The sequence below is a fragment of the Papio anubis genome, chromosome 6 (genome assembly GCF_008728515.1).
Source record: "Papio anubis isolate 15944 chromosome 6, Panubis1.0, whole genome shotgun sequence".
NCBI classification, from domain to species: Eukaryota; Metazoa; Chordata; class Mammalia; order Primates; family Cercopithecidae; genus Papio; species Papio anubis.
Genome location: NC_044981.1, coordinates 124988916 through 125133094, shown reverse-complemented (window position 1 = coordinate 125133094; position 144179 = coordinate 124988916). Strand labels below are relative to the sequence as shown.

Genomic DNA, 144179 nt, shown 5'->3' with positions numbered 1-144179 from the left:
TAGATAGGCCTCCGAGGGAGCTCTGAGGGCCATTTTCCCCAAAACAGTGTCCCTTGTCAGTAGGAAGCAGTTAAGATTGGTCTTTGACCTTATCCTTATTTTAAAGGCAGTTGGATGTACTTCTTCAGAGGGGGAATGAGACAGCCAGATGGGAGGGGGTCCCAGAAAACCTCTAATTGGTCTGCACACTGGGAGGAGTGCGCATTGGCATGGAGCTTCAGGAAGTTCACACTGTTTGCAGGAGGGGAGCCTGGCCTCTCCTCATCCGGTGTGGTAACCTGGGGATTCAATCTGAGATGGGGGCCTGTTAATAGGAACCTCTCTTGCTTTGCTGAGTTTTTTTCCTTTTCACCCAATAAAACCCTGCCCTCCTCAAATTGTCTGCCAGCCTAATTTTTTGTGGTCATGGACTGAACTAAGGAAAAATTCCTACAACAGCACCATCCCCAAATTCCTGGGTTTGGCTGGTGATAAGAGGACATCAGAAACATAAGTGATAGTAATATAATTTTCTGGAATAAAACACTTTCCAGTACAATGAGTAGGCTTTCCCAAGTCTTTGTTATACCACAGTGGCCTATAAGGTTTCTTGTTGTTGCCCTTAGCTCCTGGAAGAACAGAATCATTCTTGTCAGCTCTGCCTGTAATTCTTTCTCATTATGTCAGTTAGAAAGACAGGTGCTGTTTTAGTCAGATGCTGGATGTGGCTGGATGTGGAGACTCCTCCAGCCTGAGAATCAGCTGAGATGGTTGCAAAGAGCCCTCAACTGAAAAATCTATGCAGATGACTCATGACTCTGGTCACTCTCTAGCTTCTGGAAGAATTTGGTGGATGTGTTTCTTTGCACGTAAAACAAGGAAAGATGATACTTGCATACTTGCATACTTTCTGAGAAAGTTCTGAGAAGGGTGACTTCATAGTAAGGTATTTTGAATTTGGTATGGAGGTGGTCCACCTTTTCATAAAAGAAGAAAGACTGTACAGATAACACATTTCATCTTGATGTTGGAATTTATATCTGACTCGTTATTTAGCTTTGTATTCATAGTTTTGGTTCAAATCTTTACTTAGCATACAATTATGAGCTTAAGGTGTCAGGAAGGCTACCGCCCAGAATGAGCTAAGACTTGAAAAGGATACAAAACTCAATATTAGGAAAATATGAAGGGAAATTACAATGGGGGTTTTAAGTTTTATTTGAGCAAGAAGAACAAGGAAGCAATTTGCCTACTGCCTGGAGCAAGGGAGGTAATGTTGACAGATTTCAGAAAGAAAGCAGAACATCCCCAGTTCAGTATTTTCTGTAGAGAAGGCTGTTCAGAGAGAGAAAGGTAAGTCAATGGAAATCCAAGATTTGTTGGGAATTTTTGGAAAATATATCACTAAATGGAGCCTATCAAATGGAGTCAGTTCTCTGTGGCTCAGAAACATTAGAATGAAAACAGAGAGAGGCGGTTTCTTAACTGCTAAAAATGATCTTTTAGTAGCACACAGAGCAAGAGAGATACTCAAAAAAGGAAAAAGGAAGCACATAACATATTGATTTGGACTCTGCAGATCAACAAGACTGATATTGGTATTAGATAAAATTCTAGGGAAATGTATTGAAAGGATAGTCTGTGATGTAATGACATGGTGACCCTGGGGAGACATAGTAATTTCTGGGAGAGAGCATCTGGTTCATTAGAGCACATCCATCTGGGCAGTGCTCATTGCCTTGATTGATGGGTTTACTGGAGAAGTAAGAGCAGTGAATACAGATTTGGCATGGCGTTGACCTAGAGTCCCATGACATTTGGCAGACAGTGGGGAAAATATGCCCATGTTGATGGGTATGAGTTACTTGCACTGATGTAGCTCTAACATGCAGGTTAAAGGATCCTGGTTGGAGGTCTCTCATGGTCAGACTCAGCACTGAGACTCCCTCCTGTTCCACATTTTCACAACTATCTGAAAGAGATTTATATGGTACAGAGATCACATCTGTGGGTGCTGATGAAAAGCTGACATTTGTAGTAGGAAGGAGGATATACACATAGACAAAAATTTTATACCAGTGTGATAGAATCCTCAAAGGGCTTTGACAGACTAGGGTGATGGACCCAATCTAATTTGTTGTCTAGGTCTCAGTTTTCTCAGCTGTGAAATGGGGGATCATAAGATTATCATTCCCATAGGATTGCTGTGGAGATTCAATAAAATAATGGATTATATGGCAATTCATTTAGCCCCATGCATAGGCCATGGTTAGTGCTCAGCTATTATTTTATTTGATACAACTACTAATATAGTTGTATTAAGTTGCATTAAGTTGTATAGTTGTATTAAGGCAATAAGTAAAACCAAACAAAAGGAAAAACCAAAAAACTCTAGACTTAGGGTCAAAAATCAGCTTCGCATATACAGAACCAGGAAGGTGTAACTTAATGGAAATTCACAGGACAAATATCTAAGTGTTTGGATTGACCTTAAGCTCCATATGAGCCAGAGTGTATCTAACTGTCACTAACATCCCATGTGTGACTTGGGTTGCCTGCCAGAATTTGTGTCTAGAACAAGGAAAGTAGTAATTTCATCTGCCCATTTGAAGCTGTCTCCAAGGGACCTCTCACCAGAGGGTCCAAGTTCAGAGTTGGGCCACGTACCTTCAGGGATTCTCAGCCCTGGCTGCAAATTAGAATCACCTGGGGAGCTTAGACGACTGCCAGTGTCTCTGAGTCCCAACCCAAAACAACTAAATCAGAATCCTGGCCACTACTTTAAATAAAATATTGACCATGAGGAGTTTTTCCTTTAGAAATACATCCAGGATAGTGATGGGATTTGAAACTCAGCTATCTAAAAAGTGATTATGCAAAGATCCGGGATTTATTTAAGAAAGGTGGATGTGTGCCATTAAACAAGTGAAGGGCTGAGATGTAGAAGCTAAGATTAACTTTTCCTGTTTTGAGAGGGCAGAACTTGGACACTGCATGAATTAAAGGAAAATAGATATGTATTAATTTAAAAATAATATTCCAAACTACTAAATTTGCTAGAAAATTAAACAAGTTATTTTGAGAAATAATTACATTCCCATGATTGCTGGTATTCAATGTTTTCCTAACTACTTTCCAGGTATGTTATAGAAGGAAGTTGTATACATAAAAGGAGACTTTATGTTTCAATTAGTTAATACCTTTATGATTTTATTAAAAATTCTTAGTCTTTTAGCTGATGAAATTCACCACATTCACTAAGCTGTCAGGAGGCAGGCATTGGTAGTTTTTAAAGGCTTGTCACTTGCCTTGCCACCTCCCAGCAATTTCCAGAACCCTAGTGATAACAATGCTGTATGATTAACCAGGGGGTTGTGGAAAACAATCCTCTATGCTCCATTCACAGTGTACCTGGGAAAGACTTTAAACAGTTAAGGTAACCAAACCTAGAGATCCAGACAACAGTGTGTAACACAGAATCCTGGAATCCTTGGGAATTTTCTGTCTTTCGACTATTCCAATCTCTAACAGGGCAGATTGAATTATGTTAGAAAAAAAACTTTGTGGTAAAAGTCTTCAACATATCACAAAAGATTTTTGATCCTCAGTCAATTACCCATGTATTTGAAAGCAGTCAATACAATTGAATTCCAGTGAAATAAAAGGAGTTGGATAGTCCCTTGGAGGTTGTGACAATAGAGGATTAAATTTTTACTCTGGAACTCAAAGTCCAGAATACCATCTGCTTAGTCCACCTCTTTCTGTTCCTATTTTTAATGCATTGTTCTTTCTGAGTATGAATAACATTTCTGTGCTAATAAGTCTGCATTGCTGTAGGTAAATGATTATTCATCAAAAGGGAGAAAAAGCACCTTGGCAAAGAAGAGGGTTTTATTTCATCCAGGTTATTCATTAGTGATCAGAAAACAAGAGATATCCCATTAATTCTGTGAAATTCCAACTGATCTCTTTGTTTCACCGCCAAAGACTGAGAGGGAGAAGGGCCTTTCCTTTTAACCCTTAATCTCAGTCTCAAGTCAATTTGTTTTTAAATTTTAGGAAAAGCCTTTTCAGTCATTAATTGATCTAGTGAATTGGTAGGGGGTGGGGTGGGGCTCTGTTTCCACTTCATTACTCAACATCTTTGTTTTTCTATGTGTTTTCCTTCATTCAATGTAACTGTTAAAAGAATTGACTGGTTTTGACCAATGTGGTATGCTGTAAAGAATATTAAGATATACATACCTTCATTATTTGATTTAGGTTAGATCATTTTGAATCAAAATGGGTCCAGAGAAAAGTCCTTAGACCTATAACATTTTGGGTGTTTAACACATATTTGTTGGGTTAGTGAATAATTCCCATAACATTAAACACAATATAAAAAATTACTGGAGGCAGGGTCTCACTTTGTTGCCCAGGCTGGAGTGCACCAGTACGATCATAGCTCACCGCAGACTTGAACTTCTGGGTTCAAGTGATCCTCTCACTTCAGCCTCCCAAGTAGCTAGCACTACAGGCTCACACCACCACACCTGGCTAACTTTTATATACTTTTTTTGTGGAGATAATGTCTTGATATGTTGCCCAAGCTGTTCTCAAACCCCTGGCCTCCCAAAGGACTGGACAAAAAAATTATTATTATTATTATTTTGAGACAGTATCTCGCTCTGTCTCCAGGCTGAAGTGCAGTGGCACGATCTTGGCTCACTGTAACCTCTGCCTCCCAGGTTCCAGCGATTCTCCTGCCTCAGCCTCCCCAGCAGCTGGGACTACAGGCCTGCACCACAACACCCAGCTAATTTTTGTGTTTTTAAAACAGACGGGGTTTCACCATTTTGACCAGGATGATCTCTATCTCTTGATCTTGTGATCAACCTGCCTTGGCCTCCCAAAGCGCTGGGATTACAGGCATGAGCCACTGCGCCTCGCCAAAAAATTATTTTTATTTATTTTTATATCCACATTTGTCTATGTGATTCACTTTATCCAAGGTGAGTTCTACAATCTTGTGGTCTATGTTGCTAGTTGCCTTCCCTCGATCCCTTGTCTCATTTCTCAGGTGCTAACAACACCCCAATTTTTTTAGGGCGGGGATGTCCCCAGGAAAACATGCTAGCCACTAGGTGGAGCCAGGAGATACAGGTCTAGCCAATGAGAAGAAAGCTTAACCTGCTGGAAGCTTCAGAGAAAGCTTTCGGATTTCCTATTAAAGGGGAATTGATAAGGCGCCACCTGTCCCATTTTTCCTGTCTTGAACCTGCAAATCAAGCATTCACGTTGTGACGTTGGGGAAAGGGCAAGCAAACTGCAGAGACATTGGCCCTGCCATGGAAGATCTGCTCTTTAGAAAAAAAAGTCACAACCCATGATACGTGCAGCAGGTATGTAGTCTCTGGTGGGCTCAAGGTACTGTTTTGTCTAGAGGCAGGTAACCAAGAAGCTGATGCTTAAATTGTGTTTTCAGACAAATGAAAGAAGAATATCCTGAACTTATACAATGACTGGGAGAAGGCTTAATGTGCTCTTAGAATTGTAACTCCTATTTGGAGAGACTGAAGAAAGGAGCACCAGGGACAGAATCCATGGAAGGGCCACAGTAATAATGAAATGAAAACCGAATGCATGCTTCCCTTCTATGCAGCTACTGACTCTCTGCCTACAAACGCCTAAAAGAAGTGTGATTAAACGCGAGAAAAAGAAATAATAAAAATTAAACATTTTACTTCTTTATCCTTTTTTCAATTAATAATGTATGAAGTGGCCAACTGCAGTGGCTCACACCTGCAATCCCAGCACTTTGGAAGGCCAAGGTGGGCAGATTACCTAAGGACAGGAGCTCAAGACCAGCCTGGCCAACATGGTGAAACCCCATCTCTACTAAAAATACAAAAATTAGCAGGGCTTGGTGCTGTGCACCTGTAACCCCAGCTACTCGGGAGGCTGAGGCAGGAGAATTGCTTGAACCCAGGAGGCGGAGGTGGCAGTGAGCCAAGATCATACACCACTGCACTCCAACCTGGGTGACAAAGTGAGACTCCATCTCAAATACTACTACTACTACTACTACTAATGATAATAATAACGTACGAAGCAATATTCAACTGGCAGTAAAGATTGTAGCTGGGTTCTCCTTTGGTTGACCCAATGCTTCTTTTTCTCTTGATTTCCTTTTCTGATCATTCTATAATATTTTAGTAGGGAGATGAAATAAGTTCTTTGTTGTTGATGATTCCTTTAAAGAATCACATTTAATTTCTCTAAAGCAGCAGTGAGCAAACTTTTTCTGCAAAGGATAAGTATTTTAGGCTTTGTGGGACACAAGCTCTCGTTGCAACTATTCCACAGTATTGTGGAACTGCAGCTTTCTCAGTACCAACGTACTGAGTACTGAGAAAGCAGCTCTAGACAATGTATAAATGACTAGGTGTGGTTGTTTTAATAAAATTTTATTTACCAAAACAGGCAAAAGACTAAATTTGACTGATGGGTCTAGTTTGTTAACCCCTACTCTAACATTAACATGAAGTTCCAACAACTGCGTTGGATTAAGCTGCTTAGTCCACACTTAAGACACGAGAATCAATAGTGACAGATTCTTAAAATTTTCAAGTTGGAGGGAAACTGACTCAGTAAGGATAAGAAACACACCCTCATCGACAGCAGAGCCAGGCGTGGAATCTGGGGATTTGAGAATCCCAACTGAGTTGCCTCTTCACAGCCATCATTCATTCTACTATCAAAAAAAAAAAAAAAATTGTAATGTATAGAAAAATGAGCACATGATGCCTAATTTCAAAATTCTTTAGTGCTTTTTAAGGAAATATCTTTGATATATTACATAGTAAATATTTATGCATGATATTAATGTTAGAAGTTTCTACTGTGATTTTTGTTTTTGTGTTCTTGGAGATATAGGTTAAACACACAACGCTGTTTAATTGATGCCATCTTTCATTAGGCAGAGCTTACTACCATTTGCAAATTTAATGCTTCTTTCAGGACTGAACTGAAGCCCAAAGTTGTAAATAGTGATGTGCTCTTCACACCCAGTGCAAGGGCCAGCACAGTTCCCATCCTGTCTCCCAGAGAACCTTACATGCATCCTAAAGCCCGGGAGAGAGCAGTCACATCAAGGGTTCATTGCTCATCAGAGTCCTGGGGCCTTCTGGGCAGCTGTTAACTTGGATCTCAAAGAGAAAACTCCTATTTCCAGCAGAAAAAGAAGGCAGTATAGGTGGGTGGCTAAGCTGATGAGTGAAAGGCAAGAAAAGAATGGTATTGAACCTCTGGGCACTGAACAAAACAATGTGCCTATTTGATTCTAGGCAAAAAGAAAAAGCCAAATGACATTTATGCTCATTTTCTGCTTCCAAACTTACCATGCCTATCCTCAGTTCTCACTCCTTCAGGGCCACATCCTTTCCAAGCTAACAGTTTTACGATTGCCCTCTGTTGGATAGAAATTAAATTTCATCATGATATCTTCCTCGTGCCAATTTACGTAAACCAGAAAGGTTGGAACTATGCTCTAGTCCCAGTGCGCTCCCAACCACCCGTTCAAAGCCAAAGTTCTTGAGAACAACATTTTTTCCCCACATGGGCAATTGGGAACATTGACGGTTATTGTGATTCTAAAATCAGTGCGTTCTGCTTATATAATAGATGATATAAAAGCAGAGCTATGTCAGTGATTTCCAAACTTTCTTTTTTGGTAGTGAATCATATTCAAACAAAATATTGAACACGCTGTTCAGTTTGAAGTCAGGACCCATTTCAGCCCCAGAGCAGTTCCTGCAGCCTCTCCACAGAAACAAAGTGCCAAACAAAGGCCAGTGTGGAAAAACGTACTCAACGGAATCTCTGTGTTTAGAGAAACCCTAGGGAGGATGCTTTGTGAATTTCTTTTTCTGTTTAAAAACTTTTTTTTTAATAAATTGATCTCCAAATCATGAAACACTTTCTGCCTCCAAATTTTAGTGTCAATTTTATTATTTCCACAGACAAAATTTCTTCCAAATTTCTGCAGCTCAGTGAGCCATAATAGTATCAGTAGGTAGTGTTATGGTCATCAAAGATGACAGAACATTCTGGAAGGTGTAGAAGTTAGAGGAATATATCCTTGCCCACACAAGGTGGTCTCTGGGGCTGTCTTCTAAAGCCCACCAAGTGCTCATTCATTACTTATTTAAAGATATAGTGCTTTGACACCTGATGGGCTAAAAATTAAATGATTTTCTTGTTTCCCAATAGTGGGTCTATCTCCTGGAGGCAGATCTACTATAAGCAAGAATCAACATTTTTTAAAATTTGAAGGAATTAACTTATAATGAGAAATATAATAATCACACAGAGCATTCTCTACTATGGTAGATCTACAAGATGTCCTAGCCCATCAGGCCCAGCAGCCTAGAACCGAAAGGAACAGACCTGAAGTCTGAAAAATTAAGTTTATAGAACCACTTCCAAACAAGGAAAAAGCTGAGTTATTATAGAATTTGAAGGAAGGGTGGAATTAAAGTGAACATTAAATGAAGCAGTGCTTTGATAGGCTCAAAACAAAACAAGACTGTGAGTAGAGGATCAATATCAAGTCTAGACCATGACATGGACTTCAGGCCCTGTTTCCTTAAAAACTACAAAGTCAAGATTGATGTTGAATATAGTGTCTAGACACTCCTTATCTGAAGCTCTACAACTGACTTGGAAATGGAGGCTGCTTCACTGGGTCAAGGTGACTGAGATCCTCCGGGCAAGAATGGAGTATTTCATCCCTACTAATACTATTTCAAACGTGACATTTTGATAGTCTATGATATTAGATAAACGTGTTTCTTCATGAGTAAGAAGGCAGTAATCCTTCAAAGAAGAAGGAAGGTTGGGTGACACTTTATAGCTGTGGTCCTTGGGAGAAACATTGTTTCCCATAAATGTTGTTGCTGGCTTTATCATGTCTGTTATTCTAAACTGATGGATGACTGGAGGAATGTTTACTTTCTCAGGGGATGGCGAATGGCTCTTGCAGTTAGCTGGCTGAGCGTGTGAGCAGTACGTGTGAGCAAGATCATTGGTGTCTCCAGCAGTTAAGAGCACCAGGTGAGGACAGCAGCCACACTCACCTCCCATTGACTTTGACCCTTCCCTCTCTTCTGTGCGTCCCTTATTCCTTACACCCTTTCGTATTTTCCCTGGTGGAGAGATGGGGGAAGACGGAGGTGGCAAAAAACTTTCTTTTGATACATCCCTCCTTTACATGTGCTAATATTTTCAGTCAAACTTTTCATCTTTCTGTCTTGGTCCATTTTGAATTAACTTCATAGCTTAATTCTGAGAGGGTAATGGACATCACATCATATTTCTAAATTATTAGGGGACATATCTCATAATTTCCCCTAAAAATTATTTTTAAAAACTGTATATTAGTTCAATGCGAGGAAACATAGACCAAATTATCCTTACTAGAGAATTATAGTTTTGGTTGAAGTCATCATTTGGTTGAATTGTAATTTTAGAAAGCAGTAAGATCTTTTTGTCCAACACATTTGTTTTAGAAATGACATAACGGAAGCCCAGAGAAGCATAATAATGTGTCAAATTTTGAGGGGGCCACAGAGCCTGGCCAGATATAGAACAGATGTGTTGATTTCTTTATTGTTAGGTTGAAGGTAGCTAGCCAAATGTCTAACTTCCCCTTCAGCTGAGCTCCAATAAAATACTGAAAACAACTTCTAAGTAAAATTGACTATCTTATGTTTACTTGGTTACATGGTAGTTTGTTTATTGGGGGTTAACTCTTTGCCCGACTAAATGAAAGTGAAAATGATATTTTCAGCCCTGCAGCACTTTTTTTAAAAAAGAAAATGCTTCTACATACACACTTTCCTTTTTAAAAAATGTATAGAAAAGTTAATAAATGAGTTCACTTTCAAATCAAAGGTTTCTTGATGTGATTTCTACATAATTTTCTGAATTTTCCAAATGAGGTAGATCTGAAATCCCCAGGGCAATTTCTGTTCATGGATAAGCCGGATAAGCCTGGACTTCCCAAGTGATGTCACAGTGAGACTTGAGCTTCAATAATCAAGAACTTCAAGACCAAACCAGCATTTCAAGAGATTATCAAGAAAATAAATGTGAGAAGAGCTTGGTGAGATGTTCAACTGAAATAATATAGTCCTGTTTTCCTTAAGTACTTATAATTACATGTTGAAAATGAACTCTAAACATTTCTTGCTATCCAGTGTCTGAATAACCTGAAGACAACATTGTAAAAACTGTCTAGCAAGATGTTTACAGCATAATATTTTTAAGTGATGAAAACGAGTTGCAAGACAATCTAGAGACTACAATTCAAGTTTGGGTTAAAAAAAGAAAGAAAGAAAAGGAAAGAATAGAAAAAAAATTACCTGTGGCTTTTGTGAGTGTGTGGAAAATAATATTTTCAAGGTATCAAAAATATCTGGATAGAAATCCACCGAACTGTTAGATGTAGTCGCCTCTTGGACTATATGATTGAGAGGGCAGGAGATTTTTATTTTTTACTTTATGATCTTTTGTGTTTATATTGGTTTTACTTAGCATTGCCATATTTATAATTTAAAAATTCAATTAGGAAAATGTTATTCAAGTCTGAAACCATCACATCTCATGACTTCTTTAGGTTTGAGTATCATTAACGTTTAGCAAGAACGTGAATGTGAATTTCTTTTAATTTCAGTATCAATGGCTTAGTAAAGCTCTTTCTGATGCATTAAGATGTAAAGAAATTATACTGAACTCTATAATATTATTATGTAATATAGAATATTATATATGATAATGTTAATATGTGATATGAGTATTAGAAGCTCTGAATTTGTCAGAAATTTAATCTATTTGTGAATTCATTGATTCATTTAATAAATGTTTAAGTACTTTCTATGCAGAAGACTCTGTCTGAATTAGATATTAGAAACGAACATGAAAAGTTATAGTCCTTACCCCTAAAGAGCTTGTGCTCTGTTGGAATGGACCAGCACACAGAAAATAACTGATACACCATGAGAAGTAGTATAATAGATAAGTCTCAATGGCATGTGGGGATTCATAGCATTTTCTTTGGAAAATGCTCCCAGGTACACTGAGTTGATTCCCTGGTAACTGTGCTTATATTGGGTGACACTGTTCTTACTGGTCACATTAAATTAGAACAGGTATGTCCCTTTACAACAATATTTTAAATATATACGTGTATGAAGCTATAATTTTTATATAATTGAGTGTTGGCCAAATATGAAAGACAATAGAATTGAATTCTTTTTTTTTTTTTTTTTTGAGATGGGTCTTGCTATGTCACCCGGCTGGAGTGCAGTGACATGATCTCAGCCCTCTGCAATCTCTGCCTCCTGGGTTTGAGTGATTCTCTTGTCTCAGCCTCCTGAGTAGCTGGGATTACAGGCACATGCCACCACACCCAGGTGATTTTTGTATTTTTAGTAGAGACAGGGTTTCACCATGTTGGCTAGGATGGTCTCTATCTCTTGACTTTGTGATCCGCCTGCCTCAGCCTCCCTGGAATTGAATTCTTATTATGCATGTCAAAGTTTCCAGTTGATAGGCCAGCAATATTTGGATGAATAATAAAATAATGACATGTACATTTATAAACTATCATCTATTTGTTTAATGAAATATATTTTTATTTCTTTCTATTAATATTTTAGTTGAATTAATCATTATGTCATTATGATTCAGATTTTCACCAAATTTGTATTCTATCAATAGTAAGGCCAATTAAGCCATGTTTTTTGAATCATTATACCTCTCAGTTCTTCTTCCTTTCAGTTTGGGTCAACTTTACTCTCCTGAGGCAGCAGTGGAAATTGTCAATAAAATTCTTAAAGCAATACTTAATATTCAGAATGAACAATGAAATTTACATACAATGTTTAATCATTGTCATGGAGCTATCTATAATAAATTGCCATGATCATAGAATCTATTATAAGCTATTTTAATTGCATATGTCACTATCACAAAACTTTCATGGTCTCTTACAGCAATATCCATACAATACTTCTAAAGGTTTTCTTCTTTCAAAAATTCAGTGCTGTAATATTATAAAAATGAAAATAGCAATAAAATATTACTCAATGTATTGAAATTTCTCTTTATTTAAGACTATATCTGGACCTATAATATGTTCAGAAAATAAACTCTATAGAAATTCCCGTAGAGATTATGGGTACATGAATCCTCTCCTTCGCAGATATGCAGACATTCTTATTTCCCCTTTCTTTATTGGAACGCATGTTTGTTATGTCACCTGATGTTTCTTTCAATTTGGAAAAAAAAAAGCTCATTTTTTCTAACATTTTATTAGACTTTCAATTTTTTAAAAGTTAACCAAAAGTAATTTGAGTTTGTTGTAAGCTTTTGCTAACATAACCAGTAACAGATATCACTTTACACGAAATAACCAAATTCAAGATTAATTCATTTTCTGTCAAATAATGAATTTTCTCTTAATTTGGGATTTTCTACTACTTTGCTTTCTTCTAGTATATTTCATATATTTTACTTAAATAAAATTTAATTGCTATAGCAGCATTTAGTTGCCATCCTCACTGTGTTTCTGAGTATAGTGATAAAGTTATATTTGATAAGCATATTCAGAAAACATCTAATATAATAATGAATTGCTCCACAAAATGTCATCACTGTTGAACTACTGACACAGTGGAGGGTTTGTCTCATGTGACAAATCCAAATCATGTACTATATGGTACAAAGAATGCTTTTTAAATTTTAGCCCAAATTCTGTCTTGTACATTCGTTTTTAGAGCAACTATGTTGATGCCATTATCATAGCTCCGCCTAGATAACCTTTCAGTTTAATGTCTACCACTGAAAATTGTGTTTTTAAATATCCTCATTTTAATCAAAACCCAAGCTTTTACCAACATATATAAAAGAAATTAAACACTCTTAAATTTTAATTTTTGGGGGTTGGCTCAAACATTTGAATAATAAAAGTTATTTTCCAACATGAATTTTGTTTCTGGTACAATACAGTTGAACTTAGCATTTTTAGATTTTTATTTTGTGGATGATTTATTTTCTCACTTTATTACACATAAAATTTTCAAATCTTATTTTGGGTTCTTTTTAGATAGTAATCATTGGTTTCTTTCTTTTTAAAATTAAGTCAAATTTAATTTTAAGTTCTGGGCTACATATGCAGGACGTTTGCTACATACGTTTGTGCAGGTTTGTTACATGGGTAAACATGTGCCATGGTGGTTTGCTGCACCTATCAACCCATCACCTTGGTGTTAAGCCCCACATGCATTAGCTGTTTACCCTGATGCTCTCCCTCCCACAGATCCCCCGACAGACCCCAGTGTGTGTTGTTCCCCTCCCTGTGTCCATATGTTCTCATTGTTCAACTCCCACTTATAAGTGAGAACATGCAGTGTTTGGTTTTCTGTTCCCTTATTAGTTTGCTGAGGATAATGGCTTCCAGCTCCATCCATATCCCTGCAAAGGACGTGATCTTGTTCCTTTTATGCCCGCATGGTATTCCATGGTGCATATGCACCACATTTTCTGTATCCAGTCTATCACTGATGGGCATTTGGGTTGATTCCGTGTCTTTGCTACTGTGAATAATGCTGCAATGAACATATGCATGCATGCATCTTTATAATAAAATGATTTATATTCCTTTGGGTATATACTCAGTAATGGGATTGCTGAGTCAAATGTAATTTATGGTTCTGTAGGTCTTTGAGGAATCACCACACTGTCTTCTACAATGGTTGAACTAATTTACATTCCCATCAACAGTATAAAAGCATTCCTATTTCTCCACAGCCTCACCAGCACCTGTTGTTCCTTGACTTTTTAATAATCACCATTCTGACTGGCTTGAGATGGTATCTCATTGTGGTGGTTTTGATTTGCATTCTCTAATGATCAGTGATGTTGAGCTGTTTGCATATGTTTGTTGACCACATAAATGTCTTCTTTTGAGCAGTGGCTGTTCATGTCTTTTGCCCAATTTTTAATGGGGCTGCTTGTTTTTTTCTTGTAAATTTGTTTAAGTTCCTTTTAGATTCTGGCTATTAGACTTTCGTCAGATGGACTAATTGCAAAAATTTTCTCCCATTCTGTAGGATGTCTGTTCACTCTGGTGATAGTTTCTGTTGCTGTGCAGAAGCTCCTTAGTTTAAGTGGGTCCCATTTGTCAATTTTCACTTTTGTTGCAATTGCTTTTGGTGATTTTGTCATGAAATATTTGACTGTGCCTATGTGCTGAATGGTATTGCCTAGATTTTCTTTTAGGATTTTTATAGTTTGAGATTTTACATTTAAGTCTTTAATTCATCTTGAGTTGAGTTTTGTATGAGGTGAAAGGAAGGGGTCCAGTTTCAATTTTCTGCATGTGGCTTGCCAGTTTTCCCAGCACTGTTTATTAAATAGGGTATCCTTTCAATGGAGTAGAATAGAGATCTTAGAAATAAGACCACACATCTACAACTTTCTGATCTTTGACATTTGTTTCTTTTTTTTTATTGGGCTTACATGTTCAAACATTATAGTATAACATTTCTCAATAATTTCTATTTAAACTAAAAAATTCCTGTTGTTTTCTGAAAATGTTTGTTGTTTGTGCTATGAAAACTTTGGGATAAATATGAAATACATAACATTTAAAAAATATATCATGCTAATATCCTATGCCTTTCTTTACAGAATGCTATCAATTTTTGCTGTTTAAATTTAAAAAAAAATTCTAGTAATCATACATTTTGTTTTGTGTTTGTGTATACATGCACAACTGATATATCTGTGTTCTTTTGATTGAGATCCTAAGTGTTGTTAGCAACAAATAACTTCATTTTGAAGATTAGTTGTGAAGCATTTGACAGTAGTAACGTAGTATTTTGTTTTTGATGTGAAAACGTAAAAGTCAGTTTTAACACTTTTCTCTCCATTTGAGAGAATTTTGATATAAAATGGAGTATAACATTTTCTGCAATGTTCAGGCAATGAAAAATCAAAATCATTTACTTGCAGCAGAGTGTATTTTGCAAGAAACATTTTCACACTGTCAAAAAGTCCACATGGACTGTTTTCTAGAATCATCATCTAATAAAGAGTAAAGTTCCAGACATTTTGTCTTTCTCATTCAACTTATAATGCATGAATGTCATTTTTTTTTTTTTTTTGCATCTTTTAAAGGGAAATGCCGAGTTGCATTTGATGTTTTTGGGTTGTGATTTTGATATAAATATCGTTTCAAATCTTTTTTGTTTTGATAAGTAATTAAATTTTCAATTAATAAGAAATATTCATATTTTAAAATGTGAATTATTGAGTTTTCTTAGTTGCAGGAATTTCATCAAAGGCATACAAGTTGTGGATTTGACTGGGACAATTTTTTGTACATTTCCATTTTTTGAACAGTCAGTAAAGCCTCAGTATATATAGAATTTGTAATATCTTATTCATAACTCTTATGTAGATTATGCTTAACATACATTTGTTCAATTTAATTGTGAGTTTAAAAAAATTAAGAAAACACCCTCTTTGAAGATTCTTTATTTCTTCTTTCTATTTTGGGGTTACTTTTACATTTTCTACTTCTTTTGTGATTTTGACTTGTAGTCATTCCTAAGGATCTAAAAGATTAAAAAATTAAATGTATTTTTACTACATTTTCATTCAAAATTACAACTTAGAATATATATACAATTTTAAAAATTAAATGTAGTTTTCCAAAAGAAGTGTTTTCTTCTAAAATATTTGAAATCATTTCTTTTTTTTTTTTTTTTTTTCTGAGGTGGAGTTTCACTCTCGTTACCCAGGCTGGAGTGCAGTGGCATGATCTCAGCTCACTGCAACCTCCACCTCCCAGGTTCAAGCGATTCTTCTGCCTCAGCCTCCCTAGTAGCTGGGATTACAGGCATGCGCCACCATGCTAATTTTGTATTTTTAGTAAATTTTGTAGTTTTAGTAAAGACAGGGTTTCTCCATATTGGTCAAGCTGGTCTCAAGCTCCAGACCTCAGGTAATCCGCCCACCTCGGCCTCCCAAAGTGCTGGGATTATAGGCGTGAGCCAACGCGCCTGGCCCTAAAATCATTTCTTAAAATTAAGCAGTAAAACACAAATTGTAATTGGTGGGTTTCATAATTTTATTCAAAATTAGTTAAATCAAGCTGAATTTTTAAATTTTTATAATTTTAATAAAATTTTGTTGTTTCATAAAAACAATACTGTTTGTAATTTTACCATTTAATGTCCAACTAGTTGACAATTAAAAGAATCTATACTATGTTTAAGTGATATTATAGACCCATATATATACAAATTTCAAAGCAATCTGAATTGCTTAACATTCCAAAATGTTTCTCAGCTGCTACATGTTAACTATTATGAATGCCACCCTAAAATCATAAGTGTCTCTGGAGCTGCAAATGGTAACAAGAAGAGAAACAAAAGAATCAATGTTCAGCGCTATTGGGAAACAGACTTTCATTATAAGGGGATCTATTCTATTTATGGTATCTGATGACATGGATTTTACAAGTTAATTTATTTGCCTTTATTCTTCTCTATGTGCAAGAGCTACACAAATCTCCCCTGCACTCTAAAGCACTGTTTGCTTCAAACATCCACAGCAGCACAATCCAGAAAGTCTCATGTAATCCAAATGTGGTTGCCTTGTACTCAAGATCCTAAGACAAGATACATAGAGAAATGTTTCCCTGAGGATTTAGAATTACCACTTTTGTTGCACCAAGAACTACATGTAGAATCCCAGTGATAAAGAGACCCATCTGTTTTTTAATACATTTTTTTTTTCATGGTTTTGTCATATCCAGGGCCCTCTGAAGTGTGGAGCCCAGGGCAGGGGCCAGCCTTGCCTGAGTCTGAAAGAAAATATTGACTGGGTCATTTGGATTTTTCTTCTTACGATTTTGGAATTTAGAACTAAGGTTGTTGGGAGCTGAGCCATGTTCATGGCAGAGGAATGGAACTTCCCTTTGTGGAAGTTCCTGGATCTTCCAGAGCCTGGGGAGTTTTCCTCTTTCTTGGATTCCAGGAGATATGGTAATATTCTTTTAATAAATGCCCCTTCTGTGTAGAAATGCTTGTTTGGTTTCTGGTAGTTGTAACCTAAAGAATCTTTAGTAAGCCATTGGTCTGCTGTGGGGAGGGACGAGATGAAACTGGAGCCTTGGTTGAACCCAGATCATAAAGTCATTCCAACATCTTCATACCAGGGGTAGGAAACACAGCTTGGGAAACATACTGTCTCTTTAGCCTGTCAAATTACCTTGGAAGAATTGTATAAAGGTCTCTATTCAGCACTTTCCATTGTTTCACATATGATTATATGATGTCATTGGATGAGAAGGATTTTCCTTTCAATAGTCAGCTTTGGGTGTGGGCTGAGTGTCAGGGAAATAGGAGCTGTAATTATCTCCTCTTATTGTCCTATCAGGCTCTCTCAGCTTCTAGCAGGTGAGGAAGGACTGGGATTTTAGATACTCATTTATCTCAATGTTGTTCGAATCAAGTCTTTCTTGTTTCAGAGAGGAGGAAGCTGTGCTGTGAAGGATCCTTTTTCATCATGTTTATTGCATCTACAGGAGCAGTGATAAATTCTAATAGATAATGCAACTCAGTCTACTTGGATGTTCACCCCTGAGACTGGAGAAGACCTGCTGCCTTCTGCAGAGCCAAACATTCCTCACGTGCTCCTTCACAATGCTGCAAGCCATATTTATTCATTTAAAAGCTAGTTCCTCGCTGTTTCTTGTACATTAATTCTTTTAAAACTTTTACAAAACAAACTAAATTTAAAGAGGAAATTATTTACTGTAGAGCTAATGGCCTGAAAATAGTTGTCCAACATAGCATTGCACATAGCAACAGGAAGTAGTTTATGTACGAGGAAGTCTCTTTCAAACGTGCTTGGATATTGACAAAATTCTCTGCCTTATAAACGAAGGAGTTCTTTTTTATATATTTTAGAGCCAATGCAGCAAGAATAGTCTTATATAGACTATAAGCTCCTGGATCACTGTGTCTACATTGCTCACTGCAGTGTCCCAACATCTAAGACCATGGTCTTAGATGTCTGGTATAGGACTGGTGCTCAGTATGCACTGAATGAATAAATGAATGAATATAGCAAAGCATTCCATGATGTTCTCTTGAATTCATTTATTCTTTGAAATTTGTTTCTTTGTTTGTTTGTTTTGGTGCAGTGGTTATGTACTACTAGGAGTATGATATGGGTTCTTCAATAAATCTCTTCAAATTATAATAAAGATTTAGTCCTAACCTTCTGCTCACTATCTCCCTCTAAGTACTACAGATGGATATGATTAGCATGCAATTTATCATCTTGATGGAATTCATGTCTTACAGGCATATGGGTTTCAAAATTGAAGTATCTAGATTTATTTTATTTTGTCAAATAGAAAATGGTTTTACTCTGTTGAGATTCCTATACTTAAAAATTTATATAGACCTTAAAAAAATCCTAAAGAAGAGTTTGAAAAGTATGCTAGGTGTTCTTCTGGCCACATAGACTACAGAGGAGAATAAGCTTAAGGAAATCATCAAGTAAAGTAAAAAACATAGTAAAACTGGTAACGTACCACCTTTCATGTAAGATAAAATCAGATAAGATTTTAAAAAGAAGCGTTTATGCTATGCTTAGGAAGCCAATCGTGTTGAAAAATCTGATATTGCAGCCATATGTGTCTGTGAATAGTTGTAACAAGTTGTAGGTAACATTTCTGAGAGCATGATACAGTGTAGGGGGACTCGATCTGTGGTCTTGGGGTCCTTGGGGAAAGGGGTATGTGAGGAGTTCTTCCAAAGTGGCCACTAAATCCACCTGTAGAGTAAACGGTGTCTGACAACTAAATAAATAACTTCCATGTGTACTTACTGCTGTGTTTTAAATGGATGCAAGGGCTGGAGCGATATCTACCATTTAATTTGTGAAAAGATTTCTAGGTTTTGTAGCATTTGCAGATTTTATGGACTTTCTCTGCAAATAAATATTGATAGTTCAGTGCTATGGTTTGAGTGTGTTTTCCAAAAGTTCATGTGTGAGAACCATGCTTCCTCAGTATAGCAGTGTTGGGAGGTGGGACCTTGTTGACGGTGTTTGGTCATGGGGGCTTTGACCTCATGAAGAGATTAAAGCAGTTCTCATGGAACTTGGTTCGTTCTCAAAAAGCAGGTTGTAAAACAGGTTGGCACACTTTGTCTCCCCTTCCTGCTTCTCCGCAATGCTATGAAGCAGCACAAGGCCCTCACCAGATATAGACCCACAATCTTGGACTTTCCAGACTCCAGAATCATGAGCTAAATCAACTACTTTCCTTTCAAGTTATCCAGTTTCAGGTCTTCTATTACAGCAATAAAATCAAAGACATTGAGCTAGCACAGAAGGGTCAGCCTGCTGAAAGGCATTGGGAGCAAATGCAATGAAACTGAAAGATGGTCAGGGAAGTCCACCTCCCTCTGGCTCCATCAACCCACAGAATAAGCAAGAATGTTTGATACCACTAGGATAATATTTATTGGGCATGTGTAGCACATACTATTAAAAGGCTCATAATTTTGAACCTTTGAGAAAATTTGGGCAAGATCTGGGCTGGAGCTTATCTTTGCCCTCTTTATTATGTTTTGAAAATTAAACATTTGTTACCATTGAAGTAGATAATTTTGAAGTATTTAAGAAAAATAATGACTACATTACAGCATACAATTAATAACTAATTATAGGTCATTTTATTGAAGCAATATATTCTATTAGGAGGCATTTTGTTTTACTAGATCAAGTTATCATATGCACTAACTAAAAGATATATTGCAAAAATACTTTGTAAACTCTGAAGCACTAAAAATGCTGAGGTTATATACTTACAAGCAATAAAATTAGTTAATTTTAAAATACTTTAATAATTGCAAAAATAAAAAATCAATAACTTTCATATACATTAAAATAACCAGTTAGAAAATATAAAGCAAAAAACCCCATTTATAATAGCAATAAGAAAAATAAAATATTTAGGAATAAGCTTAAAAAGTGTTCAAAACCTAAATGAAGAAAATTGTAAATATTCCTGAAAGATACAAAGGTAGAGGCGACCTAATAGAAAGACATCTTGAGGTCTTTGTTAGGATGTCTCAATGGTATTTGGATGTCAGTTTTCTCAAAGATAATTTATAAATTTGATAAAATTCCAATGAAACAGCAATCCCTTTTCTTTCTGTAGCTAGCTGAATTACTACCAAAGTTTATATGGAGAAATAAACATGGTAGGGAAATACTGAAAAGGAATAAACATAGTGTGTGGATGGGGGGAGTGAGGTGAAGTAACAGAGACCAGCCATACTCACATTAAAACATACTATAAAGTCTCTGCTTTAAAAACAGTGTGGTACTGGCACATGAACAGATAAAACAGAATAGAAAGTCCAGAAACAGACCCAACAACATATGGAAATCTACACTAAGACAGAGATGGTATTATCTCAAATCTTAGGGAACAAATGGGCTTTTAAATAAAGGTGGTGGGGCAACTGGATAGACAGTTGGGGAAAAGATAAAATTATGTTCACTTCTCACACATATAAGAGTAAGTACCACATGGATTCAAGGTCTAAATGTAACTATGCAAGTGCCAGAATAAAACAGAAATGAATCTCTCTAAAATTTGATTGTAGGTACATTTCTAACTATACCTCAACAGGCACATGAAAAGAGAAGAAATGCTTAATAGATCTGACTACAAAAAAAGCAAGTGGCAAAAACCATAAACAAAGTTAAAAGATAAATAACAAACTGGAAGAAAATATTTGAAGTATTTATCACAGATACAGAGTTAATATCCCTATTACATAAGAATATGTAAAATTGAGGACACACTGACACTATTATCTTTAAGTGGGCAAAAAACAGGAAAAATTCCCCAAAAGAGACATAAACATGGCCCTTAAACATAGAAAAAGAGGTACAATTTCACGAGTGACATTAAAACTGAAACTACACAGAGAGTCTTCTCACTCACCAGATTAGCACCTATTCAAAAGCTTGATAATATATTCCACTGAAGAGATTCTAGGGAAATGTGCACTCTCATACACTGACCATGGAAATGCAAAATGGTATAGCCCCATGAAGGGGGATTTGTCAATATCTAACAAAACCACACAGACATTTACTCTTCAGTTAAGCAATCCTAATTCCAGGAATATATCATGAAGATATATCTTCAAAATACCAAAATACAGGTCAGATGTAATGGCTCACGCCTGTAACACCAGCAATTTTGTAGATTGAGGCAGGCAGATCACTTGAGGCCATGGGTTACTTACCAGCCTGGCCAACATGGCAAAACCCCATCTCTACCAAAAATACAAAAACTAGCCAGGCGTGCTGGCACTCCCAGCTACTCAGGAGGCTGAGGCACAAGAATTGTTTGAACCTGGGAGGTGGAAGTTACAGTGAGCCAAGATTGCACCACTGCATTCCAGCCTGGAAGACAGAGACAGACTCTGTCAAAATAATAATAATAATAATAATAATAATAATAATAATAAAGGAAGTACATACATATAAGTTTCTTAACTGCAGCATTATTTGTAATAGCAAAATATTGGGAACTATCTGAATACCTTAGAGTACTTCACACAACAGAGTACTAATCAATTTCACTAAAAGGTATTTATATGAACTTCAGGAGGTAAGTTTTTTTAAAAAGCCAATTGTAGAAGAGTATCTACAATATGCTACCTTTTGTGTAAGCAAGGAGAAATAAGAAAATACACAAGTCTGCTCTTTTTTTGGAAAAAGAAACACAGGAAAAATAAACCAGAAGACAATGAAATGACTTACCTACAAAAGTGAGGGAAAACCAGACAGAAGTGATAGAGAAGGCAGTGATACTTCTCTGCATAAATCTCTACAAAATGGATAACATTACACAGGGGTTGCGGGGGCAAAGAACTAATTCAAGTAACTTTAAAGACAACACTTTGATAATATACTTTTACTCTAGGGAAAAAAATAAAGAACTTCAAATGCATCTTAATTTCTTTTTACTTGATTTGATTTGATATGTATGGTGATTAGGGTGTAGCACTTCTGAAATGATTTTATGTGTGTTTTAGGACTGGGAATATGAGTCAGTGTTCTGATGCTGTTGAAAGGCAGAATTCTCATTGTGGAAGAAGCGAGATTCAAAGATGGAGTGGGTGGGGGGAAGGCAACAAAGAACCTCGTGGAGTGGGATTGATATTGAAAGTATCAGTATAACTGCAGAATTTCTATGACATGTATAGACAAGCCTCTGTGTGTGTGTGTGTGTGTGTGTGTGTATGCATCTCTGTGTGTGTAGCTTTCCTAGCTCTTTCCTCAAAAAGGGCCTGGAAGCAGACACCTCAGTAACAATTAAAACACCTAGTGCTAAGATTTTGGTTTCTAAATACCATTCCCCATGATAAGGAAAGAAGGATCCTTGGAGAAATGGCTGATTCCTGTGCTGGAGCAGGGATGCTACTTGATGGGTCTGAAATATCTTGAACCAGAAAGCAAGAAAGTGTTGTTTTAAAAAAAAATTATGGGAGCATATCAGAAGGGAGCCAGCCTAAAGGGGATCCAACTTGCTAAGTGTTTGACAGTATGAGCATTAAAAGTATTAATAACAAAGGCCGAGTGTGGCGGCTCATGCCTGTAATCCCAGCACTTTGGGAGGCCGAGGCAGGCAGATCACAAGGTCAGGAGTTCGAGACCAGCCTGACCAATGTGGTGAAAACCTGTCTCTACTGAAAAATACAAAAATTAGCTGGGTGTGGTGGAGAATGCCTGTAATCCCAGCTACTCAGGAGGCTGAGGCAGGAGAAATCACTTGAAACCAGAAGGTGGAGGTTGCAGTGAGCTGAGATAGCACCACTGCACTGCAGCCTGGGCGAAAAAGTGAAACTCGGTCTCAAAAAAAAAAGTATTAATAAGAAAAATGAATTATAACCCATGGATAAAATTGGAATCTATATATTCATACTAATAATAGGGGAGAAGGGAGAGAGGAAGAGAGGCAAAGAGGAGAGAAGAGAGAGAAGGGAAAGAAGAAAGAGGAAAGGGAGAGAGAGAGAGGAAGCAAGAGGGAGAGACATTTCTTATAGAACAAAAGAACACCTACCAATAAATGTGGAGAGAGTGGGTAACCATGTAAAATCAAGAGTTTACAGCCATTATAGCAAACTCTAATTAGAGCAAGAATCAAGTTTAGGAAGAAACGTGTGATGAGCAGTAAGATATATGCATGGGCTTAAAGTGTCTTTCCACATATTGCTTACTAGTTGCAAAGGAAAAAATAGAAACTCTATAGTGAAGAAAATGAACAACAGTTTGATCAGTACATAGTGAAAGAGGAACAGATGGATATTTTATGCCTGGGATACCTGAGGAGGACACAGAATCATTTATGCAGTTCTGTGGCCAGAGAGGAAGCATCAGCAAACCCAAATGGAGAAATGTTCCATAAAACTACTGGCCTTTGCCATAAAACACAAAGGAAAGACTAAGGAACTGTTCCAGATTAAAAGAGACTAAAGAAACAGACAACTAAATGTAATCCATGGTCCTGTACTGGCTTCTGGACTGCAAAGGGCAAAAAAGTTATAGAGGACATACTGAGATAATCGGAAAAAATACAAATAAAACTATTGCATCAAAGTGTCCTGAATTTGATAACTGTACTATGATTATGTAAGAGAATGCCCAGCTGGGCGTAGTGGCTCATGCCTGTAATCCCAGCACTTTGGGTGGCCGAAGTGGGTGGATGGCGAGGTCAGGAGTTAGAGACCGGACTGACCAACATGGTGAAACCCCATCTCTACTAAAAGTACAAAAATTATCTGGGCATGGTGGCACACACCTGTAATCCCAGCTACTCAGGAGGCTGAGGCAGGAGAATCACTTGAACCTGGGAGGCTGAGGTAGCAGTGAGCCAAGATCATGCCACTGTACTCCAGCCTGGGTGACAGAGTGAGATTCTGTCTAAAAAGTAAAGAAATAAATAAAATAAAGAATGCCCTTAGTCTTAGGTAATAACTAGAAAATATTAAGAGGTAAAAGAAAGTGTAAAAGACTAACCCCTCAAATGATTCAAAAAATGTAAAGAGTACAGACATGGGCAAACAGAGAAAAACAGTGATTTTTAAATTGTGGTTACAATGTTAAAAATTTTAGAAATCTGGGTAAAGGATATATGAACATTTTATGTATTGTTTAAAAAGATTTTGTAAGTTTGAAATCATTGTAAGAAGAAGTTTTTCTAAGCATATGATTTAAAAATTTTAAAAATTAAGCTGTTCTTCACTCAATTATATTGAATTAGTAAGAAATGACTCTAATTTGTAATACCCTGGGAGCCTGTGAAAATTTCTATAATGATACCCAGCTAGTCTCTAAGTGTGAATCACATGCCAGAAACATCTGCCCTGTGATTCTATGGAGATTTCTGACTTCTATAAATTTGAGGGAGTATATTTAAGAAGAAAAGCAGAAGTTTCCTGCTACTTCAGTCTAGAATGAAACAGGATCCACAGTCTTTATATTTCAGAGCTAATCAAGTGGCAATGTCAATGGGGGAAATCCAGGTCAACTTTAATTCCCATCATGACTAAGTGGCAGAAAGACTCAGAATACAATGACCTAGAAATGACCTCAGGGAGAAATCACAGTCAAATCAGGATGGCTAATTTCCAGGATTCTTGGTAAGGTTGACTCAGCAATTCATAAATCTCAACATTTACAATAAACATAAACCTATGTCACATGTCTTTTACACTCAAATAGGTAGTACAGTACCAAGCTGTTCCTCAGGACTACATACAGCGTTTACATATTCTTTAAAAAGATAAGTTGAGATAGAGAAATTGTCTACCAAGTATAAAGGAAATTTATACAACCATCTTAAATGTATCAGACGTTAAAAATCTAGTATGCTCGGCCGGGCGCGGTGGCTCAAGCCTGTAATCCCAGCACTTTGGGAGGCCGAGATGGGCGGATCACGAGGTCAGGAGATCCAGACCATGCTGGCTAACACGGTGAAACCCCGCCTCTGGGAAAAATACAAAAATTACCGGGCGGTGGTGGGCGCCCCTAGTCCCAGCTACTGGGAGGCTGAGGCAGGAGAATGGCGCGGAAACCCAGGCTGCGTGTGCATGGAGCTTGCAGTGAGCTGAGATCCGCCACTGCACTCCAGCCTGGGCGACAGAGCAGACCCGCCTCAAAAAAAAAAAAAAAAAAAAAAAATCTAGTATGCTCATTACACACCTTGAATTTCTTAGCTCTGGAAGACAGCATATTCTTCAAAAGCTATCAGTTTCATTACCTAAGAAATAGAGACAATACTGATTTTCTTCAAATTTGTTCAATCCTTTTGTTCAAAAAGTAGTCATGTTTTCATTTGAAAGTTAGAGAAATCCTAAAAATTGTGTGGTCTGATTGCTTATCCATTGGTGTATTCTCATAGCATCTCTGGCTTCCCTATTGATTTATAATACAGCATCATTCAAGGTAAAAAATAAATTGCTACTTTGTGAGTCAATTCATTGCAAATAACGAATACAAGTTTCAGCTCTGATGTTGATTGTATGATTTGGAGGAAATAATTTATCTCTTTAGGCCTCATCTTTGTTTGGTTGGCTGGTTGCTTTTGTTTGTTAGTTCTTTGAGACAGGGTCTCACCCTGTCACCCAGTTTGGAGTGCAGTGGCACAATCATGGCTCACTGCAGCCTCGACCTCCTGGCCCAAGTGATTCTGCCACCTAAGCCTTCCAAGTAGCTGGGACTACAGATGCATGCCAAAATGCTTGGCTATTTTTTTTTTTTATAGAGACAGTGTTTTGCCATGTTGCCCAGGCTGGTCTCAAACTGCTGGGGTCAAGTGATCCACCCACCTTGGACTCCCAAAGTCCTAGGATTACAGGTGTGAGCCATAATGCTCAGCCCAGGCCTCAGTTTTTTTTATAAAGTAAAGCTTCACAAGAAGGGCAAGCAAAACAGTGAGGGATCTAGAAACTATATGACTTAGAGGATGGTTACCAGAACTGGAGAGATGTCAAGTCTAGACTTGAGGGTTGGATTTGGCTTATGACAGCTGCCTTTCCATGGTGATGAAGGAGAAGAGACTTGGTATATGGCTCAATGGGAAGGATGAAGCTATGAGGTAGAAGTGCCAGCGAAGTGGATGGTAGAAAAAAGTTTAAAATGCTAGAGAATTTCCTAACAATTGAGCTGTGCTATACAGAGGGAACTGTTTCAGGGGTCACTAGTGGAGCCAAAGGAGACCTTAGATAATCTGGAATAGCAAAAGTTCAGCATCATGCAAGATACGGAACTTCTAGATAACCAAAACACCCAATTCTTTATTTTTATTTATTTATTTATTTATTTATTTATTTATTTATTTATTTATTTATTTTACTTTAAGTTCTAGGGTACATGTGCACAATGTGCAGGTTTTTTACATATATATACATGTGCCATGTTGATTTGCTACACCCATTAACTTGTCATTTACATTACGTATTTCTCCTAAAGCTATCCCTCCCCCCTCCCCCCACCCCACACAAGCCCTGGTGTGTGATGTTCTCCGCCCTGTGTCCAAGTGTTCTCATTGTTCAATTCCCACCTATGAATGAGAACATGTGGTGTTTAGTTTACTGTCCTTGCTCTAGTTTGCTCAGAATGATGGTTTCCAGCTTCATCCATGTCCCTTCAAAGGACATGAATTCATCCTTTTTTATGGCTGCATAGTATTCCATGATGTATATGTGCCACATTTTCTTAATCCAGTCTATCATTGATGGACATTGGGTTGGTTCCAAATTTTTGCTATTGTGAATAGTGCCACAATAAACATATGTGTGCATGTGTCTTTATAGTAGCATGATTTATAATCCTTTGGGTATATACCCAGTAATGGGATGGCTGGGTCAAATGGTATTTCTAGTTCTAGATCCTTGAGAAATTGTCACACTGTCTTCCACGATGGTTGAACTTGTTCACAGTCCCACCAACAGTATAAAAGTGTTCCTATTTCTCCACATCCTCTCCAGCACCTGTTGTTTCCTGACTTTTTAATGATCACCATTCTAACTGGTGTGAGACGGTATCTCATTGTGGTTTTGATTTGCATTTCTCTGATGAGCAGTGACGATGAGCATTTTTTCATGTGTCTGTTGGTTGCATAAATGTCTTCTTTTGAAAAGTGTCTGTTCATATCCTTTGCCCACTTTTTCATGAGGTTGTTTGTTTTTTTCTTGTAAATTTGTTTGAGTTCTTTGTAGGTTCTGGATATTAGCCCTCTGTTAGATGGGTAGATTGCAAAAATTTTCTCCCATTCTGTAGGTTGCCTGTTCACTCTGATGGTAGTTTCTTTTGCTGTGCAGAAGCTCTTTAGTTTAATTAGATCCCCTTTGTCAATTTTGACTTTTGTTGCCATTGCTTTTGGTGTTTTAGACATGAAGTCCTTAAGGACCCATGCCTATGTCCTGAATGGTATTGCCTAGGTTTTCTTTTGGGGTTTTTGTAGTTTTAGGTTTGACATTTAAGTCTTTAATCCATCTTGAATTAATTTTTGTATAAGGTGTAAGGAAGGATTCAGTTTCAGCTTTCTACATATGGCTAGCCAGTTTCCCAGCACCATTTATTAAATAGGGAATCCTTTTGCCATTTCTTGTTTTTGTCATGTTTGTCAAAGATCAGATGGTTGTAGATGTATGGTATTATTTCTGAGGGCTCTGTTCTGTTCCATTGGTCTATATCTCTGTTTTGGTACCAGTACCAGGCTGCCAAAACACTCAATTCTAAGTTAAGATGATTCTTTGTCTAATTTGGCCTAAGATTGAATTAGTCTGTTTAAGAAATTAAAGCAAGCTCTTGACTCATATTCAGCTTGGGATCAGTTAAAACCCCTAGATATTTTTCACGAGAATGCCTGCCTAGTCAGACTTCCCCAAACCTGTACTTGAACAGCAAGTTCTTTATTTTTATGGGTGATGTAAATGTGGAAAGTCTCAGGATAGATAATTGTCAGCACATGAAATTTCGGCAACTGAATAGACAAATTAGATACTATGCACCAGTGAGTCAACAACTAACTGTATTTGTTAAGCTGGTAAAACATTGCGACTTCTTGAGGTGTCTAATCTAGGCTTGCATACTCTTTTAGGGGATCTTTTCAAACTGTTTCTATGCTGGTATATAATCTCAAATTCCTCCTACTATTATTTCATTAAGTATCTCATTTTATTTTTCTTTTCTACATGGTTCAGCCTAGTTGTTTTTATTAAAGCCAAGATAACTTCAGTTGCTCAACAACAAGGTAAACTTGAACTGCTGAGCATGATCAGTCTCATCAAACTGGCAAATGCTTATTGAGGGTCTATCTATCACATGCTCTGCTTGATGAAGCAGGAAATATGAAATTATGGAATCGTGGCTTTAAACAATGTGTAATCTACTTGAGGGCTCTGTGAGTATAACTCACAATGCAATCAGTCTGTGATGAGTTAAGTGAGTGGAGGGGATAATAAGCACTTACAGGAATCAAAAAGATACCATTTCTTGGAGTGATGTGATCAGGGAAGTTTTTGTAGAAATAGTAAAAGTTTGAAGGATGTTCAGGAAATGACAAGGCCTTACTTTGTTGTTGTTGTTTTACTTTCTCTTTCCATTATCAATCAGGGGAGATTAATTCAAGAGATAGAGGTGTGCCTTAAGAATTCCAAGAGAAGAAAGACAGCCCGACCTCAGGAAGCAATCATAATAAGGCTCAGAAAACCCCAAGCCTTTTCTTTCAATATCTCTTCTGCCTCCCTTGAGCCACCTGCTTTAGTCTGTCTCTCCCTGTACACAGATTTTTTTTCCTACTTCTTTGGTTCATGGGGATAGAATTTACATGTCATAATTTCAGCTACCTGCAGAGAGTGAACTTCGTTTAAAATTTGTTTGTGAGGACAGGTGAAACTGTTAGTTCAGGCTTATCTAAAAGATGCAATTTAGAAACGACTGTCAAAAGAAAAATAACTTAAGATTTTCAGTTCATCACTCCATGTTCACCCTGAAGATTTCTTAAAGACTGCTACCTATCTCCCTGTTTTACTTTGACTTTTTTTTTTTTGCAGCAAGGTTTTGAGACATTGCTATGGCAGTGTAACATAGTAGGTGAAGTATCCATTGATTAATTACATTTTATCTGCTTCCATCTGTTAGAAGATAGTTTCTCCACTAAAAGGATATGGTTCTGTAGAGCAATGACATATGCAGACAGTGATCTGTTATTCCACTATTTTCCTAAGCTATCAATGAGACCGATTAGCCAAATTTATGCTTCTAGTCTGTATTTGTGGTTATAACCATGTAACATTTGCTTTAGATTGTTTGTAGGGAAAGTTAAAGTAGGATGGTTTGTTGGAGGTAAAACGGCCTAAGAAATAAATAAAAGCCTTTCAATTATGATGTATAAGAAAATTCAGAGTTGGTTTGTACAAACCCATATCCAATCAAGGTCCAAGAATTGTAGTTGATGATTAAACCTTTTAAGTCTCTTTGATTACAGAGCAGCCCACCACTCCCCTTCCTCCCATCCCACCCTTATTACACCATGGGTTTATTGAAGATCCTAAGTCACTAAAGGTCTTATGGATGGTAGTGACTTGATAAAATATGCATTTAAGAAGGAATATTGTGGCCAAAGTGATGAGTCCATTGGAAGAAACATGAAACTAAAGATGGGGAGAGTACATGTAGGAAATAATTGCTGTATTCTGGGCAAGCGATGATGGTAATCTGAATTAGGTAATTAGAGCAGGAAATGGAGGGAGGAACTCATCTTAGGTTCAATCCAAGAGACAGTTCCAAACTCCAAAGAGCATTACAGAAGCATTATCTAAGATCCATAGTTATCTAACAGGTGAGAGTAATATTAAATAAACTTTACTCAAATGTTTGACCAATATAATTAGATAGTGATTTCTCCAACCCAAGAAGTGTTCAAGAAAAAAACTGGATGACCAGCCACAGGCAGTTATGTAACCTTAAGGCAAGAATCTCTTATTTCCTCCTCTTCTTCAACAAGTGATTGTCCAACATGTAATTGAAGAGTAAGAGGAAACACAGCTTTGCAAGGCAGTCCAGTTTTTGACTGAGCATCTATAATTATGAAAACTGTAAGTAGCTCAAAACCTATCTAGTTGGCCCTGGTCTTCTTTCTAAGACTATATAGAAACAGCTCCATTTCTTATCATTTTCTCTTCTCCACGCCAAATGCTTTAAGTTCCTGTAACTGTTTCTAATTTCCCATCCTCGTTCCTTTTTCTCTGGCCCTGTTCCCAACTGTCACTGTCCTTTTTGGAGTGTGCAACCAGAACTGAACCCCCTTTGTGAGGTACAGTCTAACCTGAGTGCAATAGAGAGACTGTCCACTCTGCTGCTCCAGACATTTCATTAATGCAACCGAAAGTTACAATTAAGGTTTAGCAGTTCCTTCAAGCTCTTGACTCATTTTGAGTAAAAAAAGAAAATTCCCAAAGTTATTCTCTTTATATGCTACTGTTTTGACACATATACATGTGAAGCCCACCTTGAAATCTAACTGGAAAACTTCATGTTAACCATAATACATGTTGCTTTGTTGGATTCAGGTTATTGTTCAAGTTCCTTTTGAACCCTACATCAGACATCCAGGATTGCAGTCACTGTTCTCAGTCTTACATTTTCTGGAGCATTGATTAAAAAGCCAGCTCAGTCTATATTCATTAAAACAGAAAGTTTAAATTGGGTCAGACTATGATGGGAAACTCCTGCCGATCTCTTGGCTGGATGACATGGCTTCACGAGCAGCACTTCCTTAGATATGGTCCCTTACCAGTTACAAATGAACTCAGTCAATTTATTACATGCTATTCCCAAATATTCTTCTCATGTCCAAGGATATAAAAGACCTAATCTTGTCTGCGTGCAGCCTTCCACTGGTCTACCTAAAGAAGACCTCTACAGACAAAGGAGATGAGCCCAGCATGGCTTGTTTGCAGTGAATCTAAGCAGATTCCTCATCTGTTCTGGAATATGTGCGTCGAGCTTGCCAGACTGTGGTTTGTAGACTGTATCTTCCTCCCCTTTTGAAAATCAAGGTAGCATATGCCAAATTCTCCTTTTTTGGAGCCTGTACCATTCTTCACTGTCACAGATTAATGCAGCCTTGTAACCTTTCTGGCAAATTCTCAGGAAGCTCATTAGTTTAGGCCAAGAGATTTAAACTCAAGGGAGTTGAGTTTTAGGAATCTTTACCAGAGTTGGATCAAACATGGCAGGAGATTACTTTCATTGATGAAGGCAATGGAAGCAAACTAGGAAGAGAACAGTATAGTTTTCTCCCTGTCTCCCATTGATGTTACATGTTACACCACCTGCCCTTGGAGGATGTCTTTACCTTCTTCGTTCTTTCTTTTTTATAATGGAGTGTTAAATCGCTCAGACGATTTATTTACTGCTGTACTGAAAGTGAAAAACAGAGTGGTTGTATGGGTACTTCAAGTATGGTTTCTATTGAATGCATATTGCTTTTGCACCATAGCAAAGTAAAAGAAAAATCACATCAAACCATAGTCAGGGACCATCTGTATAACCTTAGTTATTCATGGTTTTTTTGGGTATATACTTTTTAAACTTTTATTTTAGGTTTAGGGGTAAAAGCACAGGTTTGTTACATAGGTAAACTTGTGTCATGGAGGTTTGTTGTACAGATTATTTCATCACTCAGGTATTAAGTGTAGTACCCTTTAGTTCTACTTCCTGCTTTGAACATACTCCAAATCCCCTCACTTTTCACTTCAGCACTTTTCACAAGCCTTTGTTCCTACAGCTTTAGCATTCCAGGTCCTGGATGTAACCTCACATGCACATTACTCCTTAATTATGAGCTTTTCTACCTTTCCTGTGTGCCTTTCTAAAATCTGAGCTGAATTCCTTGAGAGCCATATGAGCATCTTTGCTGACCACTTCAGCTTTACTTAGGCTGGGTTATTTGCAGAGATCCCAAACATTTCAAATGCTCTCTATTTTATAGTTGAAATCATGGACTTACATCTAACTTTAACTGAACTCTTTCTGAAATGTCTCCCCAGGCCTAGTTTAAATGTCTGACATTCTTCAGAAGACAGTCTTTTTGATTCAAGGTTCTCAAGGAAGCAATGTGGTAATGGAAGAGGCCTGGACTCTGAGTCAGGGCTTTGCTCTAAACCTGCACCTGCTAAAACTAGCTGAGTGACCTAAGACCAGTTACTTAATGTCTCTGAGGCTAGGTGGAGATACTGATGCATTCCCTCACAGAGTCATTGAGATGAATAAATACAATGGTATGTTTTAACTGCTGTGGGTAACATCCGATATGTGGTAGGGGCTCAGGAAGTGTCTGCACCCTTCCTCTTTGACTTTCCCTCTTTTCCCTTCAGTTCACCAACTTGCTTTCACTTGTTTTTCATAATTTATCCAGGATAAAAGCTCCTCTCATGAGTTTTTGTTTCTTTTGGGAGTGTCAGCATCTAGCCAGGTAAGTTAAAAATTTATCAGACTTTCAGTGTGAATGAATTAAACTCCGTCAGCATATTAGAAATCCCCCACCATTGCCACATCATGCCTCTCTGCTGCTTTTGCGATCTAGGTCAAGACTTCAGTCATATCCTCCATCTGGTCAGATGTTGATCACTATTAACTCTAAAAATTATTCAGAAAATACTTAGGACATTTTCAGCCTTTTTTACACTTAGCTGTTCTTATGTTTAGCTTCTTATTCCAAAACATAGTAATCTTTTACATCCCAAGATGATTTTACTTGAAACTTTTCCATGAAACTTTTCTATTCAGATTCCCTACAGTTGTATGTACTTCTGCAGCGATGTTACCATTCCAAGAAAGTACAATGCAGACTCCAATTTGATGATGGATTCAGAAATAAGTTTTCAAACTTTCAAATCTAAATATGATGGATGTATACATTCTCTGATTCCAAAATAACAGTATTTAGTCTATTTTCACAATTTGATTTATATTCTTGTTGGAATGCCTGTCTCACAAGCCAGAGTGCCTTCTCCATCTTGATTCTCTCTTCATTCTCTCCTCTTTGAGTCCATTTGCAGTTTTATTCCAGAATGAACCTCCTGGGTTGTCTGGGAGTATCAACAATGGCATATTATAACACAATACACTCCCTTGCAAAATTTGGAAGGTACAGGGAGGCAAGTTGCATCAGTGGGAGATCAAAGGTCAATGCTGGATGGGATGTTTTGTTCCCAGCCTACATCAGTTGAACTTAGGTGGAAACAGATCAAAGCCTCGTGGGAAATGGGCATGGAACTCCCCACCGTCCGATGCCAAGTGGTGACCAGAACAGATGGGAGCAGAATGATAAGCACAGCATCCCACATCAATGGATACTTATTTGGAAGTAACTGAAGTGGAAAGGTCAGGATAAAATGTCAGCATCTCTGTGTGGGTGAAAATATGTCTGAGAAACTAACTTTGCTCCCAGAAATATGAAGGCAAAGGGGAATGCCTTGGAATCAAAGAGAAGACACTTTCAGTGCTTTTATCCCAGCTGAATGTACTCCTAGACTCCTAAACATGATTAAAGTTTTCTCTTACCCTTAGTATGCAATCCTTGCTTTACCCTTGTTGCTATTTGGTCAAAAAGTTAGAGAAGTTGCTGCTAGTGAAATGCTTATGGAAGAAAATGTTCTGGTAATGAAAATAACAGGAAACAATTTTCCCCTCTTGATATTTTGGTATACTTAGAAAAATTTCAGGAAAGTCATTTTGAGCTGATCACTTGATGTTCATTATTTCCTCCTCATTTAGTTTGATGTTACTCGTGAATTCACTAACACTTATCGAGTATTTGCATTGAGTCAGGTTCAAGAGAGGTTTATGATCGGTCATATACACCTTAGGGGCACTAAACTGGGAAGTTTAGTGATTTATTGAAGCAATGACTCAGGAAAGCAAAGTCTAAGAGACATTGATAGTATTAACACATATATTAGTGTCAACACAGGATTGCCCTAAAGAGCAGAAGGGAGTGGGAGGTTTGATGAAGACTAGAAAGCTGCACAGCTTCACAGCTCTAGGCCTTATTCTCCATTGTATAGGAACCCTTCTAGTTTCTGTTTGCTATGCTGTGCCCTTTGAAAGAAAACTGCAACCTTTCCTAAACATGATATGATGCACCCAGGTTTTCCAACATTAGCAATGGAGTAAGAATCTTGATGTCCAGAGGGGCAGATGGATCTTGCACCTCTGACTTGCTCCACTTTTTTAGGAATTTTATTGTTTTTTTTCTCGCTGTTGCCACCATGATGCCTCAGGCAGCACTGCTTCTTTACATCTGTGTCTACATGGAAAACAGCACCTAGTGCCTTAATGCCTTCCTAGAACAGTGCTTACAGAAGTAATGAAAGCTAGAAATGGCATAAACATAAATAATGTGATTTACAAGACGCACTTACCATCTAGGACTCCAGGCCTCTTCCCATCTCATCTCGTGTTTTTTTTTCCCCATGAGCCTGACATTATCTCACCTCCCAGATCCCATGTTTCCTACACTTACACCCAAGGGATCATACCCCAGGAAGAAATACATGTTCAACTTTTCTGCACAAGGTCATCAAGGGCGTGGTTAATTTTATGTGTCAGATTGACTGGAGATGTCCAGATAGCTGGTAAACATTATTTTGGGGTGTGTCTGTGAGGGTGTTTTCAGAAGAGATCAGCATTTTAATCAGTAGGCTAAATAAAGAAGATCTATCCTCACCAGTGTAGGCATGCATTATCCAATCTGTTAAGAGCCCAAATAAAACAAAAAAAGTGGAGGAAGGGAGAATTTGTTCTCTGTTTCCCCTGAGCCATCATCTTCTCCTGCTCTTGGACATTGAAGCTCCTGGTTCTCAGGCCTTCAGACTTGAACTAAATAATACCACTAGCTTTCCTAATTCTCTAGTTTGCAGACAGCAGACTGTGGGACTTCTCAGCTTCTGTAATGTTGTGATCCAATTCTCATAATAAATCCTGTTGGTTCTGTTTCTCTACAGAACCCTAAACCGCTCAGTCGATTCCCAGACTTGATCCAGTTTAAAGATTCAGAACGCTCAAGTGAAGGGGAGGTTGGGTCCCCTCAAGGAAGAACCTCAGTACACTACCAAAAATGTATAGTATTAGTCTTCCTCCCAGTCTTCCCCAAAGAGACCTATGTTTTTGTTGTTGCTGTTGTTGTCTGTTTTGTCTTTATTTTTTGAGATGGAGTCTCACTCTGTCGCCAGGCTGGAGTGCAGTGGTGTGATCTCGGCTCATGGCAACCTCCACCTCCCGGGTTCAAGCTATTCTCCTGCCTCACCCTCCCGAGTAGCTGGGACTAGAGGTGTGCGCCACCAGGCCCAGCTAATTTTTGTATTTTTAGTAGAGACAAGGAAGACCTGTGGATTTTTACCAGGATAAATATGCATTGGAGAAAAGAAAATAATCAGATATTTTGGGGACAACAGAACACTGGGAGCAAGGTCCTGCCATCATCCACAGATAACTACTCTCCTTTTAAGAGACAGCTTTTGGCCTTCTCCTGGGCCTTGTGCAAACAGAATGCAGAACTACAGCCTCTCTCTATGGTATCCCTAAAAGACAGTGGTGAAGGGAAATCCTCCCAGTGGGCAGAACTTCAGGCAATCCACCTGGTTGTGACTTTGCAGGAGAATAAGAAAGGGCCATATGTGGATTACATACTAATTCATGGGCTGTAACAGATGGTTTGGTTGGAGGATCATGGATTTGGAAGAAACATGATTGGAAAATTGGTGACAAATGAAATTTGGAGATGTATATACATAGATTTCTTTGAATGTGCAAAAAATATAAAAATATTTGTATCCCATATAAACGCTCACCAAAGGGTGACCTCAGCAGGGGAGGATTTTAATTACTAAATAGGTAGGATGACTGTTCTGTGGATATCAGTCAGCCGTATTGCCAGCCACCTCATGCTTGCCCAGTGGGCACATGAACAAAGTGGCCCTGATTGCAGGGATGGAGATTATGCATGGGTTCAGCAACATCAGCTTCCACTCACCAAGACAAACCAGGCTACGGCCACTGCTGAGAGCCCAATGTACCAGCAACAGAGATTGACACTGATCCCCTGCTATGGCACCATTCCCTGGGGCGATCAGCCAGCTACCTGGTGGCAGATTGACTAGATTAGACAGCTCCTATCATGGAAGGGGCAACGTTTTGATCTTACTTATTCTGGATATGAATTTGCCTTCCTTACATGCAATGCTTCTGCCAAAACTACCATCCATGGACTCACAGAATGCCTTATCCTCTATCATAGTATTCCACACAGCATTGCTTCTCACCAAAAACTCACTTCACAGCTAAAGAAGTGCAGCAATGGGCCCATGCTCATGGAATTCACTAATACTACCATATCCTTCACCATCCTGAAACAGCAGCCTTGACAGAAAGATAAAACGGCTTTTTAAATTCTCAGTTACAGCACCAGCTAGGTGGCAATACATTGCAGGCTAGGGCACAGTTCTCTAGAAGGCTATATATGCTCTTAATCAGCATCCAATATATGGTACTGTTTCTTCTGTAGCCAGGATTCACAGGTCCAGGATTAAAGGGGTGGAAATGGGAGTGGCACTACTTAACATTACCCCCAGTGACATACTAGTAAAATTTTTGCTTCCTGTTCCCACGACTTCATGCTCTGCTGGCCAAGAGGTCTTAGTTCCAGTGGGAGGAATGCTACCACCACCAGTAGACATAACAATGACTCCATTGAAATGGAAGTTAAGACTGCCACTAGGCCACTTTGGCTCCTTATGTCTGAGTCAACAGGTCAAGAAGGGAGTTATAGTGTTGGCTGCATGACTGATCTGACTACTAAGGGGAAATTGGACTCCTACTCAACAATGGAGGTAAGAAATAGTCTGTTTGAAACACGAGAGATCCCTTAGAGTGTCTCTTAATATTACCACATCCTATGATTAAAGTCAATGGAAAAATACAACGACTTAATCCAGGCAGAACTACTATTAGCTCAGATACTTAAGGTATGAAGGTTTGGGTCACTCTGCCAGGTAAAAAACCATAACCAGTTGAGATGCTTGCTGAAGGCAAAGGGCATACAGAATAGGTAGTAGAAGAAAGTAGTTATCAATACCAGCTACAATTATGTGACCAGTTATTGAAACAACAACTGTAATTTTTATGAGTTTTTTATCCTTATATTGTTATAAATGCATTTGTGTATCTAAGAACATACACTAAGGAAATATCTAGGTTTTCCTCTCTCTCTCTTACTTCCTTATGATGTAACATAAAGTGTATTGACTTTATACCAGGAGTTAAGTATTATTAATATTACATCAGTATTTAAGTTATAGGAAATCAGGAGAGTAAACTTTACTCCAGAGCTTTACCTCTTCTTCTAGGGAAGGGATTTTTGGTTGTATACAGCATAGTTGTATCATGTTAAGTGGAATTATGACTCTGTGTCTTTATTTATAGATTAAGTGTGACTTAAAAAGATGTGTGTGGGTGCCAGATTAGTAAGGGGTGGACTTGTGATAGTGAATTTTTCAATTTGACTGGGCTAAGGGATGCTTACATAGCTGGTAAAACATTACTTCTCAATTTGTCTGCAGGGTGTTTCCAGATAAGATTAGCCTTTTACATAGTAAACCACATGACGAATATCTGCCCTCACCAATGTGGGCAGGCAACATTCTATTGAGGGCCTGAATAGAACAGAAACACGGAGGAAGAGAGAATCCATTCTTTCTGTATGAGCTGAGACATCCATCCTTTCCTGCCACTAGACACTGGAGTTTCTGATTCTCTGACCTTGGGACTTGAACTGAATTATAGCACTGGCTTTCCTGGTTCTTCAGCTTATAGACAGCGGTTCTTGGTAACGCCTTGTTCTGCATAATCACATAAGCCAATTCCCACAATTAATCTCCTGTTACATACATATATATCTTATCGGTTCTCTTTCTCTTGAGATACCTAATACAAAGGGTTAGTGGTTAAATTGGGCTTTGAAATTCAATAGGCTGGATGTGAACTCTCACTGGCTCCATCACTCACTAGCTGAGTCCCATAGTTTTTTCGACTATAAAATGGGGCTAAAAATTGGCTGGTTGTGAGGATTAGATGAGCTAACACAAGGAGAGCCTTTGGAGTAGGCCTGGCACATTTAAATGCTCCATACATCTTAGCTTCAAACTACACAAGAATAATCATGTCAATGAATCCAATAAACCCCTTGAGTTGCCCACGAGGCAGCATCTAGGTCATTTTCTCACAGTTTGTTTTGTAGGAAATGTCATGACCTGTAAAACCTTCTGTAGCAAGGTTCTGCTTAAGTCAGAACCTTCCTTAAGCATTGAATGGGCATTTATTCTCTGTTAAAATAAACATGCTATGAACCTAAAACTGCTGTAGAAAATAAAGTTTATTTTAAAAAGAAAAATAACACTGATGCATGATGAAAGCAGAAATCTCCTTTCTTTTTCCTAAATTAGATATTGTCTCAATCTTTGTACCACATCAATGATTGGGTCCCGGCTAATCAACACATCAAGTTTAAAATGAGAAAGTAATATGATGGAATGAAAAATAATTAATCTGGGAATGAGCCTGGCCTTCTCCCTTTCTCCCGACTCCAAGGAGAAGCACTGAGTGCTGGAACCACTTTCCCTCCTGGAGAAGATGGGATGTCTCTGCCTGGGAGAGTGGGTGGATGGAGATGCATGGGAGACTGTGGAATAGGCAGGCTGGGGGGCTGGGAGAGAAGAACCACCCGAGGGTGGAGAGATTTGGTGCACTGAGAAGAGAGGCACGCAGAGCATGTGAGAGGGGCATTTCAGAGGAAAGGGAATTGCTGTAAGAGTAGCTGTGGGTTTGTATTTTGATCCCTTTCACAATTTTATTGTTTTGTTTTATTAAAAAACCCACTCAAATAAAGGATTAATGTAACTTTCAAAAATTTATTTTAGTCGTTGGCCTGTCATTCTGCAAATCTGTCAGCATCTCAGAAAAGTACAAGACCAACTCCAATTTGGCAAAGGTTTCAGAAATACCCTTTTGAACTTGAAAATCCAAATGTGACAGTCTACAGATCCCCCAGTCCCAAAATATCAGAGTCTATTGTGTTTTAAAATGTGTTTCATTCCTTTTGGAATGCCTCCCTCACAGGCCAGAGCGCCCGCCCCATTTCCAGTCCCTTTCCAGCATCTCCCCACAGTTCAGCTTCTGCCCTAGCACGAGCTCCTTTACTAAGACACAAATCTAGTTACATTATTCACCTACCTTTGCTCCCCAGTGGCTTCCTCTCTCTAGCAGCATCCAGTTCATGCTTCTTAAATGATCCTGGCCCTCTACAGCCCCTCCTCCTAAACAAAACTCTCTACCCCACTGGAGCTGAGAACACTACAGCAGACCCCCAAACAAGCTCACTGCTGTGCACACCCAAGCCTTCACCCAGGCTGCTGCTTCTGCCTGTAACTTGCAGCCCACCCTTCCTGCCTACAGAATTTCTATGAGGACCCCCTTGAAAACCTCCTGGCTGCCTACCTGGCTGTCCCACCTCTGTCCAAAGAGAAGGAAGCTTTTCCTTTATGGCGCTCTCTGCCATGTGTAAATCCTGAATTTTGCTGTAAGCATTAACGTTTCTCCAGCAGGTCTGCAGTTCAAAGAACGTGATCTTGCCCTTCGTTCATGCTAGACACGCAGTGGTGGAGGGTAGGTTAAATGCATGAATGTGCTCATCAGCTCTGGGTTGTTTCATTGTTTTTGTTTGCTTGCTTTTTAAGGAAACCTGCAGCATCTGATGACCATATTCCTATTGTTTTTAACCTAAAGAAGCTCAAAAGTAGCCCCGAGGAACTTATTTTATTTTTCCTGTGCTTTTTTTTTTTTTTTCCATTTTTAAAATCTATGTCTCTCATTAGCTGTTAAGTCTTTAGAGACACATGAACATTTTCAGTCTCACAGTTGAAGACCATTTAATGCCATGAAGCCATATACCCACTGGAAGACCCTCTGGATTCATCTGAGCTATTCTGGAAGCCACAAAAATATTTTTCTATTTTCATGGGAACCTATGGGTGCCTTGTACATGGTAGACATTGATTCATATTGAACTGAACCAACATCTTGAAAACAATATAATGTGGCAGAGAAAGGAAAGCACCTACCCGGGAAGAAACCCCAAACCTCGCGGAATGTAATGATCTACCCTATCCACTGCTGTTCTTGGGCTGCTGAGCACAGCTGGAGGAAAACCTCCTAGTGAATTGGTTGTTCCTCCTATAATCTCTTGGGCTCAGGCATCATCAGGCCCTTCCCACTCCCGAATTTCTCTAAAGAGCTGTTTTTCGATTTTCCACTTTCTTCAAATCACCCATCCTTTACTTTCCTAAGAGAAAACAAAAGCCATTTGATGATAATTCTAGTAAATCTGCCACTAAAACTTTGAATATTTTTAAACAATGCTTTCCATTACAAATATTAGAAAACCTAACTCAGCTAACTGAATTAGTAAGCTGATTTTATCAGCTTACATCTCAACAAGTGTTGTAGCAGGGCCCGTGAGTTTGGTTTTTCAGCAGCTCAATGATATTGTCAAGGGCCCAGGGTTATTTTCCATCTCTCTTCTGTACCATGTCAGTTTCTTGAGAGGCTAGTTCCAGGCACTGCATCCACATGCAGCAACCTTTAGTGGAAGAAAAATTGTTCCCAGAAACATTTGCAAGCCCCATAGCAAATTTCCCTTCATATCTACTTGACCAGAACTAGATCATATGCCCACCCTTAAATCAATCCCTGGCAAGAGGAATATTTCCATGTTTAGCTTTTTCTAGATTAAACCAGGCATCACATTCTCTTTCTTAAGGGGCTGAAAACTGAAAATTGGAGAATGGACTTACCCCCAAATCCATCCCTCCTTTCCTAACAGTTTCACTCACTGCTCTTTCCCTGCACATAGTACAGAGCTTGATTAACATGTGTTGAGTCGATAAGTGAAGCTTGGCTCCTTGTCTTGGCCCTGCCACAGCCATGTTAAAATACTGAATGAACTTCTTGGACCTCTGTTTCCTCTTCTGCAAAAGGAGGGATTTAATATAGCCTAAGGCCAACTATCACTGGCTCCGTCTCCATGACTTCCTAGTGAATGCAAAAGGTTCCCATACCTTATGAGTACTTAGCCTGCCCAGAGAGTGGCTGTGACTCCTTGTGGAAATTGTCAGCAATGACAGCTACTGATGACAAAAGGTGTAGTAGCCACCTTTGTCAAAGCCCAGCCATGGTTCAGCAGGCAGAAGTCCGCATGCCTTCAAACCAGCTCTAGTTTCAGCTCAAGGCAGCAAACAAGGCAGTTTCTTCCTAGGAATGCTGCCTGGCCCTGTCCATCCTGCCCAGGGAAACTTTGCAGGCCTTGCCTCTTCTCAGGGTGAGGCAGTTGAGAGTTTATCACCATAAGCCATTGTTTTCACAGCGCTGAGAGCTCTGGACTTTCCCAGGAATTCCACTGGAATGTAAACAGTCTTCAGATCCCAGGCAGAAACCAGCGGATATCCTGAGCTGTCCAAAGTCCCATGTTGGATCCCAAAGATTTGATTTCTTTTCTTTTTTTTAATCTTAAAATGTATTTTTGCTCATTAGTTAGATTTCTTTTTCTAGCTCTAAATATTTAACACACCTGATATCAGTTAATATTAATCATCTGAAATGAAAGAATAAATCAACTGAATAATAATTCTGTAATGAAGGTGTCATGCAAACAATTCTCCATGTTTCTAAACTCTATAAACTGTTAGAAACACATGCTCAACAAATGTCCACCTTTTCGTTGTCTCAGCTGGGCATGCAATCCCACCCAGTACTTTGGGAGGCTGAGGCAGGTGGATCACCTGAGGTCGGGAGTTTGAGACCAGCCTGACCAACATGGAGAAACCTGGTCTCTACTAAAAATACAAAATTAGCTGGGTGTGGTGGCACATGCCTGTAATCTCAGCTACTCGGGAGGCTGAGGCAGGAGAATCACTTGAACCTGGGAGGCAGAGGTTGCGGTGAGCTGAGATCGTGCCATTGTACTCCAGCCTGGGCAACAAGAGCGAAACTCTGTCAAAAAAAAAAAAAGGAGAATTAAAATTCTGAATTGTTGTTGTTGTTGTTGTTTAATGAAATACAAATCCCTCTCCTTCCTATACCAAAGTGCTCTGCCACCCTGCCATCCAGCACGGCCCTCAAGCAGAGGACTTGGTAGTCCACAGGAATCCTGGGACTAAAAACTTGATGTTATTCAATTTGTGTGTTGATGATGACTGTAGGGCTAATGTTTTTCTGCCTCTGTCTCTTAGATTCTCTGGACCATTTCATGGCTCAGGAACCACACCCCCCTTCCCCACTTCCTGAATGTATGGGATGGCCACGTATACTGAAGCTCAGTCTTATGGAAAGAGCACTTCAGAGGCAGGAGGATCTGGATTTGAATCCTGGCTTGATCCTGGGCTGAACAGGACCAGTTCTGCTTTCTGCCCTGGGGCAAGTTACCCAACATCACTGAGCATCTGTTTCCTTCGCTATAAAATGAAGACAATGATACCATGTGGGACTGTTAAGAAGATAAAAGGAGAAAGCACTTGAAAAGCTTCTGAACATGACCTCTCACAAAGCAGTTCAATAACTGTTAGCTCCCTTCTCTCCTCTTTGCAGCTGCTGTTTCCTGGGGTTGCAAACGTTTCTAGTTGAGCTCATGTGAGACCATCTGAAACATTCCAAGAAGTAGTCCAGATGTAAAGACAGCTTTATCCTTGACCAGGTGCAGCCTTACTAGAATGGTCCATCTTGGTAGAGAATCATCTAGACCCTTAGACAACTATGACAACAGGAACTGGATGAAACAAGGTTCAGCTACAGGATGAGGATATATAGATAAATGTTGATGACATATTTGTTTCCTTTTTTGGTTTCCTTTTCCCTTGAAAATGCTTTCGGATCTCTGAGACATCCCATTGTCATCTTCCTCTTTTAAAACCCTTCATGTGCGCTTTTCTATGAAGGGCTGGTTGGCAGCTGCTGAGGCCCCAGGCTGGAAGGAACTCACTGGCTCATGGCTCACCAACCCCTAACTACAACTGGGCGGGCAAAGAGGGAGGCTGCAATTTCATTCACTTCTGTATACTGATGTTTGGAAATCTTCAGAAGCCCCTGTTAAAACGGAAATGTGGAATCTGAGTAGTGTGGTCAAACTGGTATACCAGGACATTTTGGTGGCGACTCAAGTCTGACGAAGCTTTTCTAGTAATTTATGCCTTCCATTTCCTAGGAACAAGAGTGAGTGAGGGCTAAGGACACAAAACAGCAGCAGTTTCAGCCCCACTCCTATAATATTCTAAAAGCCTGTCCTTAGATCTTGGCATTCTTCTCTCAGGCAGAGGGCTTAATAATATTAGAGAAGTAATATCCTGATATTTTTGCATTTTAAGGTAAGCCACAGCCAGAAAGAACAATAGGAGGCCCAGAAGCCCACCTCCAACCACTCCAACCAGATACACCAAGGACTCTGGCTCAGATCAGATACAGCCACCTTGGTGATCCAGAGAGGCCTCCTATTGGGTGCGGTGGCTCAAGTCTGTAATCCCACCACTTTGAGAAGCCGAGGTGGGAGGATTGCTTAAAACTGGGAGTTCAAGACCAGCCTGGGCAACATAGCGAGACCTCATCTCTACAAAAGAAGAAAAGAGAGAGAGAGTGAGAGAGTCCTCCTATCAGGAATCATGCTTAAGTTCTGATTCAATTTCAATGAGAGATAACGGAGTAAACAGCAGGAAGGAGGGAGATTCCAGAAAACCCCAAGACTACGTTGTTGGGCTGTCATTGTTCATGGGAATTACTCATCCGTGGGTCTCCATCTGGTTTCACCCACAGGCCTGTGCACCATGTCTTGCTCTCTAGGAACCAGAACATCTCTATGGTTCTTTGGATGCAAGTACTCTATGTCAGTGGCTCTCAGATTTTTGTTTATTTTTAAAAAGGGATGGTGGTGGTGAATTGCCTTAGGATTACTAAAATAAAAGCATTAAGAAACTCCCCAAAACTCCAACTACATCTGGAGTCATTCTTTCCTAATAGGGACAATATTTTATGACCAAAAATGGTAGAAGGGTTAGAAGGGCCTAAGACTCAGGATAAAAGATAGTTCATTGCATTTAACTAATTTACATTCAGAAAAAAATTTTCCAAATTGATCTTATTTTTCTCATTTTGCCGTGGGTTGATAAAACTTTATCACAAATTAGAACAGAGAATTAGGAGGTCTGAGTTTAAATCCAGGCCCTGATGCTATTTACATCCCCTGGGCAAAGCAATTATTCTCTCTGACTTTTATTTTGTTATTTCCTAAAGGAAAGAATTGTATTAGTTGATTTCTTAAGCAGCTCTCACTTTCTTTGAGCTCCTCTTTCTCTGATTGTAATGTGGAAAACTGGGCTCTGTTTCATACATAAGCACACACTTCATCTAATATTTAAAACAAATATTGTTTCCCTGATTTCTCCATTTGCATCCCAGATAACAACTCTCCTCCTAGGATTAGTGAAGGCTTGTAATATCATACAAAACCCAGTAATTTTCCCACTAATCGGGGAGTTTCCCAGAATTATCTGCCAAAGATTATTTTGGCACCTTTTTTACTTTTCTGTCATCAGTATTATCATCAACAAAAATATTTCTTAAGTTAACAAGGAAAATAGTGAATACAGAGAATAAAGACATAATCATAGAATGGATAAAAGTTCAGACAGTCTGTTAGAGAGCAGTACTTTTCTCATATCTTAACCACATCAAGGACCTGGGGCAGGGATGATGGTGATTGAAGCAGCAGCTTTGAGGGTCACATACTGAAGTTGTTAGTGGACACAGAAGCCAGCACCCCCTTCTCATCAATCCAAAACCATCATAGAAAAAAAACAAGATTACCTAAGAAGTTGGACTAAGGGGAGGGCAGGAGAAGTGAGACTTTATGGGGCCAGAAGTCAAGGACATTTCACAAAATAGAGCCATATCTTAGACCAATGCTGCAACTGGCCACCCCAGAGACATTTAGTCATGTCTGGAAACATGTTTGATTGTCACATCTGTGAAGGAGTGCTATTGACATCTAGAGAGTAGAAGCCAGAGGTGCTGCTAAACATCCCAGAGAACACAATCACCCTATATACACAGGGCAGCCCCCACAATGAAGAATTATCCAGCCCAAAATGTCAGTGGTGTTGAAGTTGAAAAATCCTGCATTGGAGTAAACTTGAGAGTGATCATGAGACTAAGAGCAAGAGAACATTTGACATCGGTGTGATAAACAAGGAAAGGGATATCTTCGAGGCAGAGAAGAGGAGAGTGAGGAGGTACATTCCTTACTAAAATCTGGACACCTCCCATCCTTTACTGAGTCTCTAGAATCAGTCCTAAGAAGTACAGAAGATCTAGCATCCAGGCAGGGCCTGTTGTCCTGAGAGCAGAAGAAGGGAGTGGGGATGAGAAGCAGAGGGAGCTACTGCCCTCCCTCATCAGTGCATTTACCATGGAAACTGCTGGTGTGAAGATGGCTGAGACCATGCTGAATGAGAAGGAATGAGAGCAAGTGACGTGAGGGCCAAGTCATCAGACCCAGAGCAAAACAAGGTGAGCAAAGTGGATCTGCTCCCTCAAGGGGTGCAAACCTAACTCCTGCACATTCCCCAGCTCAGAGCAGCTGCCCTGTTAGAACAGTGCCACACCACTGCCGGGGTTTAGCACACAAACATTCCTGACCTTAAGTGCTCTGAGTTACTAAATAATCCCAGGGTAATTAGGTAGTCCCAAGGGAATCCCACAGTTTAAAATTATGGGCTCCTGAAGGAACTGTTTGGTCCCTAAAGTCTTACTAAGATTCATTATTTCCTTAATCAATATTTCTTGAATACCTATCACTTGCCAGGCCTATCCAGCAGGTGAGAAAAAAATTGGAAGCAGAAACAGACACAGTCCTTTCATGTCTGGCACTTAGAGTCTTTCAGGAGTGAGCAAATCATCACACAAGTATTCTAGCTGAAATGCATGCTCTGAAGGCATACTTACTAGGAGGGATTATCATAGGGCGTCTGTTAGCCATGGGGGAACGGGGCAGCCTTTCTGTGAAAATGGGGCCAGGAAGGCCTTTTAACTAAGGGGGATTTACTGGCAATGACTGTGAATTTACATTCTTGATTGTGTATCCAAGTGAGGTTGTAGGTTCAGGTGCAGTGACCCTCTGACAAGACTGAGAGAAGTTGCTAAGTCCCCCCGAAACAACCCCATATTCTGTCTTTTCTATCTCAGTGGAGGCCAACTAAGTTTTCCAGTACTCAGGCCAACAGTCTTTGGTCATCCTTGACTCTGCTGTTTCTCACATCTTACAATGAATGAATCTCTACTTAAATTTTGCTGGTTCTATGTTAAGATTATATGCAGAATCTGGCCATTTCTCATCAACTCCACTATGCCCTCAGTGCAAGCCACCAGCACCCCTCCTCTGGCTGTCTTCAGCAGTCTCCTAACTGATCTCCTGGCTCCTGTCCTTTCTCCACAGTCTATTCTGAAAATAGCAGCTGGCATAATTCTTGCTCCCTACAGTCTATTCTGAAAATAGCAGCTAGCATAATTCTTTTAAAATGAATGTCAGATCACACTGCTTGTTTGTTCAAAACCTTCCAGTGATTCCCCATTGCACTCAAGAGTAAAAGCCAAAGTCCTCGCTGAAACCCATAAGGAAATTCACAATCCACCTTCCCTGAGTTATGTTCTAGGCCCCACTTACCTCCTTGCCTCCAGCACACTGGACTCCTCTATTATTCCAGACACACTCCTTCTTCAGGCCCATTGCATGGGCTGCTTGCTCCCCTCGCCTGGAGTGCTCCTCCTCCCCATGGCCACATGGCTCCCTCCTTCATGAAATGCAAGTCTCTACTCAGATGCCAACTTCACCATGAAGTGCACGCTGACTATCTAAGTCAAAATTACAATCTACCCCTCTGCACACATTCCCCACTGCCACTCCCTGCAGTCTGTTTTTTCCATAACACTTATTACTATTTCCCATCCTCTCTATATAACAGACTTAATTCATTTATTCATTGTTTATCTCCCCCCTATTAGAATTGTATGCTCTTAGGGGCAGAGATTTTAGCCTGCTTTGTTCACTGACATATTTGAGCATCCAGTAGAATGCTTGGCATATACATATACACAGCATAGATAGATAGATAGATAGATAGATAGATAGACACATAGATAGATGACAGATGGATAGATAATAGATAGATAGATGATAGATAGATAGATAGATATAAAAAAACATGGCTATTCATTCCATTGCTACATAGATTTTGGTATTAATATTTCAAATAAATCTTACAATTGTACAATAGTGAACACAATTAGATTGCATTGCACTCGTTCATAAAAATAATCATTTTTTTCAGTATAAGCTTTTTTTTTCTTTTTTTTGAACCAAAGTCTTGCTCTATTGTCCAGTCTGGAGTGCAGTAGTGTGATCACAGCTCACTGCAGCCTTGACCTCCTAGGCTATAGCCATCCTCCTGCTTCAACCTCCTGAGTAGCTGGGACTAAAAGTGTGCACCACCACACCCAGCCAAGTTTTTGATTTTTGTAGAGGGGAGGTTTTACTTTTTGCCCATGTCTCAAACTCCTGGGCTCAAGTGATTCTCCCACCTTGGCCTCCCAAAGTGTTGGGATTACAGGCTTGAACCACTTTGACCAGCCTAGACATTTTAAATATAGAATTTCATTAATTTGATTGAAGCATGTCTTCATTTTTATTCATTTTTATTTTTATTTTTTCACGGCAAAGATACCATAGTATTTTATTAACGTTACAAAAGTCAACCAATGATCTTTTCATTGAAATATCCACGCTGAGTGATGATTCCACATATGAGGCAAAGAGAGATGTCTTTGGAGAAGGCACTTAAGGTAGAACATTAGCAAATCTTACCGGTTGGCTAAAACAAAAATAAGCTCATTCAACCTGGCTGGAGGCCTCTTAGGGCTGTTCCTTCTCACTGTGGCCAAACTAAAAACCAGTGACATTAAGAAAGCACCACATTTCCCAAGTCTGGGGGTGCCCAGTGGGATGGTGCTGCTCTCAAAAGCCCTGTGTTCCTAAACACATCCATCCTCACAAGATCAGTTTCCCCAAGTGCTGGTTCCAAAAACAAGCTCAGGGCTGGCAGAAATTGTTCAGGAAGCTTCTTGAAGGCCCTCCCTTTATTTCTCAGTCTGACTTTCAGCTTGTCCCAGCTACTGTAATCAGCTTCAGCTTCCCAAGGTCACTAGCAACTTCTACTTTTGCTAAAATCCTTGGTTTTCCATGGCATTGGTTGTGACCATCTGTTAGACTAGTGGCCCCCCAATTAACTGCACCTCCACTTCACACCCTTTTCTTGAGTCTGAGCTGGGCTTGTGACTTGTTTAGTAAGTACAGGACATAATCCAGCTCTCTTCTGGTTAGAAAAAAAATCATCATCATCATCATCATCAATAAAGAGCAGTAGAAGGGATGCTGTGACAATTCTGGACTTAAGTCTTCAGAAGGCCTGGCCACTTCTGCTTTAGAGCTCTTGGCATGTGAGAGGTCTAGCTACCCTGCCAGCCAGGCCACTGAAAGAGACTACACAGAGAAGGAGAGCCTCAGGACTTCAGGCAGAGAGAGAAGCCCAGCCATCCCAGTCTCTCTGCCAACCTGCTGACCACATAAGTGGCCACCTGCAGGCTGGCAGAAGAACAGCCCAGCTGAGCCCAGCTCAGGTCGAAGAACAGTTGGGGGTGGGGTTGTTTTAAGCCACTAAAGTTTTGGGGTAAGCTTGTCAGGAACATTTGACAACCCAAATCACTGGTCATTCATAGATGACTTTTTCCTAAGTACAAGACAATTACTCAAATACAAAGAAAATATGGCAAGTGTTTTCCTACCACAACCTTCTCAGTCAACAGCTGAACTGTAATTTGTCATCGGCTGAAAAAATAAAAAAACCCATACCTTTTATCTTAATTCATAAATATCCATGATTTTTTTTTCTACGACTCTTTAATGCCAATGCAAAGGTACACCAGTCAGCTTCTGACAGTCTGAAGCACTGGCTTAATTCTCATTTAGCCAAAAATAGAAGCCGTCAAAATGAATTATCCACGACTGGATACATGATGGTAAATGAGATTGTTCTCACTCTTCTAGGATGTTGTTACTTAATTTTCCCAAACCATTTCTTCTTATCATCTCCCACGATGAGAAAAAAAAAAAATTAAACTGGTTAGGGTTATAAAAAGAAAAAAAAAGCCTATAACTAGAATTTGAACTCCCATAATCTGCAAGATATAGCACACCATTTAACTACTTCCTCAATTTAAAGCAAAATTCTATAAAATGTAACGTTGTCTGCATTGTAGAGATGATTTCTTCTTTTCTGAGGAAATGAGTAATTGGGAAGCAGGTATTTGTTGAGTTAAAATACAGTGATATTTAAATGGTTTCAAATTTTGCTTATCAAAAGGTAGTCAACCAAAATGCAAGCCTTCCAAATTCAAATTCTGTCTTCATATAAACTTTCTTGTGTCTGTTCTTGATCTTTTTAGGGAGAGGGTGAAAGTCCACATCTATTTCTGTGCTGAAGTTTTGGCAGGTTTTCTCATGTGAAACTTTTCTGTTGCATCAGGCCCATGTTTTCATAGACTCCAACATTGTCTTCTCTCATTTCTGCACAGGGTGGCGCTGGAGTGCAAGGCGGGAGGGGGCTCTGAGCTCCACTTGTCTGTGGTCTACTAGAGAATACTTAATATTTGTATATTCGTGCCCTTTCCTCTTGCTTTTCTGCTCTTCTTCAATCCTGTGCTGTCGTGTTTCAATATAATGCTGCACTGCCATATAGATAAATGGGTACTGCGCTTCTGTCTGGGCCATCCCTGGCCTCTGAGACTGTATCATGTGGATGGTTTTGGGAACGTCAATGTTGCTAGTCAACACTTTTCTCTCTGGTGATTTCAATAAGACTATTAATCACAGTGAACGTCCCTGTATGGCCAGTTCCAGCACTGCAGTGGACCACAACCGGCCCTGCATCCATGATGCTCTCCTGCTTATGGTGCACCTCCTCCAGGAAGTCCAGCATGCCCCCGGGGTCGCTGAGCACTCCGTGGTCCGGCCAAGTCCAAAACCAGTATTTCCACACCATTCTCTCCATATTCCCCTGGAGTAGAGCTTGTCCAACCTTCGAAAATTTAAGTTCTCTTAGCATATAGTCATGAGCGGCGCTTTCTTTGACGTTCCTAACACGCATGACCCCATATTCTTGTAGAGTATACTCATCAGACCGGTATTTGACACATTTACTCTTTCTTCTCTCCATTTCTTTCATTGTCACGACAATCACTTGGGAGTTTGCTTGGAAATCCAGCAAAAGTCGTTCACCGTGTTTTGCAGGCAACCTTGTGTGGCAATGCAACTCTTTCTGGGCTTTGAATTTTTGCACTTGGTTTCAAATTCAGGCACGATGATATTTGTATTGATGTAACCTGAAATAGGCTCATTGGGATCACCATCACGTAGAACAACCCTGGCATGATCAAAGGGCAGGATGTTTTTATACCAATTTAATTTTTGTTTTCTTGCCTTTGACCCTCTTTTCGGCTGTAGAGAAGTTTGCACTCCTGTTGTTGTAGGGTCTCAAATTCTTCCCAAAAGCCTTGTTGGACTTTATCTGTGGTCTCAGCTAATGTGCTTAGTTCTCAAACTCTGCTTTCTGTTTCAGCAACATTTATACAAGTCATGTTAAGGGCTGCTTGAGTCATAGGACTGTACCCAGTGTTTCCAGCATAGGATTCTTCTTGTAACGTTTCACAAGATCCGTCAAAGAATCAAACCGTTCTCCTCCACCAACGTCGTATTTCAGTTCCTGACAGCGAATCGTGACGTGGGTCACTTTAGACTTGCCGTCGTCGCTCTCCCTTTTGTCATCACCGGTGCACACAGAGAGAACAAAATCTCCAGGGTGGCTCTGGCTCTCTTGTATAAGAAAGCTACCATGTTTTCCTTTTTCAGTTAATAATTTCTCTGCTTCTTTCCCAAACAGGTGTCCGGGAAACCATCTTTCAGAGGTAGGATCTGCATAGTTCAGAGGATATTTAAGCTCAATAATATCTCCATTCTTCTCTTTTAATTGCCTGTGATGTTCCATGTAATACTGGACCAACTCAGCCAAAGTTGCAAACTTCTTCCCTCTGTACGGGTCCTAGTAATCACAGTGTTCTGAATCTTGATGTGGGTGACAGCTCCATTTCTTCTAACGGAACATGTGAAGTCTCCAGGGTTACTTTTACTAGGACTTGCCAAAATACTGCCATCAACTCCTCTTGTTAACAATAGGTTTTTCTGCCTCCACACCACTGATATTTGGGTGAAACCATTGTCTCCAAGCCTCAGTTTCCTCCATTCTTTTCTTTCTATAAGATAAAGATAGTAGGCTGGGTGCAGTGGCGCATGCCCGTAATCCCAACACCTTGGGGGCCTGCAGCAGGAGGATCGCTTGAATTCAGGAGTTAGAGGCCAGCCTGGGCAAAAAAGCGAGACTTCATTTCTACAAAAAATACAAAAAGCTAACCAGGAGTGGAGGCTGCAGCGGGAGGATCACTTGAGCCCCCAAAGTCAAGGCTGCAATGAGTCATGATCACGCCACTGCACTCCAGCCTCCTTTATTTTTATTTTTAATGAACAGGGATCTTTTTAAAATGGAAGTGGTTGGTCTTTGATGTCTGACTTCCTTTACTAATAAATAAACCCAGAGAACTATTTGCAATGGTGTAGCATTTAGAATCAACAGGCTTCAAAACAGAGAGGGTCTATTCCGTTTTGTTTTGAAGCCACCCTTTGCACAAAACATATGGTAATCTCAGGCAGCCCATGAAGCAATCGGCAAGATCTGAAGGATGAGAACAGTGTGTTCTTTGAAATCCCTCTGACAAGCAGACAGTCCCTCCTTCCCTCAAACCATCCTCAAAGGGAAGTGTGTTGGCTTGGGCAGTAATGAGACGGTGTGGGAATTCCCCTGTCCCCTTGGTTCACTTTACAGACAAACTTCATTAGGGTTAAAGATGGGTCATTCCCATCCACAGATTCCTTCACTTGAAATCAAGACTTCTTGGGAAATACGAATTTGGAGAATAGGTGAAAGTGAACTATAGTTCCCCCAGAATAAATTTTTTAAAAATCAGGTGGTATTAAAAATTGCTGTTTTATGACATTACCAATAGATGGCAGCACGAGATTCATCTTCGCCCATAAGCAGCTTCACCCCTGCTTTTCCTGGTGAACATTCACTGACAAACTCGGCCTCAGTCCCTTTGACGCTCTTGGTGTCATCAGAGAACAATTTGAGGTGTGCAAGAAAAATCTTTGGGTTACCCCCCCACACACACTTCTCTAGGTGACCTCAAACCGCAATCACCAATCCACTGTGGTACTGGGACCTGGAAAAACAGCAAGGAAACTAAAAACAAAACAAAACAAAACAAAAACCCATCCTGTGAGCTCTGCAAGGGAGAACAAGATCATGGCACACAGGCAATTAGCAAACTAAGTTGAAGATGAGTTCTGTTCAGAAGAGTCAAAAACCAAAGAAAACAATTTTTGTGAATTGCATTTTTAAGATCACTGCTTCCAAATACCGGAGCGTCAACATAAAGACTCATAAGCGATGTATTCTGACTTGACCCCTGCAGTTCCTTCAAGTTCCAAAAACCTCTGATCTGTGAATAGAAGAGTTTTAGCAGATAAATTTCCAAGAGAATGAAACTATTTCTAGACACTAGTCTAGTACCTACATGTATTAAAACACAAAAATAAACAAACAAAAAGACCTTTATGCTAATCAAAATATTTTTTAACAGAAAGGAAACCAAAACCTATTGGACCCAGCCCACAAGAGCTGTTTTTCTTCCAATGCACATAGCAATGGATTCATGTTTTGGACACCAATTATGTTTCTACACCCACTGTAGAAAGAATAGAATAGAATAGAATGGAATAGAATGGAATAGAATAGAATAGAATAGAATAGAATAGAATAGAACAGAACAGAACGGAATAGAACTGAATAGATCAGAATGATCACAGTCTGCAGGGTTGTAAGGTAAAATTTCTTGCTCTACATCATGGGCCAAAGAAAACTTGCAAAGCTCTGCCATGGAGAACAGCATCTGTCTTCAACCTTTGTATCTTCCACAGCCCAACACCAATAAGCTCCTCACCATCAAAACATCTAACTGGGCAAATAGAATTTTTGGTGGGTTTGAGTGGCACCAAGCATCAAGCTGCATTAATACTCTTCCCAATCACTGACATACAAATATGGAGAATTTGGTTATTTATCACCGTTTTCTGCATATCCATACTATTCCAAGACAATCCCAATTTCTGGCTTTTTGTTCTGCTCTTCCATAAGCAAAATCATACTGATAATGTCATATGTCCTGTGTTTCAGTTTGGAAAATATAGTCCCTGATTAAATCAATGGGCATGGGATAAAAACTTCAATGTCTAAACGGGCTGGGTAGGTAGAATCAATGAGTGAAGCAAGCCAGAAATAACAAATGACTAAAACGTGGATTTTGTAGGAGATATATACATCTTTTAAAAGTTAATAATAACATTAAAAAAGGAAAATGACATCGTGCTGGGCAGAAGAAATTAGGTCTTCTATGGACTGAATTTTATCCCTTCAAAATTCATATATTGAAGTCCTAGCTCCCAATGTGACTATATTTGGAGACAAGTCTTTAGGAGGTAGTTAAGGTTAAATGAGGACATAAGGGTGGGGCCCTAATCCTGTATGACTGGTGGCCTTATGACCTTATTAGAGAAGGAAGAGATCTCTCTCTCTCTGTGAACATGCACCAAGGAAAGGCATGTGACCACATTGCAAGACGACAAATGTGTACAAGCCAGAAAGACAGCCCTCACCAGGGAACCAAATTAGCCAGCACCTTGATTTTTGAGTTCCCAGCCTCCAGAACTGTGAGAAATAGATTTCTGTTGTTTAAGTCGCCCAGGCTTCGATCTTTTGTTACAGCAGCCTGAGCAGACTAATGTGAAGCCTTAGGCCTGAATATGCCCAGGGCCCTCCAGAGGGCAACTTCAGGTTGAATGAAGCCCTGCAGATTGAACAAAGCACAAACTCACTGGGGTAACTACCTGATGTCATTTAAGTATCAATTCTCATCAGGGCTCTGAAGTCCCTGGGCAACCTGTAACAGGATATTCATTCATTAAACAAATATTTCAAGGGTACAAGATTGAAACTAGTTTGACTGTGAGTCAAGTGGGCCAAAGAACAGCTATTTGGAGACCATAGAAAGAAAATGTGAGCAATTCCAGAAGAATGGGTGATCTCCAGAGTTTCAGGATGAGCATCTAAGCACTCCCACACCCATGGGCCTGGGAAGAGATTGGCATCAGCAGGGCGGGGATCGTAGCATGGGCTTTCAATTTCATCTTCTCATCCTGCTCCAAGTCATTTTCTCTCCTGTTCTAGTACAATTCAATTGTTATTTGATTTAAGCCTCATAGTTTTCAGAATTTCTTTCATTTTTTTCAATAATTATATTTTTAAATACACATCTAGGTACATTGGGGAAGAAAAGAAATGAAAATTCTTGTGTTCTTGGCACTTTTCGTTAGGTAGATAATAAACAAAGTAAGTAAAAAATGTGAGATGGCAGAAGGCCATAACATGCATTGGTAATATTGTTTGAGAATATTAAATTCTGCTAAATAAGAAAGCAACTGAAATAAGTGAAACTCATGTTTAAGTATAGGAAAATCAGTTAGCAGCATGAGAAACAGGTTAGAAAGATCAAGTGGAGCATCCATACACACACAGGGACAGGAAGGAAGGGCAGCGCCAGGATACCTACGATTCATAACGCTGTAATATATGTGAGACACTCGATATTCATGAGTTCTTTATTTGGCTACGCATTTGTGAAATTTATTCTGACCTTGAGTGACCTTTGCCCCCCAAAACCAAATAGAATCTTGGCTGCTCAGCAGGTTAATTGGCAAGCACCAGCCACACCCATGTGCTGGACCCTTATACTGTTTCCATCTGCTGAGACTCCATGGTCAAAAGTTTAATGCTGAGTCGGGCACCGTGGCTCATGCCTGTAATCCCAGCACTTTGGGAGGCCGAGGTGGGCAGATCACCTGAGGTCAGGAGCTCGAGATCAGCCTGGCCAACATGGTGAAACCCTGTCTCTACTAAAAATACAAAAATTAGCTGGGCATGGTGGTGGGCACCTGTAATCCCAGGTACTTGGGAGGCTGAGGCAGGAGAATCACTTGAACCTGGGAGGAGGAGTTTGCAGTGAGCTGAGATCGCACCGGGACAGAGTAAGACTCCGTCTCAAAAAAAAAAAAAAAAGTAAGCTGAGTGCTGGTCCTAGTGACTGCCAGGAAAGGCTGGTGTGGTACAGAAAGAAACAGACATCTGAACATCTTCCTGGTTAGAGTTTTTACCCATTTGTGTGCCATGTGAGGCATGTTAACTCGCCCCCACTTCTCCAGCATGAATTTTGAGTCAATTTAATAAACCATATGATTCCATCACTTTCATTTGATCTGTGATCCCTTCTGGGAGAGTTTGCCTAGTTGTGGACTCAGAGGCTGCCATTGATTGCAATGAAATAATTTCCCACATGGCAGTGATTTAAAAATGAAAAAGTATTACAGCATCCAAAATAAAGCATGGAAAGGAGATAGATGGGTTTCCATTTTAAATACAATGCTCAGGGAAGGTCTGATTGAGAAGGTTCCATTTCAGCAAAGATGTTAAGGAGGTGTGGAAGAAAGATACGTAGCTATCTTGAGGAAGATCATTCCAGACATAGGGAACCACAAATGCAGAGGTTCTCAGCCATGAGTTTACCTGAGCAGCTCCAGCAACAGGAAGGAGGCCAGTGTGGCCAAGTGGAGTGAGCAGGGTGGCAGGAACTAAGTTTGAAGTCACACAGGACCTGCCCCTACAGGCCCTATAGGTCATTGGAGTAACTTTGGCTTTTACTCTAAGATGGTTTTCCACTGGACAGGAAAGTGGTCAAATTTATATTTTTATGTGATCAGTCTGGCTGCTGTATACCAGAAGGGAATAGAGAAAGATTGTGGAGGTCAATTAGGAGACTACAGCAATGATCCAGACAAAGATGACCGTGACTCAGATCAAAATGGTAGCAGTAAACGTGGTAAGAAGTGATGAGACTCTGGATATGTTCTGAAAGTGAAGCCAATGGGATTTGCTATTGGATTGGATGTAGGGGGAAACAAAGAGAGGAGTCAATGATGAATCCCAGGATTTGGGCTTTAGCAGCTGGAAAGATGGAGATGCCACAAATGCAGGAGGGAGAAATATGGGAGAAGTTAGTATCATTTTACAGAAGAAGGAACTGAAACGTAAATAACTTATCCATACGCACATAGGAAATGAATTATTCAAGCCAAGAATCAATCCAAGTCAAGCCATTTCCAAGCTCATGTGTGTGTTTTCTGTCTCTCAAGTCCCTGAGAAGAGTATCCAGGGAGTAATGGGAGTTGAGTAGATGGAGCAGTTAATTCTGCCAGCCGTGGGGCTCAAAGGTTTCACAGAGGAAAACATGCAGCTTGGCCTTGAGGGGTCTGGACCAGGTCTGGGAGAAGGGCAGGTATTCCAGACAGAAAGGAGCATGGATAGAACTGAACAATAAATAGTGTAGGGAAAATTCAGAGGTTTGAAATGTCACTTTATAATTCTGTGAAGTTGTCTTATTCATGTGAAGATAGGGTCATATTGCAGCAACTTTTCAATATGTATTCAGTGGGTAGCTAACCCAATTACTGCTAGATGTGGGAATACAATGTTTTCACTGTGTGTTTATTATTATGCAAATAAGCATGCACAAAGACGAGGTCTGCATTGCCCCTCTGTTGAGGAGAAGGCATTGCCCAGATGCTGTGGACAATGCACCAGAGTGATGCAACGAGGCTGGTGCAGGGACAGTAGAAAGAAGCTGGAAGGTGGAATGGGCAAAGGCTTCTGCCTGGTGAAGAGCCCCTGGCACTGCCATGCACAGGAAGCAAATAGAGAGGATGAAATCCCTTCTCCCTCCTTCTGCCTTCCACTCTCTCCTCAGCATCCTTTGGGGCAGAACCCAACAGGCAGCCGACATGGAGATAACAGGGATGTCAGAGTCCAGCCCAGCATCAGAAAATTGAGTATAAACAGCTTAGTCTGGAGCTGAGAGACACTAGGGTATCAACCACTAAAGCAGTAAAATAGGTATAATAATGCCTGCCTTAAAGGACAGATTAGATTATATGTATAAAAATACAATGTGCTTTGTATTGAAAATAACATTATTGACAAAGGCTATGGAAGGTTTATTGGGCTGGTTGTAAAGGATCAAACTGATATATAGGATGTTGACATTCTGCTTTTTAGCCACTAACTTGTATATATGTAAGCAAATAAGGTGAAATTAACTTCAACCTTGAGCCTTCGTTTTGGAAAAGTGTCAAACTGCTTTGCTATAGACACTTGTAACCAGGGTGAAAGATGTCCAGTGTCCTGATTCTAATGACTATGTTTGTAAGAGCCCCTCCCCTCGATATGTAGGGCAATTTTCCAATTCTGGAAAAATCGCATATCCTAGCTCTGGGAAAGGAGCTATCTCAGACTTGCTTCTGTTCAACAGGGAGCCTGAAAGAAGCTGGATTATTGGATGAGTTGCACCTATATTATATCGCTGGAACAAGCCAATTGGGAAAAACCACTTTGTCTTGTGCTTGTTGTTTATGGTAGACATTGATGTTTATATTGACTTTTTTCAGAGTAATTTTGCCACATAGCTTCTCAAACACGTTATATTTCCATTTTTATTGGTTCATTTCACAGAAAGAAATCCTGTATTAACGTGTAGTTGATCCCCAAAACCTTGCCTCTGAATTATGACATTTATCTTTGAGAATTGTTACTTTTGTTTTCCAAAGGGACCTTCACTTTGTATTTCATGAGATTCCATGTGTTACAGATTATATTGACTTACTAATTCTACAAATAATAATTGAGGGCTTACCATGTGCCTGATCCAATGCTAAGCGATCAACCAAAAAGTGATTGTCCTTGCCTTCATGGAGGTTATAATCTATTGAGAAAGAGATTATATATAAACACAAGATATAAATATATAAACACACAAACACAAAGGTTCTGTATGATGAAGGACTCTGTGAACTGGGATGAAGAGCATAGGAAGTGAATTTAGCATATAAGTTTAGAAAGGTCTACCAAAAAAAATATTGGAATTATGACCTATAGGACATGTCAAGCCCATGATGGGTAGGTGGATGTCTTGGCAGAATTGAAGGTAGAGGAGAAGACTACAAAATGGTCAGTCAGTACGGCTGAGATGCAGTGAGAGGCCTCGGTGAGGCTAGAGAACAGTCAGACCCTCCCTACATGCATTTTATTCTAAGGTCAACAGGAAGCCTTGGGGGACTTAAAAAATGGAGTTACATATTCCACTTTGACTTTTGGGTGGAGAATGGATGATGGTGCATAAGTGGATGGAGGAGTTTAATTAAGAGGATGCTGCAGTGGTCCAAGCAGTAACACCCTGTGTCTGTCTCCAGGGGTGGACATTCACGTAGAGAGAGAAATTATCATGGCTTGAACTGGGGGAAGAGTGGTAAAGATACATTGACTTAGATTTGAGCTCTATTTTGGAAATCTGATCTGCAAGATTTGGTTATTGATTGCATTTAGAGGAGGATATTCCTGGGTTCCTTGCTTGAGCAATTGAATGGATGGATAAAAGAGTTTCTGGATGAACGGACTTGTGACAAGAGAAAAAATAAAGGAAAGAAAGCCAAAAGGGATGTCAGGAGTGAAAGGCTTTGTACAACCAATCAGTATATGCACACACAATCAAAAGAAATGCATTCCCGTATAAAAAGGGCTCATACACAATAATTAGTGGTAACAGACTGACTTGTGGAAGACAGTATATATCCTTTTATTAAAAACTGAAATTTCTATAGCAACAACTTAAAGTAGGGCCACTAGTTTTTCTCTACAAACTTACCTTGGTGAATTCACTGCCATTTAAAATAATTAATGCCTCTTGGCTTTAGAAATGGGAAAAAATCTCTAGGAACAATTATTTAATACAAAATTTCAAGGCATAGAAAAGGTAATCCTTTGGTGTCAAGTTACTCAACGCAAAGTCATAGTTATTACATCTTGGAGAATAAAGAGCCTTTGTTAGAGATGATCTGTGATTTTTGAAGATCATATTGATTCAGAAAATGGTAGAGTCAATATTGGAATCCAGGGGAAAATAAGAGTTGAAATTCTTAAATGAGTCAGGACAAATGATCAGAATCACCTGGAGACAAAACTATCCACTTTCAGGTTTCAATAATCCCATCTGGCTGTCTATGCTCCCTAGAGTCATTGAAATACTATTCCATGCTTTAATTTAATTGTTTGGATATGGTCATAGGCTTTGTAATAAACTCTAATTTAAATAGATCAATAAGATCATAATTACAGGTACTCCTTTAATAGTCTTTACTGTAGACTCTGAAATGACAGAGAAAAACTTTCTATGATAATTAACAGCCAAAACAAAAACTAAAACATTCTAATCTGATTTCAAAGATATTTCCCACTGTTAATCATGATAGACCAAACCATTAACTCATAATGGGTTAAGGCTTTAAACATAGAAACTGTCACTCACTGAACTTGACCATAAAATAAGTGGCTTCTAACATTTTATTTTCAATATATCTAGGCTTAACATAGATTACTTGTCACATGAAAATCCCAGCTGATGATGCCTGCAGATGAAAATAGGGTGGTGAGAGTTTGGCCTTTGACATAGTAAAGCTCTGTTTATGGAGACACTGCTTAATGGTTCAGAACACAGACTCAGGGCTTAACTATCTGGGTTTGAATTCCAACTGTCCCCTCTTACCACCACCAAATTTCTACCAGTGTGATCCTCGCTAAGTTGACATCAATACTCTGCACTTTGGTTTCTTCATCAGCGAAGATAATAATCTACCCAACCCTAGGGTCTTGTATGGTTTAAGTGAGATAATTTTGTCTGGAGGGTTTATGACGTGCTCTCTCCATGTAAGTACTAACACTCTGGGTGACTGTGTAAGAGGTGGTGTTTGTTTGGGTTTTAGCTCTTCATAAACCAACCACAGGAAGATGTGGTGGCTTGATATGAGCAAATGCTTGTACTGAATTCTTTTTCAAACCATTCCTGGCGTGTATTAGAACCTAACCATAAACAATATGAAAAGACCTGCCTTTCAAAAAATTTGATGTTATTTGGATCCTTTTGACCCTACTATTTTTAACTTAGCTGATGAATGATATTCACATTCGAGATGCTTATCCCATTTAGGTATTATTCAAAGAGCTTGGAAAAGCAATAAATGGTGGCTTATATTTTAAGAAATAATTTTATATTTATCATGACTGTCATATGCAGAGTACTTTGCAAGCCTTATGGAAGAGATGCAAAAATCTTAAAATATGGTTGCTTAGGCCAAAGTAGCCTATAGTCTTATCGGAGAGGTGAATATATATTCAGAAGATAAATTGAACCAAGCTGGGTGGTGGCAGTATTAAGTGTAACTAAAATTAAAGTTTTCCAGTCTCAGATGCCAAATTACAATGCTGGAGTTACAGCCTTCCAATTACTTTTAAGCCCCATGGATATGCCAGAAACAGAGAATCCTCCTGGGGCCTGAGGCAGTAGGTATGGGCAGGAGAGCAGGTCTTAGAGAAGAGGCTGCTTTTGAATTCCATCCAATAGTGTGGCAGTGGTGAAGAGTCTACCTACTTTGCTGGCCTTGGAAAACAGGATAAATATCAGGCATATTTCTTTAGTACACTCTGATTTTTAGGAGCTTATTATCTCATCGAAGAGATGAGTTATATGCCTCCCAAAACTGATCATTTCATTCCCTACATAAAGCCCATTACTGTCTTTCAGGACAAAACCACAGTCCTTAGCAAAGCATACAAGATACTGATGACTTGCTCCTGTCAGCAATAGTTAGGGGTGCTTTCATCTGCAAGTAATAGGACATTCAATCAGCAGTGGCTTCAACCAGTGCTTCTTAAGCTCTAGTAAACCTTCCAACCACCAGGGCTTCTTATTAAAATGCACATTCTGATTTAGGAGGTTGGGGTGGGGGCCTGAGATTCCGCATTTCTAACAAGCTCCCAGGTGATGCTGATTCTGCTGGTCTAAGACGAACCTTGCGGATAGCAAGAGCTTAAAAAGAGCTTTAAAAGATGGAGTTTTCTGGCTCTCATATAACAAGAAATCTGAAAGTTGTTCTACACTTGATTCAGAAGATCAACAATGTCAGTGCTCTGGGATTGGCAGATCAGGGAGTGGCAAACTATGCCCCGCAGGCCAAATCTAGTCCAACGATTGCTTTTGTAAATAAAGTTTTATTGAAACACAATTGTTTATGTATTTCCTATGGCTACTTTTGCACTAAAATGTTGGAGCTGTGACAGAGACCATATCACCCACAAAGCCCAAAATGTTTACCTTCACCTGCCCCTTTATAAAAATAGTTTGCTAACCCCCAGCTTAGACATCATTATTTGCCTCTGATCTGGGCACCTCTCCTCTCTAAACTCAGTGAGGACTCTGTTAATAAGGAAGAGAGGGAGGAGGGAGCCATGTCTGCAACGTGACTCCTCTCACATCCTGCCATCCTCTGGTGTAGACTCACCTTGCAGCCATGGCAACCACAGGCAGTTCCCCAAAGGCATCATGCTTCACTGTGGCTTCAGAAAATGCCATGTGGGTTTTGAGGACAATGAGATCAGAACGTTTGCCTTAAACAATATAAAGGCTTAGAGGCTGGGCAGGTAACTATGGGGACGACACGGAGGTGGCCTCAGGTTCCAAGCTAAAGCATTTGGACTTACAAGTCATGGGGGTGGGCAGTGGCAGCCTTGGGGATTTGTAAAGCATAGGGTCAGTTTAGTGTTCTATGCATGTAACTCTGAGAATACTGGGCAGATAGCCTATTTATTAGTCTGTTATGACTGACATGAAATGCCACAGACCAGGTGGCTACAACCACAGAAATTTAATTTATCACTGTTCTGGAGGCTAGAAGTTCAGATCAAGATGCTGGAAAACTCATCCTAGTGAGGCCCTCTGGCTGACTTGTAGATGGCCGCCTTTTCTCTGTGTATGAGCAGAGAGAAAGAGTAGTGTCTCATCCTCTTCCTATAAGGACACAAGTTCTATCAAATTAGGGCCCCATCCTTATGATCTCATGGAACCACAATTACCTCCAAAAACACCCCATCTCCTAATACAGTCACATGGGGTTAGAGCTTAAACATATCAATCTAGGGATGGGCGGGGACATAATTCAGTTCCTAACAGCTGCTGGAGGGAGAAATGTATGTAAGGAGACAAGTTGGACCTACCCATGAAATATTAGAGACTGAGAATACAAGGTCTGATCTAGAAAATTGGGTTCTAAGAATGGAAAGGAATGAATGGGTGACAAAACAGAGATTGTTTTTAAAAAAATCAGTAGGTCTTGGTAACTAAATGAATTCAAGCAAAGAGTGATTGTGTCTGACAGCTGTGTTTAAAGCCTAGTGAAAAGCGAATGGAATCACAATTAACAGAAAAATGAAGACGTGGGGAACAAGAAAATCTTTGGGCTAATGTAATGGTTTGGGATCTATTTAGTCTGAGGTGAGGTGATCCAGGTGTGTTTGGAAGACTATTAATTCTTCTTCCCTGAAGTAAATGCTATCTAACACACCTTTTATGAAGAAGTTGTGAATATTGAATTGTTTTTGAAAGTCATTGCACCCTTTCCTTGAGACCCATGTAATTATGTGGAAGAATGAATGTCAGGTTCTTCATTATCTATCCTCAATCCTGCATATTAGGATTTAAGCCAACTTCTCTTATTCTGACCAGTGGGGATGTAGTCATCACCATGACATGTTACACATAGGATCCTCTAAAGAAATAGTGGAGATTCATTCACACATGCATTCAAGCAATAAATATATAGTAAATATACAGTTCTGGGCACTAGGAATTTTTTTTTTTTTTCCAGTTGTAAGATTTAATAGAGTGAAAACAGAGCTCTCATACAAAGGGAGGGGACCCAAAGGGGGTAACCATTGCCGGCTTTAATGCCTGGGTTTATATCCCGATCCTTGTCCCTCCTCCTGTGCTCTCAGGTGATAGATGACTGGCTATTTCTTTACCTCCTGTTTTTGCCTAGTTAGCATTTTAGTGAGCTCTTTTTACTACCTTATTGGTCAGGTGTGAGCTAAGTTGCAAGCCCCGTGTTTGAAGGTGGATGTGATCCCCTTCCCAGTTAGGCTTAGGGATTCTTAGTCAGCCTAGGAAATCCAGCTAGTCCTGTCTCTCAGTCCCCACTCTCAACAGGAAAACCCAAGTGCTGTTGGGGAGGTTGGCTGACGACTGCTCTAACTGCTTCCTGCTGAATTGGGCCATAGTAGGGGTCATGCAGTTGAGATTTCCTTGGGAGGGGTTTCTTCGATGTCATCAAATTGGAGCATGGGCTAGCAGGCCAATCCAGGAGTCCATGGTAGATCTTAGTCATGGACTACATCTGGGGCTCCATTTGAAGAACAATTTGTAGTTTTACAGCTTTGATTCTGGAAGAGACAAACTTAATAAGGAGGTTAAAGTTACAGGGATTGAAATGTATGGCCTGCAGTGCAGGGGATTATTTCTTTGGCACGCTTCACAGGCCCTGAGTATCTGCTTGATAGTTTTGAAAAGGCCTGGTCCGGTAAATAATGATTTGGCCATCTGATGGGTGCTATCAATGCCTAAGTGAAAGGTCTGGTGAAGGGTTTTAAGTAATTTCCATTGGTTAGCTGCAGGCAAAAGTATTTTTCCTTCTTTGGTGGCTAGCCATCCTGAGGGGAGGAAACTATGTCCTCGTGAGGTTGCCCATTCTATTTCTCCTGCTAAGTACTGGGGCTTGGTTTCCCAGAGGGGATTACCCCATACTAGGGGTCCTTCTATAAGCATTTATAATGGAGGGTCCTGCCTTGTGGCTCTTTTGGCTTCAATATCCGCTTGGCAGTTCCCTTCTATTTCCCTTTCCTTTCCTTTCTGATGACCCCGGCAGTGTAAGACTGCCACCTCTTTAGGTTTCTGTACAGCTAATAATAATCTCCTAATGGCTTACTGATGTTTGGTAAGTGTTCCCTCGTAAGTTAGGAATTGCCTTTCTCTCCATATTGCTGTATGGGCATGGAGGACTAGGTAAGCCTACTTAGAGTCTGTATATATATATACCCTTTTTCCTTCTCCTAATTCTAGTGCCCAAGTGAGGGCTGATAGTTCTGCCAGCTGAACGCTAGTTCCTGGAGCAAGGGGATTACTTTCAAGTATTCCATTATAACTGACCACTGTATACCCCGCTTTTCGAAGTCCTTTTTCTACAAAGGAACTTCCATCAGTATACAAGTTGAGACCGGGATCAGTCAAGGGAACCTCTAGAAGGTCCCTTTGAGTGGCATAGATTTGAGCAATCACCGTTGACAGTTACGTTCTATCTTTTCTTCATTGTCTGGGAGAAACATGTTGGGTTAAGAGTTGCATAAGTACTGCATAAGTATGCAGTCACAGCACTGGCCCTTCAATTAATAAAGCCTGATATTTAAGTAAAACAGTTGTCTGACAGCCACAAGTCTCCTTTAGCAGTGAGTATGTCGTTTACATCATGAGATGTCCACACAGTAAGATCTCTTCCTTGTATCATTTTAACTGCTTCAGATACTAAGACTGTTACTGCCACCACTACCCATAAACAGTGAGGCCAACCCTTTGCCACTACATCAGTTTCCTTACTCGGGTATGCCATGGGTTGCAAGCTGGTCCCTCGGACCTGTGTAAGGACTCCTAGAGCTATTTCTGTTTTCTCTGTGACATATAAAGAAAAGTCTTGCCCCGTTGGCAAGCTTAACCCTGGGGCTTGGGTTAGGGTCTTCTTTAGGGCCTGGAAAGACACTTTCGTTTCAGGTGTCCATCTTACTAAATGGGTATTGGCTTTCTGAGTTTCCTTAATTAGTGTATATAATGGTCTGGCTATTTCGCCATGCCTGGGAATCCATATTGGGCAGAGACCTGTTATGCCAAGGAACCCTCTTAGTTGCTTTACGGTTTTGGGATGAGGATAAGCCAGTATAGGCTGGATACATTCCTCACTGAGGGCCCTGGTGACTTTGGATAATTTTAGCCCTAAGTATTCAACCTGCTGTAAGCAGAGCTGAGCCTTTGGTTTGGAAACCTTGTAGCCACAACTGGCGAGGAAGTTTAAAAGCGCTTGGGTGGCTTGATGGCACAAGGTTTCTGAATGGGCGGCTAGAAGTAAATTATCCACGTACTGAAGGACAAGACTGTCCAATATGAGAACTGGCTCAAGCTCTTGGGCTGATGCCTGGCCAAATATATGGGAGCTATCCCTGAAAGCTTGGGGTAAAATAGTCCAGGTGAGTTGAGACGTTGAGTTCAAAGGATCTTCAAAAGCAACCAAGAAATAAGAGTCAGGATGTACAGGGATGCAGATAAAGGCATCCTTAAGGTCCAGGACTGTAAACTACTCTGCTTCCTCTGGTATTTGGGAAAGCAGAGTATAAGGGTTAGGTACAGCTGGGTATAGAGGGACAACAACCTCACTGATAATCCTGAGATCTTGCACTAACCTCCACTGTCCGTTGGGTTTCTGTACTCCTAAAATTGGAATATTGCAGGGGCTACTGCATGGTTTTACTAGGCCTTGGGCTTTTAGGTCCTTAACAATCTTTTGGAGTCATTGTTGAGCCTCGGGTCTAAGGGGGTACTGCTTTGGTAGGGTAAGGAGGTGGAATCCTTTAGTTTAACTTGAACAGGACAGGCATTCTTTGTTCATCCATATTGTCCTTCTGTTGCCCAGACTTCAGGATTAATTCCTTCCTCAAGCAGGGGACAACAAACAGGTGTTCTTTCTCCTATGTGCAGGTGTAAAATGGCCCCTGCTTTTGCTAGAAAGTCTCTCCCTAACAAGGGAGTGGGGCTTTCAGTCATAATTAGAAAAGCATGTGAAAAGAGTAAATTTCCCCAGTCACAACTTAGTGGATGGGAGAAGTATCTAGTGACTGGCTGTCCTAGGACCCCTTGGATAGAGACAGATCTGATGGACAGTTGTCCGGAACAGGAGAGTAAGACTGAGAAGGCCACGCCAGTGTCCAGGAGAAAGTTAGCCACCTGGTCTTCAATGGTCAAGGATACCCAGGGCTCTGTGAGGGTGATGGGCTGGCATTTGCCCCGGGCACCCTCAGTCCTGCTGCTGGATCATCTGGTTAGGTGGCTTCTGACTCAGAGGACCTTTGTCCCCTGGGGCAGTGGGCCTTACAGTGATTGCCTTGACATAAGGGGCATGGAGGAAGGGCAGCTTATTTCTATTCAGACAATCTTTTTTAAAGTATCCTTGTAGACCGCACTGGAAGCAAACCCTGTTAGGTATTCGATTTGTCTGGGCACTAGGGATTTAAAGGTGTCTAAAAAGGGCTAACTTCAGCAACTTTGAAAGTGAGCTTAATAGTTCTGTTTTAAAAGTGCTTACTCATTTTCTCATGCAAGCTTTCACTTTCTTAAGTTTTCTTTAACTGTCAGGAAAGAAATGAGACAGCATTCTGAGAAGGATCTAGAGGTGCCACCACGAACATTCTGAAGGAGGCTGATAGAGGGTACAACCCACCAAGTCTGGGAGTTGACTTGACAGCCCTGCCCACGAGACAGCACAATAGAGATGTGGCCTGAAGATTGGGGCGCAAACACAGCACAAATTTATCACAACCGAGTCTTAAATTTGCTTTGCTTGTGAAAACCATATACTCACATACCAACAAGAACTCACCCCAGCTGGCCTAAGCTAAGAATCTACAGTCTTGTAAAAAGAACAAGTCAGTAAAAAGACCTTCAGGATCCTTCCAGCTGTTTCCTGTGATTTATCATTTTTACAGTATAGACATTTCAAAATACTTTTTTAACTTCATGCTATGAATTTCAAAAACATTTAAGGGTAACTTCTGTCTTTGGTGGGATATAAGACCACTTGTTCCACTGTGCTTTCTCTTGGTTGGCTTTTATATTTTCTTTCATGCGTGCCCTGTTTTCCAGTAAAGTAACCCTATCCCAGGGCCTTTGACTAGCTCTACTTTTGAATCAACTAATATTTGCTGTTTCCATGTGGCAGATGTGACCTTAGGCCAGGTGCTGTGAGTTAAACAAAGATGAATGAGACTTGGACCCTGCCCTTGAATATTCAAACCAGCCAAGGGTTGGTGGTTAAGCTCTGGACTCAGACAGACCTGGAGTGGAATTCCAGCTTTTCTACCTACCAGCTTGGGCAAGTTATTTACATTCTTCTAAATTCCCCCCCTTTTCCCCCACAACTGGCCATGATACTGTCTACCTCATAGGGTTGCTGTGAGGATTAATTAAATAATAAAGTGCAGTGCCACATGGAAAGTGAATAATTTAGCCTTCTCGTTATTCCTATTATCATTATTTCCATGGGGAAAAGGATGTTTGGACTTTTCCTTCTGAACCCTCTGCACAGAACTCTTCTGTTTTCTTTTGAGAGAAGAGGGAAAACCACTCTGACGAAGATCCGAGATGTGAGTATAGCCTTGACTGCAGATAAACAGAGACAATAGGAGATGATGTCGTACCTCTGTTTAATCTGCGTTGGTCCTGTTTTCATCTTCTCATTTCTGACCTTTGAGAATCATTTGTTGTAGAAAACGACAAATAACATGATCACTTTGCTGATGATTAGTCTCTAGGCATTCACTCAATAAATATTTATTCTGCAGTTTCCGGGTGCCAGGCCCTGATTCAGTGCTAGCAACAGAGTGGTGGACATGGCAGCCATAGCCTCTGACCTCATGGAACACACAGCCCAGCAGATGTCAAGCACTTGCCCAAGGGAAAGAGGAAAGCCCTGGAAGTAAACACGGGGAGCTTTGCCTAGGCCGTCAGGCACACCAGGACCTTCTATCGTAGTGGAAGTCCCATGTGCATGGTGAGTCCCATGTGCATAGTGAGTCCCCTGTGCATGGTGGCAACTCTTAGTTGCCCAAACCGGAAACTCAGGGTGAAATAAATAACTGAGAGCTTGCAGATCTACACAAGGGATTAAATAGTAGAATATTGAAATCCATTGATATCACTGATTTTAAATTGAAAAAGAATTACAAAAGAATGTGGGTTAAGAGATGGTTTAAACCTCTCCAAGCTATTTTACAGCTATAAATGTTAACACAAAAGATATAATAATCTGATAATGGAGGATAATGGCTGATATTTCCTGTGCCTTCCTCCAAGCCTCAGGATGACCCTGGAAAGTAAACTATGAATTTGGATTCAAACCAATGTGGTATGGTTGGAGAGCATCAACTTCATCAGCTGGATATAATGGCTGGAGATGCTCTGAATTTGCAGTTAGCAGGGTTCAGCTGGACTCCATGAAAATGGTAGTTCCATTGGTCACAGGGTCTGCAGTGATTTCATATAAAAATGGCAACCCACTGCCTAGCCGTCTGGCAATGATCTGATTGCTGTCCCTTGAGATTCAGGAAGTTATGATGGTGAACTCACAGGTGAACATGGCTGGATTAGGGATGGGGGACTGAGGCCTGGTATTACACCCATCCTCCAAATGGAATGAGTCTGATGCTGGGTCAGGTCCTGATTGACCCCCAGAGAGCATGGCAGGGTGGTCAGCCATGCGACAGCTCGTAAGAATGAAACCGCACCACACAGAAGTAACAGGGACTCTTTGAGCTCATTCTCCTTGCTTCCATTATGCAGGGAGCTTGACAGGCACCGTCATGTGGGCCAGAGTGGACACTCAGCAAAACAGCATGCACTTGGCTTCTAAAACTCACTCTGCCAGCTCCTGATTTATGAAGGCGGTGGCAAAAGACCTGCTCCTCTCAGCCTCTGTATCCATATCCCTAAAATGAGGGGGTTGTGTTGTATGATGCTGAGGAAAGTTAGGATCAGATAAGGTGATGAGAAACTCTGTTCCTCTTCTGTGTTCCCAGACACCTTAACCAGACACCAGGGAGTCATGGGAGATGCCTCACTCCTTGTTTCTCACCTGCTGTTGTGTCTACCTCCTAAACCCATCCCTTCCTCTCCTTCCCAAGTGGCCTCCCTTATGTCAGGCTGTCTTGTTGTCTCGCCTGAAGAAACAGATTCCCAGTGTCTCACTTCACCCTCCTCATACCATCTCCTCACTCCACCATGAAATAGTGAGAGTGCATTCTGTCTTTTCTCTCTGCATCACGTGTCAAGCACAGTCATATGGAATAAGCTCCCCTCAAAATGTTTGATGGAAGAATAACTAGGTAGAGGAATGAATTAATTAAACCTTCTGTGCAAGTACCATTTTTATAAGATAGCGTCTGAATGTGAGCTGCTATTCTCTGCAGTTCAATAAGCATAAATATTTATTATACATTTGGCACCGTGCTAGGTACTGGACATGTGAAGATGAGTTAGATATAGTTCCTGACATTCAATTACCGCCCAGTGAGCAATGTGGGCTGTATTAGTTAGGGTTCTCTAGAGAAACAGAGGCAACAGGATAGACAGATTGATAGGTACATAGAGATTTATTTTAAGGAATTGTCTCATGCAATTTTGGGGGCAGGCAAGTCAAAATTTGCAGAGATCATCAGGCTAGAGACTCAGAGAAGAACTGATGTTGCAGTTCTAGTCTGAAGACAGACTGGAGGCAGAGTTCCCCCTTCCTTAGGGGACCTCAGATTTTTTCTTTTTTTCTTTTCAAGGCCTTCAACTGATTAGATGAAGCTCACCATCATTATGGAGAGTAATCTGCTTTGCTTAGTGTGCTGATTGAACTATTAGTCATAGCTAAAAAGTACCTTCACAGACCTTTCTAGACAGATGTTGGCCTAACATCTGAGCACCATAGCCTAGGCAAGTTGACACGTAAAAACTATCACACAGGCATATAGGCAGATGATGATAACACAATGCATACTATTGCATTTCTGCAAAGTAAACTAGGTCTTTCTTTTATGAGAAGTTCTCTATACACTTTGGCATTCCAAGGCTAACGTTTGTGAATTGCTTTCTCTGTATATGCCATGCACTCTACACGGTGCATTCATAAGCATGGCTTTGATCCCTACAACAATCTGTGATGTGGGTATTGTTCTCGCCTTTTAAAAGTGAAAGAGATCCAAGTAACATGCATGAGGTTCCACCACTGATGTGTAGTGGAATTGATATTTGAGTCCAAGCCTCTGCACTACTCCAAGTTCAATAATCATTGATCTACATCATGATACTTTAAACAAACATATCTAGCTTGAAGCTTAGCTGTTCCTAAAAGAAGCACTTCTTTAGCCAGGAATACTGTAGTATCACTAGATTTTGTAACAGGAATCATTTCCCCCCTGCCCACCCACCAAGCCCCACCACACACATACACACAAGGATGTGAATCAGTGCTCCCAGCTCACTTCCTATTGGCTCTGAAGCTGGGAGAGGACCATGATTGGCCACAATCTTATTGGGTCATGTTGAATCAATAAGCTGAAAAGGAAGCTTCCCAAATATCACCATGATGACTGAGTTTTTGTCACACACACTAAAAAAATTGTCTCCAATTTAACTCCAAATTAACTCCAAGCCAGACACAGACCACATAGCCGCTAGTCTTTCTCAATAGACAAGACAGAATTGTTGGCACTAGATGTATCTGTTAACTATTTGCTCGGTATATAAAGAATATTCTGCTTTAAACTTGCCAAAATTAAGTAGGAAATGAGCCGCAAATGAAAAATACATTGTCTCTGGAGCTCTAACTTTTAACAGGAAAACAAAGACACATGATATGAATACATGAATACAGTAATTATTTATTAATAGCCTACTAGGCGCCAAACAATGTTGGCCTTCCAAGGAAATAAAATGAGTAGAAATAATCTCATATCTCAAGGATGCACGGAATGGGGAAAAAGACAAGTGATATTAATTGAGTGGCTTTAATATGGCAGTCATTTTACCTCATTTAATCCTAACAATCCCATGAGATAGATAGCATCATCCCTTTACACAGAGGGGGAGATTTCGTCTTTGCGAAATGGAGTGACTTGCCCGAAATCACACAACCAGTAAATACTGATAACTTAAACCAAATCTCTCTCTAAATCCAGAGCTCATGAACCTTCACACTGCAGAGAAGATAAAACAAATATATAAACCACTATAGCTAGCATGGACATATAACACCAAGAAGGGGTCAAGTAAAGTTTGAGGAATCTGGAAATGTTATTGGAGATGGTCTTTAGAAAGAACAGATGGTATTTTTCAGGCAGAGATGAGAAAGAGCATTTCAAAGGAGAGGAAAGAGCTGGAGCAAGAGTTGGAGGGAGAAGTAGAAGAGGTTTGGAGGATAAGAGTTGGAAAAGCTTTCTTGGCGTTTTAAAAGCAGGATAATCCTCCTAGAAGGGATAACTAATATAGATTAGAGTAGAGCAGACTGGAAGATAAGGAGACTGGGTGAGAGATCCTTGCAAGCGTCTTAGAGAGCACCTGCAGGAATGGAAGGAAAGACAGATTTGAGAGACATCACAGAAGAGGATTGTAGGGTGATCCTGAACTGAAGATGGACCAGTGAGTTCAGACTGATGCAGAAGAATGAAACCAAACGCAGAGTCGGAGTAGGTGACCAGGTAAAGGTCATGCAGTAGAGGTCTCAATTAAGATGAAAGACAAAATAGAAAGAAGGAAGGAGGGAGGCAGAAAAGGAAGGGATTTCTGAATGTGCCATCCTGAAAGTGGAGTCGATCTGAGTTGTGACCAAGCATAAGGTGTGGCCTCCTGGGGAGTGGCTGAGACAGAGCTCATCCAAATGGAAGACACCAGAAGATTATGAATCTAGAAGTCACCAGGAAACCTGGCAGTGAGTTACACAGAAAGGACGTCAGTGCTGCAGAGACTGAAACCATGAAAGAATGTGAGAAAAAAGTCCTCAGAATTAGAAGTAACTGGGCAGAAAAGGACAGAAAAGTCAAAAGTTTACATCAAATCAGAAAAAATGAATTGTCTACAAAATGGATGATGCATTATCCTGCAATCATAGTGAGCATTTCCATTGGAAAAATTAATAATAATGGGATCTCACTTCCCCTTTCTTAGCGGAAAATGACATATTAGGCATATTCTGCATTTTTCATATTTGCTAGCAAGGAATGTCAAGAGAGGCAACTGGTTCTATCAGATAACATTGAGATGCCTCACTCTCACATTTCCTTACCTGTCCTGGACCCACCGAGCCTGCATAAACCGAGTGAAGAAGAGAAAGATCAAAGTTTAGCAAATTCTCTTCCATTTTTGCTGAGTCAATCACTTGCTATCACAGGAACAGGCATGCATGTTTAAGGACACCCTGCCCATCTGTATCACTTGTGCTGTCAAGTTGAATGAGCAAAGTGTTAGTTCATGTAGTGTGGAAGAAGACATGCAGCCTGGGTGAATAACTTCTGATCAGCATGAAGTGTAAGAGAAAAGTCTGTCCAGCATGGAACTGAGCTGCATTCCAGCCCCATGACATGGCATCAGGTTTGGCAACTGGGTCAGCAATTGTGCTCCAGTTGTTGCTTCTATTATCTGCAGGGTTTTGCAAGCCTGGAACTTCCACCCACCCAAAGTAGACTGCCAAAGCTTATCCAGAGTTTGTTAGTGCAGAGCTCATTGTGTTGTCACGCATTGTCTAGTTTAGGCTTGATTCCACTGTCACATAATCCAAGGGAAAATGAAGAGCTCTGTGGACTGATCTCCATTTAATTTCAATTTTTCTATTGTTAGTGCTCTGCCTGCTAGGGAATTCCAGAAAGTGTTGCTTAATAATTACAAGGTAGGTCGTAACAAAGAAATGAATGGTGTAGCTGTCAGTCATAAGGGAAGACTGGGAAAAACAGCCCTAGTTGCTGGCAACTGACTAGATGCATTTGCTTTGCGCTGACATTAGAATCTCATTTGGAAGCAACGTGGGAGGTCAGTGAGTCCAACTGCTCTCTCAGAGCAGCAGCATAGGAATATGGTCTTTTTTTTTTTTTTTTTTTTTTCTTGCTCTGTCACCCAGGCTGGAGTGCAGTGGCACAATCTCAGCTTACTACAACCTCCACCTCCAGCAATTATCATGCCTCAGCCTCCTGAGTAGCTGGGACCACAAGTATGTGCCACCATACCCAGCTAATTTTTGCGTTTTTACTAAAGATGGGGGTTTTGCCATGTTGGCCAGGCTAGTCTCGAACTCCTGGCCGCAAGTCATCCACCCAGCTCAGCCTCCCAAAGTGCTGGGATTACAGGCGTAAGCAACCGTGCCTGGCCCTGAAATATGGTCTTTTGGGCTCAAAGAGCTGGCTACCTCATAATACATACAGTTGTATTACCAAGATGGTCTTGCATTTGTTCCCCATTGGGTTTAGTTTTCATAACTATACTAAGAGCTAATATTTAGTGAGTGCCCACTATGTGCGATGCACTGTGCTAGTTCTATAAATACATTATCTCAAATAGTCCTCACAATAGACCAGTAAGATAGGCACTTTTATTCCCATTTTTCCAGATGAGATACAGAGTCAAGCCCCGTGGAGTCAGGATTTGAACACACATCTGCAGGTTTGGAGGACAATAGAACCTATCTTGTCTTCACTCATGTTCCATGATGGTCCCCAGGGCCCCAGCGCTGTACATTCCACGATGCAATCAAGATTCATTTGGAATTCTCTGAAGTGCTCCAGCAGGCCTTGTGCAACTCAAACGTTCTGTCAACTCTTGTCTGGGGATGACATAAATCTACAGCTTCTTTCACAATAATACTAGCAATAACAACAGTGACAGATTTTTAAATAATTTGCATATGTATTCTTTTATTTCATCCTTAAAAAAGTCTTATAAAATGGGTAGAATAGGTAGTTTGCAAATAAGAAACCAAGACTTAGGTAAGTAATTTAAATTCTCTAAGTGATGGCTAGTAAACTGTGGAATCCAGGAATAAAACCCATGTCTTCCAAGCTCAAGGCCAGCGGGTCTGAGTGTAGCAACTGAACCAGTAGCATCCAGGAATTTGTTTTAAATAAACATTCTCAGGGCCCAGCACAGACCTAATAAATCCGAAACTCTGGGGGTGGGTCCAGCCATCCATGTTGGAACAAGCCCTCCAGGTGACAATGGTGCAAGCTCAAGCTTGGTCTAGGCCAGTACCTCTTCCATTGCCTGGTACGGTGTTCACTCCACCACCTCTAGTTCTGACTCTCTGCAATGAATGAAAAGAGAAAAAAGTGAGCGGTCTAACAGAATCTTTTGTATCTGAAGTGCAATTTCATCAGTGACTTCTTAAGATTATGCCTGAGATTCTTAGTGTTGGGAAGAAAAGCACATCTCAGCCCCAACAGAGGAGGTTAATAAAGTCCACTGAACTTCATTTATTTTCTCACAGGGAACTCAAGTGTGACAATTCTCCAAAACAGGATTGCATTTTTTCTTACTTATAAAAAATTTTATCTCAACAATATCTCTTCTGTGAAATACAATACTATCAGAATCACAAATGGCTTTTTTGAGAGTTGGTTTTTCTGTTTTGTTTTGAGACAGCATCTCGCTCTGACACCTAAGTTGGAGTGCAATGGTATGGTCAGGGCTCATTGCAACCTCAACCTCATAGGCTTAAGCACTCCTCCTGCCTCAGCCTCCCAAGTAGCTGGGACTACAGTTGTGTGCAACCAAACCTGGCTAATTTTTTATTTTTTTGTAGAGACAGAGTCTCGCTATGTTTCCCAGGCTGGTCTTGAACTCTTGGGGTCAAGCACTCCTCCCGCTTTGGCCTCCCAAAGTGCTGGGATTACAGGCATGGGCCACTGTGCCTGGCTAGGAGTTTTATTTTTGATAGGATTTTGCCTATGAACATTAAATAAAGAAAATATTTTCCAATGAACTACTTATTAGAAATTAGCAATATTTATCTAAATATTAATCTCAGATAAGCATTTAATGACCAATGGAAACTGGGGGTGGGGGACCCAAGCAAATAGCCATCAAAATCAGTAGAAATAGCACTTTTTTAAAATAAACATTCATTAGGGAGAAAGTGCTGCACAGAACATAGGAACATTGTCTTTAAAGTCAAATGGCCCTGGGGTCCAACACAGCTCTGCCACTTACCTACTACCTATAGGACTCAGAGCAAGTCACCTATCTATCCTCAGCTGGACTTTATGCATCTGAAAAATGGAATCATAATGGAACCCACTCAAAGACTTGTCCTGAGAATTAAATGAGCTCACATATGAAAAATACTTAAAACACCGTGACCTCTGCATAGTAAGGACTCAAAGACTGTTAGCAATTATTTTTGTGTTTTAAGTGACAAATATGTGCCATGTGCATAGTAGATCAGATACCAGGGACAGAACAATGAATAGCATGTGAAGCTTGCCCTCTGATCCTTCAAGGCTCACCCTTTCACTCTATTCTACAAAGTCTGTTTCCGTTTTGGTTTATTTTTAATGTAGCACTTGGAACATATCTCAAATTTTCATATAACCTGGCAGGACTGGGCTGGCGAGCAGTAAGACTTCTTTTATAAGTACTTAAGATACCATCAATGATAAGACATATTATTTCAGGTACTGTTCGAAACGAAGAAAAAACACTGCTAATCATAATTGTAAGATGTCATTGATTGTGAAATACTCCCTAATTTCAATTCAAGAAGCAGTAGAAAAAAAAAATTTGGTTTTAGAATTCACGCAGTGTAGTATTTTCATTTCCCATCACTGCCTAGAACGCACAAAGAAACACTCTGCCTGGGCCATGCGTATATCTGCGTTAAGGGATGGAATGGGAAGTGGCTCACAAAAAGGATATTTCACAATAGATCGGAACTGGCCTTGAAGAAACTTTCTGAGTCAGAAAATAAATAAAACATCAATGGCAGATATCCTGCACCAAGAGGACAGTATGCTTCTGGAGCTGCCGGTGCACTCTGTAAAAATGACTGCAGTCAGGTCAAGCAAAAGTCCACTTATTTGGCTCCTACTCTTTGCCATTCATTGTTAGGTGGAGGGCTACCAGCAAAATCACATCTATTCTCTCTAGATATTCACATACTAGTAGGAGAGGTAGACACATAGACAGAATGCGGAGGACGGTTTCAATGTAGAAATATGCAAAGTCTAGAAATAGTACAAGAAAAATGAAGCATTAGGGGAGGAGAGGGAGTAAGAAGTGTGGCTAAAGAAAGCTCCTTGAGAAGGCAATGCCTGAGCAGGTTTTGAAAGATAACTAAGAGCTAAACAAGCATTTAGTGAAAGCAACAACGCTAATAAAAAAATGTGGGTGTTATGTCTATTTCAGCTAATGTTGTTTTTCCACAACTGTAGATTGGATGCCCTACCTCGGCTAGTCAGGAGAGAGCTTGTGAAAGAGCTGTACAAATATCTGTCAGAACCAGTGAATCTGGAAGCTCAGATGAAGTCACTCATTATTATTTCACACACACACACACACACAAATGAAAAAGAACCTGGCACAGCTTTGGTACTTTTTGTTTTCATGGCTTAAAAAAAAGAAACAAAAAACAAACAAACAAAAACAGCATTAGGTGTATTTAGCTTGTAAAGTATGTACAAATATCCATTTTTCTCTGGGCACTTGTCCAATTCTGTCTCTTTTCCACTTTAAGTCAATGCTGATGGTGTGGTAAAGCTTTTTTTACTCAGAAAGAACTCTAGTCAACCTTGACACATTTTTTTTTTTGGCCAGACACGATGGTTCTCGCTCTGTCATCCCAGCACTTTGGGAGTGCCAGTGGCTGGCAGATCTCCCGAGCTCAGGAGTTCTGCAAACTCTCCCTCCTCAAGATGGTGATCACACCATTCTCCCGCCTCAGCCTCCCGAGCAGCTGGGACTACAGGCGCCCGCCACCACACCTGGGTAATATTTTTGTATTTTTAGTAGAGACGGGGTTTCACTGTTTTAGCCAGGATGGTCTTGATCTCCTGACCTGATGATCCACCCGCCTCGTCCTCCCAAAGTGCTGGGATGACAGGCTTGAGCCACCACGCCCAGCCAACACTTCTGAACTTAGAAGTTTCTTTGACCCTATCAGTTTGTTGTCACTTCCAACCTAGGGCCCCTCAAATGGCAGAAGTAACTTGAACACAAATTTAGTGATGTTCCTTCCTTGTTTAATTTTATAGCTATCATTTGTCAAATTGCCTTCTTCCTACATCTGCCACCTACTATACACCCTCATTGACACTCTGAACAACACACCAGATAAAACCAGTTTGTTCACACTTCATATGCCAAGGCAACCATATACCAGGCAGTTCAATTTTGGACTTTCTGGGATTTCAGGGAGAATTTATCCACAAAGAGTATATGCATAGCCCAGGTTCCCTCTGAAAAAAATTCTGAATCAGTTGCAAAATTCCCATGACACTAATTATAATTAGGCAGAGATAGATGAGAAGATAAGAGTATGACTCCAATCAAGGAGACTTCACCGCATATAAATGTTTGCATGGCAATCATGAGATCATGGATGCAAACAGCTAGCACAGGGCCTGCTATGTAAAACCATCAAAAGCTTAGTTTCCCCCATGTGGGGCTATCTCAAAGGCAACCCACCCTAATCTGAGGTAACAAGTATTCTGGAAGAATCCAAAGCTGTGGAAGAGGAGAAACACAGAGGAAAGAGGAAGTTGTTTGGTTTGTGTTGGGTTTTTTTTTTGTTTTTTTTTTGTTTTTTTTTGTTTTTTTTTACCAGAACCTGTTTCAGCATTCTTATAGGGAAAAGCCAAGCTTTACCATCTTCCTCATTATTAAACATGCTTAGAAAGCCTGCGAAACCTTATTTTTTAACAGACGTTGGTAGCATATACTGTGTATCAATGGAACTGAATGCTCAAGTTAGACCATAAATAATTTTTGTACATAATTTATATGTTTTTGTAAAGCAAAAGGAATTACGTTTTCATCAGAAGCTTTTCTCACGTTATTGCCAAACTCCCTCTTTTTTCTGTGTCTGATGTAAGGTCACGTTGTTGCACAGTTGGGAACACTGGGGTAATAACGGGAGACAGAAAGGACAGGGAACCATGCGTTTCAATTTGTTCACAATACATTTGTAACTCATCTCTGTCTTCTCCACTCTTCCTCCTGGCTCTATGGGTCATGGTAGAGGAACAATTATGTGGAAGAAATCAAATATGAATGACTGCTTTCCCCTCCAGCTCTCTTCCCTACTTCCTCCTTGTGATATGCTTATCACGTTTCCCTGCAGGGTTGTAAATAAAGGCTTCTGGGGCTTTCACAGCTCGAGAGAGAAGTAGCCCCCTCCTATCAGCCCTAACAAACTGTTGTTCAGCAAATTGTGATAAGAACATCATTGTGATACAGAGTATCTAATGAATTTCTAATTAATATTAATCTTTTGGCCTGGCGCAGTGGCTTGCACCTGTAATCTCAGCACTTTGAAAGGCTGAGGCGGGAGATCATTTAAGGTGGGGAGTTATGACCAACATGGTGAAACGACATCTCTATTAAAAACACAAAAAAATTTGCTGGGTGTACTGGCACATGCCTGCAATCCCAACTACTCAGGAAGCTGAGGCAGGAGAATCACCTGAACCCAGGAGTCAGAGGTTGTAGTGAGCTGAGATCGCACCACTGCACTCCAGCCTAGGCAACAGAATGAGACTCCTTCTCAAAAAAAAAAAAAAAAAAAATATATATATATATATATGTATAAATATTTTATAATAAATCATCAAACATACAACACATTTTATTTAAATATTTAAATTATATTAATGGAAAGAAGTACATTTGGAGCTTTTTTTTAAGAAAATAACACTCTGGAAGATTGTGTGTTTTTTGAAACTACTTAAAAGTATAAAAATCATTATATTTTAGAGACTGGAAAGATCTTAGGCACCATTTCACCTATTCTATTTGTTTTCTATAACAAAAATTAAGCACCTAAATACTTCATTCAAAAACCACCCATAAGATAGTGGTGGAGGTACATATTGAGGTAAGAATCTTTCTACCACATCATGATACTCCTGGTCCACCCCATGGATACGCTATATTGAGTCATAAAAGTTTGACAATATATTTGGGATAATAATCTAAGGATCTTATCCAACATAAATACTATTTTCCAACATTTTCACTTATATTCTAAAGCAACAGGCTCTCAACTACAATTATTTCTTCATTTTATGCTTTTGTAATAAGGTAGTCTGTCTAGCCTACCTTATTACTAACTCTGGTGTTACCCTTCATTGTCTACACAAGTACCTTGGTTTGACTCATGGCAATGTCTCTTCTCTGGATCTGTTCTTCTGGCCATGCCTCAGTTATCACGGTGTCTTCCTAATGCAGTTTCAATGGCCAGCAAAAGAGACGCTTGAGCACCAAGAAGAATACTTTCCAGTCCAATGAGAAGCAAAAGTTCCTGTGAATTTCCTTTGATAGTTACACATTCGATATTCATGCATTCATTCAGTTACGAATTCCTTCTGAAGTCCCAGGCACTGGATTATGTGCTGCAGAGGCCAATGCCTAATAAGATACTGTCCCAGGACTCATGGAGCCCATAGTCTCATGAGGACAAAATGTGTAAACCCTGCACTGTGGATATGGCCAGAGAAAGCAGTAAATAATTGAGGTGCTTTGGGGAGTGGAGAGGAAGGAGCTGTGCCTGGGAAGGATGGCAAACAGCCTTATCTAAATATGCCAAATCCAAGCAGTCAAGACACCTAGGTTCTAAATTTTTTACAAGAACAATCTCATTCTCCTCTGATGGAGAAGACACAGCCCAGCTGTGATCTAGTATCTGGGCATTCTGATCACAGGAACAAAAGGTCAGCAGTCATTGCCTGATCACCAAATAGAACAGAAGGGTGGGTCTCAGGACCTGGAGAGTGGGGATAGATGGTAAAAATGACAGAGAACGGACAACAGAAAATCTATGTGAAAACCAAGCCAGCCATCTGTAAGCCTCTTGAGAGACAGTCAAACCACACAGTTCTGAAAACAAATTCTCAGCTGCTTGAGCAGGCAGGTGGATCAGCCTGGGCTAACTCTGGAAGATCTAATCAGTTGCAGGTGCATTTTGGGTGTTTTAAGTGCATGTTAGTCGTAGGGGTAAACTGTCACTTTGCACAGTTGAGGTTGAGGCATAGAACTAGTACTTTCTCTTTACTGGAGTTGCTGCTACACCTGAGCCAGTGTGGGCTCCCAGCCACGCATGAGGTTGGGAGATGTCCAAATCGAATCGCTGTCTTGCCTAAATCTCAGAGCTCTCCAATAACACTAGTTACCTCTCAGGGCTAGGACAAGGATGAGGCAAGGGAGGCACTGAGAATAAGATATAACTCAGGTTCCCACTCTGAACCATCTTGAGCAAGATCAAGTTCTTCCTTAGACCCTGCCTCTTCTTCCAGAATATCTTTCCAGTTCTAGGAGGAAGAAGGGCTTCAAGAATTCTATGGCAGGCAGCACTTACTATACAAGAGAAATGTGGGACAGGGAGGAGCCTGGTCGATTTCCCAAGGACCTCTGACCAAAAATCCCTATTGAATTTTTACAAAGAGATGTTGGTCAGGGGATTCAAAATTTCAGTTAGATAGGAGAAATGTTCAAGAGACCTATTGTGCAACATGATGACTATAGTCAGTAACAATAGGTTGTGTTATTGAAAATTAGGAGAGTAGATTCTAAGTGTTCTCACCACACACACGCGCGTGCACACACACACACACACGTGAGGTAATGCATGTTAATTAGCTCAATTTAGCCATTCCACAATGTATGCATATTTCAAAACAACATGTTGCACATGATAAATATATCTAATTTTTGTCACTTAAGAAACTAGTTTAGAAAAATTTCTACTGGCAGAGTCTCAAAAGCAATGGTACTCATAGTGACCAATCTCAAATTAGTAATGAGGTTTTTTTTGTGATTTCTTTTTTTAAAGAAAATATTTGATTCATCTCGTCTCCTTCCATGTGTTTCCTTCACTTCTCCCAGTCGAAAATGCATTTCTCAGCATCTCCCTTCTCTGCTTATTGAAAACAGATTCAAAATATACGCCCCTGGGAAAAAATTTCTTGTGTAAGGCATATTTTTAATTCTGTTGTGGCTTAACCCTTGATTGTAACACCAGAGACCTGCTAAGAACTGTCAACTCTAATGTTTAAACACTATTTTAAGACTCATACATATTTATTACGATGTCCCCTGGGTTTCTCTTCTGAATGAGACTTTAAACCAACAATCATTTTTATAAACAGAGCAATAACCACAAAATATTCAACAAATTACATACATGGCTTAACAACTATCTAATCCAGAGAAAATGCATAGACATTACTATATAGATAATATATCCTATTTTTTATTATCCATTTACTTCAACTTCATTGTTTTCCTTTTTTTTTTTTTTTTTTTTTGGAGACGGAGTCTCGCCCTGTAGCCCAGGCTGGAGTGCAGTGGCCGGATCTCAGCTCACTGCAAGCTCCGCCTCCCGGGTCCACGCCATTCTCCGGCCTCAGCCTCCCGAGTAGCTGGGACCACAGGCGCCCGCCATCTCGCCCGGCTATTTTTTTTATTTCTTAGTAGAGACGGGGTTTCACTGTGTTCGCCAGGATGGTCTCGATCTCCTGACCTCGTGATCCGCCCATCTCGGCCTCCCAAAGTGCTGGGATTACAGGCTTGAGCCACCGCGCCCGGCCCATTGTTTTCCTTTTTAAAAAATAAGGCTAGTATTATCATAAACCAGTATCCATGGTTTCCTTTTCATTAAGTTCTCTTTTTCTCATTATGTTCACTCACCTTAAAAAAATCCTATTTGGGAAAGAGGAAGAAAATAAGGGGAAAAATGATTTACAAGGCAGGAGAGAGACGTTTCCTCTACATGACACCATGGCTCCAAAAGCACTGGGCAGATTTTCCACAAAGGATAAGAAAAGAACTAAACATGTTCTATTTCACAAAATTACAGACAGATTATTGGATGCAAGATGGATTGCACCTCAGAAAGAGCCCATCCTTCCGTCAATGCACACTGGTCATAGAGTCTCATAAAACATTTTCAAACAGCTGAGGGCAAGCCCCAAGATGAGATGTCCCTTCATGCTGGGTTTCCAGGCAGAGGTCACTTTGCCAGTGAGTTTGTTTGCTGCTCAGCTGACGCAGGAGTTAAGTAAAAGCCTCCAGCAGCACAGAAATGTGGGTCTTTCCCTCAGTGATTCATCACTATCAGCAATCAGACAAACTGTCTCATAAAGTCTGAGCATAAATTACTTCATCTCCACCAATTTGGGTTTAAAGATCATTATGAATGCACTTGGAAAACACCTTGTTCATTTTTACTTACTATTAACTCTAGGATGTTTTATATGGTTGACCACAAGAAGACAGGGATAACAAAATACTGCAATCACCCAACCATAACTTTAAGAGAAATCCTCTCACGTTTAGAACTCCGTATAATTCATTAATAATATCCATCAATATCTATGAATATAAGAAAACAGAGGCACTTACCCAAATGAGTAATTTTTTAAAAAGCTGCCATCTACAAAATCGTATTTTATTGAATCCTCACAAAAATTTTGTGATATATGGCTGAGACTTTAAACCCATTTTGTGATAAGAAACTGAGATCCAGAAGGGTTAGGGCACTTGCTTAACGGCACATCACTTGTTTTTTTTTTTTTTGAGACAGAGTCTCGCTCTGTCGCCCAGGCTGGAGTGCAGTGGCCGGATCTCAGCTCACTGCAAGCTCCGCCTCCCGGGTTTACGCCATTCTCCTGCCTCAGCCTCCCGACTACAGGCGCCCGCCACCTCGCCCGGCTAGTTTTTTGTATTTTTTTTAGTAGAGACGGGGTTTCACCGTGTTAGCCAGGATGGTCTCGATCTCCTGACCTCGTGATCCACCCGTCTCGGCCTCCCAAAGTGCTGGGATTACAGGCTTGAGCCACCGCGCCCGGCCAACGGCACATCACTTGTTAGTAGCAGAGCTGGGATTTGAACCAGGGTTGTTCTGAATTCTAGTCCAGTTTCTTCCTAATATACTAGGCTGTTTAACTCAGATGATGGCCAGGCTTACTACAACCATTATGCTCAATAATTTTAAATAAATATAAGAATCTAAGTAGCAGACAAGTTTTTCCTGTGCAGTTGGAAAAGTAACTTCCATCTTTGAAGCACTTATCCATTTCAAAAGATGACCTCATGAATTACGTCAATGTTGCATCAATTGTGTAGGACTCATGCTCAGTAGGAGAGAAAACTGATTATGTGAACAAACCTAGTCATGCTGGGCCTTCTCTGTTTGTTTCCCACTCTCTTCTCCATCCTTCCCACCTGCTCTGTGCTCTAGGAGGCTGACCTCTGCTAAATGAATTCCTTCCTCACTCTCTGGGGTTTGATTCAGCCATGAAATGTCTTTGCAGGGCCCAGTGAATGGGAGGAAGTTGGGTTGGACTGTGTGCTTCCCCTCCCTGTTGCCTGCTGGACGGAGAGTTGGCAGTGGCTGCATTCTTCCCAGGAGACAGCAATTTGTCTTCACCTTCGGCTTGCTCCCACTCTGTCCCCAGCCTCTCCCCCTCCCATTTTTCCCCAGTAACTCCACACTCCCTTTACACCTTCTGCCAAAGAAAAACCTGAGACCAAGGCTTGGGTGCAGGTGATCTATTTTGGAACTCAGCTTAGAGAAGAAGAATGAGGGACAGGAAGAGTGAACACCAGGGAGACTCAAAGCCAACAAGGATGAATTACTGAGTTAACCATTGCTGTTGTCAATGGGTGCTTCATTCCTCAGAATATTCTGCAGAATCTTATGAAATACACCTCAGACAGTCTGCTGGGGAGGAAGACGAGGAATGTGCACCAGTCGCCTTCCACCCCTCATTCTTTAAGAGAAGCGCAACCCCACTGACTCACCCACATTTCCAGGTTGCACATGTCAGAAGGCCAGGCAGGGTCCGATAGGCATTGGCATCCCCGCATCAGGGAGGGCCCAGGGCAGGACCTGAAGGCACCATGGAGCAGGCCATTGGCAGCAGCCCTGATGGTACAGCTCCGACAAGGGGAAGGGCAGGAGGATTGGGGAAAATGGAGCCCTGCCACTGTTACTGGGGAAAGCTTCACTGCCCCTAGTTTGTTTGACTTTTTCCTTAACCCTGACACTCATGGAAACAGTTCCTTCTTTAAACTCTCCTCGAGTTCCCCACTCGATGGGATATCTATGTCGCGTTAAATCCTGCCTGCTTTAGTAGCATTCTGTATCTTTTCAACTATTCCTTCAAGACTCTTCCTGTCTTTTCCTCATTATTCTCTATCCCCAAACAATAACACTTCATGTTTTATGGTTCCCTCTTTTACCAGTTTGGAGAGGGTCCCCTGAGAATTCATGTTCTTTCCAGAATCTCGGAATGTTACCTTATTTGAAAATAGAGTTATTGCAGATGCAGCTAGTTAAGATGAGGTCATCCTGCAGTCGGATGAGCCTTTAATAAAATACAACCTACAACCAGTGTCCTTACAAGAAGAGAAGAGACACAGAGACAGAGATACAAGGAAAACAGCTGGCCAAGACAAAGGCAGAGACTGGAGAGCGGCCTCTACAATCCAAGGAAAACCAAAGATTGCCAGCAACTCCCAGAAGCAGCTCCCAGAAGCGAGAACAAAGGCTTAGAACAGACTCTTTCAAAATGTCCAGAAGGAACCAACCCTCCTACATCTTGATTTCAGACTTCTGGCCTCTAGGACTATGAAAGAATAAATGTCTGTTGTTTTAAGCCACCCAGTTTGTTGTCATTTGTTATGACAGCCCTGGGAACCGCATATACCTCCCCATCAAGGCCTTCCTTCCAAGTCTCACGGAAGCCTGACAAAGACCCATGTTTCATTTTCTCTCAACCCATCAAAAACCCATTATCTGTCATGGGTTTATCCTTCAGTGTCACAGCCTTTGACAAGTGACAGTGGGTGAATAGACTGTCCTTGGTAATGCTTTAAGCAGCTAACTTGATTAATAGGAACACGATATATCTCTTTCTCTTCCAAAAACTGAACTCTAAGAAAACAATGACAATGTATCTCTTCTGATTAAACTCTGCTTAAGGAAGCTCTTCAAGAACCCTTAATGGCCAGGTAATGGAGAGTGATTTGGGGAGCTCCTCAGAGCACACACTGCAGGCCACGTGCTGCCCTTACATTCTTAGCTTGAATGAGGGCCTCAGCCAGGATGGAGTCATTCTGGAAATCTAAATGCCTGCCCACCTGTTAGACATCCCAGCAGGAACTACACAGGAACCAGGACTGTAGCAATGCAACCCATGGAGAGATAAAATCCCAGATCAGCCAGCCCGGTAGGCAAACAGAAACCACACTGGACGGGAACTGTTTTCCCATAAGCGTAATCACCTCTTGATATGCATTTGTTGATCATTCTCCACCTTTGTTTCTCCCTCACCTTCCTTTGAACCACTTTTTGCCACACATTAACTCTACCCAAGGAAAAAAAAGTCAAGAACCAAAATATGCAGCTTGTTTCTCTGGGGTTTTTTGCTTTAATATAGTTCTCTAGATGATATACTTTATCAGGCTAACATGAGGCTTTACATGTTATGGGTGTTTTGTTTGTTTCTTATTATCATCTGCAAATGGCAGAGAGTGGAGCTGACCTTCAGTACCTCCCTGCTAGGCTGCTTTGCCACCACCAAGCATGGACTTTGAAGATGAGCATACCCAGGCTGACTCTAGCTCTCCTATTAACTGATGACCCAGAGTGAGTGAATGAGAGCCTGTCTTCTCACCCATGAACTGGGAATAAGAATGCCTCATTGTAGCTGGTTGTGAGGCTTAAACACATGATTGTACTTATGGCCCCATGCAGAGTGGCAGGTATTTGGTAAAAGTTAAGAATCCCTTCTAAGAACAACTTCTTCTTTAAGTTCCATTTTAAATCTCACTTTGCCTGGTCATGTTAACTGCAAGGTGTCTCAGCCTCTTTTGGCATTAGTTGTGCAGCAACCATTTATATACTTATTTAATTGGCTTTCTGTTTTGTTTCCCCAACTTTAAGCTGAGACCACAAGTATACACCACCACGTCTGGCTAATTTTTTGCTTTGTGTGTGTGTGTGTGTGTGTGTGTGTGTGTGTGTGTGCGTGTGTGGAGATGGTGTTTTACCATGTTGCCCAGGCTGGTCTCAAACTCCTGCGCTCAAGCAATCCACCTGTCTCAGCCCCCGCAAAGTGCTGGAACTACAGGTATGAGCCACTGTGCCCAGCCTGAAAAATATTAATAATAACATTCATGAGGCCATTCTGTGTGTCAGACATCATGCTAAGCACTTCAACAGGGATGTCGTTAACCCTGACAACAACCGAGTTAGGATATTAACCTCATTTTAGGAATCTAAAGGGTAAACCTTACTTTAGACAACTAGTGAGTGGCAGAACAAGAATTCACAAGTATGTCTGTATCAATTCTAGCATCAGCTCTCTTAAACAGAATGATGTCAGGTACATAGTAAGAACTCTAAAGTAATCTTTTAAAAAAAAACAAAAAGAAGCCAAGCACAGTGGCTCACGCCTGTAATCCCAACACTTTGGGAGGCCAAGGCACCTGAGGTCAGGAGTTTGAGACCAGCCAGGTCAATGTGGTAAAATCCTGTGTCTACTAAAAACACACACACACACACACACACAAATTAGCCAGGTATGGTGGTGCATACCTATAATCCCAGCTACTCGGGAGACTGAAGCAGGAGAATCACTTGAACCCAGGAGGCGGAGGTAGCAGTGAGCTGAGATAGTGCAACTACTGTACTCCTGCCTAGGTGACAGAGTGAGACCAGGTCTCAAAAAAAAAAAAAAGAGAGAAGGGTAGGGGGTGTCTCGCTATGTTGCCCAGGCTGGTGTTGAACTCCTGGTCTCAAGCGATCCTCCTGCCTCAGCCTCCCAAAGCACTGGAATTATAGGCATAAGCCACCATACCTGGCCAGAACTCAATAGTAATCTTTAAAAATTATGAACAGATCTTGATCTATCAGATACCAAAGAAGACATAAATACGCATTTAATGACAAAGCTTATTTGAAAAAGACATGTATTAAAATCAAATTTATTCCATGATTATTTTTTAAATGTATTCTTCTTTTTCTTTTTTTCTATTAAATTATCTCCAGTTAGGCTTATCCCTGCTACTTTACCAAAATCACACTTACTAAAATGATTCAAGACCACCAAAGTACTAATTCAGTGGTCACTTCGCAGTGAGTCCTCTTCTTTTTCTTGGTCTCTCTGCAGAGCCAGATGTGGGCATTCAAGCCTTCTTTGAACTTTCTTCACTTTACTTCCAGAACACCAAGGTCTGCTGGGTTTCCTCCTGTCTCACCAGACAGCTCCTTGGCTGGCTCCTCTTCTCCTAGGCCTGTTATAGTTGGTGTGATCCTGGACGCAACCCTTGGCCTCTTTTGTATCTACACTCACCTACTGAATGATCTCATCCAGTGTCATGGCTTTAAACACAGTACAGTCTGTTCTGCTGTCATATAACATAGTGTTTGTAAAAACAAAAACAAAAACAAAAAAAACACAACTCTATGCCATGCAAAATACACACAGTAACAACCAAAGGTCTTATGCAAAAAATGTGATTGGGGCACAAAACACTTAAAAATGTCAGCAACTGACTGGGCATGGTGGTTCCCACCTGTAATCCCAGTACTTTGGGAGGCTGGGGTGGGCAGATCGCTTGAGCTCAGAAGTTCAAGACCAGCCTGGGCAACATGGTGAATTCCTGACTCTACAAAAAAAAAAAAAAAATGCAGAAAATTAGCCAGGTGTGGTGGCATGCCCCTGGAGTCCCAACTACTCAGGAGGCTGAGATTGCAGAATCACCTGAGTCTGGGATGTCGAAGCTATAGTGAGCTGTGATTGAGTCATTGCACTCCAGCCTGGGTGAAGGAGAGAGATCTTATCTCAAAATTTTTTTAAAAAAGGAAGAGATAAGCTGATAAAAAGAATGGCACAGTTTCATACATATTAAATGGTTAAAAAATGAATAAATACTACAATAAATCTCATACTCTACCTTGACAAAGACCAGAAGTTTGCTTGGGAAGGATTGTAGCTGATGAGTTAGTATAAAGTGGTGAAAGGAAAGTTTTCTGAAATCAGTGGGGAGGTTACACCAACAGACATGAATAGGTGTAGCTTGTAACAGGGTGAACTGACGTTAGCTGGTGGATGTTTGAGGTGTGCTTGTGTGAATAGTTTGAGTTTTCCTATACAGTTTGGTTCACCTGAGTGCAGTTTTTTATGCATTCACTTAATATTTCTTCCAGAATCAATAGCACATATGCAAATGCAAAATTTGCATTACGTTTAAATTGTTCTTGAATACATTTATCTGTATTAGGTCTTCAAAGACTGTTTCTGAATAAAGTCACATTCACAGGTACCTGGGCTTAAGATTTTAATATATGTTTTTGGGGGACATTTCAATCCATAACATAAAATGTGTCCCCACATTTCTAGAAGTCCCACCTAATGTCTCATAAGGATCATTTTTTACCCTTTTATTGACAACTATCCACAGTAAGAAAGACTCTCTGCCTCATCTCCCAGGACACGCACACACACATGCACACAAACACGCACACACACACATGCACACACACACGCACACACACATGCACACACACATGCGCACACGCACACACATGCACACACGCACACATGCACACACATGCACACACGCACACATACGCGCACACACGTGCACACACACGCACCCATGTGCACGCCCACACACCCACGCTCACGCACCCACACGCACGCACACAAACACCCACACACATACACACACACGTGCACACACGCACACACGCACACATGCACACACGCGCACACACACGCACGCACACACACACACGCACACACGCGCACACACACACATGCACACACACACCCACACACACACGCACACACACAGGCACACACACACGCACACAGACAACTGAAATGTTTCACAAAACTTACTTTGTGTGTTGCAATCAGATATTTTTTATTCTACTTGATCTACCATTAAAAAGAAAAAGTGCCTGCTCATTGATTTTATGACCCACTGATGATTTATGACCTATGTTTTGAAAAACACCACTCCAGAATAAGGAAAAAAGCTCCTATCTTTAAGATTAGGTTAGGTTTTAAAAGATTGTTCCTGACTGTATTTATTTGTAAGTAAAAAGCATGTGATTATTGTTGATTACATTGCACAAGATACAATTTGATTTGCTGTGTGATAGATTTTCAGTCTTCAAAATCCTTTTCGCTGTTTTAAGGTTCATTCCATTTGCATTTCCAGCAGGTTTTCTCTCTCTCTCTGTCTCTCCCACTTTATTATATTATCTCACATTTTGGTCACTTCATAATCATTAACCTCTTCTTACCCACTGCTCCATCACTTACCAGACTTGACTGGGTTAATAGTGCTTATTAGTGTGTCCATGTCATCATGAATGTAGGAATGGGCAGGAAGCTAAGGGTCAATGGCTAAATGAACACTTGACTTTCACCATCTGTCATCCTGCAGATTTGAAAGTGGAGGTGCTTCTGTACTTTCAGCCGCTGCATGGTCTTTGTGGCCTTGGTGGTTTTTACCCTCACTCCTCTTGCAGCCCCTTTGCCTAGAGGGCTGTTATTAAGGAGTATAAACCTTGTCAGTGGGTAGCAGGTGCCAGCTCCTGCCTCTAGTGTTGCTTCTCACTCTGCCCCCGAGGTTGCGTTGTGCCAGCCAAGGCCCTGAGGCCACTCTGCTAAAATGGGAAACGTTCTCCCCATCCTAGCCCTGCTCCCAGCTCAACTGGATAATTCAAAAGAAATACAACTCTGTGATATTTCACGCTGCTCAGATATTTCATGGGAGATCAATCCTCCTTCAATGCTAATTTTGGAAAAGAGCATATTGCAAGTTTAGAGAATGTGCCCCTGTCACATCACATATTCATTGCAAAGTTAGAACCTAAACTCATGTTCCTGATGTTCCTGGGAGCTTTTCCATAAGCTATAATGACTCTTCACCTATTTCACAATATTGCTAAAGGCAGGTCTCGTTCATCTTCAAATAAACTGGGATGAGTAAAACTATTCACGAAATACTTACAATTTGCTAAAGATACTCAAGTCCTCAATTTGTTACAAATCTTAGCCAAGTTGTGATCTTTCTTTTCTCACAATTCTCTTGGCATTTTTTTCCTAGCATCTTCTCCCCTACCACAGCCCCCCGCCTCGACTAGAGCTCACATTTCTCACATTTGAAATGAGAAATCTGAGCTTAGATCTCTCTGGTAGAACAATAAGAACTAACATTTTCCCTCTAGACTAAAATTCTCACCTCTCATAGTTTTACTCTTTCTGAAATTCAGCTCTGTGAGAATTGATGTATCCATTTAATGTGGTTTGCTTTTTCATCCTAAAGACAATGTTTACATTGATGGTGCTTTGCAAAATCTTTGTAAATCTGGATAGTACTTTGCAGAATTCATATATATCTTTAAAATATTAAATATATATGAATATCTCTCATGTGCTCATACTATAAATGGGGTTAAAATACTTGAAATTACAAAATTTTTCATGTGTTTCCTAGTATTACAGGAATTACATTGGGAACAGTTTTTGTAATTTAATTAACATGTTTTAGACAGAATTGTAGACTTTCTCTGATGATCAAAGCTTTTGTCAAGACTGGCTGACAACTGGACCTCACTCTCTCTTATGTTCTCTTTTATTTTCCTGGCTCTCACTTAAGCATCTCAAATTCTTCATAATTATACATGAATGCTGTTAACGACTCAGCCTTCTGACCTACTGTAAATGTCTCCAGAAGTCAGAAGATGTGCATAGTCCTCTACTGAGTCTGCAGTCAATGCTTTCTGGAAGCTGGCTGCTGTTTGGGGGAACAGTAGAAGTTAAGGATTTTCCCTATAATTTGCACCCCTGACTGCACCATTCAATTCTTTTGGAAAGCCCCTCTCGGGGAAGCATTTTATACTTTAAGAACAAAGCTTTTTGTTTCTGCAGTGATACAGAACCTTGACATTTCAAAACTGAAAGGAACAAAAGTCAACGACCCAAGGAAAAACAATGATGAGAGAATAAGTAAACCAAGTCTAGTGTAAACAAAGGCAGAAAAATAGATTTTATTACAAAAATAAAGTTTTTAAGACGAGTAGGGGTTGGGTTAAACATAAAAGTGGGAAATTTTTTCTTTTTTAAATACTTGGCAACGTTTCCTAGACCAGCCTGCATTGGCCAACAATTTATTTCTGGTTCTTTGAAGTTACTGATTTGACTCAAGTAGAGGTTTTTCCATTAATATCTAAAAATTATCTATTAGTAAGTCTAAAAAGTACTAAATAATAGAATCAAGTCATTATCCATTAAAATATTATCAGTATTTATTCCCGCTATTGTCAGACCTACATGTCATCTCTGTGGGATGAAGCATTTATGATTATGTTAGGTAACTTTTAAAAATGCTATATTTATTCAGCTGCAAGTAACAGAGAAGCTAAGTACAGGGTTAGAATAGATATGAGTTTGCTCATTCTCTCACAACAGGAAGTTTCTTGGGTAGTTGCTGGAGTTGGTTTAGTTACTCAATAATGGCAGGGCCAATGTCCCTGTAATTCCCTGGGCTTGGCCTTTCTCTCATTATTATCAGATAGTTGCTGAAGCTCCAACGATCAGGCCTGTGTTCACAAAAGGAAAGATGTACGTCTTCTTTAATGATGAAAGCAAAGTTTTCAAAAACTCTCCAACAGATTTTCACTTCCATCTCATTGGTTAGAGCTGTGTCAATTAGCCACTCCAAGGAAGGATGGACTTTTAAGTAGAGGAAATAGAGAGAGAAGAAGGTTAAAAATGGTTGCTGAATCAGCCAACTCACAACGTCTGTCAGAGTTTTTTTCTGGACATTTCTGACACATGATATTATGTAAATAATCCTGGGAATAATTAATTGATGATTCTAAGTCATCTAACTTCAAAATGTCAGTGTTAGTCTTTAGATTTTACTGAAGATGAGAAATCAAATGAAATTTTAAAAGTGTCAGTGGCAGACAGAATAAAGGACCCCCAATTATGTCCACATCCTAATCCTTAAAACCCATGATCTTGATATGAAGAGATGGGGAGATGATCCTGGATGACCTAAGTGGACCCAATATCATTGCAAGTTTTCTTGGAAGAGGGAAGCAAGAGTATTAAAGTCACAGAAGGAAATGTCATGACAAAAGCTGAGACCAAAGAGAGAGAAAAATGTTTGAAGACACTACACTGCTGACTTTGAAGATGGAGAAAGGAGCGAGGAACCAAGGAATGCTGCAGCCTCTAGAAGCTAGAAAAGGTAAGGAGGTGGAGTCTTCCCCAGAGCCTCCGAAAGGAGAGTAGCCCTGTCTGCTACCTCGATTTCAGGACTTCTGACCTCCAGAACTGTAAGATAATAAATGTGTGCTGTTTCAATCTAGTATGTTTATGGTATATTTTACCATACCAGTAGGAAACTAATACAGTAGCCCAGATCAGATTAGAATGAAAGCTTCAAATTGCTCTTGAAAAGTAAAAATTAATGCCTTATAAGGCTATGACTACAACCCCCACAAATTATTTCCTGTGGGCATGCAAAATAGCAATAATAATTGCTAACACATATTAAATCCTTACCATGTTCCTGGAAAATACCAACTGCATTGTAGGCATTTAATTCCATCCTTACAACAGCCCTGTGAGGTCCATAGTAATAGTATCACCCATTTTTCTCAGCACAGATAAATAGACTACCAGGGAACAGGGACCTGAGGACTGGGGGCGTGGCACATGAACAGCAGCAGCACCCATAGGCAGCAGGGCTGGCATGGGCTGGCAGATGGCTGGTAAGGGTTATCTGTGATAGGTGGGAACCCAAGAGATTGTGTGAGACACAGAGAGTCACTCAGAGGACTCTCCTCACTGTGTTTGTGGACACTGGAAAGAACCTGACCAAAGGCTGGAATTGCATCTGAACCAGCGAAAGGAGTAATGAACTGTGCAGAGAGTTCTTTGTGTTTGTCCTGCACTCGGAGTAGACCAAGGCTGATATTCACAGAGGCAATGTAAGTCTGACACAGATAACCCAGTCTAAGACCATACCACCCTGAACATGCCTGATCTTGTCTAATAAAGACAACCCAAATAACTTCTCAATTGTAGAGGAAAGTGCCAATGCAATAGAAGACAAAGTTATTACAGTCTCCCAAAAGTGATGTTTGAATCCTGATAAGATAACACAAACAAACAGAAAAGCATACAGCAGCCCTTGCTTTGCATGGTTCTGATACAAATGAGTTTCAGTTAACACAGCACTGTGCAAAGGCTGCCTGTATTAAATCCTCAAAGGAGCAAAAGTAATGCAGAAAATTACTCTGCAAGGATTCAAATGTCAAAAATATATTATATGCTACTGTCTTGAATACTGTATTTATCAAAGATAAGTACTTTAATTGTGCACTGAAATATATATACAATAAAGTAAAAGCAACTCTTTAAAACTTAATGTTATTTATAAGCAAGCTTCAAAATTTCCAACTTACTATCATTTTATTTGGTATTTGGTTTAGAAATGTTCCAAAACTTATGGGACAATGTAAGTTTAAAAATAGTGGTTGTTGCAAGTATGGATAAAAATAGCTAAAGAACACCAATAACTTCATTATATTACATGTACAAACATAAGCATCAAAGTGAAAGTAAATGAATCAGGACACTTTATATTATCAGAAGGAACATGATCTCAAAGGGACATTTAAGTTCATTGTTTAGCCTGCCTTACTGTATTTGGTTTGTGTGAAAAAGGAAAAAAACAAATGAAACAAAAAATACCTCCCCTCAAAGTCCTTCCCTTTCTGTGTCTAAGTAGGATTAAGAACCATTCCAAAATTTCGTCGTTGAGCCATGTTAAAAAAAAAAAAGGTCCTAAAATAACCACTGTTGTGTCCCTTGAGGGAAGAATTCTAATGTCATCAAGCTGATTTTTAGATCCTGATGGGGGAAAAAGAAAGTGTGTCTCATTCCCGGGAATAAAAGGAGATACACAAACAAGGAAATTGCATGACGAGCTGTTGAGGTTCAAAAAATAAATCAGATGAGGTGTCATGCAGGCTGTCTCCATGACTTAGGGAGGATTTTTTGAGATCTTAGTATTTCAGACTCTTCTTACATCATTCTCCTTTGTCCTAAAAGATGACAGTCCTGGACGTTACTTCCTGTAGACGTAAGGGTGGCTGAAAGGAATGAGGCATAACCGCCTCCATGTCCCTGTTTCCTCCCATTTCCATTACATATTCAGACTGTGACCATCGCTTCCAGGACCCACTGCTATTTCTGGTGGTGCCTCAGACCTAGCACAATGGGTAGACCAGAATTAAACAAAAGCTTTTCCACTTGACACGTTTCTTTGTCATTTCCAACTCTTGTCATCTCCGTTGTGTGGCTTCCAATTGTGCTGAGGACGCACTGGAAACATCTCTCCTTCCTGCCCATTTTCAGAATATCGCAGTGGCAGCCCTTTCTTGTTGATGTTAAATTTAGCACAAGAATTTTAGGCATACATTTGAAAGGATTAATAAACTCTAAACAAAACCATACACATCAGAAGTGATTACCATGCAACCACCAACACTGCCTAACAGTATCTCTGTGTGCCTACTAAAACTGTCCCTATCTCATTGTTTTTGTCAGCCTTCAACATAGAGTCACTGTTTGTGAGGATAACTGGGTACTGTCCTGACTGTGGCCTCTGATAGAGTCACAAGTCACGGTTTTTGCATATTCTAGTGAATAGCATTTAATGAATGTATCATTTTAATATCCAACGATGATCCTTACCTCTTATAGCCGATTAAACTGCTCTACCAATAAACCATCATTTAATGAGTTTAATTCAATGTTCTCAGTAATAAACATTACAAAAGTAGTTTTAGCCGGGCGAGGTGGCGCACGCACACCTTTAGTCCCAGCTACACAGCGTTTCCGTGGAGGATGCCTTGAACCCAGGACTTTGAGGGTGCAATGAGCTGGGATCATGCGACTATACTCCAGCCTGGGCAAGAGAGTGAGATACTGTCTCTAAAAAATGGAATTAGATAGATAGATAGATAGATAGATAGATAGATAGATAGATAGACAGTTTTTGCCACCAATAAATTCGGAAAATTGATTACAATTTGGAAGCCCATCTGTGAAGCAGTTTCAGCACACCTTTTGCTCCCACCTCTTGGGAGTTACATAATGGTACTGAATTTCCATATGCTTTTCCCAGCCTACTTCTATCTTCCATTAAGCCTAAATGTGAGGCAGAGGGAGATAGAGCTCAAAGCAAGCCCTTTGCCTTTGCACATATGGTGTCCCTTTTCACGAATATTCATTAGAGTCCCCTTGTGTATAATTCAGACGGAAATTCTTCTTTCTAGTCCCTTGTTTCACATTAAATCAAAGGGAAACAATCCATTGCTAGCTCAGAATTTGGCAGGAAGGCTGAAATACCTTTCTTTTATTTTTTATTTTTGCAGTGATGGGGGTCTCAATATGTTGCCCTGACTGGTCTCAAGCTCCTGGCCTTAAATAATCCTCCTGTCTCGGCCTTTCAAAGTGCTGGGATTACAAGCATGAGCCACTATGCCCAACCCTGAGATGTCTTTGTTTTAAAATAAATTTTATTGTGTATATTCGAGGTTTGCAACGTGATGTTATGGGATATATAGAGATAGTAAGATAGTTATGATAGTGAAGCAAATTAACGTATCCCAGTGAGAGAAAGTAGTGCAGATGTTTTCCTCCTTGCCTGTCTTTGTCCATCCCTAGAGTGGTGGGACTCCAAGGCAAAGTTAGCTTGAATTCACCAGTGATGGTAGTGCTTGGAGAGAAATTTTCTCGTGATAATAAAGCTAAATTGTATTAAATATGTGTGTGCCAGACAATGATCTAAGCTCTCTGTACAAGTTAATTCGTGGAAACTTCACTACTGTATCCTCATAGAAGACTATTATTGTCTCCATGTTAAAGACCCAGCAGCTGAGACACAGAGAGGAGAGAGCATCTGCCAACAGAGTAAAGAATAAGCAGCAGCAGAAGGGATTATTACTAGGAGCCAGTCCTGACCATTCCTGGCATGGGGCAGGTATTTAAAGAACAGATACAGTTGCAGGCACTGAAGAGATCATTTTTCAGAGTAAGGACAATATTTGAAGAGGAAAGTCCAAGAATATTGAGGTTAGCAAACAGGAGTTGACGACAGTAACAGAAAGTCTGTGAGGAAGTGATCCTCCAGGTATGTGCAGGCAGGAGGACAACCTGTGGATGTTGGGGGGCTCTTCAGCAGAGAGCAGGACCCAGCTGCGGGGTCACGGTCAGTTTCTGGGCATGGAATGTGAAAGACCAAGTAGCCTGGGTCGTCCGTGCAGCTACCGGAAGTGAAATTTGAAAACTGTAACCAAAAGAAACCAAGCCATCAAAAAATGTAGTATCTAATGAGGACTGATCTAAGGAAGTGAGCGGCCAGTAATCCAACAGAAAAAGGAGGCCACAAGCGAAGAACAGCCCAGGAGGCATGCTGAACCTCATCTCCAGCGTGGTCCTGGCCACTGGGAGGCCAGCTGGGTTTCTACATTTCCTGGCCCAGTTATGGTCAGGTGGCCCAGCTTCAGGCCAGGAGGGGAAGAAGCAGCAGCCAAGGCCGACAGGAAACCTGAAACCTAAAAACTCCCCATGCCTTCCACATGTCAAAAAAGACAGGACTCAAGTGTCCAACACTAGCATTTCAACTCCATCTCAACTTGATACCAATCCTTGCACTTCCAGGCCAGGAGAAAATAGATTTTGAACTCAAATAATGTTAATGCTCCATTTTTTAAAAATGTGCAAAAACCAAAATCTGATGGGATGTCATCAAGAAAATCATGAAACAGCATTTGATCACGTAGTCTGCCATCATCATAAATCACATTTTCAAGGAATATTCACTATCTAAAGAAATTGCCCTCATTCACGCAATATTGATGGTACTGTTACACCATAAGAATAGTCAAGATATGTGAAATAAAAAGTGTCCTTACTTTCATAAAATTTAATTCCTAAAAGCCTGTCACCTGATATATCTAGATACTTGAAAACTTAATCATGGTAATTTTTACCTCTTTTTGGTTAGCCTTTTAGCAACTTGGTTTACTTTTCCCCTTTTGGAACTAAATAAACATTGTAAAATTTAAAATTATGACATAGAGACTGAAATTGTTCATGTAAAATTTCCACATAGCAGATTAATACATATTGACCTTTACCTTTAATAGATACAGACAAAAGTAGTTAAATGTTTTTTGTTTTTGTTTTTGAGATGGAGTCTCGCTCTGTTGCCCAGGCTAGAGTGCAGTGATGCCATCTCGACTCACTGCAAGCTCAACCTCCCGGGTTCACGCCATTCTCCTGCCTCAGCCTCCCGATTAGCTGGGACTACAGGTGCCCGCCACCATGTCCGGCTAAATTTTTTTGTATTTTTAGTAGAGACGGGGTTTCACCATGTTAGTCAGGATGGTCTCGATCTCCCAACCTCATGATCTGCCCACCTCAGCCTCCCAAAGTGCTGGGACTACAGGCGTGCGCCACCACGCCCAGCCGAAAGTAGTTAAATATTTTTGTTGAGTATTTATCTAACTGCCTGTGGGAAAAAAGAAAAACCTTTCTGAGCATAATTGTTTGGAAGTTTTGGATAGTGTAGACTTTCTATTAGCATAGACTGAGAACCAATCAAGTATAGGTAAATTTTAAGGGGTTGAGATTTCTTTGAAACCATAAAGAAGAGGCAGGGAACTGCTCACACTTCTGTTTTGTTTTGCATGGTATCCATTGCAAGTACCTTATGCATGAAATTAAATTGCTTGGGCTACAAGCACTAAAGAGTCACATTAGCAGTCCGCAGGCATTTGGTGGGAGAAGGGAGTGTTGTTGATGGTAGAGAACTACTTTCTGATTTTCTTCAAGTCTAATGGAGGGGATAGGAGTGGTGTGGTTTAAATAGAAGAGTGGACTTCCGTGACAGAGTGCAGATAAGCCAGCTCATCCCCTTTCCCACACTGCTGGTAAGAGGCAGGGCCGGAGATGCCAGGCCCCAGAGCCATAGGAAACCTGGAAGAGGCAGGACAGGCTGATGGGTGAACAGGGTGGGGAGGGCACGGGGAGTGCACAGGATCTTCAGGGCGACCAAGGAAAGGAATGTGTGAACTGGTGCCAAGAAGCTGAGGATAAAAAAGGAAGAAGAAAGGAGAAGGGACTGGGTCAGCTGTAGGATAAGGAAGCGGGAGGAGGGGGCTCCTGGGCAGCCCTTGGTATGCCCTCCTAGTTTCATTCCATGCCTTGGTGGGTAAGTCTTAGTTCTTCCATGGTCCCTCTGTTCTGTATTCTCAGGTGACCTCTCCCCTAAGAGATACAACAGCTAATTCAGGCACCTTCAGACAGCCGGGAGCCTGGGCTTCTGGGTGTCATCCACACACCCCAGGCAGGGATGGAGAGGTTGGGAAGATGCTGGGGAGTTCGTGGGTGTCTGAGGTCAAGGTATATGGAGGGAAGAGGTCTGTTGGTGGAGTCTACACTATTCCCCACTGCTCCAGGGTAATTCTCACCAGTGTTCAGATTTGCCCCATCAAGTAGAGATATAAAAATACAGCTAGTACATGAGGCCCTAGTCAGGAATACCTGCCCTCAATCCAGTCAACCCTATGTTCTCCCCATCTTCTCCTGATTCACCACAAGCTCTTCCCTCACTCCCATGATTGTCTTTAAGATGTTAAGGAGGACATCACTCGTGGCTACAGCAGTTCCAAATACAAAATTCATTTCTGGCTTATACTTCCAACCACCCCCCCATTACCCACACCCACTTTCAAAAAGGATCTGAGGTCTATAAGTTGATATTCTATATAAATTGAAATAGAAAATGAAAACCTAAGTGGAGAAAAGAGGAAGGAAATATACCAGTGGGTATAATTACTGTCACAGAGCAAGTCACAAAGAAATTGACTGAGGAAGCTGAAACTACTAAATACTCTTGTCTGTCTATATGTACTAACATCTCAGAGAAAATTCATTTTAATAGCACTAATTAACATCAATTTTACTGTATTCAGTTAAAATGCTGTAGTTATAAAGCAAAATAATCTTAAAGATTATAAAATAGGTTTATGTTGACAGCAGAAGACACCTGATACCAATAGCTGTATGAAAGCAATCACTTGGCAAAAGTCAAATGTGAAAGACAAACACAAGGATGCTTAACCACAAATGTGGAGTCTGAAAATCAAGCAAAGTGAAGCAGGTTGAATCACAGAAAAATGCGTGGATTTTAAAATCAGGTAAACCTTCTGAATTCAACTCAGCTTCCCATTCACTAGCTATGTCACATGACCTCTCTGTGGTTCAACTTATTCATACCCAAAGCTTGGAAAGTCTGTTGGGAGAAATAGCAATAGGCATCTAATGAATCTACTACAGTGCCTGGCACACAGGAGGCACTCATTAAATAGTATTTATTAATCAAGCCCCTATAATAATTCTGGCACTATTCTAGATGCCAAAAGTAGAGTAATGAATGAAAGAAATCTTTGTCTTAATGAGGTTTATGCTGTGATGGGAGCAAATAGCCAACAAGTAAGTGGTGAAAGAAGAAAGGGTGGGAGGAGGAAAGAAGGAAAGGAGGGAGAGGAGAGAGATCTGAAAGTGATATTCTACTGAAAAAATACAAGAGTAATAGGGTAGAGAGTATCTTGGGTCAAGGGCTAGTTCCTCTAGCTAAGCAGTTGGACTTCTCCAACTGCCTCCTCAGAAGGCCTCTCTTAGGAGATGACATTTTGTCTGAGTGCTGATTGATGGAAAGGAAGTCAGTATGGGTTAAGATCTTATGAACAAGCATTCCAGCCAGAGGGAGTGGCAAAGAGCAAAGGCCTTGGGACCGGAACAAATTTAGCATTTCCAGAGACAAAGAAAAGCCAATGAGGGACATGAGAGAAGTGTTATAAGTGACATGTTATGAGTGGCAGAGGAGGGTACAGGTTAGGTCCTAGGTGTTGGTGGAGTCAATTCAAGTAAGCCCTTGAGGGCCCTAATTAAGCTTAGATTTTATTTTAATTACGATGGGAAATGATGGGAGGGTTTTAAGCAGGAGAGTGATATGATGAAATGTAATCTTCAGAAAGACTATTCTGTGGCCTGTATGAAGAATGAAGGTGAGTTCTCATGGGTGGAGAAAGGTTGGAAGGATTGTACATGACCGTGTATATGTATATCACACTAAGCCCAGTGTCTGGGATGAGGATGACACTGAAAAAGCAGTAGCTGCTTTATTCACATTCTACACTGATGGTACCTAACATTGAATACAGTAACAGAACACAGAGCCATGCTCCATTTAATTATGTGCCTTTCTCAATTTATCTACCATTTTGATGGTATCCATGCATCCATAAAGAACTGAAATCAATAACATCAGCTCACTGTTAGCTATAATTTAATCTTCTTTTGATGATGTGAAAATCAGGCTGTCATTATGTACATTGCCTTTCCCATTCAGCTGAAGAGACTCAAAGCTGCTTAGCATAATTCTGAAGACTTGGAAGTTTACTGGAATTTAACCTAGCTCCCAAGAGTCATCCATCGCTCGTTCATTTAACAGACATTTTCACTCAACACCTACTAGGAACCAGGAACCGGTCTAGGTGTTAGGGAAACAGACAGGAACAAGACAGACAGGAGCCCCTTTTGAGTGAATTCACATTCTGTTGGGTAGAAATGAAAAGCAAAGAGTGTCTCAAGAAAGAAAGAGCGTGCTCCCCTAGAGAGAAGTGGGGGCAGCCACTTTAGACAGAGGCATCAGGAAGACTTCTGAAGAGGTGACATTTGGGCTGTGACTTAAATGACAAGAAGGAGCCAGTCGCAAGAAGAGCCTCAGGGGGAAGAGTCCAGGTAGAAGGCAAATACAAAAATCCCAGGAGGGAATGACCTTGGTGAGTGAGGCCAGCGTGGCTGGAGTGGAGGGAAGGAGGGCATGGCGGCAGCAGAGACGGCCCAGGCAGGTGGGAGTCAGGGCAGGCAGGGTCCTGAAGGCCAGGCTGAAGAAACCGCCTCTCACACTAAGAGCAATAGGAGGCCACACGAGGGATTTTAGCCAAATAGGACCCAAGTTGGGGAAAGCCACTGGATCCTAAATTCAGACTTTTGATGTTCATTTAAATTCCCACCTCAGGCCTCCTAAAGGAAGAGTTATGCTCTGCAAACACATACAGCTGATCCTTATTATCTGTAGTAGTCACATTCTCTACAGTCTCTTTGAGCACTGCATTAGCAAATACTGAGCCATTGCTCCCAGGAGATATACAGGGTTAGGTTCTTGTGAGCCTCTGGTCACAACATTTCTGTCAATTAATTCCTATATGTATATATATAATCTTGTTTCATGTGTGTTTCTATTTAAAGTCACCTTATTTAATGTATTTTTCACTCATTAATATTGAACTCATGGCAAACTATGCTATAACTCATGCCTGAACTAAGCTTCTCTAACACAGATATTTTCTGTTAGGCACATCACAGCCTTTTTGAGCTTAGGATCACTAGACAGTACTTTAGCACTATGCTCAGGGTCCATTTTAAATAGAAAAATCACCCACGGAAAAAAATGCAAAAAAAATGTGGCACTGAATAAACTGTGGAAAGGACACTTGTTGAGTTTTGGGGGGTTGAGGAGAGATGCAGGATGCATGAGCCCTGCCATCAGGGAGCTTCTAATCTATTACAAGAGGCAAAATTAACACAGTAAAATATCCACAAGACAATATAATTGAGTGGGTGAATGGGGTGAGGAAAGTGTTTTATATTACACTACATGTTCTTGGTGGCTTTTACCTTTTCTTTTTCCAGGTTTTTCAGGCATCAGTGGTACTTTCTACATGTACTTCTTTTAGGGTAGGGCAGATCAGCCTAAAACAAAGAAGTCCATTAAAAATGTGACTTAAATGCAGAGTAGAAACTATAATCTGAAAGCCAAAGGGTAGTTTTTTTGTGAGAACCTGTCTTTGTTCTGTGAACTAAATTGATTCCACGGAATTCTAAAAGCTGAGATTAATAAGACTGGATTATACGATTTATAATTCAAGTTTTGTGGATTGGACATGGAGCAGTAACCTCTACAGAGCAGTGAAGAGTGCCAGTTTATATATCTGCCTTCCTACCCACTATGGCAAGGAGTATTTCCCAGTGAACAAGAAGAGGAAATTTAGAGAGAATAAAATAGAGTGCTTAATAAGAACAAGATAGCTAGTGACAAAATCTGTTCCCTCCTGTGGTCAAACCCTAGGTGGAGTGTGGTAAAGACACCCAGAAGTCCTTACTTAATAGTACTTTCTATGGCAGATCCCAAGAAGATAGCCAGTGTCTTAATCACCTCAGGTACTATATGAGATACCATGACTGGTGGCTAAAACAACAAACATGTATTTCTCATAGTTCTAGAGGTTGGGAAGTCCAAAATCAAAGTGCCAGCAGATTTGGTGTCTAGTAAAGGCCCACTACCTGGCTCATAGGGAGTGCCTTCTAATGGCGTCCTCACATGGTGGGGAGAAGAAGAAAGCTATCTTAAGATTATTCTAAGAACATGAATCCCATTTATAAGGGCTCCATTCTCATGACCTCATCTAATCCTACTCCCCTCCCAAAGACTCCACCTCCTAATACTATCACATTACAAGGTAGGGTTTCAACATATAAATTTTGGGAGACACAAGCATTCAGTTTCTAACAGAGTTTTGTAGAAAAACATTTATTTTGAATGGCATTTGAATAACACGGCTCTCATTGAGAGAGGTGAGAGAGGTGGTGAGGCAGACCAGGCCTTGGCACAGCCTTGCAGAGCCATGTACATCACAGAATACTAAAGATAGGCAACAGAGAGTCTTCAGTCCTCAAGGAGAGGAATAGAAGAGCTGTAGGAGTGGGTGGGTCACAGGGAGTGTGGGAGAAGAGCAGGAGGACACAGACACATGGACTTCACTGTTGATCAAAGTGAGGCAGGGACTAGGGTCAGCAGCAGCAGCTACCAGCCCACCATGTCAAAGACCAGGCAGGATGGAGACCCCTTTTGGGTGCCAGCCACAATTCCTCAAGGACCAGAGCATGACAACACAGTGGTCATCAATGGCAGAGGGCTATATGAGAACCCAGTTTACTTCTAAGCTCCCTGGATCATAAGGTCACTCTTGGAAAGAAGGAAGTGAGAACTCTGAATTTCACAGAATCCTTACTAAAAGAGGCAACATTTTAAACCAGAAGTAGAGTTATCTGCTTTTTTGTTTTGTGTTGTTGTTGTTGTTGTTGTTTTTGTTGTTGTTGTTTTGAACCAGGCAGACTCCCTCTGTCCCACAGGCTGGAGTGCAGTGGTGTGATCTCGGCTCACTGCAACCTCTGCCTCCTGGGTTCAAGTGATCCTCCTGCCTCAGCCTCCCAAGTAGCTGAGACAACAGGCGTGAGCCACCAGGCCCAACTAATTTTTGTATTTTTTGTAGAGACAGGGTCTCTCCATGTTGCCCAGGCTGGTCTCAAACTCCTGAGTTCAAGCTGTCCTCCTGCCTTGACCTCCCAAAGTGCTGGGAATATAGGCATGAGCCACTGTGCCCAGACCAGAAGTAGAGTTGTCTTAAAATAGAAAAATTAAAAGCTTTAGACTATTAGTAAAAATGGAGTCTACAACTGGAGCTGAGCCGAGTCCAATTACAGAAAAATTTTAAATGTTATGTTTTTTCACATCGGACTGTGACTATAAATTTTGAACTTGCTTCATGTGCTACACTGTGGTGCACCACTCAAAAGCCCCAGAGCATTGCAAAGTTGAGGGAAATGAGTGAAGCCAGGAATGGACAGGGATGGCTGGGTTGGGCCCAACCAGAAGAGAGGAGGGCAAGACCCTGGATCAGGGCAATGGCTGAGTTGCATAAGCAGAAACACTGGGAGAGACAGACAGTTGGGATCCTCAGGGTGCAGCCGTGAAGTATAAAATTACCTGCCTTGGGAATTGTAAGCACTGTAGTAGAAAAGTTAGCAGATTTGCCTACTCCAAAAATCCCTGATTAGAGGGCAATGGCCATGAGGTCTGAGCCCACCGCCTTCCAACAACACCATCAGTTGAATAGACTGAGGGTGTTCTACACACTGGACCCAAGCAGGCCAATCAGCAGCCCTTTCCAGGGAATTTGGAATTCGGACACAGGGGCTCTGGTTCGTCAACTCTCAAAGCTTAGCATACCCAAGACACTTATGAGATTCCATGCTCCACCACTGTATCTTCAGGATTGGAGCTGAAAGATCTTTGATCTTCAAAATCTTTGCTCTTCAAAATGTGTCTGGTATAGCAGGTTTAGAGCCCAGGAATCAGTATTTCGACTCGTATCCCTGGTGAATCTAAAACAGGAAGGCCATGGATCACCATCTGAGAAATAGGCTTCTGGACTGGGGGTTCCCTAGGCTAAGTTGGACATTTTTGGTCCTATAACTGGTGATGCAGAAGAAAGAAGCCTGTAGAGAGGGAAGTATACAGCAGACATACAGAGAAAAGTCACGAGGTCCCGGGAGCTGGGCTCACCAATCACACTTTCCTGGCCCTTCTCCTTTGCCTCCCCTATTCTGATGGAGATTAGAAATTCTAAGCATTTTTCAGTCTCTTTTGAAGCCAAGAGGTCACGTAATGTATTTCTGGCCAATGAGAGGTATGTGGAAGTTGGCTTCATTGTGAGAGGGCATTTTGGGAGAGCATTTGCTTTCCTGATTGAAGGGTAGATATGCGGAGAGCTGCCCATTTCTATCCTTCTACCTGCATGAAGCTTGAGGCTGCAACAATCATTTTTAATCCACGAAGCAATAAATGCAAACAGCCAACACACTAAAGCTGCGGAGTGAGAAGAAAGGCCTCAAGCGACAGACTCAATGACCCCACTCTTGCTTGTGGCCCATGCATAGACTATCCTTAAATTTTCAGTGGCTTATAGGAAAAGAGCTTATATACATTTTAAAAATCTGTGTAGTCAGGAACATGAGAACAAAACTGTGGATGAGCACATTCTAGCGGGATGATTAGGTTGAAAGAACTGAGCGCAAAGGGGCCACCTGTGCAATAACCAGTACAAAAGCAATCCCAGCAGGGCCATTTTGAGAAAATTAATTAGAGAGCTAATTGCCCAGCTAAGAAACAGAATCCTCTAGATTTTTCTACAAATTATAATGAAGTCTCAGCAACTACAATTATCCTACAGAATGTGTCACTGTGGTATAGTTATAGCTCAAACCAACGTAAAGACACCTAATCTCAAAAACATAAAGTCAATAGGAAAGGCAGATAAAAATCCTATGAGAAAACCAGAGAAGATGATCACAGAAGGACCTCAGCCTATGACTAGCAGCTCACGTTTGCGTCACCTTAACCTGGGCAACCAGACCTCAGGGCCCGACTGAGTTAACTGGTCAACAAATGCAGAACGTGCAACCTTACAACCTGATTGGAAGCTATTTTATACATGGGATGGTACAATTACTAAAATCTTAGGAAGGAGATTTATTAAAACCTAGGAAAATAGAAAATATGATTAAGAAACAGGCCAAGCACAATGGCTCACACCTGTAATTCCAGCACTTTGGGAGACCCAGGCAGGTAGATTGTTCGAGCCCAGGGGTTTGAGATCAGCCTGGGCAACATGGTGAGACCCCTTCTGCAGAAAAATTTAAAAGTTAGTCAGGTATGGTGGCATGTGTCTGTGGTCCCAGCTACTCAGGAGGCTGAGGCGGGAGGATCCCTTGAGCTTGGGAGGTCCAGGCTGCACTGAGCCATGATCATGCCACTGCACTCCAACCTAAAGAAGAAGATTAAGAAACAAAGTCAAATCCATCATATTAAAAAAAATTTTTTTTGTACAAATGGGGTCTCACTATGTTGCTCAGGCTGGTCCTGAACTCCTGGGTCCCAGTGATCCTCCTGCCTCAGCCTCCCAAAGTGCTGGGATTACAGACTTGAGCCACCATCTCACTTTTTTAACCAGAAATGATGTGCAGGTATTTAAACAGTTTTGTAACCATAGTGATGTTTTATGTTGTTTTGCCTGCTGCTTAAGGTATTAGAGAGTTTCCTGTGTCTGCTATAACAATTACCACAAACTTGGTAGCTTAAGACAACAGAAATTTATTCTCTCATAGTTCTGGAGAAGGAGAGTCTGAAATCAAGGCTAAGCTGCCTCCAAAAGCTTTGGGAAAGAATTCGTTCCTTTCTAGTGACAATGGCATTCCTTGACTTGTGGCCTCAACCCTCTGATCTCTGCCTCTGTGGTCATGTGGCCTCCTCATCTTCTGTGTGTCCATCTAATCTCCCTCTGTCTCCTCCTATAAGGACACTTGGAATTGGAATTAAGGTCCACTCAGATAATCCAGGGTAATCTCCCCAAGTCCAGATCCTTAATCACATCAGCAAAGACCCTTTTTTCTCATTAGGTAAAATGTACAGATCATAGGGATTAGGATCTGGCATCTTTCAGTGGCTACAAATCAGCTTCCTACAGACAATGCCTAAGAAACTCTGATATACTTGATTTGTGATTTAATTTTCTATTTAAATGTTTTTATATTTATAATTGATGTATGCATATTTAGGGAATTATGTTTTTGATTTATTATTTAGACAAGAAGTATGTGAATTTTTAGAGGAAGTCTGTTTTTAAAACAATTTTAAAATAAATTCATAAGATTACTAAATTAGACTTTAAACAAAGGATGTGGTAGTAAATATTCTTTTCCACACAAAATCTCCTGGAAACCTAATGCATCTATAACATACTTTACTTGAAGTCTTCCTTCACTTGCTCTGTGTGTGTGTGTGTGTCTGAGTTCCAGTGATCCCCAGTGGAATAGAGAATATTTCTCATTTCCACTCTAGAAGACGAGGACAAAATTGGACTCTTGCAAAAGGCAAACTTAGATGAGTGCACCCACCTACTTATTCCATTACTGATGAGAGTTAGGATGACAGGGTGAGTAATGAACAGGCAGTCAACACCCTGGGTCATCCACAGCCCACGGCAACTGCACACACACAGCCTCTGCAGGACTTCAGAGCTCACAGGTTAACTGCTATTTGCCTCATAATGACTCTTGTGTCTTGTGCTGGTGGATTTGGGTTCCTTTAGCAACTGGTGATAGGGCTGCTATAGAATGCTTTGTTTTGTTTCTTTTCCCTGAATAGGCTAAATGTGTCCTAGGTTTTAAAGCTACTTTTTGAAGAGAGACGTTTGCTGAGATGCGTTTTTACAATACACTCTATTCCATGAGGCACATGATGGAGTTCAAGGATTGCTCATCATTATCCAGTTGGACACCAGGACAGGAAACTTCTGGAAAACAGCTTTACTCCAGGGCATCTGCTCCTTCCATCAACATATTACCTTCTTAAGGTAATTCCTTTCCTGGCCACTGGTACTTCTTTTCCTCTAAAAATCTCCCATCCTTCTCCTGAAAGATTTCTGCATGCCTGAGCAGATAGATGACCCCACTACACAGGATTTGCATGCATTGCATGAGGTGAGGCTCTCCAAGAAAGTGGTCATTGATCCAGTCTCAGAGACCTTTAAAATGTCTTTCATCTCCCCAGCATGCCATACTTTTGGTTATCTTGTGTCTGCAGAAACCACTTCCACCACTGAAGGAGATGTTTCCTCTGGTTCTCTTTCAATTTGCTCTGTGGTCAAAATATTGGACAAAGGCCGTATTTTATGCTGCTCCTCTTTCCTTTCTGAGATCTAGTCTACTGAATATAATGCCCAGGCCATTGATTCATTCATGGTCATTCATTCTATAGGTTCTGGCAAGCACTATGGAGTATTACTAATTATGCTATGTATATATAGTTTTGATGTTCAGGATATGTTATAAATAAGAACTCAGTCACTTTCCTTAACAGGTAATCAGTCCCACATGCCTGGCCCTGTGTTTTTTGCAACTTAGGAAATTAGAGGGAGGTAGCTTAAGTAATTTATCTTGGATCACGAAGAGGCATCATGTGTCAGAGAAGAAGTATGTTATTTTATGATGAGTAGATCAAGTATAAATCATTTCAAACTTGAAACACTTGAAGAAAGCTAAACTAGTATGGTTTTTGAGTCACTAAAATAACATTTCCTGAATGCTTTGAGAGCTTCTTTGGATGCCTTCCACTAGACTATCAATGAGCCCCAATCCCATTAAGCCTTTGAGAATAAGTGAAGTTACTAGAGGATTACATGGCTCCTGGAATTTTTTGTGTTTTTTCAGTGATGTGTTGATGGATATGAGTCAAAAAGTAGATAGGAGTATTCTATAAAATTGAGGGAAATTAGAAAAGAGATTGGTTAATGATCCAAACGATTCTAACTGGGAAGGCTGTAAAATTTGCTTTTCTTAAACAGATCGATGCTTTTTAATGTTGTATCCAGCACCTTAAGGAAAATAACTATAGAAAATTGGAGGGGATGTCCAGAAATAGCACAGAGATTTGGAAGTCTACAAAGAATTTCAAGTTCCTGTTCAAAGATTACATTTAAACACACCTTGATGGACTTAGTCACTTGAGTGAATTGGCATTGCAGGTGTTTGTCTTCCGTCCAACCGTGGGCTTCCTCTGTGGGAATTTCTTTTTGTGAAGCTGAGATGGTATATAAGAAATCTCCAAAGTTAAAGCAAAGGGTAGTGACTAACTTGAAATTCCTTAATGGGGAAATTTCACAAAGGTCCCACCAAGGGCGGAAAATAATGAGTCTTAAAGTTTTGGGAACTGATCATATAAGCACATAAAATAAAGAAACAGGGTGGGAAAATTCATTTCCCAGAGAGTCCTGGAAGCAAGAAGACCAAGTCTTCCCAAAGCTGTGTCACCAATAAATCCCCACAGATTGGACCCATTTTTCCCCAGAAAACATGACAGAAGCTCACATGGAAATCCACACTGTGTCTAAAGTGCATTTTAAAATAATATTTTTAGATGAAAATAAGATTTAAAATATTTATATAGTTGAACACACATGCACACATCTGTACAGACATCCATACAGAATATAGTATAAAGAACATAAAATTAAGAATCAAGACACTCGGGTTGAGAACAATCTATACCTCTCTCCCTTTGGAAATTCCCTGAACTTCAGTTTTCTATTTGTAAAATAATAATAGGATAGGGTCAGGCGCAGTGACCCATGCCTATAATCCCAGCACTTTGGTAGGCCAAGACAGGCGGATCACCTGAGGTCAGGAATTCGAGACCAGCCTGGCAAAACCCCATCTCTACTAAAAATGCAAAAATTAGCTGGGTATGGTGGCATGCACCTATAGTCCCAGCTACTTGGGAGGCTGAAGCAGGAGAATTGCTTGAACCCAGGAGGTGGAGGTTGCAGTGAGCTGATATTGTGCCATTGCACTCCAGCCTGGGTGACAGAGTGAGACTCTGTCTCAAAATAATAATAATAATAATAATAATAGGATAATTGTATTTTCCTTACCTAAGTTGTTGTGAAGCTCAAATGAGGAAATAAATGTGAAAGTACTTTTAAAATTGTAAACAATTCTTCAAATGTAACTTATTATTATATCCCTTATTATAAGCAAACTCAATATAATGGAAAAACCACCTATATTCCCTGATGCTCTGGCCATACCTATGAGACACAGGACATGAAAATCAAGTCCAAGTGTGGAGCTAACAATAAGAGGATGGGGATAAAGGACTCGACTGTGAGACACCTCCTCATTTTACTGTCTTTGCTGGACACCATAGAGTAAGGCAGAAGTCATAGCTGATTGTCTACTATTCCTCAACTTATTCCACCAGAAATTTCTCTAGACTAATAATGTTGTTTCTAAAATGAAGGTACAGTCTTGGATAATTGAGGTGATTAAAACTGTGGGTACCAGAGCCAGACCACCTGGGTTCAAATTCTAGATCTGTCACTTACCGACTGTGAATCCTTTAGAAAGTTTTTTCTAAAGGAGTGATAACTGTACCTATATAAACAATGCTCCATAAATGTGCTGTAGTTGGAATGACTTTACCCTACTAAGGAGAATGGAAGTGGGTGAAAAATTTTCTCTTCTTTTTATTTCTTGAACAAGTCAGTGTACCTCTCTCTGACCCCCTCAGAGTAACACACTTGCTAGTCCATACAGGGACCTCATACACACTAGGAAAATATGTACATTGCTCAAGACATTTTATCACATTCAGTGGGAGAAAAAAGTCTCTAATGACAACAGTGCAACTGATCTCCCCTAGAATTGGGCAGTAGACAATCTGCTCAACCTTACATGATAGTCTTGTCCCTGAAACTCAGTCTCCTTTTGTGGAGGGAGAGAGGAGTGGTTAGGTTAGAGGTCCCTAAATCCTCTGATAATTCCAAAGGATCCTGTGATTTTTTTTTTCTTTTAGGTTTTTAGACTCTCTTTAGGATGCAACACTTCATTCCAACTCCAGGTCTAAGAAGGGCTAGCAGACCAAGCACAGTTTAATCACAGGGTTCTGAGGACTAGGGCAGATAACAGAGCGTTTCAAGCAGATAGCTTGCGAGGCTTGCATTTTCTGGCTAGATTAGCATCCTTCTCACCACCTTTTTACACATAGAACCCAAAACTAGGGAGACACAGCATGAGTCCACCCTGTGCCCTGCATCATCCTGTATAGTCCAGGGAAGATACCGAGACTTGAATTGAAGCAAGCGTGCCTTTACTTATGAAGAAGACTTTTTATTTTATTTTTTTTAAAGCAGGCCATACATTTTCCTTTGCAAAGGAAACAGAAATTTCCATTTTAAAGGTGTCCTCTTCTGCTATACCACAAAAAGGAAAATTACTCTTAATGACCAAAGAGACAACTCTTGTCACTGGAGGTGCACCTACTCGAGTCTGCATAACAAGCCTTATAAAATTGTCCTTATCTATCATTAGTTTCCCCCAAATATTTACCTTCCCATAATTTCCTTCCCTCGGAAGCTCAAACTCATTTTCCTTTGTCTAGTTATTTTTCTAGGATGTATCACCCTTTGTTAAAATAAGATATAAGCCTCAAGGCCTAACCATTTTTTTAGGTTTTTCACTTATTTTCTGTAAAGCCCCTGTGCTCATGTGAAATAAACCTCTTCTTCTATTAATCTGTCTTTTGTCAGTTTAATTTGCAGGCCCCAGTCACCGAACCTAGGAGGGTAGAGAAAAGGTTGTCCCTGTATTTGCCTCTCACCTCATTGGCTATTGCAAACAAAACAACTATTCTTTTTGCGTCACTGAAAACATGAAATCTGAAGGAAGAAAAGTCAGTGAGAGGGAAGTCCTTACTCATGGGAATGAGGAGTGGGAAGATCAGGACCCAAGCAGCTGACCTTGCTTCTCAACCACTTAATGCTCTTGGGGCCCCAGACTGGAAAGGCCTGAGTCACCACCAAAATTCCTTCCTTGTTCCATCAATGTTCCCCTTGCTGTCTTTCTTGCTTCCTGCAATTTCTCCAGCCCTCTTTGGTATATCTTGGCCCTTTCTTCTCATGACTCTTCTTCCTTTGCTATTGCAAAGGAACTGCTATTCTACTCAGAAATCACTAAACTACAATGGATTTGTTTGCCTTCACACAGAAGCTGCTGGGGTGACCCCTTTGTTAGCCCCAGCATGCATCTCTGGTAATGATTTAGCAATCTAAGACTTAGTCTCAGCAAGAAGAGGAACCAAGATGTTCCTTTCTCACAGAACCTGTAATTTGACCTCCCTCTCAGAACAAAGATAAAGGGATGTGGTTTTTACTTACTGGCTGTAAGACACATTATATATTCATTTTACAGATGCTGAAAAAATGGAAGCCCCAGAGAGAGAATTTTATAAGGAGAATCTCCCAGCATGTCTTAAAGCCTGGAGACAAGTAAATGACACCTGAGTGTCAGGTCTGCCAGGAATTTCCTGAGACATATCAAAGAGATCCATAGACATCAATCACCCCAGGAAGACCCAGTGTGCAGATGAAGATAATAGCTTAGACCAGCAGCGTGCTTTGGTTCACAAAGGACTTTCATTTTTACAATCTTCTTTGATCTACAAAACCTAAGCAGTAGTCAGGCCATATATTATTATAATTCCTACTTTACAGGTCACAAAATGATCGCCTAGGGAGGCAAAGTGACTTCTAAACTCACATAGCTAATACGTGGTGAATAGGATAGGCTTTCCCCTCTTGGCTTCTTATCCTATGATTTTTCTTTAAAAGAACTAGGATTGGGGGAAACAGAGGGCAGAAGAAGGCAGCCAACAGCTCTGCCCTAGTGACCTGCTTTACCAGCATCATCTTGGGGAACCTCAAGCACCTATTAGACCCCTTCTGTTTGCACAAGCACACTAGCCCTGCATTCCTATGGTGAGGCTTTCTGTTCTTCTCCAGAAGTATTCTGTACTGTAGGGAAGGATCACAGATGCCCCCAGGAGCTACAGTTTTGCCTGGAAGTCTCACCTTAGTCTCTCCTCTATTGCATTCATGACCACTGTTGATGCAAAGCTACCTGGGGGATAACACATAATCCATTGTATAATAACTTCCTAGGTCACCAATCATGTACTCAGTGCAAGCTCTGTGCCAGGCCCTGGTAGGTGCCCACAGTATGAGACTTAATAAGCCAAGAGCTAAAAGGAAGAATGGAAACACAAAAACAAGTGAATACAGGGTTGTGTAGAGAGAACAGTGTAGGGAGTGGCAATGGAGAGCATCTGATCCCAAACACGTTATCAACTTTCTAAGCAGGGAGTAGGAAGGCAATAGTTTTACGATCAGGATGGCCAATATTTCCAAGTTCCTAAGGACATCTCAGAATGAGAAACAGAGCCACTGTGTTGTGCTAATGAGAAGGAAGAAGGTTCTGGAGTCTGATACGCCTGTGTTCAAACTCTGCAATGTACCCCTCAACCCCCACTGAGGCTAGTGACAGTCCCTTATTTTACTCATATTTCCTGCCATGTAAAAATGGGGCTGTGGTAGTGCCTATAACATGGTACTGCTGTGTGCATTACATAATTGGCTTCACTTAATGAAGGGATGTGGGATGGTGATTAAGAGCACAGACTGTTGGCGTTCTAATATTGGCACTACCCTTAACTCTGCACCTTGGACAAGCAAATTATTTGTACCTCAGTGGTCTCATGTGTAAAAATGATGATAATAATACCTCCCCCAGAAGGTTGTTATGAGGATTAGATGGCCTAATGCATGTAAAGTCCTCAGCACAGAGCCTGGCATATGGTAAACACCCAATAAATGCTAGCTGATACTATGACAAACTGGCTTACAATCTACTAGGCCAGAAGGCTCCCCATCATAACACCAAAAATCTTCAAGGAAACATCTTTAGTCCCTTTTCAGATTGTAATTTGTGCTCCTTATATGCAAATTAGGGCATGACAGAGCTGTCATCACTATGTTCACCTTTTTCTGGGTTGACTAGTTGACTAAAACAACACTAGTTCTGAACTACATCTCATATGGTCAGTAACAGATGTAGAGATCCAGGGTTTACCTCACCTCTTCATTTCTACCCCCCTGTGGATTCAACATGAGGCTCTCTGAGGAGGCACACTGAACCCCAGTGGGCACTGGTCTCATGAGAGATTGCTGAAAGCCCCACTGTCTTCGACAGTTACAGCTGCTATAACAGGATACTACAGACTGGGCAGCTTAAACAACAACAACAATTATCTGGCATCTTGATCTTGGACTTCCCAGCCTCCAGAGTTGTTCTGGGAAGTTCAATATCAAGATGCTAATTTGGTCCCTGAAGAGGGCTGTCTTGCAGATTGCTGCCTTCTTGCTGTACCCTCATCTGACTGAGAGAAAGTTTCTCTTAGTCTCTTCTTATAAAGTCATGAATCACATTCATGTGGTCATGAGGGCTCCACCTTCATGAGCTAATTACTTCCCAAAGGCCAAACCACCACATTGGTGATTAGGGCTTCAATATATTAATTAAACAAGGGGGTGAGACACAAATATCCAGTCCTTGGCATCAGTTCACCAGCAGCCAAATGACGTATCACTGTCACCATCCCCCACACTGTTGTACCTATAATCACCATAGATCCATGGTGTGATGAAGATAAACTTTAAGCAAACTTAATGTTTTTGATAATAAGGACACCGATTTTTAGAGTTTTCATATGAGTTCAAATTTAGTGTTTCTTGAATTTTTAATTTTGATTTATAAACAAATCACTTTACAAGGAGCCAACAACTAGAGGCAGCCATCTCTGCCACACATGGCAGTGAGCTATAAAGACTGAGACTTCAACATAATTTAGGATGTGTCTCAAAAAGAAAGCAATTTATCATGAGCACAAAACACGGACAATCCCACCATAGCTTCCAAAAGGCAGACATGTATGAGCCTCCCCAGGGCTGAGATTGTTTTGCGCTTGATGTAGTAGAGACCTGGGGTCAAGGAACTGAAGTATGCAATGATCTAAATTCCAGTAGAGTAAGCCATTATCTAACCTGAATGCATTCTCCTGGAACACAGAGACTCCCTCTTTCCCATCTTTATATTCCTAGTGTTTGGCTCAGAATGAATCCTCATACATGTTAGATGATAACAGATATTCCATGACTTCAAACAAGAAAGATTTTAGAATTAATATTTTCATATGGAGAAATCTGAACTGGTGTTGGTGCAGCATAAGCTAGTGAGGAACTAGTATTCCCATCTCTTTCTTTACCACTATAGGTAAGACTCATTAGCCAATGACTTCCTTTGAGAATGAGTCCAACACATACATTCTACATGAAGAACATACCAAACATTTATTTCCAGGACAACTAAGTGTGTGTGTGTGTGTGTGTGTGTGTGTGTAAAAGTTTATTTTATAATGTCACCTACTTGACAGGAAATTATGTGTGGGTCAGTACTGATGATGCTACATTAAAGAGTCATTTACTGTTTCAATTATACAACACAATTTTCATCACTAGTTTTTACCAGGAAATTCTATAAGCAGTTGCTTAACCTGTACATGTTATCAGAATTGTCTAAAGAAGTATTGTTATAGTTACTGCTCAAAGTCAATAGCTCCTATCAGGGAGACACGATGCCTACCTCCTTTGAGAGAAAAAGGAAAAGACTGTTTCCAGATACTCAAGAGCCTTCCAGCATGATGCATTGGAATTCATACTTCATCTGAAGACTCTAAACTTTATGAAAATAAAGTTATTCATTCATACATTTTTAGAATATTATTTGTCTTTGGAGCATCCATGTAATCATTATTTTCTGGTATTTGGAGCAACAGAAAAAGTTCAAGAAGACTGAAATGGTAAAATGTTCCTTTTTTATGAGGAGAAGTAGAAATTGCATTCCACCAAATAGTGACCTAATGTTTGTTTTTGACAAATTTCTTAAACTTACTAGTAAGCATGTGGTTTTGGAGTAAATTTGCTAAAATGCATTTATCCTTAGGGGCCAATATGGGTTTTTAGAAGTATAAAATGTCCGAATAAATAGATTTTCTTGATGATCATTGAAAATGATTGCCTTTAATGCAAAAGATGCATTCCTAAAGATTTTGCACTATTCAAACTCACAAGGAGTGTCCCAGGAATTGTCTTAGCTGTCCATGTTTAAACAGCCTTCTCCACAATTTTCTGGTTTCTACAATTTCTCTCTCTTTCACTGGCTCTGACTCTCTGTGAGGATTTCTACTTTCAAGACCTCCAATACTCTATATAATAGTGAAAATGTCTTGAAGCCATTACATCAATGGACTTTCCATGTCCTTTCTCCATATATGGTGTTCCCCAAGAGCCATTGTGCCATCATAGTCCAAAGAGAAAGAAGAGAGAGAGTGCATGACACTTCAGAAGGGCACCAGGTATACTGTAGAAGGATCCCTAAGATTGGAAGTGAAAGTGGGACACCTGCCAATCTGGTCTTGGTGGATGATGGGAAGGAAAAAAAAGAAAAAGATTGGGCAGAAGGTTCAGACTTATAAGCTATCAATTTAATGACAGAAATGTCCATATGGGTATAGGAAAGACCAAGAGCATTCTGGGCCTAACAGCGCCTCTGGGATGCAGCCACATCAGCATGGAGAAGGAGCCACAGACCCTCATTGGTGGAGGGCAGTGGCTAGATAGCTGCATGTGAGGCAGCATTCCAGGTTTCCCATGGTCTACACAGACCATGCACTGTAACTAGCAGTTTGCATGTACCATACTGAGGGGCACCGAGACTCGGGGTGAAAAAGAAGACGTAGTGTACTTCCCAGGCCCACAGTCTCCTGTCAGGCAGTGGTTCTAGAATAATGACCAAATGACTACACAGGCACCACGTGATTCTCAGGTCTTGTCTCCTCCACCACAACAAGTCACATGAACCTCATCCTCCTCACATCAAGATGCTCCCTTGGAAAGGTGCAGCGGGAGGTGCAGCAGGAAACAAAAAAGACCAAGTCATTATTTGAAATAGGTGAGGCCTGATGAAATGGTGAGGTCACATATTGTCAAGCTTAAAGTTAGTTTTCTCTTGTGTTGAAGGATGTATTTTTAAGGGTCAAAACTATGACTCTCATCTGTTAAAGATTTTATTTCAAGTTATAAGGAAGCTAGTAAAACCAGTTCAAAGGAGAATTTACACACACACACACACACACACACACACAGGCCATCCAGAAGATTGAAATGAATTTTAAAAATTGGCCAATATCCACAAGGCAATTATTAACTCATCTCCATCAAACACATTGGCAAGATCCATCTGCATTACTCTCAGTATTCTACAACTTACAGAGTTTTAAAATAGCTCAAAGGCAATAAGGGGACAGTTCACTAAGAAGGGTGTACTATACAGGATAGTAACCTTTTTTGCTCAAAGTCTCTCACAATTTTTCCTGATAGTTGCTACCAAAAATGAGGATTAGTCCAAATCAGTTATAGAAATTGACATTAAAGCTGGGCCTGGTGGCACATGCCTGTAATCCCAGCTACTCGGGAGGCTGAGGCAGGAGGATTGCTAGAGTCCAGGAGTTTGAGACCAGTTTGGCAACACAGTGAGATCTCATTTCAAAAAAAAAAAAAAAAAGTGACGTTAAGTTTTCTTTGTGTATTTTAGAAGTAACACATAGGTGGGTGGATCACGAGGTCAAGAGATTGAGACCATCCTGACCAACATGGTGAAACCCTGTCTCTACTAAAAATACAAAAATTAGCTGGGTGTGATGGCGCAAACCTGTAGTCCCAGCTACTCGGGAGGCTGAGGCAGAAGAATTGCTTGAACCCAGGAGGTGGAGGTTTCAGTGAGCTGAGATTGCGCCACTGCACTCCAGCCTGGCAACAGAGCAAGAGTCTATCTCCAAAAAAAAAAAAAAAAAAAAACAAGAAGCAACATGTACATTTTGCAATTCTCTATGAAGTCAGCTTCCAAGATACTACTACCATCTGCCATTAATGTTCATCTGAGTTATTCCTCATCAGTGCTCTGCAGAACTGAAGGTGACTCACTGAGCCAAAGTCTCTGAAAACCTGAAGCATTTGCATGCAGGGCCCTCAAAGCCAGCGCTGCCACAGTCTGGACTTTGATGAAGTGAAGAGAATACCTCTCCCCATGCTGAGTGCCAACACCATTTATACGAGGAGACCCGGTGCCATGCTCATCATCTTAGAGAACTGTCCTTCAGATTCTGTTTGGAGCCCCTCTCCCTAGGACCCAAACTTAAGTTCTTGTGGGCTAGGCCCAAGGGTGATCCGAGTGGCAGGTAATGATGGTTAGATCCATACTTTCATTCTTTGACTATTGAAGGCCTCCTTGTTCGTGATTCTATTCCATCCATCCATCCTTTCATCCATCTATCCAGTCTTCCAATTAGTCATAACAGGTCAGGCAATTGGGCTAATATTATTAAAAATTAGCAGAAAGTTCCTAAATCCCATCAACTGACACCCTTCCAGAGAGCTCTGTCTTTTATTTTAATTTTTTTTTTTAATTTTGAGATAGAGTCTTGTTCTGTCACCCAGGCTGGAGTGCAGTGGCATGATCTCGGCTCCCTGCAACCTCTGCCTCCCGAATTTAAGCTTTTCTCTTGTCCTAGCCTCCTGAGTAGCTGGGACTACAGGCACGAGACACCATGCCCAACTAATTTTTTGTATTTTTAGTAAAGACAGGATTTCACTATGTTGGCTAAGCTGGTCTTGAACTCCTGGCCTCAGGTCATCTACCTGCCTTGGCCTCCCAAAGAGATGGTATTACAGGTATGAGCCACCCTGGCTGGCCCAGAAAGCTCTGTCTTCCAATCCAGGGAAATAGTGCGATATCTTGGGGAAGCAGCAAAGGGCTAGGGTCAAAGAAATTCAAACTTATTGGCTTGCTCACTCTCTTTAGGCAAATTATTAACATCTGTGAAATATGGGGATGTTAATTTCCATCACCTCATAAAGTTGATGCAATAATTAGGGATTCATTTGACAAAAAATGATCAATTACTAGGTGTGAATTCCTGTAGTCCACCACAGCTACATGTGGCTAAGTCTCAGGTTCAGCCCGATTGCCGGTAACACTCTTTTCCTCCCACTTAATATTCTTATCTTATTTCTTCATTAATCATTCATGTAAATTCTACTATTTTTATTCTTTCTGATTGGTTTACTGGCATATTATTGTTCACTATCTTACTATAAAACTAATATTAGAGTCATAATGCTGTTAACTTGTTTGTAACCTCATTAACATAACTGCTTTGGGCTATAATGATCTCATCTTTCTCTTAAAGTGTGCACTCATCATGAATGATTTCATTTATTCCTAGTTCTTACCACTTCCTTCTTGACTTCAGATTGCCTACTGGAATTTTCTAATTTGTGATTTGTAACTGGGATTACTTACATGTCCAAACCCAAAGCTGCCAACCTCCCCTAGGATCTGTTCCTATTATTCTTTTTTCTTTTTCTTTTCTTTTTTTTTTTTTTGGAGACAGAGTCTCACTCTGTCACCCAGGCTAGAGTGCAATGCCATGATCTCGGCTCACTGCAACCTCCACCTCCAGGATTGAAGCGATTCTCCTGCCTCAGCCACCGGAGTAGCTGAGGTTACAGGCACGCACCACCACATCAAGCTAATTTGTGTATTTTTCATAGAGACTGGGTTTCGCCATGTTGGCCAGGCTAGTCTCGAACTCCTGACCTCAGGTGATCTGCCTGCCTTGGCCTCCCAAAGTGCTGAGATTACAGGCATGAGCCACTGTGCCCAGCCCCTATTATTCTTTTTGTTCTAAGCATCATGTTTATGAACAGTACAACATCTCAACTTCCCAGTTTGTGCATAACCTGGACCCTTTCCAGCTTTCCCTTGTTCTACAAAGATGGCTCTCTTCCAGGTCAATGGTAAGGGCTGGAGAGAGAAAGGGGCTAGAAAGCCCTCCAGAAGTTCAAAGCCAGCAGTTAGGAATTAAAAAGAGACAAATATTTAATTCAACATGTGAAATAACTTTCTTAACATTTTTGTTTCAAAAGTCGAATAGGCTATTCCAGGAAATGCTGAGATCCTTTTCCTGTACTGTTCAAGCTGAGACTAAGAGACCATCTTATTGAGTGGGAGAGGACAAATGAAACAGCCTCAGAGCTTCCATGTTTCCGGTTACCTCTTGGGACAACGAAGAACCAGCTCCAACCAGAGCAAGGAGACCAACACTTTCTTGCTGCCTCTTTCTTGCTCTCCATCCTAAGGAGAGGATCTTTGGGGACAAGAAATAGAGAAGAGAAGATCACTGGAGAAGGGTGTTAAAAGGAAGCTTCTGGCCAGGCACCGTGGCTCATGCCTATAACCCCAGCACTTTGGGAGGCCAAGGTGGGCTGATCACTCGAGCCCAGGGGTTCGAGACCAGCCTGGACAACATGGCTAAATTTCGTCTCTACAAAAAATACAAAAATCAGTCAGGCATGTGCCTGTAGTCCCAGGTATTCAGAGGTGAGGTGAGAGGATCACTTGAGCCCAGGAGGTCAAGGCTGCAGTGAGCTGAGACGGCACCACTGCACTCCAGTGTGGGTGACAGATCAAGACCCTGTCTCAAAAAAAAAAAAAAAGAGACTTTCTTCATTCTTATTTTTACTTTATGATTCCCACAGGACTAAAAACCTTTCGTTAAATAATTTCTATATGACTAAAAGAGCCCCAGTGAAATTTCTATTTGGGAGCAGAAGATTTACATTCATATCCGTCATCATTAAACAAATATTTATGCAATGCTGGCAATGTGCAATGTCTCATGGCGACTAAATGAGAGATTAACTGCAAAGGACACAGCCCAGAACAGCATATAAACAACAAATGGTAGGGGCCGTGTTGATACGTCACTCTGGGAAAGTTCTGTTGTTTCATTTGAGGATTAGCAAAACCCCTGTCTCCATTCTGCTTCTTTGTATTAAAATTAAAAGCTCCTCTGTTCTTTAATGTATTATGTTCATAGCATAATAAATATCTGCAACTCAACCCATGGGCATTCTGCATCCGCATTCTGCGGCCCCCTTGAACAGTGAGGAAGCATTTGTGTGTGTTCTTCCACGTGTTCTAGATATAAGATTACTTGCCCCAGGACAAAGATTATCTTTGGATTTGCTTTAAGTCTAGCACAGAGCCAAATATATGAAATGTTTATAAAGATATTCATAAAAATGTCAAAGAGGGGACTTTCCTTCATGCAATGCTTGTCATTTTTCAGCCTTATTTTAGTTATAGATGAAGAACAAAGTGTTCAATCAATGTGCATTCCCGTTTGTACTGAAGAAAAAAAAATACATGTAAGGACATAAATGTTTGACTAGTTGTACGTGAAGAACTCTTATCTGGAAAGGAAGATGACAATGCTAATGATGAATTCACGGAGGAAATGCATTAGATAAAGCAGATTGTCATCTTTTGTTTCAAATCATGAAAGGGATAGGGGACATGCCTAACCATAGTGTGTCAACCAGGAGGGTATTTTACAGGTTCTTAGATATGATATTAATGACTGAGGCTGTTTCCCAGCAGGGCGTAACCACTGATTATTACCAAAAAAAAGTTCAGCTTTATGATAGATGTACTGTATGACCTCTAGCATCTCTGCTGCAATTGTCTCTTTGTGTGCAGCACAGCTATGATCAACCTTATTGCCTGGCTACCTCCTGGAATATTATGAAGGTCAGTGATGTGACATTAGCAAAAGACATCCAACTCTTAGTCTTCAGCTTCAAAGAAAAGCCTGAGCCATCAGTGACAAGAAACAGATGGTCTTACTGAAGGGCAGGAAAGGAGGCTGCAAAATCTGTGGTGAGAATGGCAAGGGAGAGATTCCCAAAGCCCCCACATTCTGACATCTCAGAAGCCCGTCTCTCATTATAAGACACATAAACCCTTGGTTGGTGCTCACCCTGAGGTTTCTCTGCTGTCTCTGTTCTCCTGGTCATCCTGCAAGCTTCCTGGCTTTGACCACGGGGTTTTTTGTTTGTTTGTTTGTTTTGGGTTTTTTTTTTTTTTTTTTTTTTGAAACAGGGTCTCTCTCTGTCACCCAGGCTGGAGTGCAGTGGTGCGATCTCAGCTCACTGTAACCTCTGCCTCCCAGGTTCAAGGGATTCTCCTGCCTCAGCCTCCCAAGCATGCACCATAATTACTGGCTAATTTTTTGTTTTTTATTTTTAGTAGAGATGGGGTTTCACAAAGTTGGCCAGACTGGTCTTGAACTCCTGATCTCAAGTGACTTCCTGGCTCGGCCTCCAAAAGTACTGGGATTACAGGCATGAGCCACTGTGCCCTGCCTGCCACAGGATCTTATGCTAAACCATTCAGATGGAAGAACTTTTCTTGTGCCTCTTTCCTTTTTCTCTCTTGGTGTCCTTTTCTTCAGTTTTAGAGCCCAGTGCAAAATGGTAATGTGGAATCCCATGTTAGAAAATTATTAAGAATTTCAAGATGGTGACAGCAGAATGTTAAACCGAGCATGAGGTCCTGTTAAGTGTGGGGCCATATGTGAATGATTTGATGGCACGCCCATGAAGGGGATTTGCTCCCACCTCTTTACCAACAGGCCTTCAGCCTCCATGAGAAATCTCTTCTTGGCTGGTCCAAGGGAACTGCCTACCCCATAGTGCCCCAGACAGTCCCATTCTTACTTTTTCTTCCTTGGAACCCTGGTCTCTGTCCCCACTCAGCTGAGTTTGTATGTGATAAGGTGCTGATGTTGTTATTCCAAAACAATGGAATAATAAGGTGCGAGGAGCTGGCATTTTAACTCACTCTAGAGTCTCTGGTGGAGGAATTTCTAGGGCAAAATTCTACAGGAAGGTACTCGAACCTTTTCAGTTACAAATAATTCAACCTCCTGCTTTTTCCTACCTGTGATTTGACCACGGGTGTTGGAATGTTTTTATCTATATATCCATCTGACATTTATTGAGGACCTTCTATCTCCCAGGAATGGTGCTAGGTCCTGGGAATGCAAAGGGTGATAAAATTTGTTCCCAGCCTTTGAAGAGCTTCCTTCTACTGTGATTAGCAGATACAAAGGAGATAAATCATACAAATCATACTAGTGCTGACTTCCCATGAGACACACAAAGCAGTGTGGTGATACTGGAGAATTAAGTGTAGGTGGTGAGAAGGATGGAGTGTGGAGAGCATTTTGTTTACTTGTTTTTAACTACTCTCATAGGAAAAAGCTGAGTAGTTACAAGACAGACGTGCAGAAACACAACTAATTTTATTTCTAACATTGACGTGGTGTTGCTATGAATCTCACACTCTGCTTAAAGCAGAGGTCTTGTTCTATACCGCTCAGTGTACTCAATCCCATGCAGTGCTTTTTCAGCCAAATTCATATACTTTATCTCAGTATTTTCCAGCTCACACACAGTCCTTTTGGGGGTAAATACCTGATTATTTAGGGATTCTTCTCCATCTCCCTCTGAGAAAGATTCTCCTTTCACCAAATGTGAGTCAGGGTTCTCTGAGGCCTCTTTCTGATGAGGTCCTAACCTTGAGCTTCTCTCTCTGCCCTTGTAGAATCCAGTTTGACCAAGAATCCTGCTAAGTCAGTTTAACAAAAATCCCCCTCCTTTGGAATCTGTCTTTATCCCCCACCCTCGTTCTGTTATCACCCTGGCCTGCCTTCAGCAAGAATTCTATTGAGTCCATCTAAGAAGAAATCCCCTTCTTCCTGGTGTTTCCTCTTAGTAATTTTCCACTGAGAAACTCCTTCCCTTGGCTATCAACTCCCACTTGCCCTTGTTGGAGTCAGAGATGAGCCCAGCCTCTCTCCCCCACTACAAGGGCCCAGTGCAGTGGTCTCTATACCTGTAGTGATGGTTCCCAAGTAACAAGTGTTGTGAATGATTTTCTCTTCAACACTTCTCTGCCTGCTCTTTTCTAAGTTCCTAGGGCACAGAAGTTATCATGCATTGTTTTGTATTAGGGAGGGTGACCCTCCAGTCCTCCACTCACTGCTGACTCACCCGTGTCCTTTTTAGACATGGACCTCCCTCCGGGTGGCCTCTGCTGTGGTGGACCTGCCTGGTCACAGGACATCCAGGGCCAGGAGCTCTGAAGATAGTGCGGCCTCATCTCCACAATAACATCACACTCCTGCTGCTGACACTGTCATTGGCCTTCACTCTCCTACCTTGGGACCTGAGTACTAAGTTATGACCTCAGAATACAGGCCTTGGTGAGGCTATGTGGGGGTCACCTTCCTCAGCCCCTCCCCCAGCCACAAAGGTCACGCAAGTGGAACACAGGCTCAACCCCATACTTCTCTGGAAGGCTGGCAAACCTCCCAGCTACCTGCAGGGGAACAGGGTTCCAGAACATTCTCATGTTCCCTTGAAACTGTATGTATCTACCTACCCCCACCCCACCTCAGATTCTGGGCCCGATGCAAGAGCCAGAGGATCTTCCTGCCTCCTCCCCGACCTCTCCACTCCCAACTCCTTTGGGCTTTTCCACTGAGAGAAGGGAACTGCCTCTTATCCTGCATTCTTCCTAGATCTGTGATCCACTCTGCAGTTAGCCCTCTAAGTTTAGTTTCTTGATATGTGGAATGTAAACTGAGAGTTCCCAGAAAACTCCTGTCTCTTGAAAGCCTGATTTCTGAATCTGCTGTCTCCTTACGGACTTTAACATGTAAACCCAAAGCTGAGCAACAGCTTTTTTCTTCTACTTGTCTCTGTCTTCCTCTTTCCTGGGGCCAGGTCTGCATAGTTTACAGAATACTGAGCAAAAATTCAGAACTACTGGGAAGGGAAAAGAAAACTGTTTCAGATGCTCCACTAGGCCCAGGAGTGGGAACTTTATCCCATAAATATTAAGTGCCACTGAAGACTTTTTTTTAGAAAAGGAGTGCCACTGAGCAGAGGCAGAGCTTAGATACAGGCTGTGTCTGGTCCAAGCAGTTGCAAGCATTTAAAATCAAGAGATTTCACATACAAGTCTGGTTTTCTAGCTTCTCTTAAACGAAGATCTGGCAAAAGTGGACTCCCATTCCAGCAAACCAACAAATGGCTGCGGCTGAGGAGTGCTCACCTTTTCTGGATGGACACAATCTTCTTATTTTATCATAGTCCCAGTCAGCCCACTTCATTAATTTCTGGTACCTTCCTGGGCCCTGCACCTTCCTCATTTATTGCCCCTACCTCCAGGGATTTGTGAAAGACAGATTTGAGGGGCACCAAAAATAGTACCAAAGAAACCAATCAGGATGCTGTCAGGGAGGTCAGGTGAGAGCTTCTGGGGGGTTAATTTAGAGCACTTTGAGTAACGAGGGAGAGGAGAGTCAGATTAAATGTGGGCGGGGGGCGGTGGCTCATGCCTATAATCCCAGTACTTTGGGAGGCTGAGGTGGGCAGATCACATGAGGTCAGGAGTTCAAGACCAGCCTGGTCAACATGGTGAAAACCTGGCTCTACAAAAACACAAAAGTTAGCCGGGCATGATGGCCGGTGCCTGTAATCCGAGATACTCGGGAGGCTGAGGCAGGAGAATTGCTTGAACCCAGGAGGTACAGGTTGCAGTGAGCCAAGATCAAAATTGTGCCACCACTACACTCCAGCCTGGGAGACAAGAGTGAGACGCTGTCTCAAAAAAAAAAAAAAAAAAAAAAAAAGATTAAAGAGTGTGGGGAGGTGACCTGGGCAATGAGAAGTGAGAGAGAGGAAGAGGACAAGAATGACAGCCAGGTTTCAGGCCTAAGTAACCAGTGAACTAGTGAAAAGTTAGCTGAAGAGTTAGGACACTATGGTGGCTCACGCCTGTAATCCCAGCACTTCGGGAGGTCAAAGCGGGCAGATCACCTGAGATCAGGCCAATATGGCGAAATCTCGTCTCTACTAAAAATACAAAAAAATTAGCTGGACACGGTGGCTTGAGCCTGTAATCCCAGCTACTCGGAAGGTTGAGACAGGAGAATCACTTGAACCCAGGAGGCGGAGGTTACAGTGAGCCAAGATTGCGCCACTGCACTGCACTGCAGCCTGGGTGACAGAGAGAGACTCCGTCTCAAAAATAAAAATAAAAATAAAAAGATTAAAGAGTGTGGGGAGATGACCTGGGCAAAGAGAAGTGAGAGAGAGGAAGAAGACAAGAACGACACCCAGGCTTCAGGCCTGAGTAACCAGTGAACTGTTAGCTACAGACTGAAGATGCTAGGAAGCCAAGTTTGAGAATACTGAGTTTGAGGGACCTGAGAGACAATTAGCTGAAGATATTCACCAACTGGAAGCACACTGGCGTGATCTAATATAAAGATACAATTTTTATATTAACAGTATATAAGCATAAGTTAAAACCATGAGAGTTTTGTCAGGAAAGGAATAAAAATCTTCCTCAAAACCCATAAGTTTTTTATTTTTATTTTTCATTGAGAGGGGTTTTCATTCTGCCGCCCAGGCTTGAGTGCGGTGGCAAATCATGGTTTATTGCAACCTCCACCTCCTAAGCTCAAGTGATCCTCCCACCACCTCCCAAGTAGCTGAGACCCCAGGCGCACACCACCATGCCCGGCTAATTTTTTGTTGTTTTTTTGATAGAGACGGGGTTTCACCATTTTGCCCAGGCTAGTCTCAAACTCCTGGACTCAAGCAATCCACCAGCTTCAGCCTCCCAAAGTGTTGAGATTACACATGTGAGCCACTGCACCATGCCTCCTATGAGTTCTTAGTTGGGACAGACTCCTGTAACAAAAGACAGATAAACAAGAGGAAAACAAACACATTTATTAACACATGCAGTGCACATCACACTGGAGAAAACTCAGTAAGAACGATTTCAAAGCAGCGGCCTAGAACTCTGGCTCCTCAAGTGTCTTCAACAAAGAACAATCAATTTGTAGAGAAACGACAAGATGAAGGAGAGTAGTCTTAGGCTTCCAAAGAGAGGAAACTGTGGGAAGGTAAATATGGGAGAAAACTAACAGAATGATGTTTGTTTGCAGATTCCTTCGGTGCTGTATCTGGGCTGATGAGAATATAAAGCTCTCCAGCAGAGGGTAATTTACATCCTGTCTTCAAGGAGGGAAAAAGCAGGATAGGGAGAGTTTCCCCTTTGTCTGCTGCTTCTTAATGATCTTTAGCTCAAAAATAATTTTTGTCAACAAGGCATATTTTGGATTGACATATTCTGGTTTTCTATAGTTTCTTCTCCCATTTCTCTCTTCTCCACCCCTTCCCCACACCACGCATAAAAAAGACAACACAGACACTTGCTCTCAACTTTGATGTCAGGCCCAGTGAGTGCCACTTACTCCACTCAAGTAAAGCAACTCCTAATGACATCCCAGCTAGCCGTTGTCATAGCCAACAAACACCAAAGACTATGGGAACGTTGTCCTTCATTTACTTCACCCACAAAAACTTTATAAAGCCAAAATTTCGTTTGTGTTTAGTTAAATATTCCCTAGAACCCTCCTGTCTTTACTCTTTTCTTGACTGACATTTGCTTATTCCTTAAGTTTCTGTGTAAATGCTTCTTCCTCAAAGTACCCTACAGTGCACCAAATTCTAAGTCACTTAGTAATTATCTTCCATTTCACCCTTCACCTTATATTCTCAGTATCTATCAGAAATTATAGTTAAACACTTGTACAATTATTTGCTTTGTGTCTACTGCCCAACTAAATGAAAGGACAAGGAGAACAGGGAATGTTGTTTGCTTTTGTTTTCACTGGTGTCTGCAATAGACTTGACTCACAGAGGGAATTCACGACTGTTTATTAAATTGATTAAAAATAGTTTAGGTCAAGCTTTTTAAAAAATACTTTTTAAAAAAAAATACACAATATACTTCCTCACCTGCCCATGAGGGAAGAATTGTTGTGGGAATTTGATCTTCTAGAAACAACTAGGAATATAGACAAAATATGTGAAACAATGTTTTTCAGATATTTAGACAGCAGGCACAGCTGGATTGTGATCCTCTGGGAGAAGAGAAACAAACCAGGTGACCCTCTGATTGTTACAGGTTTCTGTGTGGAGACAACTTCCAGACCACAGGAAGAGGAAAGAAAGTCTGGTGATCTCTTTAAATAGAGGAGACAGATATAGAAGATTGGAGACACTGAGATTTCTGCTATGTGTGTGGCAGAGTGCCAGAGAGGGAAAAATTGCACAAGAAAAAAAATCCAACGATCCCCTTAGGCCCAGATACTAATACTCCTTGGCTGAATACTAATCTGTGCATGGTAGGCTAAATTTCCATGAGGCTGAGGAAAGAATAACTGCCACAGTAATATAAGCTGAACAACTTCCTGAACTCAAACACATCTGGGAGAAATTTGGATCCCTACCAGCCGGAATGGAGTGGCCTCACTGAATACCCAGTGCATTCAGTAAGGACTCCAGAAGGGTTATGTCTTAGTAGTAAGTCTAAACTAGCTCTAGAATAAAGACTGTTTTACAATGATCCTAAGAAAGCTTAAAAACAAGTATCTAAAATCAAGCAGATGACAAGTTATCTCATTTCTTGCTTCATAATATTCAGCATTTTGAAGAAAGATAACAAAATTGAAACACTCAACAGCATAGAATTCATAATGTCTACCATTCAATGAAAAATTACTAGATATGCAAAACAAAAGCCACAAAATGTGATCCATAATCAGGGAGATAATTAGTCAACAGGAACAACCAGGGCTGGTCTGAAGGTAATGAGTTATTTTAATTTATTGTTCACAGTCAGTTACAGATCAAATTTTGTATTCTATGCTTTCACCCCTCCTCACTATTGCACTTGACTAGTCCTGAAAACAGGTTGAGAGAGAGAGAGAGAGGAGAAATAGCCAATACAAATGATGAAATTAGCATATAAGAATATTTTAAAGTTTAAAAGTAGGCTGGCCCAATTGCTCAAGCCTGTGATCTCAGCACTTTGCGGGGCCAAGGCTGGAGGATCACTTGAGTCCACGAATTTGAGACCAGCTTAGGCAACATAAGGATACCCTCCAATCTTTACAAAAAGTAAATATAAAAAAATTAGCATGGAAGCACACACCTGTGGTCTCAACTACTCACTCCTCAGGAAACTGAAGAGGGAGGATTGCTTGAGTACAGGTCAAGGCTGCAGTGAGCCATGTTCATACCACAGCACTCTAGCCAGGACAACAGAGCAAAACCCTGTCAGAACAACAACAAAAGAAAACAGTTATTACAATTACGATCATGTTATTTAAAGAAAAACATAAACAAAATAAGGAAAAAAATGGGAGCTATAGAGAGAACAATATGGATATTACAGGGCTGAAAAATACAACACATAAAATGTAAAATTTATTAGACTGAATTTATGGCAGATTGGATCCAACAGAAGAAAAGATCAGTGAACTTGAAAATAATGGCAATATAAACTATTCAAGCTTAATCACAGAGAGAAAAAATACCAAAAAGTTAATAGACCTCAGTGACCTGTCAGAGAATACTGAGCAGTCTAATGGAGTCTCAGAAAGCAAGGAAAAAGACATAGAAATATACATATATATGTATATTTACTTATTTAAGAATATTGGCCAGAAAATTCCAAATTTTGTGAAAATTATATATGCCCAGATCCAAGAATCTCAACAAATGTGAGGATATATAAATATATATGTGTGTTTATAATTATGTATACACACACACACACACACACATATATCTTTCCTGATAGTTTCTTCTGTAGATGTCAGTCTTCCATAAGTTCTGTCTAATAAATTTTTCATTTTATCTATTATATTTTTCAGCCCTGTAATATCCAGTTGTTTTCTTTTGTTATATATATACACACACACACACACACACTCTCAAACTACACCAACAGACATCATAATCAAATTTCTAGAAACCTCTGATAAAGAGAAATTTTTTAAAACAGCTACAGGAAATAGAGAACAATGATACCAAATACCACATATTCATCATTATATGGCATTATGTGGCTGTTTTTAGCAGGAAGATTAAAAATGATATCTTCAAAGTGATGAAACAAGATCCTGATGACTTAAAACTATATGGAAAATTAGTAATAATATCTTTCAAACAAAACTGAGAAAAATGTCATCAGTAGAGGTAGTACAGCTCGAAAATTCTTCAGGCACAATGAAAACAACAGACGGAAAATGCTAGAAAAACAAATATGTAAGTATGACTTCTTTCCTCACACAAACAAAATTCTCCCAAAAAAAATTGTTTAAAGCAAAAAGTAATGCCAATCTATTTTGCGGGGTTTATAATACATGCAAAAGCATAAGGAATGACAAAAAATAGCATAAAGCATAGGAAGGAAGAAACGGAAGTATATCATGGTAAGGATTTTACATTAAATATGAAAGGCTGTAATATTACTTGAAGACAGATTGTGATAAGTTAAAAATGTATGTTCATAACATAAAATCTAGACAAAATGAAGAGATACAGTGAATAAATCCATTATAGAGAGAAAATACTCAATCCCAAAGATAGTAAGGCAAGAGACAGGGAAAAGAACAAAGAACAGATAAAACAAATAGAATTTATCTATCAAGATGGTAGGCTTCAATTCAACTATATCAATAATTACATTAAATGTAAATAGCCACTATTTTACATTTGGATTTCACATTTTTACATGTACATCCACCCCAATTCAAAGGCAGAGATTGCCAGACTGTATGAGAAGAAAGACCCACTGTGAGTTGCTACAGGAAATAGACTTAAATATAAAGACATATATAAGTTCAAAGTAAAAGAATGAAAAAAATTATACTACGTCAATACCAATCATGAGAAATCTAGAGTAACTATGTTAATGTCAGACAAATGGACTTCAGAAAAAAGACTATTATCAGGGATCAATAAGATCACGTCATAATAACAGAATCAATTCAACAAGAGGGCATAACAATCCTAAAAATATGTACTTAATAACAAAGTTTCAAAATATATAAAACAAAAACTGATGGATTGATTGACAGGAGAAATATTCAAATCCACAATTATAAAGATTTCAATACTTCTTTCTCAGTACTTGATAGAAAAGGTCAATAGAAAATCAGTAAAAATCGACTGGGAGCGGTGGCTCATGCCTGTAATCCCAGCATTTTGGGAGCCCAAGTTGGGTGGATCACAAGGTCAGGAGTTTGAGACCAGCCTGGCCAATATGGTAAAACCCCAGCTCTACTAAAAATATAATGATAAACCAACAGGGCGTGGTGGCGGGCGCCTGTAGTCCCAGCTACTCGGGAGGCTAAGGCAGGAGAATTGCTTGAACTCGGGAGGTGCAGGTTGCAGTGAGCCAAGATCACACCACTGCACTCCAGCCTGGGAAATAAAGCAAGACTCTATCTCAAAAGAAAAAACTAAAAACAAAACAAAACAAAAAAACAGAAAGAAAGAAAGAAAATCAGTAAAGATCTGGAGACCTTAACAACACCATCAGTTCACTTGGCCTAATAAAATGTTGTACCCAAATAGGCTACTTGGCCTAGTAGAATGCTGCACGGCTGGTGCTGCTACACCCAGCAAGACACACATTCTTTTCAAATGCACATGGAACATTCACTAATATAGACCATATGCTAGACCATAAAACACATTGCAATACATGTAAAAGTACTTTATTCACACAGAGAATGTCCCCTGGCCAAAATGAAATTAAACTAAAAGGTTTATTAAAATGATACCTGAAAAATCTCCAAATATTTTGAAATTAAACTATACAGTTCTGAGTAGCTCATGGATCAAAAAGAAATTAGAAGGAAAGAAAACACAGGTACAAGTTTTCCTTGCTTTGCACAGGTCCTAATATGCACAGATGTCAGTTACCAAAAAATAACACCAGTCCCCCAACAACATGGTTCAAATTTCAGCTACCACATTTCTGTTACCACAGTATATTAGCTGCAAGCAATTCCATAAAATATAAACTTCATTCTTAGCACATCAGTCCATGAATAATCATACAAGTAACATCATGAGTATCATGATCTGTGACCAATCACATCCCTTCTTCTAAAGGCTGTTGGTGATTGGTTGCTGTGCATTTCATACTCAGTTCACACACATATAGGAAAGCTGTTTCCTCTTTGGCTCCCATTGATAAACTCACATGGCATTTTACAAAATTCGATGACCAAAAGAAGAAATTGGCCAACAAAGATGAAAATGCAGCAAGCAAACAAAAAGTTATAACGTTGAAAGCGAAACATATGTATTGAATGTAGATGGAATTACAGACAAAAATAGCTGATATGGAAATGTTAATATTATCACTTTTTGAGAGACTAGGTACGCAAAGGACGTGATGAAAGTAACAAATGAAAAGAGCATTTATGATGAAAAGGATGAAGATGTGTCCCAAAAGAAGTGATGTCAGCAAAAATTTTACATGACAGGAACTCTCAGATATTTCACGCCATTGCAAATACAAAGAATAAGAAGTTGGAAGTTGACCTAAACTTAGAAAGGAGGTTGACAATTCACAGAGGCAAGGAAAAGAAGATCACTTCATATCATAAATTACACAATGAGAAAGCATCAAGCATTGTCCAAACTACTCCTGATAACATCTTTTAAATTGCATAACACATACATAATATAAAATTTACCATTTTAACTATTTTTAAGTATACAGTTCAGTGGTATTGCATACATTCATACTGCTGTGTAACTATCACCACCATCCATCTCCAGAACTTTTTCATTTTCCCAAACTGAAACTCTACATTCACTCTCTCATAAGTTGTTTGTGGGTTTTTTTCCCCACAGAGTTTATTGGGTTTATAACTGGAGGAAGTCACACGTGTACAAAATGAAGCTCACACTATCCCAAAGCAGAGTAGGAACCGAGAGCTGACTGATAAGTTTTTACAAAGACACAAAATACTTTTGTTCTTAATGTTTCTAATATTTTAAATTATAGTATTAAAAAGTTTCACCATTTTTTCATTTTCCTACACATTTATAAAAGACAATAAGAGTTTTTAATGTCATGATAAAAAATGTAAAAGGTCACAGAACAGTTGTAATTTTTTTCTATTTATTATTAAGATCACTTTGCAAGATTTCAGCTAGCATCATTGTTTTTATAGTTCTTTCCTACTAGATAAAGCAAGGATTGCCTTGTGAGGTATATATAAAAATTCGTGAGGTGCATCAAAGTTCTTTAAAGGAAAATTCAAAGTCCTGCATACTTACATTAGAAAAGAAAATCCCTCCTAGCACTTTGGAAGGCTGAGGTGGGCAAATTGCGAGGTCAGGAGATCGAGACCATCCTGGCTAACATGGTGAAACCTCGTCTCTACTAAAAATACCAAAAATTAGCCAGGCGAGGTGGCAGGCGCCTGTAGTCTCAGCTACTCAGGAGGCTGAGGTAGGAGAATGGCGTGAACCCGGGAGGCAGAGCTTGCAGTGAGCCAAGATGTTGTCACTGCACTCCAGCCTGGGCAACAGAGCGAGATTCCATCTCAAAAAAAAAAAAAAAAGAAAAGAAAAGAAAAGAAAATCCTGACGTCAATCATCTAAGGTTTCACCTTAAAGCTAGAAAAAGAAGAGAAAACTTAACCCGAAGGAAGGAAATCATAAAGAGCAGAAATTAATGTATAGAAAAATGCATAAACAACAGAGAAAAATAAATGAAATCAAATGACCCAGCAATAGTATTCCTAAGATGTAAATAAAAGAAATGAAAACATATGCCCATGCAAAGATTGGTACCTATTCATTATAACCCAAGCTAAAAACAAGACAAATAGTCATCAAGAAGTAAATGGAAAAATAAATTGTGGAGTATCCATTCAATGGCATGCCACTACTCTGCAACAAAAAAGAACAAACCTGCAGGGTTCGATGGCTCATGCCTGTAATCCCAGCACTTTGGGAGGCCGAGGCGGGCAGATCATGAGGTCAGGAAATGGAGACCACCCTGGCTAACATGGTGAAACCCTGTCTCTACTAAAAATACAAAAAACTAGCCGGGCATGGTGGCGGGCACCTGTAGTCCCAGCTACTCGGGAGGCTGAGGCAGGAGAATGCCGAGAACCCGGGAGGCGGAGCTTGCAGTGAGCCGAGATCGCACCACTGCACTCCAGCCTGGTCCACAGAGCGAGACTCCATCTCAAAAATAAATAAATAAATAAATAAAAGGAATAAACTACAAGTTTATGCAACAACATAAATCTTAACATTTTGAAAGCCTTATGCTGTGTAAAAACAAAGCCAGATGTCAAAAGGTACATATGGTATAATTCTATTTCTATGAAAATCTGGAACAGGAAAATCTAATCTGTATTGATTGAAAGTGTATTAGTGGTTGCCTGGTACCTGGCGGGAGCTGAGGGGATTGACTATCAAAGGGCATGAGGAAACGTTTTAGAGTAATGGAAATATTCTATATTTTGTTTGTTATGGTGGTTACTTCGTGTCTATATTTGTTAAAACTTGCCAAACTGTACATTTAACATGTGTGCATTTAATTGAAAATAAAATAAAAAATAATTATTAGGAATCCCAAAATGTGAATTTGAAGAATATGTTTATGTAACCGTGGATTCTTGTGAATCAAGAGTGCGGATGGTGGTATGGGGGTGGGGGGAGGTAGAGTGCACATGTTTACAATGATGCCTGTTTGAGTTCAGGGGTGTGTGTGTGTGTGTGTGTGTGGTGATGGTGGTAGTGAGAGAGCATTCATTGTATAACTATTTTCAACAACAAAATTCAGTCAACAATAAGAAAAACTGCAGCCTTCTGCATAGTCTACCTTAAATGCATCGGCACTGAGAACTAAAGGCATGTTCTCTGCCAATGCGTAATTTACAACCTAATGCTCCACAACAAAGTGAGTTTATCTCTCTCCAAGTTCCCTAACAACAAGCCACCTACTTCCTCGGGGTTTTTTTCCAGGAACTAGGTCTTTCAGGCAACTGATGGGTAATAGTCGCCTCCTCCCCACCCCCCCCACCCTCTCTCTCTCTCTCTCTCACACACACACACACACACACACACACACACACACACACAGCGCGCAGTACTTCCTGGGGGAATTCAGACCCAATCTGAGCTAGTTTTTGGAAGCCTGACAGTTCCTCTACAGCTAGCAAACCAATGCCAAGCCTAGTGGGCCAATCTGCCCGGAAGCATCACTTCCAGAAGACGTGGCCTGAGCTCAGCTTCTTCCAGGACTGGACTGGAAGTCCACTGGAAGTCTGTGTTTTCTGCTGCTATAGGCACGTGCAGGCTGTGGAAATTGCTGGGGCTCTGCTTCACCAGTGTCCGTTCAGTGTTGCTTCTGTTCATTCTTCCATAGAGCACTGTTTGTAAAGCCCAGAAGCTGCCTAAACTTCTCTTCTCTTGTTAAGCACTTTCTTCACACGTTACTTCTTTTAAGTGGTTGCACATGATATTCCAAAGTTGCATTCACATAGCATCCTCTTTTGCTGGATGTTACAAATGATTGAGCTTGGTAGAAGTCACAGAACTTCTTGTTTTCTTAACCTGCGACTTACAGGAGGTTATGTACTACACTAGAATAAACCACACCCAGCCCTTTGATCCATACACTTTAGCACTCAAGTTGATGATGTCAGATATTAAACATTCAATAATAGCACTCCAAACCAAAAAAGCTATGCATTGTTTTTTCCAGTCTTCAAGGTTTAGAATGTGATTGTGTCATATGAGAGACACTAGCCTCCTTGCCTGAGACTGAATCTAGAGTAGACAATGCCCACCGCACAGACAGACAAGCAATGCAGAGATATCTACTGAGAGATTTCTTCTCCTTGCCCATCTACAGCTTCCTGTTGGGGATCTGAACTTGACTTCCAAGGTCTCTGACTCCCCAATCAAACCAAGTCCACTTTAATCATTTCCAATTCCCTCTCTAATGTCCTGGGACTGGATAGAGACAGGCAGATGAACAACTTACATGTTAGGTTGGAAATCTCAAGACTCTAATGTTAATCTAAAACATAAATGCATTTTCTTTCACTGCAGCAGAGTTTCTTCTGCTCCCACAAAAAGCTGGCCAAGAAAATCCAAGTGAAATCTCTTGGGAGAATAGATGAATGTCACAACCAGAGGCACATTATCAAGAATGAGGCTGACCTGAGTTATATGACAGATGAAGAACGTTATAGGATTGATGCCTGTTATCAGGTCAGAATCACATTGCAAGCCAAATCCTATTTAAGATGTATGTGGTTAACACTCGCTGCTAGGGTGCTCTTTCGCACTGTTCAGGAATAAAAACAGGCTGCTCTCAGCTCAAGTGTCCTCATGGCACCAGGGCAAAATACACAAACATGGCACTGGTACCTGTCCAGAAATGAAGAAAGGTTATTAGAAAATGGCCAAGCCAATCAACCGCGATCTTGGGCATATTTTTAAATGTGTTTTCAAGTTTAATTTGAAGGTAGACATAGTAGTTTCAGCCAACCGTCAAAGTGAAACAACTTAACGTACTCCTTTGACCTATTGCCACCTCTTGATACAAGGCAAGATGGAAAAACTTAGAATATAAATCCCACATTTACAGCATGTGTACTGCCTCTCTGATCTAGATAGAGAAACTGGGTGGGAGGGTTGGGACGGGGGGTAGAAGTTCCTCTTAAGCTCAAACTCCCCAGAAACTTTTTTCCTACAGTTGTAAAAGTATTGGTAATTTTTAAAATAAGTTTACTCTGTATTTTACAAACATTACTCTTGAGAGCTTCATCTCACCAGAAGCAGAAGTATCCAGTATTGTGGCCTATAACAAGGCCCCCGGGGTATTTCCAACCAGACTGGCAACGAGAAGCAATAGAATCACCTAACAAAGGAAACATCATTCTTGTGCATTACCTAACAATTGTTGAGCCCCGACATGTTCAATCAAAATAAAGAAGCGTTAGAGAATAATGTGAACACTCACTGACCCCCAGATAGACCCCACAAATTGGCAATTACCTTGGTGAACTCGTTACTCTCCAAAATCTGGTCTATAATTTTGTAGGTGCAGAAATGATGTTGTAAGTGTCCCAGGGTTGGCTAGACTGGAGATGCTGACTCACTCAAAGCCCACGAGAAAATGATGTATAAAGTTAGAATGCAAATCGAGAATTTTACACTCACGGTGGCCTGAGCAGCCCATTCCCTTATTTTAAACAAGTTACATTAACATCAGGTTGGTTGTTAATTTATTTAATTTTATTTATTTTTATTTAATTTTATTTATTTATTTATTGGGACAAAGTCTCGCTCCGTCACCCAGGGTGGAGTGCAGTGGCATGATCTCGGCTCACTGCAACCTCTGCCTCCCGGATTCAAGTGATTCTCATTCCTCAGCCTTTCAAGTAGCTGGGACTCAGGCGCCCACCACCACGCCCAGCTAATTTTTGTATTTTTAATAGAGACGGGATTTTGCCAAGTTGGCCAGGCTGGTCTCAAACTCCTGGCTTCAAGTGATCCACCTGCCTCAGCCTCCCAAAGTGCTGGGATTATAGATGTGAGCCACCACGCCCGGCTAGATTGGTTGTTAGGCATGGAGTGCCAAGAAAGATAATGAGGGCACAATGGCATTAGACCGTGATGGCCTGTTATTTCCATTTCTTTCTTTCTTTTCTTTTCCTTTTTTTTTTTTCCTCTGTTGCCCAGGCTGGAATGTAGTGGCCCGATCATGGCTCACTGCAACCTCTGCCTCGCGGGTTCAACCGATTCTCCTGCCTCTGCCTCCTGAGTAGCTGGGACTACAGGTGCATGCCACCATGTCCGGCTAATTTTTGTATTTTTAGTTGAGACGGGGTTTCACCATATTGGTCAGGCTGCTCTTGAACTCCTGACCTCATGATCCACCCGCCACGGCCTCCCAAAGTGCTGGGATTACAGGCGTGAGCCACCGCGCCTGGCCCATTTCTAAATTAGAGATAGACTTGCCAGACAAACCAAATACATAGTCACTGACAGAGTACCTTCTTCTTAGCCACATGCTTTTATGGGTCTTTTTGTCATCTGTGCCTGCTGCTGATTAATTTCCTATCTGGTTGACATTTCTTTTTTCTCTGTGTTCCTACATTCTGTTAAGTTTACCAGTAGTCATTCAGTAGAGTTACTCTCTATGGCTGTGCTGGTCTGGCAAGCTCCTTTCTGAATTTCACTCATCAAATGCAGTCTCATTTCAAGTTGTTAGAGAGCATTTCCCCAAGTGCCACCTACATTCTGAGAGAATATGAAGATATTTGATGAAAACCTGCCAACCATGTGGTTTGGTGATAGTCGGTGCCTCTTGGGAGGGGCAGAGCTTCAGAATGGGAGAGAGAAGGCGTCAGTTACCATGATGATTGTGTATTTAAGGGGTTTTTTTCCTTAAAGGAATATTTGGCTGCAGGATCACTAAGATGTGACGATGGAGGAAGAAGGAAAGAAAAAAGATACTAATCAACACCTGTAGGTTGGAGGTGTGGCAACCACATAGCAGTTCTTGATAGCTTCCAACTTAGTGAAGTCTTTTACTGAGCCCCTATCACGTTCAGGGTACAGAGCTCTGCTCTATGAGGCTTTCAGGGAAAATGAGGACAACTTGTTACAAATGATTAATGAACTTTGCTCTTCTTGCCTGGCCAGTACATCAATTTCCCCTCATTGGCCTGGAATATCTAGAAGGAAGGAAGGATGCAGGGGAAATTAAGGGGATTGTTAGAGAAGGAATCCAGGGAAATAGAAGATAATAGTCACCTTCTGGCATTCCATAATAGGACTTTGCAGCATGACATTAGCTTTATAAACTTGCCTAATACCTTGACAAAAGAGTATTTCCATGTCTTTATCTGCTGTTTAGCTTACAGATGAGTCTGCCCGACCAGCCAGATCACAGCGTTCTGATAAGGTAATTCAAGAACAGGAAGTGGGTTAGTGAAGGCCAGTGTGTGAGGTGTGGAAAGGGGACTGTTCCTTTCGGACCCCAGAGAAGTGGGAAGAAGAAAAGGAGGAAGGTGGGGGAGGCAGGAGAGCCACACGAATGTCCCATTTGTCCTTTCCTGACTTTTGACCTAGAGTAGGAGTATATCCAGCTAATTGTTGTTATTTTCCATAGTTATGCTTATTATGGTCACTGCTGTGGGAGACCAGAACACGTCATCCTCAGATATGAAGAATTGTTGAGCTGGAACAGTTAAGAAGTGGATACAGAAAAGCTCTCTACCCTCTCTCTGTTGGCCTAAAAGCAAGACATAGTTATGCAAAGATAAAAGGCATCTTCCTTCCTCCCTGCCCTCACTGGGGAGAACAAAGGTAAACACTGAGCACAATTTTGGATCCTTATTGGCCTGAAAATGTTACCAGAGAAATCTACATTAAGGGCTTTACTAACTGGCCTTTATCTGTCATTAATTTGCCTTCCTCCAAACTACCACCCCTAGGGACTCAAAATCCTTTTCCTTTGTCCTGTCACTTTTCTAAAAATTTAGTATTCTTTGATGAAAATGCTATGTGAGCTGGAATTCAAAACCACCTCTTTGAGAACTTCTCATTACCTGCGTGTCACCCACGTATATATGAAATATATCTGTTAATAAGCTTCTGTTTGTTTTTCTCTTGCTAATCTGTCTTTTGTTACAGGGGCCAGAACCTATGGGGATTAAAGAAAAAAATTATTCTTCCCCTCCACCACAAACACTGAATTAGCAAGTACTAAACCAGTGCTCTTAAGAGAAATACACAGTTGTGTTCCTGTGAGCCTCTGTTCACAGCCTTTATTTTTTCTTTTTAAATAGAGTATTTTTTAGAGCAATTTTAGATTCACAGCAAAGTAAAGCAGGAAATACTGAGAGCTACCATTTACCACTTGCTCCTGCCCCTCTCCCCGCACAGCCTCCCCCACTATCAACATCCCTCACAGAGTGGTACGTTTGTTGCAGTTGATAAGCCTACATAATCACCCAACATCCGTGGTTCACATTAGGGTTCACTCTTGGTGTTGTACATTCTATGAGTTGTGGCAAATGCATAATGACATATACCCACCATTATAGTATTGTATTATACAGGGTATTTTCATCACCCTAAAAATTCTCTGTGCTTTGCCTATTCATCCCTCACTTCTCCCTAACCCCTGGCAACCACTGATCTTTTTACTGTCTCCATAGTTTATGTTTTGCCTTTTCCAGAATAGTCGGAGTCATACAGTATGGAGCTTTTCCGATTGGTTTCTTTATCTTAGTACTATGCGTTTAAGATCCCACCATGTCTTTTCATGGCTTCACAGCTGCTTTCTTTTTAGTGCTGACAAATATTCTAATGTCTCTATGTGCCACAGGGTTTTAGATCAAATTGTGTCCTCCCAGAATTCATACGTTGAAGCCCTAACCCTCAATGGGACTATATTTGGTGATAAGGCCCTTTAAGGGAGTAATTAAGGTTAAATGAGGTCTTATGATAGGGATTTCGTTGGATGGGACTGGTGTTCTTTTTTTTTTTTTTTTTTTTTAGATGGAGTCTCGCTCTGTTACCCAGGCTGGAGTGCAGTGGCAGAGTCTCAGCTCACTGCATCCTCCGTCTAGTGGGTTCAAGCCATTCTCCTGCCTCAGCCTCCCAAGTAGCTGGGATTACAGGTGCCTGCCACCATGCCCAGCTAATTTTTTGTATTTTTTTTTTATTAGAGACGGGGTTTCACTATGTTGGCCAGGCTGGTCATGAACTCCTGACCTCAGGTGATACACCCGCCTTGGCCTTTCAGAGTGTTGGGATTACAGGTGTGAGCCACTGCACCCAGCTGGGACTGGTGTTCTTATAAGTAGAGATACCACAGAGCTTGCTGTCTCAAGAAAAGGCCATGTGAGGACTTAACAAGAAGGCAGCCATCTGCAATCCAGGAAGAGAGACCTCACCAGAACTGAAATCGTCTGAGGCCTTGATCTTGGACTTCTAACTGCCAGAACTGTTAGAAAATAAATTTTTGTTGTTTAAGCCACTCAGTCTCTTTTATTTTGTTATATTGGCCTGAGCAAATACACACGTTTTATCTATTCACTTACTGAAGGATATCTTGAGTGCTTTTAAGTTATGGCAATTATGAATAATACTGTTATAAACATTCATGTACAGGATTTTTGTGTGGACATAAGTTTTCAACTCATGTAGGTAAGTACAAAGAAGTGAGACTGCTAGGTCATATGGTAAGAGTATTTAGTTTTGTAAAAACAACTGCCAAACTGACTATACCATTTTGCATTCCCACCAGCAATGAATGAGAGTTCCTGTTGCCCTATATCCTTACAAGCATTTGATGTTTTCAGCGTTCCAGATTTTGGCCATTCTAATAGGCATGTAGTGGTATTGCATTTTTTGTTTTGTTTTGTGTTTGTTTTGTTTGAGATGGAATTTCGCTCTTTTTGCCCAGGCTGGAGTGCAGTGGCACAATCCCTTTAAGTATGATCCCTTTAAAAGAATTCTTATGCATGCGTGGGTAGAGGCTGGAGGTATGTATACATGCATGTACATAGACAGAGGGAAAGAATGCCTGCAAGACTGTTTTTGTTTTTGTTTTGAGACAGAGTCTTGCTCTGTCACACAGGCTGGAGTGCAATGGCGTGGTCTCGGCTCACTCCCGGGTTCGAGCTATTCTCCTGCCTCAGCCTCCCAAGTAGCTGGGATTACAGGCATGCACCACCCACACTCGGCTAATTGTGTGTTTTTAGTAGAGATGGGGTTTCACCATGTTGGCCAGACTGGTCTCAAACTCCTGACCACAGGTGATCCACCTGCCTCAGCCTCCCCAAGTGCTGGAATTACAAGCATGAGCCACCGTCCCTGGCCCGCATTGTTGTTTTAAATTGCAATTCCCTGATGACATATGATGTGGAGCTTTTTTTATGTGTTGACTTGCTATTCGTATATCTTCTTTTATGAGGTGTATATTCATGTCTTTTGCCCTTCTTTGTCAGCAGGTTATTCGTTTTCTTTTTGTTGAATTTTAAGAGCTCTGTATATATGTATTAGTTCATTCTATACAAGAATGCTATAAAGAAATACCTGAGATTGGGTAATTTATAAAGAAAAGAGGTTTAACTGGCCCATGGTTCTGCAGGCTGTATAGGCTTCTGCTTCTGGGGAGTCCTCAGGAAACTTACAATCATGGTAGAAGGCAAAGAGGAAGCTGGCACATCTTATAGGGCTAGAGCAGGGGGAAGAGAGAGAAGGGGGAGGTGCCACACACTTTTAAACAACCAGATCTCCTGAGAACTCTGTCATGAGACAGCACTAGGGGGATGGTGCTAAACCATTAGAATCCGCCCCTTTGGTCAAATCACCTCCCACCAGGACCCACTTCCAACACCGGGGATTACAATTCAACATGAAACCTGAGTGGAGACACGGATGCAAACCATGTCAGTATATTTTGAATAACAGTTCTTTACCAGACATGTCTTCTTGCAAATATTTCCTCTCAGTCTGCAGCTTTTTCCTTCTCTTAACAGGGAATAAGTATTTTTAATTCATTAATCAATCAGTATATAATCTTGTTTTATGTGTGTGTCTATTTTTAAACACCTTACTTAATAGGTATTATTGACTCAGTAGCACTGAACTCATGACCAGTAACACTATAACTCATGTCTGATTGAAGCTTATCTAAGACATGTTTTCTCAATCTGCCCAGGCTGATCTAATAAAATTCCACAGACTCTGTGGCTTAAAGAGCAGAAATCTATTTTCTCAAAGTTCTGGTGGCTAGAAACTCCAAGATCAATGTACCCACAGGTTTGGTTTCTGGCAACGGCTTTCTTCCTGGCTTTCAGACAGTTGCCTTGTCCAAATATGGCTTTTCCTCTGAGTGGCTTTTCCACTGAGGGGGGAGATGGGCAGGGTGGGCAGAAGAGAGAGAAAGCTCTTTTTATAAAGAATTAATTTTATCAGATCAGGGCCCACTTTATGACCCCCTCCCCCATAACGTTATAAGGCCCATTCTTTTAACCTTAAAACCTCCTTAAAGACCCCATTTCCATATACAGCCAAACTTTGGGTAAGCCTTCAACATATGAATTTGCAGGGACACAAACCTTCAGTCCATAACACATCTTTTCTCTGTAAGGTACATCACAGCATTCTTCAGCTTAGGAACACCAAACATCACTTCTGCACTATGGTGGGGAGCCATTTGAAACAGTAAAGTCACCAAGAAAAACCACAGAAATGAAAAGATGTGCAACTAAGGAGGCAGAAGGACCTTTGATTGCAGGATGAGAGCTGAAACAAAAAGGCAGAGCTTCACCTGGTGCGACCTCAACTGGAAAAGTGCATGATGAGTGATTCAAATTTTTTACCATGTCATGCGTGTCTATGAATGATACAAAAGCACAAGTGTTGATTTGAGGGTTAAAAATAAATTTTAGCAAATAGGCAAATCTACAAATAATGAGGATCAACTGTATATATTTTGGATACATTGAGAGGATCACCCAGGAGAGGGGCTGCCACACATGCCCATTTGGATGGTAGTGAGAGGATTACAGTGAAGATGGTCCCACACCCAAATGTGATCATCCAGGTGCTTAAGAGGGTAGAAGGACATGAGCAGACACAAAGGGCTAGCTGGCAATCTGGGGTCTCCCTTCATTCTCTTGCCCCACAGGATGCTGAGATGAAAGCCGGAGGACTTGCCACAGTGCCTGCTATGACAAAGCAAGGTGACTCCACAGCACAGGATAGATAGCCAAGCCAAGGAATGGAGGCAGCAGAAACCCAAAGGGCTAGAGCTCATTAGAGTTGAAGAGAAGCAGAGATCAGGAAATGAATGTCGAGTTCTTTTTAAGAACATTTCTGGAGCTGGAGACCACCAGCTGCAGGTTTCAGCCCTGAAGAGCAACAGGGCAACAGCCTTGGACAAGGGGCTGGCCACTACAGATACATGGATTCCTATCAGTGCAACCCATGAACTGTCATGAGCCCGGGGCCTATCCATAGCCCATCAGCACAACATGGAACCATTAAGTCACATTCTTTTCCATGCTTTCACCTAGACCTCAATATCTCAACTAGGTAGAAATACAGGGGGTAAGGTCAAACTAAGTGAGCCACTTAGTAACTTTATCCAATAGTGACTTAAGATGACTTAAGGGACTATTTAAATTACTGGAACACTAAACTTTAAGTCAGATTGAACATTTAGCCTTTCCGCCATTTA

At 40.7% G+C, this 144179-nt stretch overlaps 3 long non-coding RNA genes and 1 pseudogene across 7 annotated transcripts; 2 read left to right on the top strand and 2 right to left on the bottom strand.

Annotated features, from left to right (window-relative positions):
• Positions 1–36693: 36693 nt before the first annotated feature.
• LOC108585578 lies at positions 36694–44233 on the top strand. The gene is made up of 2 exons (XR_001902126.3): positions 36694–37037; positions 42489–44233. It is a non-coding gene; the product is annotated as an uncharacterized LOC108585578 (long non-coding RNA).
• Positions 44234–49244: 5011 nt separating this feature from the next.
• LOC101008494 lies at positions 49245–51710 on the bottom strand (annotated as a pseudogene).
• A 22209-nt stretch (positions 51711–73919) lies between these two features.
• LOC100999301 lies at positions 73920–125456 on the bottom strand. The gene is made up of 3 exons (XR_001902119.3): positions 124043–125456; positions 102414–102488; positions 73920–74647 (listed from the first exon to the last, which is right to left on the bottom strand). It is a non-coding gene; the product is annotated as an uncharacterized LOC100999301 (long non-coding RNA).
• On the top strand, positions 124330–143178 carry LOC108585576. 5 transcript variants are annotated; one of them, XR_002521749.2, is made up of 6 exons: positions 124330–124417; positions 127015–127068; positions 136019–136180; positions 138837–138884; positions 139092–139288; positions 143088–143178. It is a non-coding gene; the product is annotated as an uncharacterized LOC108585576 (long non-coding RNA). The 5 variants fall into 5 exon arrangements; XR_002521751.2 differs by lacking the exon at positions 143088–143178 and adding an exon at positions 140733–140818; XR_002521752.2 differs by lacking the exon at positions 143088–143178 and having other exon boundaries at positions 136022–136180; positions 139092–139588.
• The last annotated feature ends 1001 nt before the right edge of the window (positions 143179–144179 follow it).